Below are 131,842 nucleotides of genomic sequence, written 5' to 3'. Positions count from 1 at the left end.
AGCACCGAAAGAGTCCCTGGTAGGTGCAAATGGCTAAGGAGCTCTGCAGCTAACTGATAGGTTGGAGGTTGCAGCTAACTCATAGGTGGGAAGTTGAGCCCACCCAGAGGTGTCTTGGAAGAAAGGCCTGGTAATCTACTTCTGAAAATCAGCCACAGAAAACCGTATGGAGCACAGCTGTACTCTGACACCTATGGGGTCACCATGAGTTAGAGCTGACTGGATGCCAATGGGTTTTGTTTGTTTTTTGCTTGTGTTTTATTAGCATCCATATCAGCCCAGACTCCCCTTGGCAGTGAGCTGGTAAGTTCTGCCCCCAAAGAACAATAGCAGCTAATTAGGGTTAACATCTCCATTGGCCTGAATGCTTTCTTCTCATCAATATTTGGAATAACCAGTGAATTTTGTCTTATTCTTTGTGCCTTTTTTGTGGTTTTCAAATTTCCTACTGAGGCGAGGTGTCTGATTAAAGTGGGATTGGGAAAACCATGGAAAGTCTGATTCATCACAGCATTGCCCTTTGCTTGGGTTTTTCTTCCTCAATATCTCTCATGGCTCAGTCGAGATAAGGAGTATCTGTGAGCTGTACCAGTCAGGGCTCAGTTGGAGGAAATAGAAACTATGCCAGTTAATCTTATTAGAAAAGGGGTTAGGGGTTTACAAAGCCATTGGAAGGGTTGAAGAAGTGGGCCCCCGAAAAGAACCCAGAATACCACCAGCATACCTGCAATCCAGACAGCATGGAGCCACCGTGTCCCATGAATTCATGCCTGTGTGCTGGGACATTGCTGGAAAAACTCTAGCTTCTCCTTGACCTTGCTTGTTATAGCAGCAGCCAGAGCCGAAGCAAGATGTCCCCATCTCACTTCCTCCTTCCAAATATTGGACCAGTACATCTAATTAATAGTTGTTTTTGTGTGCCTTCTAGTTGATTCTGACTCACAGTGACCCTATCGGGCAAAGTAGAAGTGCCCCATAGGATTTCCTAGGCTGTAATCTTTACAGGAGCAAATTGCCTGGTCTTTGCTCCCGAAGGGCAGCCGGTGGATTTGAACCCCGACCTTTAGGTTAGCAGCAAGCGATTTACTGTTACACCACCAGGCTTCCTTGTGCATCTAATTAAAAAACCAAGAAAACAAAACCAAACCTGTTGCTGCGGAGTCGATTCTGACTCACAGCAACCCTATAGGACAGGGTGGACCTGCCCCATATGGTTTCCAAGGAGCACCTGGTGGATTTGAACTTCAGACCTTTTGGTTAGTAGCCATAGCTCTTAACCACTACGCCCACTAGGGTTTCCTGTGCACTTAATTGGCAGATCCTAATTCACATCCCAAATTCTAGTTGCAAAGGAGTCTGGGAAATGTACTTTTCGGTTTTCCAGCTGTGGAGTTTACATTAACTTTACCCAAAGAATTTGGTCTTTGTCCTGAGAGATAATCCCTAATATCTTGTAATTTCCCTGATAGTTTCGGTATCTTTGATAAGGGCTCCAGACATGGCAGGTTATGTCAGAGTGCCAACTTGGGGGTGGTGGCTGGCCAGGCCAGAGGGATTTCTCTCATGGTGATCACCTTGTGGTGGACATGGCCAGAAAAACCCGTTTCATGATCACTCTGTGATATGGATGGGCCTCAGGCGAGAGGGGCTAGAGTGTGTATTATGTAATGAGGTCCCCAACAAAAGCTCTGTACACTGAATCTCCACGAGCTTCCTCCTTGGTAGAAAACATCTGTTCTCAGGAGGGTGACAAGCCCTCTTTAAGACGCGGAAGTTTCGCGTTAGGAACCCTCCCAGACTTTGCGCTACGTGTCTCTTCTTTGCGTTGGTCTCGATTTGCATCCTTTATAATAAAGCTGTAATCATAAGACCAGCACTTCCTATGAGTTCTGGAAGTTATTCTAGCAAGTTACTGAACCCGAGGGAGTAGTGGAAGCAGCATGTCAGAACTGAGGGGGCTGAGAACCCCTGAGCTTATGGTGGGTATCCTGAGGGGATGGAGGGAACTCTCAAATTTATAGCCAGCAGGTCAGAAGTAAGGGGAGCCCTGGGGGCTCCCAGTCTTGAGCCTGGGTTTTGAAGTCTTGGGGAGACTTGGCAATCTGGAGGACTGTGTCCTTTAACTTGTGACCTCTGACCTAGCTCCAGGTGGTTAGGGTCAGGGGAAGAAGTCCCGCACGTTGCAACTGGCGTCAGAATCAGACAGAGACATGAAAAGTGAGGATTTTGATTTATGTCGAGTATTATCCTTAAAGCTGCTATCAGAAAGAGTGGAATTTGATATTTATCCACAAACCAGCTGCGGAGGTAGAGGAAGGGATCCTTGAAGGAGGTTGGGATGGATGTTGAATGGGGCCACCCATCAGGGCCCTCCTTCTTGCATCAAGATTTTAACCTTTAATTTGGATCAATAATTATTTGAGATCAACAACAGATGATATTTTTATTTTTTCTATATACGAATTACATTTGCTTTGGGGAATGACCTTTTTCCAGTTTTGGAGTCTATAGATTTTCTTATGAAGCCCCGTCTGTGAACACATGAGACCTCAAATGCTAGGTACGTGGTTTCCTTCAGAAGAGTCCCCGTATCTGGCTCCAAGTGCTTTGCCTGCAGTTGTTGCTGAAATGTGACAGCTCCTTCTCGGTGGGATGTGAGAAACACCTGTGTGCTATAGGAAGCCAGCGCGCCTACTTGCTCTATTGAGCATAATAAGCACTTCCTGGAGGAAACAATATAACTTCATAACTGGAATATTTTTTTCAGCAAAGAACTAGCTGCTCAAGAAGAAATTCGGGGGCTAAGAAGCATCTGAAAAGGTGCTTAGTTTTGCTAATAATTAAATAAAGTCAAATTAAAACAAGACCGACTCATCAGATTGGCCCAGGCCTTTGAACTGGTTTGTTTCAGTCCTAACCCCTGGTGAGAATTTGCATTTCCACCCCAGATACACTGATACACTGAATTCTGATATACTGAATCAGGATCTGCAGTTTAACAAGATCCCCAGGTAGTCTTAAAGCTTTTATGTATACTTAAGAATCACTTGGGACTGTTGTTAAAATGTAGGTTCTCATTTCGTATATCTGGGGTGGAAATGCAAATTCTCAGCAGGGGTTTGAACTAGAAACCAATGAAGGGTTCAAAGCCCTTGACTGACCGCAATTAACAGGATCTATTTTTTTTTTTTTTAAGGTATACACAGGAGCCCTGGTGACACAGTAGGTAAGTGCTTGCTGCTAACTGAAAGGTTGACAGTTTGAACCTACCAGCTGCTCTGTAGGAGAAAGATGTGGGAGTCTACTTCCATAAAGACAGCCTTGGAAACTCTGTGGGGCAGCTCTACTCTGTCCTATAGGGTTGCTATGAGTCAGAATCAACGCAACGGCAATGGGTGTTTCGTTTTTGGAAGGTGTCCATAGCGAGTGGGAGTGCGAGGAAGAAGCTGCACTCATAGACATAGCCAGAGATGTAAAGAAGTGCATTGGTAGTCCAGTGGTAGGATTCTTGCCTTCCATGCTGGAGATCCAGGTTCTATTCCAGCCAATGCACCGCATACTAAGCCATCACCTGTCAGTGGAGGCTTGCATGTTGCTATGATGCTGAACAGGTTTCAGTAGAACTTCCAGACTAAGACAGACTAGGAAGAAAGATGTGGCAATCTACTTCCAAAAATCAGCCAGTGAAAACCCTAAGGATCACAACTGTCTGACCGGCAACTGATCATGGGGATGACACAGGACTGGGCAGCATTCTGTTCCATTGTAAACGGGGTCACCATGTGTCCCACTTGTGATTTAGCCATTCTTTTTCGGGAAATATGCTTCAGAAATGGTCTCTTATATGCGCAAAAACGTATTAATAGAGACGTTCTTTGAAGCATTGGTTTAGTTACAGGAAACTTGGGGAGAATCCAGATGTTTAGCAGTGAGAGATTGGATACATAAATTAAGGTATATCCATGCAATGAAACACTGTGCAGGTAATGCAAAGTATATCTATAAGCGCTGTTTGGACACGTGGACGCTCCCACAGACACAGGCCTGAGGTTTCTTGGCCGTTTGCTAAGTGATGATTCTACCTTGGTCTGTGAACATTTGGATTTGGTAAAACTGTCATTCAGAAAGCAGGGCACAGCAAGGTTTAGGTTATTTTAGTCCTATGAAATAATTTGTGTAAATTATGTCAAGGATTTAGGCTAAAAACCTGGGATGTTTTCTAGCCTTTATGTCTTCCATTATGTCATGAGAACTTTGCTTGCCTCTTGATGCCCCAAGTGAGAAAGAAAAAGTCGAAATTGGATGTCCTAAACTGTCAACTGTCTTGGGTTCAAAAGAAGGAAGGGTTTTATTACCTCAGGGGAGGAGGCAGTGACCTGGATATGAACAAACCCTCTTGGCCCACTCTCCTTGTCACCTTTTACCCCATTCCTGTCTGCTTCACTTGGGGTGAGAGTGGGGACCGCAAGTTCTGTTCCAACTTTTGACATTTTCAGGGAGAAAGATCAGCAGCTGAATGCTGAGAAGCCAATGTAGACAAGATGCAATTATTCCCCAATGTCGCCATGTGTGGACAATACAGGAACATTACAGAAAACCCCTCCTGACTATTGACTGTCTCTTGGAGTTCTGACTCCTTTCACTTTGTAAGTTGAAAAAAAAGAAACTATTTGGAGCTTGGAAAGGAGAAGGAAGTCTTTCCTGCTCTTTGGCCAAAAACTCCTTTAAAAGAATGTTTATTGTGAAACTACCACGACTGCAAGAACAAAAACAAAAAAGAAAAACATGCCAAAAAAAGAAGGGGGAAAAAAAGGGTAAGTTGTGGAGCTGTATGTACGGAATGCTCCCATCTATGCAAATAATAATAATATATGATGCTATATGCACAGAACCATCACGTGTCCTTCAGTTTGTTGTACCGTGGTGGCTTGCATGTTGCTATGATGTATTTGCATTTCAAATGCCAGCAGGGTCACCCATGGTGGACAAGTTTCAGTGGAAAGTCCAGACTAAAAAAGGTTAGGAAGAAAGGCCTGGCAATCTATTTCTGAAATTAGCCAATGAAAACTTTATGGATCACAACAGAAGAACACAGTCTGACTCGCTTGTTTTGGACATGTCATCAGGAGAGATCAATCACTAGAGAAGGATTTTGTGTCTAGTGAAGTAGAGGGCCAACAAGGACATGGGAGACCCTTGGTGAGACAGATGGGCAAAGGAGCCACAACAATAGACTCAAAAATGCTGGCGATAGTAAGCATGATGCAGGACCGTGCAATGTTTTGTTCTTTGAGTCCACTCGAAGGCAGTTAACAACTAGAAGAGCTTATTCAAAACAGTGGCTCTCTGTAAAGCAGGGGGATGTTATAAGGGTTTCTTTTGTGTTTTGAGTTACACACTTAACCCACTGCTGTCGAATTGATTCCGACTCATAGCGACCCTACAGGACAGAGTGTAACTACCCCATAGGGTTTCCAAGCCTGTAAAAATAAATTTTTTTTAACTGTGGTTTAGATAAAGGTTTACAGAACAAAGTAGCCTCTCATTAAGCAATAAAACAATTAAACACCTATTGTTTTGTGACACTGGTTACTATCCCCAGATGTCAACACTCTCCCTTTTCAACCTTGGGCTCCCTATTACCAGTTTTCCTGTCCCCCCCTGCCTTTAATCTTGTTTTTTTTTTTTTTTTTTTTTAATGGGCTGTCTAATCTTTGGATGAGGGGTGAACCTCAGGGGTGACTTCATTGCCGAGTTAAAAGGGTGTCCGGTGGCCATACTTTCAGGGTTTCTCTAGTCTCTGTCAGGCCAGTAAGTCTGGTCTTTTTTTATGAATTAGAATTTTGTTCTACATTTTTCTCTAGCTCTGTCCAGGACCCTCTGTTGTGATCCCTGTCAGAACAGCCAGTGGTGGTAGCTGGGCGCCATCTAGTTGTACTGGACTCAGTCTGGTGGAAAAAATGGTCCATTAGTACTTCGGACTAATCTCTCCCTTGTGTCTTTGGTTTTCTTCATTCTTCCTTGCTCCCGAGTGGGTTAGAGCAGTAAAGTATCTTAGATGACCACTCACGGGCCTTTAAGAAAAGAGACGCTACTCACCAAAGTAGAATGTAGAACATTTTCTTTATAAACTATGTTATGCCAATTGAGCTAGATGTTCCCTGAGACCATGGTCCCCACAGCCCTCAGCCCAGCAATTTGGTCCCTCAGGGAGTTTGGATGTGTCTACAGAGGTTCCATGACCTTGCCATGTACAGGTTGTGCTGGCTTCCCCAGTATTGTGTATTGTCTTACCCTTCACCAAAGTTTCCACTTATCTACTGTCTATTTAGTGTTTTTCCATCCCCACCCCTTCCCTCCCTCGTAACCATCAAAGATTGTTTCTTTTTGTGTGTAAACCTTTTCATGAATTTTTATAGTAGTGGTCTCATACAATATTTGTCCTCTTGTGATTGACCTACTTCATTCAGCATGACGCCCTCCAGATTTATCCATGTTGTGAGATGCTTCACAGATTGATCATTGTTCTTTATTGTTATGTAGTACTCCATTGTGTGTATGTACCATAGTTTGTTTATCCATTCATCTGTTGATGGGCATTTAGGTTGTTTTCATGTTTTTGCTACCGTGAACAATAGCAGTGAACATGGGTGTACATATGTCTATTTGTGTGACAGCTCTTTTTTCTCTAGTGTATATTCCTAGGAATGGGATTGCTTGATTGTATCATCATTTCTATGTCTAGCTTTTTCAGGAAGCACCATATCGTTGTTCATGGTGGTTGTACAATTTTACATTCCCGCCAGCAGTGTGTGAGAGTTCTAATCTCCCTGCAACCTCTCCAACACTGGTTATTTTGTGTTTTTTGGATTAGTACCAGTATTGTTGGGTGAGATGGTATCTCATTGCAGTTTTGATTTGCATTTTCTCTAATGGGTAATGATCGCGAGTAATTTCCTCATGGGCCTGTTAGCTGCCTGAATGTCTTCTTTGGTGATGTGTCTGTTCATATCCTTTTAATTGGATTCTTTGTTTTTTTTTACTGTTAAGGTTTTGTAGTATCTTGCAGATTTTAGAGATTAGATGCTGACTGGATTTGTCATATTCAAATTTTTTCCCCAGTCCGTAGGCTGTTTTTTTTTTACTCTTTTGGTGAAGTCTTTTGAGAGCGTGAGAGTTCTAATTTTTAGGAGCTTCCAGTTATCTAGTTTCTCTTCTGTTGTTTGTACACTGTTAGTTATGGTTTGTATACTACTTATACCTTGCATTAGGACGTCTAGCATTATCCCTATTTTTTCTTCCATGTTCTTTATCATTTTAGATTTTATATTTAGGTCTTTGATGCATTTTGAGTTAGTTTTTGTATGTGGTGTGTGGTATGAATCTTGTTTCTTTTTTTTGCAGGTGGACATCCAGTTATGCCAGCTCCATTTCTTAAAGAGACTGTCTTTTCCCCTTTTAATGGACTTTGGGACTTTGTCAAACATCAACTGCTCATAGATGGATGGATTTATCTCTGGATTCTTAATTCTGTTCCATTGCTCTATGTATCTGTTGTTGTACTAGTACCAGGCTGTTTTTGACTACTGTGGCTATATAATAGGTTCTAAAATCAGGTAGTGTGAGGCCTCCCACTTTGTCCTTCTTCTTCAGTAATACTTTACTTATTTTGGGCCTCTTCCCTTTCCATGGAAACCCTGGTGGTGAGGTAGTTAAGTGCTATGGCTGCTAACCAAAAGGTCAGCAGTTCGAACCCACCAGGCACTCCTTGGAAACTCTATGGGGCAGTTCTACTCTGTCCTATAGTGTCGCTATGAGTTGGAATTGACTCGATGGCAGTGGGTTTTGGTCCCTTTCCGTACAAAGTTGGTGATTTTTTTCTCCATCTTGTTAAAGAATGCTGTTGAAATTTGGATCAGGATTGCATTGTATCTGTAGATTACTTTGGGTAGTATTGACATTTTCACAATGTTGAGTCTTCCTATCTATGAGCGTGGTATGTTTTTCCACTTATGTAGGTCTCTCTTGGTTTCTTGCAGTAGTGTTTTGTAGTTTTCTTTGTGCAGGTCTTTTACGTCCCTGGTTAGATTTATTCCCAAGCACTTTATCTTCTTGGGGGCTGTTGTAAATGGTATTGATTTCGTGATTTCCTTTTGAAAGTTCTCTTTGTTGGTGTAGAGGACATTTCATCATTTTGAGCCTCAGTTTCCCAATCTGTGAAATAATGATATATATTTTATAAGTATTATTGTGGGGATAAAAATAATATATGTAAAGGCTTTGTATGTAGGGCCTGACATATAATAAACATTCAATAAATAGTTGTTATTGATGTCAGAGTCCCTGCATGGTAAAAAAAAGCTAACAGACTAGCTGCTTACTGAAAGGTTGGTAGTTTGAGTCCATCCAGAGGTGCCTTGGAAGAAAGTCCTAGAGTTCTGCTTCTAAAAAATCAGCCATTGAAAATCCTGTGGAGTGCAGTTCTACTCTGATACACGTGGCGTTGCCATTAGTCTGAATCCATTTGAGGACAACTGTTGTTGTTATTCTATTAGCAGTAATTATACTGTAGACCATAAGAACCTTGCTCAAGTTTGTGCACGTGGGATTGAAGAGCTGGGCTTGTAGTGCAGCTCTGTCCAATGCCAAAGCCATGGCTTTTCCACTCCATCATGATGGCCACTCCAAGTTGCCCTAGCAGGGGAACCCAGGAATAACTTAGGGAGGGAAGAAGATACTGGGAGTCACTGGAGGGGCAAGAAAAGTTACTGACTTCTCAGGGAAGAGTGAACAGGAATGGAAATTTGTTGAGCACTTTATGCACAAGATATACATTTTGTTATTTTATATACCAACTGAAAGAATATTCTGAGACTCCCTTCTTACCAGTGGACTTTGGTCTTGGTCCTGACCTGGCATGGAAAAGGGCAGCGCCACAGACTTTTAGGTACTTCTCACAGAGGAGGGGGAAGAAGACACCTCTCTGGGGAAGCCCAGTGGGCTGGAGGCCCAGACACAAAGTGGGAGCTGGGTCTTGAATGGGAACATGCCCTCGATTCCAGACAGAGGGTGTGGCCCTGGAAGAAAGAGCGTGTTCACCCGTCAAGCCTGCTCTTTGCCCCTGGAATCACCAAAGGCCGGTGATACATTTTCATAATGTAAACCCTTTTGCTGGGATGAGGGCAGATTCTGGGAAGCTGAGTTCCATGCTCTCTAAGGTTTGAGTGTCCCTTGTGAAAATTCCACTAAAAAATATGCTCTCAGAACCACCTCAGCAACAATTCCTGAGGCTCCTCTACCAGCCCTTTTAATTTGAGACCGCTTCATTTTCACTTGGAGTCCCTGGGTGGTGCAAACTGTTAAGTTCTCTGTTGCTAACCGGAAGGTCGGAGGTTTGAGTCCACCCAAGAGGCACCTCAAAAGAAAGGTCTGGTGATCTACTTTTTTTTTTTTTTAATTAACTTTTATTGAGCTTCAAGTGAACGTTTACAAATCAAGTCCGACTGTCACATATAAGTTTATATACACCTTACTCTGTACTCCCACTTGCTCTCCCCCAATGAGTCAGCCCTTCCAGTCTCTCCTTTCATGACATCTTTGCCAGCTTCCCACTCTCTCTATCCTCCCATCCCCCCTCCAGACAGGAGATGCCAACACAGTCTCAAGTGTCCACCTGATATAATTAGCTCACTCTTCATCAGCATCTCTCTCCTACCCACTGTCCAGTCCCTTTCATGTCTGATGAGTTGTCTTTGGGAATGGTTCCTGTCCTGGGCCAACAGAAGGTTTGGGGACCACGACCGCCGGGATTCCTCCAGTCTCAGTCAGACCATTAAGTCTGGTCTTTTTACGAGAATTTGGGGTCTGCATCCCACTCATCTCCTGCTCCCTCAGGGGTTCTCTCTTGTGCTCCCTATGAGGGTAGTCATCAGTTGTGGCTGTACACCATCTAGTTCTTCTGGTCTCAGGATGATGTAAGTCTCTGGTTCATGTGGCTCTTTCTGTCTTTTGGGCTCATAGTTGTCGTGTGACCTTGGTGTTCTTCATTCTCCTTTGCTCCAGGTGGGTTGAGACCAATTGATGTGTCTTAGATGGCCACTTGTTAGCATTTAAGACCCCAGACGCCACATTTCACATGGTGATCTACTTTTGAAAAATCAGCCATCAAAAACTGTATGGAGCACAATTTTGCTCTGACACACAAGGGTTGCCATGAATTGAAGTTGACTGGATGAGGCAACTGGTTTGATTTTTCATTTTCTCTCAAGACAAAAGTGTATCTTTTGTGTTCCCTTGTTGCATACCCAGGACATGCAAGGGGGTGCATAGCCTTTCTGAACAAACATATATACTCCCAGAAAAAAAAAAAAAAATCTCTCACCGTTTTGTGTGAATATACCCATTGCCATCGAGTTGATTCCAACTCATAGTGGCCCCATAGGAGAGAGTAGGACCACCCCATAGAGTTTCCTAGGCTGTAAATCTTTCTTTTTTAATTTTTATTGTGCTTTAAGTGAAAGTTTACACTGAGCGGCTGGTGGGTTAGAACCTCTGACCTTTTGATTAGCAGCTGAGCGCTTTAGCCACTGTGCCACCAGGGCTCCTCATGAATATGTCCAGAAAAAAAAAAAAAAACAGAACCCAAACCTATTGCCATCGAATGAATTCTGAATCATAGCAACCCTGTAGGGCAGAGTACAATTGCCCCATAGGGTTTCCAAGGAGTGACAGGTGGATTCGAATTGCTAACCTTTTGGTTAGCAGCTGAGGTCTTCACCACTGCACCACCAGGGTTTGGTGAATTATACCACTACTTATTTAGTCCTTTTATTGTTGATGAGTATTTGAGTAGTTTCGAGTTTTTGTCTATCACAACTAGTTGAGAAACATTTTTAATTCTCCTGAAATCCAGATTTCAATTCCATGGAATTGGAGTGACCCTCCCAGTCCATTGCTCTGAGATCTTCTTTCGAACCTTGAGCCTGGAGAAAATTGGTTTCCTAAAGTCACCTTTAAGTCAAAAATCACCTACTAAGTACCTTAGTAAAGACCATTTTGTCTTAGGCATTGGGCTCTTTTGAAGAATCATTTACATACAGTCCATTTCCAGAAATAGAACTTCTAAGGCCTGACTAGAAGCTGTGCTTAAGGGTAACTTGTTATTATATCAACACTGTTCTGGCCCTGTTTCCATGGCAGTGTCGATGATATGGGGTATAAGAATCTTTGGATGTTCTTTAATCTTTGGAACATTTCTGACTCCCTAGTTGAATGTTACCCTGATTTGTAAATCATATACTAAATAAACGTTGATCTATTTCTATTGTTGGCTTAATATGATTTTTGTTTTAACATAGAGTTGATATGAACACTCTCGTAAATGTGTTTTTTTGGGGGGGAACCTGTGTAAGCATTTCTGTTGTGCGTCTGCCTAGGGGTGGAATGGCTGGGCCATAGGGCAGGTGTCTGTTCATTAGTAGAGATTGATTGGCACACGGATTTCTAAAGCAGTGTATGATCTTCCACTCCTTTCAGCAATGTATCAGGGTTCTGATGGCTCTGCATGCGCGTCAGGTTGTTCTGACACTGGGTGTTGTCGGTCTGAGGACCTACAGCTGCACCACAGTGTGGCTGAATCTCACAAACATGGAGGAGCGTGGAAAAAGCCAGGCATTAAAGAAAGCATGCAGTTTGACTCACATTCATATGAAGATCAAGAACAGGCAAAACGACTTGTACATCAGCTTCGTAGCAGTATTATTCACAATAGCCAATGGTGAAAATGACCCTAGTGTTTGTCAGCCATGCATGGATCCACAAAACGTGGCATCTTTTATAATGGGATAGTATTTAGCCATAAAGAAAAATGAAGTCCTGATACATGCTATGACATGGGTGAACCTTGAAAACATTATGCTGAGTGAAGTGAGTCAGGTACAAAAGGTCAAATATTGATTGGTTTCGCTTACAGGAAATATCTACAAGAGGAAAATGCAGAGTGACAAAAAGTTAGTAGATTCGTGGTTACAAGGGGCTAGGGGGAAGAAGGAATGGGAGTTATTGCTGAAGGAGTTCTGAGTTTCTGTTTGGGGTGATGAAAAGCTTTTGGAAATGGATGACAGTGATGGTAACACAACATGGTGTATGTAATTGCTGTCGCAGAATTGTACACTTAAAAATGATTAAAACGGTAAATTTTTTGTTACATATATTTTACCACAATCAAATTTAAAACAAAACAAATAAAAAACAGACAAATCTAATTGAAGCTGTCAGAAGCCAAGATAGTGTTTCCCTTTGGGGGGTCACTAACTGGAAAAGGGTGTGACAGGGAATTCTAGGGTGCTGGTAATGTTCTCTTTCTTAATCTGGGTGCTGGTCACCTTTGTGAAAACTCATCGGGCAGTATACTTATGAGTTGTACACTTTTCTGTACGTTGTCTTTGAATAAAATGTTCAAAAAATATTCTCTGTCTCCCTCTCTCTTTTCCTCTGCCATCTTTTCTCACAGCATTTGGTTGGGGTCTGTCCCCATCGGGGCTGCCTTCCTGGGCGTCGACTTGTGCAGTCACACAGATGCCAGTGCTCAGGAGAGCTGTGCTTGATTTAATGCTCTCATGCTGCCATCTTGAAATTCGTAGTACTTTTTGAACAAGGAGCCCTGTATGTTCATTTTACACTGGACCTCACACGTTACGTGGCTGGCCCTGGCCACCAGGACAGGCAGCTGCTAGTGGCTGTCCACAGATCCCTGGCCCAAAGCTTGGCCTTTGATGGGCACTAAGGACAAAAAAAAAAAAAAAAAAAAAACAGGGCATCCTAATTAGAGAAGTTGTAGAGTGCGCATGATAGCCCCATGACGGTTCTACCTTCTGTGAGAATCTTTACCAGTGGTTGTCAAGTTGACTTGCGTGGCAACACCGTGTGTGTCAGAATATTACTGTGCTTCACACAGTTTTTAATGTTCGATTTTTTAGAAGTAGATTGCTCGGCCTTTCGTCCAAGGCAACTTGGGTGGGCTTGAACCTCTAGCCACTCAATTAGCAGCCAAGTGCCTTAACGGTTTTAGGGACTCCTGTGGGAACCCAGAGGAGACCTGGTGGCACAGTGGTTAAAGTGCTAGGCTGCTAACCGAAAGGTTGGTGGTTTGAACCCATCAGTGGGTCCACAGGAGAAAGATGTGGCAGTCTGCTTCTGTAACGATTTACAGCCTGGGAAACCCTACGGGGGCAGTTCTACTGTGTCCGATAGGGTTGTTATGAGTCGAAATCGACTCCTTAGCAATGGGTTTGGGTTTTAGTATGGATGGGAACCTGAAAGTGTACATATTGCTGGGTCACAGGACAGGTACATGTATAATACCCCATTTGGCTCTGTGCTCCTGCCCTTCCACCTGGGTTTATGATTATCTCTGTGTGTGCCTGTCTTCCCAGCTACACTATGGGTTCCATGAGGCCCAGGCTTGGCTTATTCACCTCTGAATAAGAGAGAGCATGTACATTGTGCAGAGGGCATGAGGGAGGTGGTTAGTCAAATACAATATGGAAATTTATTTAACCCTTTTTTGAAGCCTGGGCCATCTCTTAGGATCATGAATTCTCTAAATTCAGCTCTGAGATAGCATTTGCACAGAGCCCAGCACCTGTTTGTTGACAGAATGAAGGAAGCATTAATAACTTCGCTACCAAAAATAAAATAGTGGCCCTTTACCAAGGATTTATTAGGTGCCAGGCATTGCTAATACAAAGAAGCATCTTAGAAAAATGCCTGGCACATAGTAGGCACTCAATACATTTTCTTCTTTTCTTGGTAAGTATCATCCCATTCAGTCCTCACAATCACTCTCTGAAGTGCATTCAAAAAACGCTCGTTTTATAAGTGCGGAAACAAGCTCAGAGAGATTGTGTCCCCTCGCCAGGGTCAAGCAGCTGACAGATGGCTTCAGATCTGGGAGGCGCCAAAGCTTAGTGCTTTCACTATTTACTTTGCGTTATTTCCCCATGTCAATTAATTAAGGTGGGACTTAAAACCTTTTTTTTTTTTTTTGCTTCAGTTTAAATAGAACTAGCTTTTTTTTTTTCCTGATTATAAAAATGATACGCTCTCTATAAAGAAAAATGCAGACACTATAGAAAGTGAAAATCTTAGATTTCTTAGAATGTTCTTTCAAGATTCACGGTGACCCTGCCTAGTAGCAGCAGGATTTGGAAAACATGCCCATTCTCAGCTCTTCCTTCTGACTTTGTCTCCAGGTTGAGGAATATGTGTATTCCGTTGATGACCTCCCTTTCTAGGTCCTTCCCTCCCTGCTGGTCTTGGGAGAGAACCGAGGGAGGTGGTGGAGGTGATAAAATGCCTGCAGAACAGGAGTGACGGTTCTCCTCCTTTCCTGTATCTTTGTTTCCCATAAAGGCTTGTTTACAAGTCCATAGACCAGCCTTCCATCCCCAGCCAGACCTGAGGTTGTTCTATGAGTGGTTGGCTTCTTGGACTTGGGTGCAGTAAGGAAGTTATCAAGTGAAACTATTTTTTCCAGGGGAACTGAGCTAAGCCTCCTGTCATTGGAGGAGCGGGAAGCAGCTGCTGTTGGGTCTGGCATAGCAGGTGCAGGAGGCGGCCTGCGCTCCAGCCCCGGGATTGGCTGCCTGTGAGCTCAGCAACTGGTAGACAGGATATATATGACCAAAAGCATCTTCTGAGCCATTCTGAACGTTGGCAACAACAATAGCAGCATCTTCTCCCTTGGAGAGCAGAACCTGACACCTTATCCCATACACCCTCCAGCCGACAGGGAGAGGCGCCCAGCTGCTGAGGGTGGTGACAGACGCAGAGCCCCCTGACTCCGTGACCCCGGTCTGCAACAGGAGGGACTTTCGTGGTTCAAGGTTGGTGAACAATATTCTCTCCTTTGGGGGCTGGAGAAGTTGGGTAGGTATTTTTGGGGTCCTGAAAGGGGGGTAGAACCAAGAGTCAGACCCTGAGTCAAGTCTCAATTCTGCTTTCTAGTTTGCTGGGGCCTCTCTGGGCCTCGGTTTCCTCATCTCTAGAAAGAGTAGGGATCCATTAAGTGGCCTCAACCAAGTCTCTTGTGAAAAGCTCTAAACTAATTTGGAATTCTAAGCTCTGAACTCAAGTCCCAAACCTGCTGCTTGCTAGCCAACAGCCCTGAGCAAAGCCCTTAAATTCCCTGAGGCTAAGTTTCCTCATCTATAGAACGGGGCATCGTGGCCTACCAGCAGGATGTGTAAGTCAAGCTGCAGAGTGTATGTAAAGCTACATAGTACAGGGAGGTATTATTGTCTATGCCTGCACCTGGATTAAAGTTCTATGATTTTAAGTTTTTTAGAAGTTAGTCCAAGGAGGGGGGGTCTTATGGAAAGAACTCTGGTGGCCTGCAGCTCTGATGGGGGCTTTGGCGCTTTTATATGCAGTTGCCTTGAGGTCTTGGATAGAGGACGTGATAGAGGGAATGAGGTATGGGGTGTGGTGGGGGCACCTCTGGGGCACACATTTGAGGCGTTGGATGGAAGGGGAGCGGTAGTCATTTTTGGAGTTCTCCAGCTTTGTGGATGACGGCTCCACTGCCCCCCACTCCTGATCTGCCCACTGCTGTATCCCCGTGCCTGGAGTTCCACCACCAAGGACTTCATCCTTTGGGTTTTGAAGGCTCCCCCAAAAGATACAAATCTGTACCGTTTGGAACACTGATAATGGGTGATACGTGTGTGGTGGTGATAATAAGGAATAGGCAGATGGCCAAATCCCACTGCTTTCCACTGAGGTGCGGGCCAGCCCAGGTGGAGCTCGTGCTCTCCACCTGTGATGTGGTTATTCACTTGACTTGTGTGATCTGAGGTGCGTTAACGGAGGCATAGGGTGCAGACACCCCTGGGCTCTGCTGTGGTCAGGCCCTGGATAAGGATCAGCTGGGGGTATCTAGAGATGGTGCCCAGGCTCATAATGGGCCTAGAGACAGTGTGATCTGAGGAACCACCAAGAGATCTGGAGAATTGGGGATGTTCCGCCTTATCAGAGAGCACTCAAAGGGGTGACGTGACCCCTCCTCAGGTGTGTGAAGACTGCCGCTGGTTGATTCTAGCTCAGTGTAAGGTGGACTTTTCTTAAAATCCATGCTGGCTAGTAGTGGATAGTTTGACCTTGAAAGGTGGTAAATTCCCATTGCAGGAAGTGATCAAACAGAGGTTACAAGACTACCTGCCAGGAATGTGGCATAAAGAATTCCTATACTGTAGAAAGAGGGTACTCTAGTGGTGTAATGGTTAAGTGCTATAGCTGCTAACCAAAAGGGCAGCAGTTGAAATCCGCCGGATGCTCCTTAGAAACTCTATGGGGCAGTTCCACTTTGTCCTATAGGGTCGCTATGAGTCAGAATCTACTCGATGACAACGGGTTTGTGTTTTTTTTTTTTTCTAATACTATAGAAGAGGAGCTCTGGTGGTGCAGTGGTTAAGGGTTCAGCTGCTAACTGAAAGGTCAGCAGTTTGGATCCACCAGCCGCTCCTTGGAATTCCTATGGGGCAGTTCTACTCTGTCCTGTAGGGTCGATATGAGTCGGAATCGACTTGACTGCAACTGATTTGCTTTTGGATACTATAGAAGGAGCCCTGGTGGTGCAGAGGTTAAAAAGCTCAGCTGCTAAGCAAAAGCTCAACGGTTTAAACCCACCAGCTGCTCCATCAGAGAAAGATGTGGCTGTCTGTTGCTGTAAAGATTTCTTGGGAACCCTATGGGGCAGTTCTACTCTGTCCTATAGGGTCACTATGAGTCGGAATCGACTTGACAGCAACTGGATTGGTTTTGGTTTATATTATAGAAAAAGGAGGCCTGCTAGCGCAGTGATTAACTGTTCGACTGCTAGCCAAAAGGTCAGTTGTTTGAACCCATCAGCGACTCCATGGGAGAAAAGACCTGGTGATCTGCTTCTATAAATTCTACAGCTAAGGAAACCCAATGGGACGTTCTACTCTGTCATATAGGGTCGCTATAAGTCGGAATCAATTTGACAGTACGCAACAATAACAATGTACTCTAGAAGGTGGGGCTAGAGACTTCTCAAGTCTCTTCCAAATCTAGGAATCTAACAGGTAATCCACAGAGGAGAAGAAATACCTCGAATGGGTAGCATCTCCCATAAAATTACAGCCTAGGAAACCCTATGGGGCAGTTTCACTCTGTCCTATGAGTCAGAGTCGACTCGGTGGCAAAAACAAAAATGCCTGGGATGCAGGCGTGGGCGAAGAGTGGACCCAGGTGTTAAGGAGGGAAGAGATGGTCACTTTGTCTTGTCCACACCTCTTCCATCCAGTCCTGCAAATGAAGGTTGAGACTCTTCTCCGAGGAACCTCCACACTGTATGTGGAGAGGTGTGGAGAGCAAACTCCATTGCCCTCACCACAGATGTGTCCTTGAGAGCTGCACTGGAAGCCACACCTTCTCAGGATCCCAGGTTGAAGTCTTTGAGCTTGGACTGGCATGACAGCCTGGGTGTGAGTGTGAACGATACCAATGAGAAGCCATGAGCTTACAGTGCAGTCCTTGGCCCTCCAGTTGACTGACTCGTTTCCTTCCCTGGTCTGTGCACCCCAGGTTGTGTATACAATCATTGCCTCTGGACGTTGGTGTCTATATCTGGGCAAATGTGGACATCTGACTCTGTGTGTATCAGTTATGAAAGGCATGCATGTGGATGTGGTTATTTCTGTTGGTGTGACCTTAGCAACTTCGCTCACCTGTAAATCCTTGGTGTAAGTCCATGCATGTGTGTGTGCCTGTATTTATGGAGGCCAGTTGGTATAAGAGAGAGAAGATGGGACTTAGAATCAAGAGGAGTGGATTCAAGTCTCAGCTTTCAACTTCCTAGCTATAGGGCCTTGGGCAATCTCTTAATATCAGAGCCTCAATACTCCCACAGCTAGCCTGATTCAAAGATCTGGGCAAAGATTACATGGGATAATATAGATGAGAGGGCTCTCTGGGTGCAGTGTGGCACAGCGGAAAGTGAGCTGGTTTTATGTCTGCGTATAGCTCATTCCCTCCATAAACACTGAGAGTCTCCTAGATGCCATGGACACAGCAGGTGGGTCCTTTGTTGCGGAGGGCAGGTGGCAAACAGTTACATTGGTAATTTTTTTTCCCAGTTACTGTTCAGTAGATTCCAACACATGGTGACCCATATGTGCCAGAGTAGAACTGTGCTGCATAGGGTTTTCAGTGGCTGATTTTTTGGAAGTAGATGGCCCGGCCTTTCTTCTGAGGTGCCTCTGGGTGGACTCAAACCTGCAACCTTTCAGTTAGCAGCTGACTATGTTAACCATTTGTATCACCTTAGCAACCTCATTGACAATTCTTCCCTTACAATTGGGATTGGAAAAATACAAGGTGTTATGAGCCCATGAAGGAGCGCCAGTCGTGTAATAGTTAAGTCCTTGGCTGCTAACCGTTTGGCGGTTTGAACTCACCCAGTAGCTCTGTGGGAGAAAGATCTGTCGGCCTGCTCCTGTAGTGATTATAGCCTAGGAAATTCTATGGGGCAGTTCTACTCTGTCACATGGGGTTGCTAGGAGTCGAAAATCAATTTGACAGCACCTAATGACCACAATGATAATAACAACTGGCATACACGAGTGTGTCTCAGTGACACGTGTGCCTGTGGTTCTGATGTGTGGGTCCACACGTGTGTGCCCACACCCACTCCCTCTGGGATCGGCGGGTATGGGTGTATAGCAGTAGGGTATTTGTTAAATACCTGTTTTGTGATGGTTACAGGTGTGGGGAAGGGAAATGGTAAAATCTCTACGTGACACACTGCAAGAGCAGTCACAGAGTGAAGCAGCTGCGTGAGCAAATTAGAGATGAGTGGATACATGATATCAGTGTACAATTTAGAAAATAAACCAAAAAAGGTGGTAGGCTTGGGAAAAACGGCCGAGCTTCCTGCTCCATAGTAACCCGAAGTCAGTTTTGCGTGCTTTCTTTTGTTTATTGTTGTTTTTAAACACGTCACTGGTATATGTCATGTCTTATCAGAAGTCATGTGATCTGCTGATTAGTTGGGTGTTTATGAGCTGATTTGGACTTTGCTCTGAAATTCACCCTCTGTCAAGGCAACAAACAAGTTTATAAGAGCAGCTGGGTTTCCAGTAACCCAATGGGTGTCTGCTGCTGTCACAGGGTTGCTGGTCTGGAAGCACGTCCTGGGCAGGGTGGGATTCCCCGATGGTCAGACTGAGCATTGGGCAAAGCAGGGGCGCAAAACAAGAAAAAAGAGGAAGGAAAAGGAAATCCTGCTTTGATGAATTCTAGATAAGCAGAATTTTACAATCAGGAAGTCTAGAAAGATTTAATTTCAGCCCATGTAGAATACGAAGTTGGGGGAGTAATATTAAAACGGAGTCCCTGGGTGATCCAAATGGTTAATGTTGTTTGGCTGCTAACCAAAAGACTGGAGGTTTGAGTCCACTCAGAGGCACCTCAAAAGAGAGGTCTGGTGATCTATTTCTAAAAAAATCAGCCATTGAAAACCCTGTGGAGCACAGTTCTACTCTGACACATGTGGGGTTGCCATGAGTAAGTCAACTCAATGGCAAGTGGGTAATATTAAAACAATTGCTTTGGGGCACGCAAAACACACCCTCCACAGAGAAGTTCCACAGAGTGTTTTATTCTTGGGGGTGGAGGGGGTTTCCCTCTTTGGCTCAATCCCTGGGGCTAGAGACCAAAACGGGGGACACAAGAGTTTGAAGACAGAACCTTTAGAACATTACAGAGGAGGAGTGGTCGGAGAGGTAGCAGGAGAACTGGGCTGAGCTCAGCCCTCCCACCCTCTCCCTGCCTCTGGGGCTGTGGCAGCTGCTGTTCGGCTCTCTCTCACTTCCCTCTGGGCTCCGGGCACTGGTTGTCCCAGGGAGGGGGTGGCCAAACCAAGGCAGATATTTTTGAAAAATCTTAAAAAACAATACTAAACTAAACCCATCGCTGTCAGGTCGATTCCGACTCATAGCGACCCACAGGACAGAGTAGAACTGCACGCAGGGTTTCCAAGGCTATAAATCTTTGCAAAAGCTGACTGTCACGTCTTTCTCCCACAGATCCACTGGGTGAGTTCAAACCACTGACCTTTGGGTTAGCAGCCGAGCCCTTAACCACTGGGCCACTAGGGCTCCTTCAAGAAGGAAAAACATGGCCTTGTGGAATTATATTGATGTTTTGATTGGAAGTAGCAGTGTGTCCTTCGAAAGTGGTAGGAGGACACTGTGGCCATCAGCAATTGTGAAAACGGTTTCCATAGCAATGACAGCTCCTTAAAAGATGACTGCGCCTCTCTTCCCATCAGCTGGGTACAGACGCTCTGGCCCTCCCTGTGATGGGCTCCCTCCAGCCAAGTTAGTACAAGAAGAGCAGCAGAGCTGAGCAAAAGGGTCCTGCGTGTTTGGCTGGTATTATGGTTTTGTTGTTGAACAGTTTATCTGCCAACCCCACCCAATTTGCCCTGACCACAGGAACGTACAGGAAAAGCAGAGATTCCTGGCACTGCACAGTCAATATTTCTTTCTGGCTCAGTTTACTTTGATCTTAAAATCAAACAGACCTTCAACCTAAATGTATCCTCTCTCAAGACCATGTACTGCTAAAGAGAGCAGACTGTGGGGTAATGGAGACCAGGATATTCTCTTTGAGGGCACATGCTGCGTCTTATTGGTTATTCTATCCCTAGCACTGAGCAAGGAGTCCCTGGATGGTGCAAAGAGTTAACGTGCTTGGCTGCTAACCAAAAGGTGGGCAGTTCAAGTTCACCCAGAGGCACCTCAGAAGGCCTGGGGATCTCCTTCGGAAACACCAGCCATTGAAAACCCTATAGAGCACAGTTCTACTCTAACACACGTGGGGTCACCATGAGTGAGAACTGACTCGATGGCAGCTGGTACTGGCACTAGCACTGAGCATAATTCTGGGCGCACAGCGGTGCCTGTGAAACAGGGAAAAATCTTTCCCTTTGTGATTTCTTCCCCTTGTTCCACCCTGTACTGTGTTTTGGAAGCACAACCATAAGGCAGCCTCTGAGGTGGGCAGTTTCCACATGAGGTACTGTTGTGTATTGCTAAGCGTTTTCATTGTAACCCAGGTGTTCCTTTTAGGGAACGTTAAAACCCAGGTAAATCCTTGTCTGCCTCCTCCCCTGGCCCATTTTCTCGGTTCTGCTAAGGTTGTCCTTATGTGGACACCCACAAGTGCTGGTTCCGGTCCTGACTCTGCTGTTGACTGGCTGTGAGATCTGGGCCATGACCTCAGTTTCCTCTTCTGGAAAATGGGCATAATGATACACCTTCCCTCCCAGGGTTGCTGAGGAATTTAAATGAGACAACAGCTTTGGAAAAGTGTCAGTGTGAGAGGTTAATATGACTCTCCTTAATGGGTGAAGGTGAACTGGCCCACGGCAGCATAATTAGCCCACCACAGCAGTTTCTGATAGGCCTCTTCTAAAGATGCTGTTTGTTTTGGTTGCAGCCCAATGGAGAATTCTCAGGATCTAAGGAAGCCTTTGCCAAAGAGGAGAACCAGGTCTCTGGAGCGGTCGCAGGACCCCAGGAAGGACTCAGAGTCGTGGGACTGCCCGTGTCTTTCTCTGCACAGCACCTACTCCAAGAAGGAGCTTCGCCGGACATCTAGTGATGGGGCTGGATGTTTCCAGAGCCTAGCTCAGCCTGCAGAGGCTCAGGGCACCATGGCCACTGCCCTCAGTCTGGAGGAGACCAACAAGCCTATCCGCAGTGAGCAGAGCTCACCACAGGACACCAAGAAGGACAAGGCCCATAGGCGGGCCCAGCCGGGGCTGCTGAAAGTCCTGTTCAACTTCTTCTTGAGGACAAGCCCTGAGGAGCCCAAAGACAAGGCCAGCAGAAGGCCAAAGAGGAAGGAGAGCCTCTCCCAGCCTGTGGAGTCCCCTGTGGCTCCTGGGCAGCCAGCTGTTAGAAAGAAATCCCAGGACAAGAAGCCCAGCCGTAAGAAAGCCTCTGGTCACAAGAAACATGTCACTGAGGAAACCAAGGGGGTTCAAGATCAGGAAGCTGCCTCACACCCTGAGGAGTTTGACCTGGGCCCAGCTCGCAAGGGTAAGCATGTGCCCGCATCCCCCGACTCCTGCCACCAAAGGGCTAGGCTACTTTAAGTTTGTTCCTCAAACCTCTCAACAGAGGGGACATGGAGGTGGGGGAACTCTTGGGAACAATGCCACTGTGAAATTTCTACATGGCGAACAACACAGTGGCTGAGAACTTGAGATTAAACTCCAGCTCCACCAGGCGCTAGCTGTGTGACCCAGGGCTGGTGATTTCCCTCTTTGAGTCCAATTTTTTCCCCCCATTGGTAAAATGGAGATAATATTTGTGGTCTCATGGCAGTAGTCACACAAATAAAACCAAAAACCAAACCCATTGTTGAGTTGATTCCACCTCATAGTTGTCCCTATAGGACAGGGTAGAACTGCCCCACAGGATTTTCAAGGCTGTAATCTGTACAGAAGTAAACTGCCACATCTTTTCTCCTGAGGAGCAGCTGGTGGGTTCGAACCTCCAACCTTTTGGTTAGCAGCTGAGTGCTTAACCACTGTGCCACCAGGGCTCCTTGGTGACGTGAATAGTGCTCAGTAAATGGCAGCTGTTGTGAAGAGCTCCTGTTTGAGAAGGATGGTCCTAGGAGAAAAGGGGAAAACAGAGGGTGGATAAGAGGAAAGCCCTACCCTTCACATGGTCCATAATGTGGGGACCTGGGGCAGGTGCTGGGGAAAGGAGATGGCTGCTGGGGTGCTGGAGTCCTCGTTTCTGGACTTGACTTCATTAGGAATAAACTTGCTGTGTAACCTCGAGCTAGCCACCGCTCCTCTCTGGAGCTGGTCCCCCAGGTGTCTTCTTGTTCTGACTCTTGGGGACTTGGGAATGAATTTCTAAGATGCCCCACAGGCACCTGCAGAATGGAGCTCTGCACTGTAGAACTCAAAACTCACTGTGATACTAATGGGGAGAAGAGACCCAGGGAAGAGACAGGATTGATTTTCTTGGTAGTGGTCGGGGTTGGGGGAGGGAGATGGATGGAGGCAGCAGCCTGTTTTCAAATCAAAACCTTGGTGGGGCCCTGAGTTTTTGGTTAAGCCTAGAGCTGGCTACAGCTTTCGGGTCCTGTGCTGTTTCCTTATGTTGATTAACAAGGTCAGACGCATATCACTGACACCCCCTTCCTCGCCCCCACAGACACTCAATTCCATCTTTATTCCAGGCAGGGAAAATCCTGATCTCCCGGAGTGCTTGTTCACTGAAGGCAGGTGTGCTGGAGTCCAGACTGATTCTTCCCAAGCTACAGGTCACAAGTGGGAAGCGGAGCGACAGCTCAGCGGTGAGTCAGAATCTAGCTGGTTTCCTTTTTGCCTATAGGTGGGACCGATTGCTCGGAATGCTTACATAGACCCTGGATGGTTGCTCTCAATATCTGTGCACCGGCCTCTGCTATTCTGGTGCTTCGGGTCATGTTTACTTGCCTTAGAGTTTCACAGGAAGGAGTCAGAGGAATGAGAAAGGCAAATGCACCTTATGGCAAATAAAAAAAAAACAAAAAACCAGCTGCTGTGGAGTTAATTCCGACTTGGCCATCCCCTGTGTGTTAGGGTAGAGCTGTGCTCCATGCGGTTTTCAATGGCTGATATTTTGGCTGTCAATCAGCAGGACTTTCTCCTGATGTACCTCTAGGTGGACTTGAACCTACATCCTTTTGGTTGGTAGCTGAGTGTATTATCTATTGGTACCACCAGGGACTATATTAATGGAAATAGGTTTTTTTTTTTTTTAGTATTTAAAAAACCATTTTACTTTTAAAAAATATACAGAAGAGTAGAAACAATAGTTAAATTCACACTCGTATACTCACACCTAGATTCAACAATGGTTATAATAGCGTGTACAGTTTTGTTGCTAAACCTTTTTATAGTAAGATGAGCCTTCACCCCTAAATGCTTAAGGATGCATCTCCGAAAGCTAAGGACGTCCTCATACACAACCACAATGCCACTACTGAGCCTAGCAAAATCAACAACCATTCCCTATTTATCCAATTCCCTGTATAAAAACAAAAACAAAAAAAACCAAACCCGTTGCCATCGAGTTCATTCTGACTCACAGTGACCCTATAGGACAGAGTAGAACTGCCCCATAGGGTTTCCAAGGAGAGGCTGGTGGAGTCACATTGTCAACTTTTTGGTTTGCAACCTAAGCTAACCAAGAAGGGAAAGGAGGGGTGAAAAATACTGCAAGTCAGCCTGGGAACAGTGAGTAATGTTTGCACCTCTTTTTGTGTAAATAATCAGCTGGTAGCTAGCAGAGGCCAGTCTGGGAATATTGTCCTTGAGTAGGTTGACTGAGGTATCAAAGAAAATCATATTCCATTGTTTGTGAATTCTTGGAATAACCTTGGGAATGTGGCGAGGCACATACTTGGTAGGCTGTCTCTGAGTCATGGCTGCTGGTTTCCTTCTGTCCTCTGCCTTACTTAGGCCGGGTCTTCATCATTTCCTCTACTTGCATGTAGCAGATTGGAGGGTCAGCATCAGGCTTAGAAAATATTTCCAAGTCCAGCCCCTTATTTGATGACTCCCAGTCTTTTGAAGGAGGTAGGATAGGGGTTACAATCCATGTTTCACAGGGGGAAGTAATGGAGGACCAGAGAGTTTAACAGACTTACCCAAGGTAACACAGCTTGCTGAACCCAAAGCAGATAGTTATAGACATGTGAAGTTCAGAGGAAATAATGGGATACAAGTTGAGTGCCCAGAGGGCTGACCTGAACTCTCCTACATAAAAATTCATGCTTTGAATTATTATCCTCACCCTGTGGATCTCCCAATGCCCTCCAACCCTCTCTCAGAAGGACCAGCTCTGGGATGTGGTGCTTTTTCCCCCTTCTGCGGCCTGGGGAGCTATTTTAGGAGAGCCCTTACCCAACCCTGAAGGCCCAAGTTCATCTCAGAAGTCCAAGACAGTCATTTAGAAAGAGTTCTCTGTGCATTTGGAAAGACTAACCGGGTGCATTCTCTTTCTTCTAGAGGATGCTATCATCCAAATGATCGTAGAACTGATCAAGAAAATTGGAGACGAGTGGGAAGAAGAGGTGAGGAGCAAGCCATCCGTGCAGGTCCCCAGGAGCTCACTGCCTCTCCTCCTCACTCAAACCCCACTTGTCCTTTTAGGTCTGGCTCCAGCCCCTCCCCACCCTTGAGTCCCCCTCATCCCTCCCAACTCCAGACCTCAGTCCTCCCTGGGCTCTGGGCTCTGTTGCCTCCCTTCATCTGGGGCCCCACTGTAGCACTTTGGCTGTTTTTCCTGAGGGAGATTTCCCTTCTTCTCAGGTCGGGGGCCCTGATTCAGTTTCTCTCATCTCCCCCACAGAGACTTCGAACCCAGCAGCTTGAGACGGGTCTTCAAAACCAGGCCCCCGTCTTTAGGAAGAAATCTCAAGAGAAAAAGTCCAGCTTCAGGAGAGCCTTTATTCTTAAGAAACAAGGCTCTGAAGAGCCCAAGAGAGTTGGGGCTGCAGATGTTCCCAGCCTGGAGACCCGGACGCCCAAGAGGCCCAGCTTTCTGCCTCTGTGTGTCGGTGGCCACCGGCCCTCCACCTCCAGCAGCACTGGTGAGCAGGCTCTGCAGTTGCCATAGTGACGCTGCAGCTTTCTCCCACTCTGGAATCTTCCTCAGGGCTGGAGTTAGCCATTCTGAGGCTGCCATCCCAGTTCTGACATTTGTATTCAGCCCCAAGTAGTGTAGGGAGGGCTGTAGGGAAAAGGGAAAGGACTGGATATCAGCAGGTCCTTTATACCACCACACACAAATCTTGCCTAAAGTCTAGGCAACCCCTTGATGGAAATTGTGTTCAGGGAAACCCAACCATCTTTAGCTGTCCACAGCCTCACTCTCCACACCCTGGAGGGCGTAGTGTGTGCAGGAAAGAACTGGAGCCTGGAGGGCAGGAGACCTGAGTGCTGAGCTGTAACTTTGATGTCATTCCCCATCTCTATGCCTCAGTTTCCTCACCTGTAAAATAAGATACCACCCTATTGCATACCTAGATCTAAATCACAGCTACCTTATGAAGTACTTACATTATCCCCATTTTACACAGGAGGGAACTGAGGCTCAGGGAGGTTTTAAAACAATGTGTTTAAGTCACATGGCCCATCAATGATAGAGCCAGGGCCAGAGGAAGAAAGGATCAGGCAAATTATTTCGTTCTGGTAAAGGGAATTTGCATTAAAAAAAATAAGGGGGCAATGCTTGACACCAGAGAATGAATTTCTAATGGTGGAATTTCAGGTCAAGAGGAGAAATAATTTCATACAGGGGGATTCTGGTCATGATCCATCAGTTCATGCAATGAAAGGGGCATCTACTATTCACTTGTGGATCAAGCAAAAATGGCGGAGGCATGGGGGAGTCAGGGGAGGAAGGAGAGCCAGTACTACAGAAGTGCTGAGGGATATGGGATATTGGTCTGATCAGCAAATCAGGAACCCAGCCCAGTTCAGCTCAGCAGACCACCCCACCTGCTAGTGAGGCTTTTGTGTGATTAGCCAGCACACCGATGTTAACACACCCACGTTTCATTTTGTTTCTCAGACTTGGAAGAACCTCAAGTCCCAGATGTTAGGAGCCCTACTGCCTTAAAGATCACCCCTGGAGCAAGAAGCCGGTGGCCTGAAGAGGAGTTGGAGCCAGACAGGGCCTCCGAATCCAGTCAGTATTCCTGCCCCATCTTTTCCTCAAGGGTCCTTAAGGAAACATGTGGCCTGACCCCTCCCCTTGAAGGAGAGAAACTGAGCCAGAGAGGGTTGGTGACCTCCCCAGACCTCCCCACTGAGTGCAGCAAGCTGGGGAGGCAGCACAGGGCCCAGAGCTCAGGCCCTGAGCCACACTACCTATTACCCTGTCTGAGCCTTGGCCGTAAACTGGTAACGGTAATAGCGCCCTACTTGGTGTGGCTGGCGTAGTTAATGCAGAGAAAATTGTTTTTGGCAAGGGCTCTGGAGACGGTAGTGATTTTTAGGGTCTGAGTTTGAATGTAGCTCTGACCCACTGGAGCTGTGTGTACTTGGGCAAGTCACTTCATCTCTCTGCTCTTGGTTTCCTCATCTGTAAAATAGGGGTAATAATAGTACCTACTTCTTCAAGCTATTAAAAAACCCAAAGCTATTAGAAGGCTCTAAATGACTTAAAAGGGGCACTGGTAGTGCAGTAGTTAAGTGCTCAGCTGCTAACCGGAAAGCTGGTGGTTTGAACCCACGCAGCAGTTCCAGGGGAGAAAGACCTGGAGATCAGCTTCTGTAAAGATTACAGCCAATAAAGATCTGGAAGAAAAAATAGGGACAATGCTAGGAGCTCTGATACATGGCATAAACCATATACAAATCATAACTAACAGTGCACAAACACCAGAAGAGAAACTAGATAACTGGGGACTCCTAAAAATCAAACATGCTTGTCAAAAGACTTCACCAAAAGAGTAAAAAGACAACCTACAGACTGAAAAATTTTTGGTTACGGCATATCCAATCAGCATGTAATCTCTAAAAATATACAAGATACGGCAACACCTCAACAATAAAAAGACAAATAACCTAATTAAAAAATGGGCAAAGGATATGAACAGATACTTCACCAAAGAAGACATTCAGGTGGCTAACAGATGAGGAAATGTTCACAATCATTAGCCATTAGAGAAATGCAAATTAAAACCACAATGAGATACCATCTCACTCCAGCAAGGTTGGCACTAGTCCAAAAAAACACAAAATAATAAATGTTGGAGAGGTCATGGAGAGAATAGAACACTTATGCACTGCTGATGGGAATGTAAAATGCTACAACCACTTTGGAAATCGATTTGGCACATCTTTTTTTTTTTTTTTTTAATAAAGCTAGAAATAGAAGTGCCATACTATCCATCAATCCCACTCCTTAGAATATACCCTAGAGAAATAAGAGCCGTCACATGAATAGATATATGCACACCCATGTTCACTGCAGCACTGTTCACAATAGTAAGAAGATGGAACAACCTAGGTGTCCATCAACAGACGAATGGATAAACAAATTATGGTACATACACACAATGGAATAGTATGCAACAATAAAGAACAACGATGAGTCTGCGAAACATGGAGGAATCTGGAAGGCATTATGCTGAGTGAAATTAGTCAGTTGCAAAAGGACAAATATTGTATGAGATCCCTATTATAAGAACTTGAGAAAAGTTTTAAACGCTGAAGAAAACATTCTTTGATGGTTACCAGGGTGGGGAGGGAGAGAGAAGGGAATTCACTAACCAGATAGTAGACAAGAATCATCTTGGGTGAAGGAAAAGACAGCACACAATACAGGGGAAGTCCGCACAACTGGACTAAACCAGAAGCTAAGAAGTTTCCTGAATACAACCAAACACTTTGAGGGACAGAGTAACTGGGGCTGGGGCCTTGGGACCATGTTTTTTGGGGGACATCTAGGTCAACTGGCATAACAGAGTTTATTAAGAAAATGTTCTGCATCCCACTTTGGTGAACGGCATCTGGGGTCTTAAAAGCTAGTGAGCAGCCATTTAAGATGCATCAATTGGTCCCAACATTCCTGGAGCAAAGGAGAATGAAGAACACCAAAGACACAAGGAAAATATTAGCCCAAGAGACAAAAGGGCCACATAAACCAGAGACTCCATCAGTCTGAGACCAGAAGAACTAGACAGTGCCCGGCTACCATCAAGGACCGCCCTGTCAGGGAACACAACAGAGAGCCCCTGACAGAGCAGGAGAAAAGTGTGGAGCAGAGCTCAAATTTACGGGAAAAGACTAGACTTAATGGTCTGATGGAGACTGGAGGAACACCTGAAGCCATGGCTCGGGACACTCTGCTAACTCCGAATTAAAACCATTTCGGAAGCCAACTCTTCAGATAAAGATGAGACTGGACTATAAAACATAAAATAATACTTGTGAAGAGCGTGCTTCTTAGTTCAAGCAGATACACGAGACCAAATGGGCGGCTCCCGTCCAGAGGCAGGATGAGAAGGCAGGAGGGGACAGGAACTGGTTGAATGGACATGGGAAACCTTGGGTGGAAAGGGGGAGTGTACTGTCACATTATAGGGGTTGCAAACAGCGTCACGTAACAATATGTGTATAAATTTTTGTATGAGACATTAACTTGAGCTGTAAGCTTTCACCTAAAGCACACACACACACAAAAAGATTACAGTCAAGAAAAGCCTATGGGGCAATTCTACTCTGTCACGTGAGGTTGCCATGAGTTGGAATCTACCTGACAGCAGCTAACAGCAACAACAAATGAGCCAATGCCTATAGAGCATTTACAGCAGTGCCGGTTGGCAGATAATAACTGTTAGCTGCCATTTCTTCTTCTTATTGTTGCTGTTGTTAAGTGGAGACTCTGGTGGCGTAGTGGTTAAGTGCTACAACTGCTAACCAAGAGGTCAGTAGTTCAAATCCTCCAGGCGCTCCTTGGAAACTCCATCTGGCAGTTCTACTCTGTCCTATAGAGTCGCTATGAGTTGGAATCGACTCGACAGCCCAGCTTGAGAAGCAGAGCCTCGGGGGAAGTAAAGAGGATTGGAAGGGCATGGGGGCCATAGAAGAGAAGCTCAATAAATGGCAGCTGTCATCATCATTATTATTTTATCATTGGCAGAGCCAGGCTGCCAAAAACCAAAAACCAAACCCAGTGCTGTCGAGTTGATTGCAACTCATGGTGACCCTATAGGAGAGAGTACAACTGCCCCATGGAGTTTCCAAGGAGCGCCCAGTGGATTCGAACTGCAGACCCTTCGGTTAGCAACTGTAGCACTTAATCACTACGCCACCAGGGTTTCCAAGCCAGGCTGAAGATGATATAAATCACCTTCAGTTCTGTGTATCTGAAATACTTTTAAAAACCTCTGCTTCCCACCCTCCTTCTGCCATTTGACCTAGTTTGCTTTTCACATGTCATGTGCCTTTAAGGGGAACTGGGAAGGGGCCCCATTATGCCTAGAAGAGGAGGGAGGTGTGGGGAGCAGGGCTTGCCAGACACCCTGTGGCCCCTTCTCCCCGGGCAGGGGCCAGGTCTGTTTGACTCACCGCTAACCAGACATGTTGAACTTGGCACATGGTAGGCCCCCAGTGGTGTAGGAAGAAGTGAATATGTATTCCCAGGAAGCCAGCTGGCTTTCAGGACACCCCTGAGGAGCTGGTGGGGTGGGGCCACCACAAAAGCAAGCTCATTAGCACCCTGCAGGGGTTGGGGTGTGAAGCCTTGTCAGGACTCTGAGAATCTCCCAGGGAGCCAACTGGGCTTTAGGAAATGAAGATGGCCACATAGGAAAGCTTTCTAAGTACTAAATTGTAAACAACCACTTTGATTTTTTTCTTTTTTAGAAGAATTCACCCAGAGGATCTTTGCCCTACTCCAAGACGCTGAGGAGCAGGGGACACAGAAGGTGAGGACATTCTGCATGCAGACCCCGACCCTCCCCGTGAACATCTCCACCCCTGCCTGGCATAAGACCTTCCCTGCACCCCCACCCCCACCCTGCCATTTCCACATCTTGCCAAAACTCGGCTCCTGTTCTTCTTCCTTCCTGGAGCTTCCCTTGACCACCGCAGACCGCACCTCTCTCCCTAGCTCGAATTATCAATTGCTCTTCTGTCTGGGCCACACCCTCTAGCCCTCAGTGGGTCTGCTGTTCAGGGGATGGTGGTCTCTCTCCCCAGCTTACCTGTAATCTCCCCAAGGTCAGGGGCCCTGACTCAGTTTCTCTCACCTCCCCCACAGAGACTTCAAACCCAGCAGCCAGAGGTGGATGTAGAAAACCCAGCCTCCATCTTCAGGAAGAAATCCCAAGAGAAAAAGTCCAGCTTCAGGAGAGCCTTTATTTATAAGAAACAAAGCTCCAAGGAGTCCAAAAGAGTGGGGGCTGCAGATGTTTCCAGCCCTGAGGCCCGGACGCCCAAGAGGCCCAGCTTTCTGCCCCTGTGTGTTGGTGGCCTGCGGCCCTCTGTCCCCGACCTTGGTGAGCAGGCTGGCGTTGCCATGGTAACACTGAGGCTGCCTCTGGTCCTGGAGCCTTCCTCTAGGGCAAGGGTTGGTCAACTGTGTGTCACATTCAGCTTTGACTTGCTTTCTACTCTGAGCAGGGTGGGGAGGTATGGAAGGGCCATGGAGGAGGGCGAAGGGGCTAGTTGCCAGCAGGACACACCATCCACACACCCCCTCAACATACACACTTAAATATGGTATCAGATCAGTAGTTATTAAGTATATCAGAATAACCTGGAAAGTTAATAAAAGATATAGAGGCCCAGGATAAGATAGGGCCAGGCCTGGGCCTCTCTGTTTTTTATTGCCTCAAAGTGTGAGGACCACTGTATACAATGGTTCCTCTGACATATAGAGAGAACCTATGATATGCCACTTTCACATACATTATCTCATTTAATCCAGTCGCAACCCTAAGAGGTCAATCTTACTACCCCCATTTGACAGGTAGAGGAAGTGAGGTTCAGACAGGCTAAGTGACTCGGCAAAGTCACGCAGAGTAAAAGTGGGGTTCGCTTTGTGGGACTTGTTGGCTCCGCTGTTTTCCTAAGCTCCCGACTTCCAGGCTGTGAGGAGGCAGAGGGGTTTGGTGGAAGAAGGAAGAATTCGATTTCTGCAGAGGGCAGAGAGCACTGTGAACTTCTCCGAGGCTGGTCCAAGGAGGCAGGGATTCACTGAGGAGCCTGGGAACCCAGGACCCCTCTCAGGCCAGGGCTGTCTAACAGTTTCTTGTCAGAACCTATATTCAGCTGTGCATTTGTGGATTTGAGACAGATGTAAAACACACTCACACCAACTCCTTTTTTCCCTCAGACTTGGAGGATATTGAGTTCCAGAAGCTGTCACCTGCAGAAAGGGGACCAATTGGCTCCCCAGAACCAGCCTCCCAGACCAGAAGCCACAAGCCAGAAGGGGAACCTCAGCTGGAAGGAGCTGGTGAATCTAGTTAGTACTGCCTTTGCTCTGACCTGGGACAGCTCCCTTGGGTGTTTCTCATTTGTGTGGATTTTCACAGGCTGAATCCAAGGCTGTGGGGTGAGCAGGGGGCTTGGGAAGGCAGCTGACTAATACCCCAGGAAACTCTAGAACAGGGGCAGGCACAGGCTTGGCCTTTGAACTGGGGCTGTTGGGGCAAAGTTGCCAGTGGAGAGTCTTTTCCAGGTAGAGAACACCTGACTGTTCTTGGGCTGTAACTCCTTCCCCCAGACCCCATCCCACTCCCATCTATTGGTTTGATAGAATTTTTTAATATAAAATTCCTGCCTTGCTCTGTGTCTCATAAAACAGTGGTGTGCTGGGAAACAGACTCTAAAAAAAAAAAAAAAGTCCTGATTTGTAGCATTTGCAGATTTCTGTGGTGTAAATATTCCCACCATGGCCTATTCAAGCTGCCAGTGGTCTAACAACTAGTTCATAGAATTCCTGAATATTTACAATCAAGTATCAACAGGCTGCGCTCACCACCCAGGTGAATGGTGTGTTCCTGCTGCACCAGTAGCCATGGTGTTTCCCCTCCCTGAATTCTGATTTGCTGCTCCTGGTCCCAACTGAATAAGGCCTCAGTTTCCCCATCTGTCAAGTGGAGCTGAATGTGGTTACAGGTGGGGCCTGGCAGAGAAACACAAAGATCTGTACTATTTCTGTAAAGCAAACCCAAGCAAAACTCTCATGTCCCAACCGTGGTTTAGGGGAAGATTTTTCTTTGCCTTTCACAACTAATCTGTGGACTGTGTTTTAAGACAAAATACTGTTTTTGATCTATAGATGCGTTATTGCAGAACTTTATTGTTGGGAGGGAATTAGAGAGCCTCCAGTCAATGGCCCCTCAATCCTTCTTTATTTTCCTTAGAAGAGCAGGTCATCCAGAAGCTGGTGGCTCTTCTTCAAAAAGTGGACAACCAGTTGGGGAAGCAGGTAAGGGCAACTCAGACCTCCCCTGGGAACCTTGTCAACCTACAACTGACACCTGAGTTAAATGCCCATCTCTGCATCTCTGGGTGATCTTGATCTCCCCCTTAACCCCTCTGATCCTCAGTTTCTTCTTTTGTAAAATGGGGAATGGATACCTACTTGACAAAGTTTACTGCTGTATAGAAAATTCCAGACATGTAGTAGATAAGATAAATGTTAGTTTAAAATAATATAATGATCTGTGGCTCCCCCTGCCAGCAAGGACCTCCCAATCTGAGTCCTCTGTGGAAGTTCAGCTCATGTCCCACCTTCTCTGGAAACCTCCTTCTGCCTAGATATCTGGCCTCCCAGCCCTCTGACCTCATCCTCTGCTGTCCACCTTTTCACCTTCTTTCTTGGCCACACACACCTATTTATGTGGTTTCCAATTCTTTCAAGCTTGTAGATGTTCCTCCCTGCTAACTAGCCTGTGAGAGAAGATTCCTTCCCTTGAAGAACTCATAGTCTACTTGGTGAGACCAACATAAAGGATGCCTGAAGAGGTGTCAGGAATGAGCGCAGGTCATAGATGAGTAATCAGTATTTGTGCCTCACCTTACCTCCACTGCACACCAGCCCAGCTTCCAGCTGCCAGCACCTGCCTCTTATTGCCTGAGGACTGGCTTCCAGTGGCATTTTGCCACCCACATGGCAGGCCTGAATTAACAGTCCCCATTCTCCCCAAGAGTAGCCCTCAACCAATGGCTGATGGAGTCGGTGTATAAATACCCCAGCCCTCTTGCCCCTTGGGAGGGATAACTCTGAGGAGTGTATTCTACGCTGGCTCCCTGAGTGCCCTCGTGGCATTAAGCTGTAGATGTCACCCCGGATGGGCTGTATTCCCATCCTTGCCCTGCGTCTCCATCCCCCCATCAATGTTTCCTGGGACCACTTTCCAAATAAACTACCTGTCCCCAACTTCTTCACTTAGGTCTGCTTCTGAGGAAACCCAACCTAAGACATTTAAGTATTAAGAGCAGGGAGCTTGCCGCAGGAGGCTTAGGGTAGGAACTAAAGTTCATTTAACTTCTACTCTGTACCAAAGAGTTTACATAAACTCTCTCACTTAATCTGACCCACCAACAACTCTGGGTGGTGCAAACGGTTAAGCAATTGGCCACTAACCGGAAGGTTGGTGGTTCAAACCCACTCAGAGGCTTCTGGAAGATGGACCTGATAATATACTTCAGAAAAATCAGTCATCAAAAACCCTATAGAGCACAGTTCTACTCTGACACGTGTGGGGTGGCCATGAGTCGACTCAACTAACAACCCTGGGGGGATATTATTATTCCCATTTTACAGACGAATGACAGAGGCTCAGAGGGGTCACACAGGTACTAAATGTGATTAACACATCAGTTATCTGAACCTAAAGACCTGTACTTTTTTTCTTCACTTTGTTCTGCTGCTTTAAGCTGGACCTTGCAGAACACAGTCTGAGAGGCTAGGCCTGGTGGAAGAATTTAACGTGGGGAGCACATTCAGGGACAATGAGGCACCCAGCCTGGCTGCATGGAGTTGGTGGAAGGGCAGCTGGTGGGAGGGGACTACCTGCCAGTAAAGCTGATCGCCTGTCTTCTTTTCTGTTTCCAGATCAGGCGACACCCCAGCTTTGAGACGTTTCTTTACAAGCTCTCCGACTCCTCTGTCACAAAGCTGATAGCTACCCTGCAGAGCCGGGAAGCCCACCCTCCTGAACCTGACAAAAGCCTTGATGAGAGACGCTACCAGTTTGCTGCTAGCTTGGCTAACAAATTTGCTGGCAACAATAGCCACGTTATCCGTCTCCTAGGCCACTACAGCTGGCACCTTTACCCCTGGTTTCCATACGAGGAGGCCCAGCTGGTGAGGAAGGGCGGGAATGATGGTGGCAATGTGGCACAAGAAACAGGATCAAGTGGGATCCCCTTCCTGTCCACTCTCCTCCCCTCCCTATCCAGAACTTTGAAGGTCCTGCTCAAATGCTACCTCCTCAATGAGGCCTTCTGAGGCCATTCCAAACCACAGTGATCTTTCTTTTCTCAAACCCTCACTGGCCATACTTCATAATCAGCACTTTCTTTATTTGGCTCACTCTCTAATCGTATGCACATTTTTATACTCTTGACATCAGTATGGCATATCGGACTGGCTACTGGCTTAGCTTGCCCTCTTATTATTTCTTGGGTTCTACAGCTTGGCTTCCCAATTCTAGACTGTCATAAAAAGTAAATAACAAGGAAAAGTAAGGCTATACATCAATTGGAAACCCTGGTGGGATAGTGGTTAAGAGCTATGGCTGCTAACCAGAGGGTCGGCAGTTCAAATCCACCAGGTGCTCCTTGGAAACTCTATGGGGCAGTTCTACTCTGTCCTATAGGGTCACTATGAGTCAGAATCAACTCAACAGCAATGGGTTTGGTTGTTTTGTTTTTATACATCAATTAAGGGATGATTGAGGTAGACCAGAAGGCTCTGTGGGCTCTATGGTTCTGGCAGGCTTCCAGGAGGTGATCATTCACCAGTCTTAACCTTGGTTGATTGAAGAATAGCCTCTCCCTGCCATCACCCTCACTGTTCTGATTGGTTTTATGTTTTTCCTAATAATTCCCTTTCCCCTAGAAGCTCTGGGATTTTCCCCTTTAGAGATAATACTTATCACTGACCTAAAAAAAAAAAAAATCTTGAGTTTTGTATGTTTTCTGTTAGATTCTGATGAACAGATTCCCCCCTACCCTTTTCAAATTTATTTAAGATAAACTGCTAACAGACGTTTGATTGAGATCAATAATGTAGAAGCTACTGAATGAATGAAGGCATGACTTTAAAGGAATAAAACAGTCTGCTTGTTGGTGTGGAACAAACGTCACAGAACTTCTACGCCCAGATGTTCCTCTGGGAAACCAGACATTTACGGTGATGATGTCACCATCACTCAAAAACACTTCCGTCTTCCTCTCCTGGAATTATTTTAGAAGCCATTTGATAAGTCTCCTGAGAAAGCTGGTCTCTTTCCTAAGAGTTGTAACTAGTCATTCCAATGCTTTGCTTCATGTTGGCTTGTTTTCCTGGTGGGAAGTCACATGACCTCAGACCTCTCTTTTCTCTGCCTTGGAGTTTTCTCCTGGAGAATGGATCTATTACAGATAATTGACCCTCTAGGTTGGGTTGGGTAATAGTTACAGAGTGATCTGAGTTCTTCGTGAAAGATATTATAGAAATATCACTTCTGACATCATCAGTAGCTCAGACTCCATCTTCTGGTTTTATTAACCATTCATTCATTCACTATCTACTTACTCACTCATTCACTCAACCTGTAGTTACTGAGAGCCTCCTATGTGCTTAGGTGTGCAAGGCACTGTGAGGTCCTGTAGAAGGTCCTGCCTTTGAAAACTTCATGTTAGTGTGAAAGACAAAATGTTTACCAATGACAAAATTAAATGCCAAATGAGTGGTAACTGAGACCAGTAAAGCAGGTTAGTTCTGGAAGGCTTCATGGAGGTGGCAGGCATTGATTTTGACCTTGGAGGATGGAGAGGCTTTAGAAGGGGAGAAAGTACAGGAGAGCGCTGTTGGCAGGAGGGATTGCATGAACCAAGACCCAGAGATGGAAGTTGGTGTGATGTGTTGATGGGATGATAAGTATTGTCACCAGAGTGAAGGCAGGTTTAGGGTGAAGCTCTGGCTGTGGGGCCAGCTTACCCATAAGTAACTGGGCTGTGGCTAAAATTTATGTTCTTTTTCTCCTCCTAGAACATCACAAGTCCTGAGAGCCAAAGTCCAGATTGAAAGCTGTGCCCTGGACCCAAATTCCCTGGAACTAGCCAATCAGTTGGCAGCATTAGCCAGAAGGAGACCTTGAAGATGCTTCTTAATGCCCCAGTCCAGTGCTTCATGGACGACCGAAGACAAGAGGGAACAACCATTTTATGTCTACGCACCATTGTGGATTCTTTCAGGAAGCTAGATGCAGAAGCTGTATTGGGGGGAAAACAGCACTGAGAATTAGGAGCTAGGGCTCCACCTGCTGAACCTGCCACAAGCTTGCTGCAACACCTTGCACATGACCCTTCCTCTTCAGACCTTGGACTCCAGGCTGAACTAGACCCATCAATCAGATCCTTTATGGCTTTATCATGTGGAAATCTTTCTAAAGAGGGTACTGAGTGCCTTCACTCTGTGGCTGAATATACCCCAATGAGCTGAAAGCAATCTTTAAGTCCTCACCAAATGAGTGAATGAATGAAGGGGAGATCTCTTGATATCCAGGCCAATCTGCCGGGCATTCCCTGAGAGGCCTTGGTCCTCAACTGGAATTTTACAACCAGTGGTTGCCTCTCTAAGTTGGGGGCTATGGGAGAAACAGGGGAGCTACCTTGACAGGCATTGGGCATGAGCACTGAACAGGGAGCCAGGACCTTTTCATTCTGGGGCCAATCCTAGTGCTGACTTATGTATCCTTGGGTGAGTCTCCTGGTTTTAACTTTGATTTAAAAGAGTTGCTAAATCCTTAATCTTTTTTGGTCATCATCTAATTTCTCGATCCACAGGGGCTAAACATATGCCCATTATCATGTGGAAGACCTGCTGACATTATTCGAGATGTTAAAAATGGGTCTCAGTTTTAAAAATAAATTTCGATCTTTTACCAGAACACCCACCTGCATTTAAACAGGTGTGTGTCCACGTGCAACGTATCATGCAGTTGGTTGGCCAGTAGTGCTTGCGGTCCATGCGGACTTCTAGATGCCTCCCAGGGACTCTGCAGGCTCCGGATGGGAGAATTTATAGATTGAGAGCCCTTGGATTAGATGGTCTTTCAGAATCCTTCTAACCCTATGTCCTACAAGCCAACCAGGGAAATGAAGCAGATGTCACACTTCTTTCCCATCTCATGGAGCTTGTTAGGAGTCGATGAGAAACTAAATGTGAGAGAGTTCCATGTATGTTATTTTTCTTATTGTAACTACGATCTGGGTAGTTTTCAGGAAATGGGACAGGGTTTCAAGCAGGACTGCCATGGATGGTTGCACGGGTGTGCACTGCCCAAAAGCACCTTACCTGAAGAGGTGCTATTTACATCCTAGACATTGTGAATTTGTAGATTTATGACAGCAATTTTCCAGCTGACAGTAGAAAAATGTCTTGAGCAAAGGACTCCTTTTTGTACTCACAGAAAGGTAAGGTGTGGGTTGAGAGAGGCTCTGCCTCCTACACAGATGAATAATTTCGACAGCGTGGCTCAGATGGAACAATTCACTGCCAGCGTAGGCACTTTGCCGTGTGTCTAAATCTACATGCAGACTTAGCGGGGGAGCGAACAGACATCTGACTCCCTTGGACATTTCCTGAAAGATATGACCGTAGGGGAGAGGGTTTTAAAACTTGGATGGCACACTTAATCTTGTTACCCTTGGTATAAACTGTATGGCTGTGTTAAGCACCTTGGGGTGAGTTTAGGGAGGGGAAGAAGCCAAGGGCAGAGAGGCCTTGGGTATTTAGGTTGGAATTGACTTGACGGCACTGGGTTAGCTTCCAACCCAAAGCAAGGTTTTGGGAAGCTCAACCAAAGATGTTCTGAAAGTCATTTTGTGTTATTGCTGCTTCTGGGAAGTGAGGGAGAGAGGAGTTATTTATGGATTTATTTTAGGCAGGGTCCAGGAACACACCACCAAAATGTGAATGATTGGAATAAGTTGTGAAATGAAGGGCAGGAACCTTTTGTACACAGTTTTTTATTTGGAATGATGTTTGAATATTTATTATGAGTTCCCGATGCTGGCATCTGAGTCTCATTTTTGTACTGTATTATTTGAGCAAATAAAGACATTGACATGCACCAAGGTCTGCCTTGGATTATTCACTATGGGGGCAAGAAGGGACCCAACTGGCACATCTGTGACAGTCTGGGGCCTGCACAGCTCTGGGGGTCAGCATCCTTGTCCCTGCCTGGGGCTCTTTCTGGGTGCTTTTCAGCTGTCCCATTCTCAGTGTGCTGTTTCCTGGGGCTGCCGTTACAAAAGACCACAGATAACTTTGGTGAAGGGTAAGACAGTACATAATACTGGGGAAGCAAGCACTACCTGTACAAGGCAAGGTCATCCAAACTCCCTGAGGGACCCAATTACTGGGCTGAAGGCTATGGGGACCATGATCTCAGGGAACATCTACCTCAATTGGCATAACATAGTTTATAAAGAAAATTTCTACATTCTACTTTGGTGAAAAACAGCATCTGGGGTCTTAAAAGCTTGTGAGTGGCCATCTAAGATACTCCACTGGTCTCACCCTGTCTGGAACAAGGGAAAATGAAGAAAACCAAAGATACAATGGAAAGATTAGTCCAAAGGACTCGTGTACTGCAGATACCACAGCCTCCACCAGACTGAGTCCAGTACAACTAGATAGTGCCTGGCTACCACCATTAATTGCTCTGACAGGGATCACAATGGAGGGTCCCGGACAGAGCTGGAGAAAAATATACAACAAAATTCTAACTCACAAAAAAGACCAGACTTCCTGGCCTGATGGAGGCTGGAGAAGCCTTAAGGGTATGGCTCCCTGCCACCTTTTTAGCTCAGTAATGAAATCACTGCTGAGGTTCACCCTTCAGCCAAAGATTAGACAGGCCCATAAAAGAAAACGAGATTAAAAGGGCACACCAGCCCAGGGGCAAGGACTAGAAGGCAGGAGGGGACAGGAAAGCTGGTAATAGGGAACCCAAGGTTGAGAAGGGAAATTGTTGGCACGTCGTGGGGATAGTAACCAATGTCACAAAACAATAGGTGTTCAATTGTTTTATTGTTTAATGAGAGGCTAGTTTGTTCTGTAAACCTTCACCTAAAGTACAATAATAAACAAACAAAAAACAAAGAACCACAGAATGGGGGGCTTTAAAGAACGGAAATTTATTGTATCACAGTTCTGGAGGCTAGAAGTCTGAATGCAGAGTGTCAGCAGGGCCATGTTCTCTTTGAAGGCTCTAGGGGATGATCTTCTCTTGTCTCTCTGCTTCTGGTAACCACAGGCACTTGACTGCTCTATATTGAGGGTAGTCCTCCCTAACTCATGCCATGGAGGCTTTCACATGGACGCAGCCATGCAGGGGAGGTTCTGCTGCTTTGAAAGGGCTTCAGAAAGGCGCACAAGTGCCATCATGACATAATTAACCCAGTTTCCTCACCCTGAGAAGTCAGGAGGCTGAGTAGCTGAGGTGAGGCAGAGGTAATAGGGTCAGCCGGGAACTGGTTGAGCTAGTGTCGTCAGAGGGTTTACAGGGAGGACTGGGCTGTAACCAGGTGCCACTGTAACCATGGCAGCACCATGGGTGTCAGAGTAGAACTGCACTCCATAGGGTTTTCAATGGCCGATTTTTCAGAAGTAGATCGCCAGGCCTTTCTTTCTCAGGCACCGCTGGGTGAACTGGAACCTCCAGTCTTTCAGTTAGCAGCCAAGTGCATTAAATGCCTGCACCACCCAGGGGCTCCTGGCTGTACTGGATGTATCCAGAGATGCACGTTCGAAAGATAAGACAGCGCCCAGCCTTGGCCTCAGCCTTGGCACCTGTGAGACCTCCCAATTTCAAAACACAGCGACTGGCCTGCGAAAAATGGTCTATGAATGTTGTTTTTAAAAAATAGCATGAAAAGGAGAAAGGAACTCATTAGGGCTGCCCGATTTGGCAAATAAAAATACAGGAGGCCCAATTAAATGTGCATGTCAGATAAACAACAAATAACTGCAAAATAATTATTCATTGTTTATTTGAAAATCAAATGTAATAAGGCATCCTGTATTTTATCTGGCAACCCCAAATTAATATGAGAACAGTTCTCTTAGTTACTTCAAAATGGGGAAAAGGGAATAAACAAAGGGAAGGAAAATATGGAAGGGGATTTTATTGATGCTTGTAGCATAATCGACATTGAGCATTTGGGTTCTAAATACAGGTTTTGAGTTAAAACAATGGTTGTTATAAAGTTCCATTCTTCCTTGCACAGGAGGGAAACGCATTCCTGGGCGGTACAGCAGAGAACCCTTCCTTCCTCCCGCAGGTTTGTGAGCCTCGGGGCCGCCTGCGAACAGCAAGAGCGACCCCTGGAGGAATAGCCTAGACACTGCAGCCAGGTGGGCGACTCCAGAGACCCCTGGTCTCTTCCCCACCGTGCAAGCCTTTAGGGTGCTTCCCTTTACTGGTCTGAGAGTAGGCAGAGGATTGCGAGGACACCTGGGACTTTGATTCTTCTCTTCTCAGGCCTCTCAAAAGCACATTTAGGTTCTCCCAGGCAGACCTTCTAGAGCGGTCTTGGGAGGACCTGGCCCCTTGCTTCCACCCCAACCTGGGCTTAAATTTGCACACATCCTCCTCAGATTCCTATTCCCAGTTTAAGGCTGTCTTCCATCCATTTTTGGAAACCCTGGTGGCATAGTGGTTAAGCGCTACAGCTGGTAACCAGAAGGTCGGCAGTTCAAATCCACCAGGTGCTCCTTGGAAATTCTATGTGGGCAATATTACTCTGTCTTATAGGGTCGTAATGAGTCAGAATCCACTCAATGGCAATGGTTTTTTTTTTTTTTTTTCCACCCATTTGCTCTGGGTTTTGCATTCTAGGATTTGTTAAACAAATTCGTCTGAGGCCTGTGAGCAGCTCTGGGCTTCCTTATTGAGACTGGCTAGGGCAGAGGCTGCCTGCTCTCTGGGGGAGCCCAAAAAAAAAAAAAAAAAAAAACCCAAACAGTTGCCGGTCAAGTCTGTGTGGACTCATGATGACCCCATGTGTGTAGGGTAGAACTGTGCCCCATATGGGTTCCAATGGCTGATTTTTCAGAAGTAGATCACCAGGATTTTCTTCCGAGGCACCTCTGATGGACTCAAACCTCCAACCTTTTGGTTAGCAGCTGACAGCTTAACCGTTTGTGCCCCCTAGGGACCCCTCTCTGGGGAGCAGGAAGGCTAATTTCATTTTTTTCTGGACAGGCTGGAAGAAGAGAAGTTGATGGTGTCTTTCCGGTAGAACATTTTCACTGAGGTATGAACAGCTGGGTGGGAAGGAGGGAGATTTGGTCTGATTTCCTCTACAACTACACCCCCGAACTCGTTGCCAACAAGTCAACTCTGACTCCTGGTAACCCCATGTGTGTCAGACTAGAACTGTGCTCCACAGGGTTTTCAGTGGATGATGTTTTTGGAAGTAGATGGCTAGGCCTTTCTTCTGAGGTGCTTCTGGGTGGACTCGAACCTCCATCATTTTGGTTAGCAGCTGAGCATGTTAACTGTTTGCACCACCCAGGGACTCCACACCAGGACTCAGGGAAGTCCAGGGCAGTGGGTCTCCGCCTTGGCTGACCAGGTAATCCCCTGAGGAGCTTTTTTTTTTTTTTTAATTAATTTTTATTAAGCTTCAAGTGAACATTTACCATTCCAATCAGTCTGTCACATGTAGGTTTACATACATCTTACTCCCTTCTCCCACTTGCTCTCCCCCTATTGAGTCAGCCCTTTCAGTCTCTTGTTTCGTGCCGATTTTGCCATCTTCCCTCTCTCTCTATCTTCCCATCCCCCCTCCAGTCAAGAGTTGCCAACACACTCTCCAGTGTCCACCTGATTTAATTAGCTCACTCTTCATCAGCATCTCTCTCCCCCCCCACTGACCAGTCCTTTTCATGCCTGATGATTTGTCTTCGGGGATGGTTCCTGTCCTGTGCCATCAGAAGTTCTGGGGAGCATTGTCTCTGGGATTCCTCTAGTTGCATTCATATCATTAGGTATGGTCTTTTTATGAGAATTTGGGGTCTGTATCCCACTGGTCTCCTGCTCCCTCAGGAGTTGTATGTTGTGCTCCCTGACAGGGCAGACATCGATTGTGGCCGGGCATCAACTAGTTCTTCTGGTCTCAGGATAATGTAGGTCTCTGGTTCATGTGGCCCTTTCTGTCTCTTGGGTTCTTAGTTGTCGTGTGGCCTTGGTGTTCTTCCTTTGCCTTTGCTCCAGGTGGGTTGAGACCAATTGATGTATCTTAGATGGCCGCTTGTTGGCATTTAGGACCCCAGGCGCCACAATTCAAAGTGGGATGCAGAATGTTTTCATAATAGAATTATTTTGCCCGTTGACTTAGAAGTCCCTGAGGAGCTTTTAAAGATCCCAGTGTTCAGGTAGCATCCCGGACAAACTGCGTCATCTAATTCCAGTGAGCGGCTGAGGTGCTGGTGGGGGAGGGAGGCAGGCAGTGTTCTCGTGGTTTCAAGGCCAGCCTTCGTGCACTGTGAGAGCTCAGAGCAAAACAAAACAGAAGGATAACCTGGTTTCTTGAAATGTGGAGGTCACACCACAGGAAACAAGAGGTGTGTCCATGGCTCCGTCCTACCTGACCCCCAAGAGTTCTTCTGTGTTGAACTGTATCCTGGGAGGCCAGAGGTGATAGGGCCCATCTAAGCAGTGAACTCAGGCGAGGCTCGGAGGAAGACCCAGAGCCTAGCCAGCCCAGGGGAGTCTGCGTTGTGCTCTCAGCGCTGCCTTGACGATGGTTCAGAGCGGGTGGTGAAAGGTCCAGAAGGGTCGCAGGGAAGCAGAGAGGCTCTTTGGACAAGTGGGCTCTCTTCAAGGGAAACAGGAGCCTCTGCACCATCAGGATGGGTGGTGAGTGTTGCCCCTGGTCTCTGAAAGGCCTAGGAACAGGGGAAGCATCTGAGAGTGGTGGGGAGAAGGCTCCACCTCAGGGTCCTCAGGTTCTCTCCAGTTTCCGGTCAGGTTTTCTCTCTCGGATCATAGCTTCCTAGGAAAAGGACATGGATTCTTCATTCCCAAGTCAGTCAGTCTAGGACTTTCCTCATCCTCCTTGCACTGAGGACACCCCCTCCAGCATCATAAGCTTTGGGCAGCTCTGAGTAACTAGTCAGGCCCCATCATAGCTGACCTGATGCATGGAAATTGGAAATTGCCATTTATAGCAAAAGCCAGTTACGGGGTTAGCTTTGTCATACAAGGGTACTTTGCTGCTCTGCAAATGATATTCTCCATTGAGAGGTGATAAAAGAGAATCTGAAACATCATTTAGTTTATAAAAGTTAACACTTGGTTTTTCAGGAAAGGCATGGAGTGGAGCAGCCTCCAAAGTGCTGAGGACACTGTGCAAGGATAGGGTGTCAATATAAAGGGGAAGGCACTTCACAGACATTGTGGCTCTGTATGTTATTTCTCAATTTCCTAGCAATTGGCAGTTAAGTGTCTTGTCTAATGAAATCAGTATATTATGACAATTTTTCAACAGCTAGCAATCAAGTTCTCGAGGAAGGGGTGCTGTTTTCTTAGTGGCACAAGGCACAAGGCTAGTATTGACATTGACTGTGACCCAGGAAGAGGAAGAGGGCAGAAAGGAGGCCAGGTCGATGGGGCCCAGAGGTCAGCATTAACTTCCCAGGGCAGGACAGGCAGTATCAGGCCTCTAGGGATACCCCAGGGAATTCTGTACCTCAGGGTGACTGTATTCCTGGATCCGGTTGGGACGAGACCTGTAAGTGACCCAAACTGTCTCAGGAGCAGAGAGCAGAGGGAAGTTGAGTGGGCAGGGAACAGACCTGAATAAGAGAAGCCACAGTAGAAGGAGAAATGAGACAAAAGGGAGGAGTCAGAATACCCAAATTCTATGCTCTTCCTACGCCTGCTCTGTGACCTTGAGCAAGTTACTCGCCCTCTCTGAGCAACTGGAGGCATATACGTGCAGAGCCCACCTCGGAGAATTGCTGGGTTATGGACTTGCACATTCTTGGATGCTCTATAACTTTCAAATCTAACCATGTCATTCCGCTGTTTAAACCCTGCGGTGACTCCCCAGCACCACAGGTGAAGTCAAACCTTGTCAGCACTGTTTCCAAGCCAGCTGGACCTAGTCTCGACCCCTGTTCCCAAGTGTACCTCAGTCCTCTACCTACCTCTATCCTTGTCACTGCCGTTAACTGCCTGCACAGACTGTGCTGTTTCCTGGCTCTGTGCTGTCCTACAAAGATGTGTTTATGGGGAGATTTATAGTAATGCTGATTGATGGTAGCAAAAAAAATTGGAAGCAATCTAAATGTCCATTGGGGATTGATTAAATAAACAATGGTATAACCACACCAGTGGAATACTATGGAACCATTGCAAACTTGCTAGATTTATATTTATTTGACATGGAAATAAGCGACAACATATATTTAGTTAAAAAGCAGGCTACAAAATAATACCATGTTCATTAAAAAAAAAAGTCTGCATATGTGAGTACGCATGGAAAAATAGGGAAGGAGGTACACCAAAATACTAGCATCTCGGCAGTGGGATTTCTGACAATTTTTACTTTCTTCTTATGTTTTTTTAAATTTTAAGATTTTTTATTTTATTTATTAATTGCCTTGTAGAGTTTCCAAGGCTGTAATCTTTTTTTTTTTTTAATTTTTATTGCGCTTTAAGTGAAAGTTTACAAATCAAGTCAGTTTCTCATACAAAAATTTATATACACCTTGCTAGGTTTTTTTAGGTAGGTTATATACTCCTAGTTGCTCTCACCCTAATGAGACAGCACACTCCTTTTCTCTACCCTCTATTTTCGTGTCCATTCAGTCAGCTTCTGACCCCCTCTGCCTTCTCATCTCCCCTCCAGACAGGAGCTGCCCACATAGTCTCATATGTCTACTTGATCCAAGAAGTTCACTCCTCACCAGTGTCATTTTCTATCCCATAGTCTAGTCCAGTCCTTGTCCGAAGAGTTGGCTTTGGGGATGGTTCCTGTCTTGGGCTAACTGAAGGTCTGGGGACCATGGCCTCTGGGGAAGATTTTTTTTTTTTTGGTAATGAGCACATACTGGGTTTAAAGTCAGAAAAAGCCATAAAATTGCTCATCCTATAAAGAATGCAGGTATAAAATTTTAAAAGATATGGATAATGTCTCTTCCAAATGACATTTGTATTGGCCTAATAATGTAGGGCTTACTCATCCCAGAGTCATGACGTAGATGACTTGTTCATTTGCATCCTTCCTCTGTGCATTCAGAGACTCTCTGCATGCCCCTTTCTCTTGGCAGAATTCGCTTGGTGACCCAGCTCTCAAGCTGGCCCCGGACCACTCCAACATCCCACACAGGCCTGGGTGCTAGTCAGAAGGACCTGACCTGCCTTTACCACCCAGAATTACGCAGGATGCCTGCACGTTTGGTGTCTCATTTAAGCTCCAAATAACCATGGGATGAAGGCAGGGTGCATGTTCTTATGTAGATAGGGAAACAGAACCTCCCATGAAGTAAAGGGACTGCCCAAATGGAGAAACTTGGGCTAGAAACTGATTTCTGACTCCCACTCCAGTGCCCTTCTACCCTGAGAGCCTGTATTGCTTAGTGGTTAACATCAAGACACTGGCAGCAGACAACCTGCCTTTGGATCCTGGCTCTGCCACCTACCAACTGTGTGACATTGGGCCTCTTCCTTTACCTCTCTGTGCAGTGTCTAGAACATAATAAGCACTAAATAAATTTTCAGGCATACCAAAATCCGTTGCTGTCGCGAGGATTCCGACTCATAGTGACTCTATAGGACAGCGTAGAACAGCCCCATAGAGTTTCCAAGGCTATAAATCTTTACAGAAGCAGACTGCCATGTCTTTCTCCTGCAGCGCAGCTGGTTAGTTGAAACCACCGACCTTTTGGTCAGTAGCCGAACACTTAATCGCTGCGCCACCCAAAAAAACGGGCCCGTTGCCATTGAGTTGATTCTGAATCTTAGTGATCTTATGCACCACCAGGGCTCCTCAATAGCTGGGTAATACAACTTAAATCAGAATATGAGTTTGAATATCTGATTAAAAAAATACATACACATTGATTAACATATGGAACATCTACCCTGCAGCTATTATTCTAACCCCTCTGCTCTTTGTTGGCAAGGATATCAAATGGGGGCCAGGAGTTTGCCCAGGACTAGCCCATGGATGTGACAGTGTCTCTTGTACTTATAGTTTGGAAGGAAATGAGCAGATTTTTCCTTTTTCTGGATCACTCCCCGTTCTCATTCCTAACCTTTTTGAACTTCTCTTTTCTGCCCCCTTATCTGGCCTTCCAGTCCCTGGGTGGTGTAAATGGTTAATCTGCTTGGTTGCTAACTGGAAAGTTGGCAGTTCCAGTGCACCCAGAGGTGCCTTGGAAGAAAGGCCTGGCAATCTACTCCTGAAAAACCAGCCATTGAAAAACGCTATGGAGAACAATTCTACTCTGACACGCACGGAGTTGCCCTGAGTCAGAGTCAGCTCCAGAGCTACTGGTTACCTGGCCTTTGAAGCTCCAGGTAGAGAACGTGCATGGAATTGCTTAAGATCCCTCAACTGGCACACGGCCTGCAGGCATTTTCACAACCTGCTCTGTAAAGGAAAGCTGTAGACAAGCACCTGCCTGGTGCAGGATGTGTGACCCAGTGACAACGGTGTTTCCCAGAGTTTATGGATGTTATTTGTTTGTTTTTATCACAGCCTACTTCTTTATGAAACACCTTCAGTCCTAGAAGTTCATCAGGCAAGGTAGCTCCGGCTGAACTGCATAGTTCCCAGTGCTCCGAGATGTAGTGGAAAGGCTGGCCCTGGAATCAAGGGACTTGAGTCTGGACCTGGCTCCCAAATCATCCTCAGTACCCACATCCTTGGGAGATCTGTTAAGTTTCCGTGAACAAATTCGACCCTGAGCCCCCAGGTACGGGATATGGAGGCAAAGAGATGGAAACTCAGGGAAGTCCTGGGGCTGGAGACCAGGGAACAGAGTAAGAATAATCCCGCACTGCACTGATCCTATGACCCCCACCCTCCACCAGGGACTTCCAACTGCCCATTGAGCCCTGCACCCTCTCTGCTCATCCTTTAATCCAGAAAGTGACACCTGAGTCTGTCTACTTCCTAGAATCTCCTCTCTGCCATCCAACTTCCCACCACCCACCAAGAACCTACTAGTCCAGACTCTGAAGTGGACCTTTGGCTACCAGGGTGACCCTCTGACCCTTGTCTTTCTAATACATGTGTACCCAGAGACCCCAGCTGGGACAGGAACGACCAGCAAGAATGTGCCCTAGAATGATTTAGGGATCTTTCTGACCAATAAAGGCTTGAAGCAAATTCAATAGCAGCGTGGGTCTGTTCCATTTAAGGAACACTTCGGTAATCCCATGAAATAAGTGATCGTCATATCAACTAATCCACTGAAATGCAATTAAACTCTTATCCAGTCACATGTGATTGCAATAAAGTTTAAATCATGTGAACAAAGTACATAATTTATGCCTAAGCTCAAAATGACCTGGCTTGATTTGTTTTTGAGGCTGGCATTTTGAATTTGTGAGTGTGTGCATATGTGTGCATACTCCTTCAATTAACAATGCTATGGTTCAGTAAAAAATTAAGATCTGGTTTAGGTGTGGCTCAAAGTTTATCAAATTAGTATGTTTATTCTTGTCTTGGTCTAAAGTTCAACTTGGGATAAACTCTTCAATGTCAAGGATCAAGTTTAATTATCCCCAGCAAAAACACCCACTGCTGTCAAGTCGGTTCTGACTCATAGCAACCCTACAAGACAGAGTAGAACTGCCCCATAAGGTTTCCATGGAGCCACTGGTATATTTGAATTGCTGACCTCTTGGTTAGCAGCCAAGCTCTTACCCAATTATCCCTAGAGTCCAGTAGAATGCTTGGTACTTATTAGGTGCTCAAGAAATATTAACTGATTAAATCAATGACAATATTATATAGTCAAGGAGCTATAAGAAGCAGGCCTACATTGATTAAGGCTTTTAATTGTAAGTTGGCATCAGTTTGGAGTTCTACCTGTTGAGGGTCATGTAGCCACCCACCTGTCTAGTTTGATTTTTGAGTACATTTCTGTTCAGAAGCTGAGAGGTTAACCTGTGGGGGTTATAGAACCATAATGCCTCCTAATTGTTGAGGGCTTATTACACACTCTGCACTCTGCTAAGCAACTTACACAGTTGATTTCCTTTTACCTGCACGATAACCTTAAGAGTTGGTATTATTCCCATTTTACAGATCAGGAAATGGAGGCTTGGAGAGACCAGGCGTCCTAATCATGATCACCGAGCCAGAAGATGGCAGTGCAAGATTTTATGTCAGGTGTGTTTGACTCCAAAGTCCAAGCTCCTAACTCCCACTCCATACTGGCTCCCGCTCTACTCCTTGGAGCCCTCCGGCAGACCATCCCCTGCGAAATTTAGGAAACATTAGCCAGGCTCACTGCACTCTGCCGCTTGATTTTTTGCGTCGTGAATGTCTTGGGAAGCCTTTTCTGGTGCCACTTGTCTTTTGCTTGTTCTTCTTGAACAACTTGTTCGCCCAGTTTGAGTCTTCGGCAGGGCTCTCCCTGGAAAAAGAGATGAAGTGGAGGTTTGTTAACAGCCTCTCCTGTGTCCTATAACAACAGGGCCCTGCTACAGCTCAGAAGGCAGATACACCTGTGCTGTGGGGCTCAACCCTGGCTGAATGTCAGAGTTCCCAGGGAACTTTTTTCTGTAATCGATGCACATTTATCTAAGTAACATCATGCCAACTAATCAACTGAAACTCAAACTTTTATACGGCAATATGTAAGTGCAATAAAATTTAAATTATGTGAAAAAACTGCATAATTTATACCTAAGCTCAACATCATTAAACTTACATAAACCCTTTCAAAAAGTTTTATAGTAAAATTTATACTTAATGTAGGAAGCAGGTATATTTTAATATATTTGATATGATGTAGAGTGGAAACATCAAAATTAAGGGTGTCTCAGGTCTTGCTCTCCCAACACGTGCAACTGTGGCCTCAGAGAAACCCAACCACTGCCAGAACTGCCCCAAGGCAGAAGTGATAGGCTTGAGGGGAGAAATACCCCAAATTTCTTTTTGTGTATCCCTTGGGTCTCCTGCTGCCACCTTCCATTGGCTAACCCAACTGACATCCAACTGGTAACCGAGTCCTCAGGGAACTAAAAAAAATACAGATCTGCAGGCCCTTTCATAATTTCTTTAACTAATGGATTATATGTTACAAATCCTAGAAAACTAATGCACATTATAAAAAAGTCTTTCTGAGGATAATATCTAACATAAGGAATATTAGATCCCTCATCATTCTGGAAGGAGCCCTGGTGGTACAGTGGTTAAGTGCTTGGCTGCTAACTGAAAGGTTGGCAGTTCGAATCCACTAGCTGCTCCATGGGAGAAAGATGTAGCAGTCTACTTCTGTAAAGACTACAGCCTTGGAAACCCTATGGGGTAGTATTACTCTGTATTATAGGGTCACTATGAGTTTTATGAGTTGGAATTGACTAGATGGCAATGGATTTTTTTTTTTTTTTATCATGGTAGAAAATAATTTGAATTAAGGGAAGTCTCTGGTAGTGCCAGGTCCCTGGGAGCCACAAATGGTTAAGGACTCAACTACTAACTGAAAAGTTGGTGGTTCAAACTCACTCAGAGGTGCCTTGGAAGAAAGGCCTGGTAATTTGCTTCTGAAAAGTGACAGCCTTGAAAACCTTATGGAGTGCTGTTCTATTCTGCACACATGGAATTGTCATGAGTCACAATCAACTCAGTGGCAGCCGGTTTTTTGATAAAAAAAAAAAAGAAAACCGGTTTTTGATAGAACTCCTCAAATCATGCTGTGCAGGGGCTACGTAAGGCTAGGATGTGGAATGCCTGCTAATTCTCTTGAACTGAGAGTAAAATAAGGGGAGGAACAAAGAGAGGGAGCACGTTCTCCACTGAGCTTAACGAAGATGCATTCCCCAATGTGCGGAGGAGGGGATGGAATAGAATGACACTGTCGCCGTGAACAGGCTCATTTGCCACACATTTCCTTCACTGAGGAAGAACAGAGGAGCGGTGGTGGTGGTCAGTGAAACATAAAGGGGTGGACTATACTAACACAAACTAGAATATGATCCCATTGTTCCCAGGGGCGGCAAAAGAAATGGAAAATATCAGAGTTGTAGTGACAGGAAAAGACAGAGGGGGCACTTGCCATCAAGTGCAAGTCTAAGGGCGTGCCAGATGAGGCACAGAAAGACATTCCGAGGTGCCACAAATATAAAAGGCACCTGACTGAGGCAGCTGGACAAGTGCGGGGAAGGCATTTCTACTGATCCGTCGCTGCTTTCAACGTCTATTCAACTTGAACTTGGGGGGTACAACTTTTAGAAATTGCCCCTGGGCACTCGTTACCCTTGCTACGCCTCGGAAAATGTCACTTAGCTGGACCTTCCCCTCAACCCTGAGTTCTTGCTCTTAACTTCTGACCAAAGCAAAGTACAAGTTCCCAGTCGAGAAGAAACTTACATCACACAAGGCTTGCAGATGGTTTCTTTCACATTAACCAGAGGTGTGGCGCTTTTTGGATTTGAAGCACTAAGGGGAGCTACAGCCAAAAGGAAAATGACAGGTGAGATGAGGGAGATGGGGTGGGGGAGGCGTACTTAGTCATTCCTGAAATAAGAGCATTTCACAACAATAAATATCTCACTTGTTCTCAAATATTTAGGATTTGAATCGGGTTGTTGGGTTTGATTCAGACCCAGGGCAGCACCACCTATGGGAGGACCCATACTGACTCTTGATGTAGTAGTATAAACAATTCCCTCACAAAAAATTTTCATGTTAGGGACAGTTTTCAGGAAAATAGGAGCCTGAACCTTCTATCACCTGTATTATGTAATGATTTTTCTTATCAGAATAGAGAATATTAATAGCTTATGATCATTGTTCTCAAATAGTATCTTTGCGTGTTTTCGATGATTTGGGGGATACAGTATCTATGAAGATTAACATGCATTTATGTAATATATGTATTTACGTAAATAAATATAACCTAGAATACATTTGGATTCCCCTACTTGAAGTTCCTTTGTTCGGGGGCCTGTTGAATGGCCCTAGCTCTCCCAGATCGATTTTCGGTGAGGCCTTGTTCCTTTGTTTTTGGATTTTCCTAGGACTTTTTGCCCTTCCTCCCCCACCGCCATGGTCATCGCTAAATGACCTACGAGAACAAACCCTGGGGAGGCTCTGCTCTGCCGCGGTCCCTCTGATGATCCGCGATGTGGCTGCTGAGGCTCAGCTGAGGATTGTAACAGAGCTTCTCAACCTCAGTGCTACTGACATTGAGGGCCAGATAACTGTCTGTTTTGGGGCTGTTGCGCGCATTGGAGGATATTTAGCAGCATCCCTACCCACTAGAGATTCTGATTCAGTGGGTAACGGTGGGACCTGAAGATTTTCATTTTTAACAAAGTTCCCAGGTGATGAGGTTGCTGCCACCCACTAGGTGCCAGTAGTACACAGTTGTGGCTGCTCTGATACTTGTGACAACCAAAAATGTCTCCAGACATTACCAAATGTCTCCTGGTGGGGGGGGGGGGGTGGTGGGGTGGGGGGGGTGGGGTGGGTGTGATTTGCACCCATTTGAGAACCACTGGGCTATAGGTACCCTCTGTCCACCCCCGAGGCAAGTGGAGGTAAACATGAATGAAGAACACCAACTCAGGGCCCATGATTGCTCAGGCACCTGAAAACAAGTGGCACAGGTGTGAGTAATATAAAATAAATGCATTGTATTAAATAGGAAATAAAAGGGCGTGTGACAACACTTTGGCAATTTTCTGACTATTTATGTCCTGATATTTTTGTCTCATTCTGATGAAAAGAATCATAGGTAAACCCATTCCAGAGAAGGGGGTCACTCCTGACTTGCGGCAGATCCCTAAACAGGGAAACCCTGCTAATCCGTGCTGCTGTTCGCCATACCTAGGGAAGCTTGGTTGATGGACCCTGATGGTGCTCTACTGCCTGGCTTCAGTCCGCCATTTGGGTACCTCTCCCTCTGCCCTCACCCACACCATCCACAGAGGTCGAACAAGAATCCTATTCATCCCGAATGTACCTTGCAGTTTCCTACCTTGCAACCAAGTCTCTAGAATAAACAAAACCTGAAGTGCTCTTTCTACTTTCTCCCATTCAATCCCACAAAGCACGACTGCCAAAATCCTGCCCATTTCAATTCGCCTGTCACCTCCACCAAGAAGCCTTCCTTGTTCCCGGAGACAGAGGTGATATTATTCTCCTCTATAAATGCCCCCCCCAACACTCTGTTTTGTTGGTGATGTAGTACTTATTCATTCTTGTTGTATTTTTGAGTTTGGTATCCATGTCATCGCCTCTCCCGGAAAGTGGGGAATCAAGAACTGTTCATTTTTGCAGCCTCCGTAGTGGGGCTTCTCAGACTATCTGTAGTGAAGAGCCAGTTGACTTTTTTTTTTTTTTTAATTTTCCAATCCATAATGGGCTAGTGCTTTTGTGAAGTGCAATACAAATGAATTAGTAAAAAAGACGATCAAGCTCTTGGATGTCGTGGCAATATCTTATTACTATAAACGTTTTCTAAACGCTTACCCTCAATGTACACTCTCATCTTGTCGTGAACTAGTAACAAACAGTTCAGGGACTGGCATTAGTCCATGGACCACTCTGAGTAGCACAGCCCTAGTACAGTGGCTTTCACAGGGAGGCATTCAATAACTCTAATAGAGCAGCTATTCTCAAACATAAGTTTGCAGAAGAATCACCTGGAGGGGCTTATAAGAAAGACAAAGGGCTGGGCCCTACCCCGAGTTTCTGATTTAGTAGGTCTGCAGTAAGGCTCAAGAATTTTGATTTCTAACAAGCTCCCAGGTGATGTTGCAGCTAGCTGGTCAGGGGACCTCACTTTGAGAATCACTGGACTAAAGGAGGAGCCCTGGTAGCCTGGAGGTTAAGCGTTTGGCTGCTAACCAAAAGGTCGGCAGTTCTGCTCTGACTTACAAGATTGCTATGAGTCAGAATCAACTCCATGACAACAGGCTTTGATTTGGACTAAAGGAATGAGCAAGTGTCAAGTACACTGCCTCTCGGTGGTGGCCTGTCCTCATACCAGGCAGAGTTGCTAAAGCAACCTCTGCTAGCCTCACAAATCCACCCATCTGAAGCAAAGGTTATCAGCCACGGTGCTGCTACCCACGTGAGAAATCCAGGAGAAGCCACAAGGGTCCATACCTGGGAGCTGTTCTGGGTCTAGTTCCTCTATAGGTAGCTGTGCAGGTGATGTTGAAGGAGAACACGGGGGCGATGTTTGAAGTGCTTTCACAGTCAAAGGCCCCAGAGATGGTCTGGGAGATGTGGATAACTGGCAGGACGAAGATCTGGGTGGTGATCCAGACGGTCGTACCTGCTGTTGTGGTAACACACGTGGCAGCTCAGGTGGTGTAATGGGTAGTGATGAGTCAGATGTTAAGCTGGGTGATAATTGCACAGCTGGGGGTGGTACAGGTGTTACAGGTGACAAGTCATCTGGAGAATGTGAAGGTGATAAGGCCAGTGGCGATGCAAGTGACTGCTCAAATGAAGATTCAGGTGTTGAAACTGGTGACTCCACATGCCACCCACAAGTGGATTCAGGTGTCTGCACAGGTGGGGACATGGGTGGGCTATTGCTACCCTTCCCATCCTCTTTGGGAGCCCACTGTGCGTGAAGTTGCATGGATTCTTCCAGATGGGCTTGCTCTGTTTGGAGGCGTGGCTGGCTGGGTTCAGGGCCCTCACTGCCAAGGGCGAGTTCTATCTGGCAGTATACTTCTACCCGGGGGAAAATCACTCTCCTGGGGGGAGAATTAAGGTAAACAGCATCTAGGAAAAACAACAGCATGAGGCCACAAATAGTTTTACTAACCCCTGGCATCAGCAAGGCGTTCGCAAAAAATGCATTTTCAGATTATTTTCATAAGCAGGATTAGTGGTTTTCAACTTGAATTTAAACTCGAGTATACTTGAATTTATATTGAGTATCTGCGTATTAACTCACCTATTTAATGGATACTTACTGAGTATCTGCACATACAAGCATTGTAGAAGCCACTGGGAGGTGAAGGGAGCAAAAGCAAACATGATGGTTCCTGACCTCTTGGAGCTTACAGTCTAGTGTAAGGGAGGTAGGTAATTTTTCTAAAGCCATCCCAAAAATAAAGTTTATTGAAGATCTGGGGGGAAATAGCCTAAAGAATTAAATAGACACTTCATCAAAGAAGATATATGGATGGCAAATGAGCAAATGAAAAAATGCTCAACATCATTAGTCATAAGGGAAATACAAATGAAAACTATAATAAGATTCCACCTCACACCCATTTAGAAAGGCTAAAATTAAAAGGTCTTATTATACCAAGTTTTGCTGAGAACATGGAACACCTGGATCTCTTATCTAGTTGCTGGTGGGAATGTAAAATGGTACAACCACTTTGGAAAACAATTTAACAGTTTCTTAAAAAGTTTAACATATATCTACCCTATGACCCAGTCATTCTACTCTTGGTATTTACCCAAGAGAAGTGAAACCATATGTCCATAAAAAGACTTATACGTGCATATTCATAGCACTTTTACTTATTATAGTCCCAAACAACCTAAATGTCCATCAATAGGTAACTGGATACATGAACTATGGTATGTCCATACAACGGAATGCCACTCAGCAGTGAAAAGAAGTGAACTATGGGTATGCAATAAAGTAAACGAGTCTCAAAATAATTATGCTGAGTGAAAGAATCCAGGAAAAAAAGAGTTCATACTGTAGTGGAAAGATAATTTTTTTTTTATATACTGTAAGATTCCATTAATATGAAAATGCAAACTAATGGACAGTTTATGGAAAGCAGAACAGGGATTGCTTGGGGATGGGGTGGAGGTGGTGGAAATGGGAGGGTAGAAGGGATCACAAAGGGGCATGAGGAAGATTTTTGGGGTGACGGATTGTTCACTATCTTGATTGTGGTCATGGTTTCATATATATGTGAAAATGTATCAAACTGTGAGAGGGAGGAAGGGAGGGAAGGAACGATGGAGGGAAGGAAGTGGGGGAGGAAAGGAAGGTCTGGCCTAGCATGCCTGGAGCTGGGTGATATTGTAGACCTGGCATTCCCTGAGCTCTAACACCCAAGTTCACAGGTCTGCATGGGGAATATGGATTTTCAAGCACACCAACAAGCAGCACCCTTCCCTTTGACAAAAGGCTGCTGCCAGGGGAGGCCAAGGCAGAGAGGGTGGCTTGCTGGCATCAGGAATAATTAGGTGGATGTGGGTCCTTTAGAAGGGAGGAAAAAGAGGATGCCAGGACTCGAGTGAAGAGTTGAGGGTGACACCCTGAGGGTGTGGCTTCCTTCAGGAGCTGATGCCCATCCGGGGGCAGGCAGGCAGGGGCTGTGGGCTGGGGCGGATCCCTTCTCTGTTCTCAGAAGGCAGGTGGGGAATAAGAGGTGGCTCTGGGCACCAACCACAATTTCTCAAGGTTCATCAGTAGCTCCTGCTCCCCCCTGGAGTCAGGAGAAAATTCCAGCCCTACCAAACCCAAGAGGATTTAGGTGGTGAAGGCAAAATCTGGACCAGAAAAGCCAAATTGGAAGAGAAAGCAAAAATAGCTGGTAGCCAAGAGATAGAAAGAGGCACATGAACCAGAGACTACATCATCCTGAGACCAGAAGAACTAGATGGTGCCCGGCCGCAACCGATGACTGCCCTGACAGGGAGCTCAACAGAGAACCCCTGAGGGAGCAGGAGATCAGTGGGATGCAGCCCCCAAATTCTCATAAAAAGACCAGACTTAATGGTCTGACTGAGACTGGAAGGACCCCGGTGGTCATGGCCCCCAGACCTTCTGTTGGCCAAGGACAGGAACCATTCCCGAAGCCAACTCTTCAGACAGGGATTGGACTGGACAATGGATTGGAGAGGGATGCTGGTGAGGGGTGAGCTTCTTGGATCAGGTGGACACTTGAGACTATGTTGGCATCTCCTGCCTGGAGGGGAGATGAGAAGGTAGAGGGGGTTAGAAGCTGGTGAAATGGACACGAAAAGAGAGAGTGGAGGGAGAGAGTGGGCTGTCTCATTAGGGGGAGAGTAATTGGGAGTATGTAGCAAGGTGTATATAAGTTTGTGTGTGAGAGACTAACTTGATTTGTAAACTTTCACTTAAAGCACAATAAAAATTATTTTAAAAAATAGCTGGTAGCCAGCGCAAGACATTTTCTTCCTTAAAAGCTGTGTTTGTTCCTACTTGGAGTGGTTCCAGGGCTATGAGGAAAACCTTCATCCTTCATGTACCTCTCCACTTTTTTTGATGATGCCTGAAATACCACCATTAGAATTCCATCTTTCCTGAATGGGTTTAGGGCTACCAGTCATATCTGTCAAAATGTCCATGCCCAGCTAAAGGCGGAAGGTTGGGGGGTGGGTGAGAGGGCACGGGGTTTCCAGAAAGTGGGAGGACTGGCTTCTTGAGAAACATTGAGACTAGAGATGTTGAACAACCTACTTTGTAGCTTTCCCTGAGTGGAAAAGGAGAATAGTTTCTAGGAAAGACAGGTGAGACAGGTGTGGAGGTAGCTAGGTAGCCAAGCTGTAACCAGAGGTGGAGAAGGGTCCCCCAGGGCAGGGAATCAATATCTGCTCTGAGATCCAACTGCCAAATCAGGTGACCCTGATGTCTTAGACTAGGCTCTCTAGAGAAGTAAAACCAGTGAAGCATATATATATATACACACATACATACATGCGTATATATATATGCATGTATATGGAAACTCTGGTGGTGTAGTGGTTGAGTGCTATGGCTGCTAACCAAAAGGTAGGCTGTTTGAATCCACCAGGTGCTCCTTGGAAACTCTATAGGGCAGTTCTACTGTGTCCTATAGGGTTGCTGTGAGTCGGAATTGACTCCATGGCAACGGGCCTATATGTATGTGTATATGTATATGTACATATATGGTGTGTGTATATACATATGGTGTGTACAATGTATATGGTGTGTGTATATATATGGTCTGTATATATACGGTGTATATATGTGTGTGTATATATACATGGTATGTTGACCACAGTGGGTTTGGTTTTTGGTTATATATATGTGGTGTGTATATATATATGGTATATATGATATATATATATATATATATATATATATGCTTATAGAGGCTGGCAAGTCCCAAGTTCATGAGTCAGGTGTCAGGTTGGAGGCTTCCCCTGACTCACATAGGTTCAAGGGGCTGAAGAACCCAAGATCGGCAGGTCAGACGGCAGGCTGGTGGCTCAAGTCTCAATAACTGGAGGTCAGATGATGACAAGGTGGATGCAGGATCCAGGGTGAGCAAAAGCCAGCAAGCTTTGCCAGAATGTCCATATATATTGGATGCAGGCCATGCCCCAAGGAAAATTCCTTTATAACAGATTGGCTGATCACATCAGATCACATCATGAAGGTGATTATATTATATCACAAATTGGAGGATAACTATATCATTACATAACTGCCAAACTGCATCTTTACATAACTGCTAAACCACTGCGAATCATGGCCCAGCCAAGTTCTTAACCATCACAACCTTAACCATCACAGTCCACCCCTTGTCAACTTGGCACTTGTAAGCATCTCCTTAAACCATGCAAAATACCCAAATAAAGATAATTACAAAGTCACTCTTACACCTAATATGATACAACTAACATGCATACAACCAAAAACACATTAGCCCATTTAAATCTTATAATTCATATGTGAAGAAAACAAAAATATTTGATGAACACATACAAGGGAGGAATATTCATAACAATTATAGTCCTCATTTCTGCAACTGGTCAAGTGGTCATGACTGGCATTTAGAACTACCTTCTTCCACCACCCATTCCATATTCCTTTTACTCTCAGCAAGTTGGTTGTGGTTCTTTGCTGGGCAGGGTGACCCAAACCTTCATTCCTGAAGGGTATGGGCCGTTAGTAGTCATGTTGAAATTGGGTTGCTGTAGTTTTGCACTGACTTTAAAAATAGGACATGGTAGTACTAAGAGATGTCCTAAGGGATTGCCTGTATTCCAAACATATTCTTCTTTACTTCCATTATGAAATATCAATCCTATTTCCTTTGGTAACCAGGACCAATCACACCAACCAATACAGTAACTGCCTTTTTTGCCTGTGATCCAGAGGCATGCAGAGCCCAAAGTGGCTGGGTGGCAGTCTTAACTTCTAGTTCAGTGGAACCAGTGTTGTATCTCCTAGTGGGAGCATTCCTCCCTTTGGAACTAAGACCTCTAGACCCACAAAGCATAGGGTTACGGGGACAGTAAGCAAAAATTTTGTGAGTTGGTCACTAGGTGTAATAGTGAGTGGTGCTGCTCCCATTTCCACCCCTTGATTCCTGGACCCTTGAATCCTGGCAATGGAGAAACAGCACAATATATTGGACGCTGATTTAGAACACATACGGCCTCCTGGAGAGCACTGCCGCAGCTCTGCAAGGTGTTGCCACCTAGCTGGCACTGTAATTGTGTCTTTACAAGGCCATTCTGTCGTTCTACCAAGCCAGCTGCTTCAGGATGATAGGGAACATGGTAAGACCAGTGAATTCCATGCCACGGGCCCATTGCCACACTTCATTTGCTGGGAAGTAAGTTCCTTGATTTGAGTGATGTTGTGTGGGATACCATGACAGTGGATAAGGCATTCTGAAAGTCCACAGATGGCAGTTTTGGCAGAAGCATTGCTTGCAGGGAAGGCAAATCCATATTCAGAGTAAGTGTCTATTCTAGTTAAAACAAAATGCTGCCATTTTCATGGTGGAAGTGGTCCAATGTAATCAACTTGCTACCAGGTTGCTGGCTGATCACCTTGAGGGATGGTGCCACACTGGGGACTCAGTGTTGGTCTCTGCTGCTGGTAGATTGGGCACTCAGGAGTGGCTGTAGCCAAGTCAGCCATGGTGAGTGGAAGTCCATGTTGCTGAGCGCATGCATAATCTCCATTCCTGCCACCATGGCCACTTTGTTCATGGGCCCATTGAATAATGACAGGAGTGGCTGATGAAAGAGGGTGACTGATTTCCACAGAACATTATCCACTTGATTGTTAAAACCCTCCTCTGCTGAAGTCACCCTTTGGTGAGCATTCACATGAGACACAAACATCTTCATTTCAATGGCCCATTCAGAGAGGTCTATCCACATACCTCTTCCCCATAAATCCTTGTCTCCAATTTTCCGATCATGTTCCTTCCAAGTTCCTGACCATTCAGCAAATCATTGGCTACAGCCCATGAATCAGTATACAATTGCATATCTGGCCATTACTCCTTCCAAGCAAAGTGAACAACCAGGTGTGCTGCTCGAAGTTCTGTCCATCGTGAGGATTTCCCTTCACCACTGTCCTTCAAGAAGGTCCCAGGAAGGGGCTGTAGTGCTGCTGCTGTCCACTTTTGAGTGGTGCCTGCACATTGTACAGAACCATCTGTAAACCAGGCATGAGTTTTCCACTCTTCAGTGAACCGATCATAGGGAAATCCCCATGAGGCCATAGATGCAGACTGGGAGATGCAAGGTAATGTGAAAGTGGAAAGCATGGGTATTTGAGCCACTTTGTCATGCAACTTACTTGTGCCTTCAGGTCCTGCTTGGGCTCGATCTCGTACATACCACTTCCATTTAATGATGGAGTGGTTGCTATCAGTCGGAATCGACTTGACGGCAGTGGGTTTGGGTTGGGCTGCTGTGCATATCTGACTTTATGGCTCTGTGAATCAGACAACGCCCAGTTCATGATGGGCAGCTCAGACTGCATGGTGATTTGGTGGCCCATGGTTAAGCGTTCAGCTTCTATTAAGGCCCAATAACTGGCCAAAAACTGGTTCTCAAAAGGAGAGTAGTGCAGAGGATGGCAGGGCTTTGCTCCAAAATGCTAAGGGTCTGCACTGTGATTCACCAATAGGGGCCTGCCAAAGACTCCAAATAGCATCTCTATCTGTCACTGATACTTCAAGCACCATTGGATCAGATAGATCATAGGATCCAAGTGGCAGAGCGGCTTGCACAGCAACCTGAACCTGTTGCAGAGCCTTATCTTAGCAGCTTTTTGAGTCACTTGATAAATAGGTTAGAGTAGCACACCAGTTGAGGGATACATTGCTTCCAAAATCCACAGAGACCCGTTAGGCATTGTGCCTCTTTTTTAGTGGTGGGAGGGGTCAGATACAATAACGTATCCTCTACTCTAGAAGGAATATCGTGAAGTGCCCCGTGCCACTGGACCCCTAGAAATCTCACCAAGGTGGAAGGTGCCAGAATTTTTGTTGGATTAGTTTCCCACCCTCTAGCACACAAATAAATGCCTTACCAATAAGTCTAGAGCCATTGATACTTCTTCTTTACTAGGTCCAAAAAGCATAATGTCATCCATGTAATGGACCAATGTGATGCCTTGTGAAAGGGTAAGGCAATCAAGGCCTCTGCAGACGAAATTATGATATAGGGCTGCAGAGTTGATATACCCCAGAGGTAGGACAGTAAGGCTTATTGATGACCTTGCCAGCTCTTCAGGCATTCTGGTGTTCCTTTGAAACTAGAATTGAGAAAAAGGCATTGGCCAGATCAGTAGATGCACACCAGGTACCAGGAAATGTATTAATTTACTCAAGCAGTGAAACCACATCTCCAACAGCGACTGCAATTGGAATCACCATCTGGTTAAATTGACAATAATCCACTGTCATTCTTCAAGATCCACCTGTGCTTTGCACAGGCCAAGTAGACAAGTTGAATGAGTATGTGGTGGGAATCATCACCCCTGCATTCCTCAAGTCCTAAATGGTGGCAGTAGTCTCTGCAATCCCTCCAGGAATACGGCACTGCCACTATTTTCCTATGTAGAGGCAGTTCTAATGGCTTCCACTTGGTTTTTCCTACCATAATAGTCCTTACTCCACTTGTCAGGGATCTAATATGGGTATTCTGCCAGTTGCTTGGTGTATCTATTCCAATCATGCATTCTGGAACTGGGGAAATCATTACAGGATGGGTTTGGGGACCCACAGTGAGACAAACCTGAGCTAAGACTCCATTAATACTCTGACCTCCAAATGCCCCCACTCTGACTGGTGGGTCACAATGGCTTTTTGAGTCTCCTGGAATCAGTGGCAGTTCACAGCCAGTATTTAGTAATCCTCAAAAAGTCTGATTATTTCCTTTTCCCCAACGAACAATCACTCTCATAAAAGGCCATAGATCGCTTTGGGGGAGGCTGAGAAAACATTAACAGCATAAATTTTTGGCAGTACACTGGGAACCTTCCTCAAGGGGACCCGGACCCCCCTTCATTCAAGTGCTTGTGGGTCTGTAAAGTGGCTCAAGTCTGGGAACTGATTGAGGGGCAATCTGATCCAGCAATCTGAGTTAGACTGCCCTTCACTTGGCCTAGAACTTTTCAGCCTGTACAGATCAAGTAAATATTTAGTAGGTTTTCCCACCTGTTTTACTCCTAGGGACACCATGACTAAGTAGCCAACATCATAAGTCCGTATGAGTCAGACTATTCTGATTACTGTTTTGATCCACTGTCCATTATGGTAAAAATGCCCACTTTGTTGATTGAGTGCTGCCACTTGGTCCCTACCATTGTGGGGTCCAAACAGCTCCACTATAGTTAGGTGTCTTAATTCAGTTAGGGCCATTCCTACTGTCAAATCTGACTTACATAAAATAGCAATCATAGCAGTCTTCAAGGATGCTGGTTCTACCTTCACAAATTTGTTCTTAACCATGTAGTAAAATGTGTGTCCACTGGGCACTCTGTATTGGGTCTGTGGGTTTAATCTGATAAATCCACTCTAACATGCCAACTTCCCTAAGCCTTTGAATACCTTCTTCTACAGTATACATGGCAGGTCTGGTACTTCAACTTGATTTAGTGTAGGCCATCAAGTAATCCATGCTTCAGTGAACCAATCAAATAAACTATTAGATCCTTTCCTAACCTCTGGAGCTGAAACACTGAATGAAGAATCTCTGCTTAGAGAGTCCTTATCAATAAACTCAGACTGATTCATCTTTATGTTCCTTGCACCATTATTCCACACCCTTGATAGCCATTCCCACACATATTCCCCAGGTTTCTGTTTGTACATATTAGAAAAGTCAAGCATTTCTTTTGGAGTGTAGCATACCTCCTCCTGGGTCACACTTTGTACTTCACCCTTTTGGGGCTCACTGGGACTTAAGACTAGTTATAGATCTAGGGAAAAAAATGGGTGTTGTGGGATGTTTTGAGAACATTCAGCGGTGTCTTGTAAGGCATCTGCCTCAGGCAATACTCCAGGAAATGACTCAGATGTCTCCCCAGATGATGACTTGGACAAAGGCTCTTCAGACACAGTTGGGTTAATCTCATTAGATGGGAATGGAGGGTTTAATGGTTTTACTGGAGAAGGAATCTTAGCAGACAAAGAGGGAGTAATCTCTTCAGATGGGAGTAAGAGGGCTGGTTCTGTTGGCAGGAGTAATTCAATGGGATTTAGGGGTTCAGTGTCCCCAGCTTCCTGATTATCTGTCCATATGTCCCTATCCCAAGTTTCAGGATCTCATTTCTTCCCGATCAATGTCCTCACTTTAACTTCAGAAACCATTTGAGGTTGGGAATTCACTGGCATTTTAATTCAGCCACTCTTACAGTAAGACTGTTGGTTTGATTTTTTGGCAATATCAGCTTGTTACTAAAAGAAATAAGGCTTTCTTTCAGGGCACACGTGGCAGCTTTGAGGTTATTTATAAAGTGCTTGAGCTGTGACTCTGAAGCCCTGAGTTCATCTTTTTCTTTTACCACTTTGTCTAGCAAACGCAGGACCAACCAACAAGCTTCTTTATACTTCTCATTCTGACTAATTTGTAGAAAAGTATCAAGCATGCAATTTCCCAGAGCCTTGCCTCTCACCAATACTTGATCTATAGGTGGTGATATTTTGTGTATTTCTATTGTCAGCTCATGCCATGGATTAGCAGTGCCCTTTTTACTACTGGAAGCAGAGTCATCGACTTCTTCAAGACCAGCCAGACTTGAGAACCAATTTAGAAAAGTCATCTTACAATTTTGCTTCTCTAGAACCTCTTGGTACAAAATGTTTTAGGCTGAGTTCTCTAGAGAAGCAAAACCAGTGAAAGAAATGGCTCATGTGATTGTAGAGGCTGGCAAGTCCCAAGTCTCTGGGTCAGGCATCAGGCTGGAGGCTTCTCGTGACTTATGTAGCTACAGGGACTGAAGAATCCAAGTTCAGCAGGTCAGATGGCAGGCCGTTGTCTCAAGCCCCAGAAACCAGAGACCAGGTGATGATGAGCTAGATGCAGGATTCAGGGTGAGTAAAAGCCAGCAAGCTTTACCAGAAAGTCCATATATATTGGCTGTAGGCCACACCCCTGAGGAAACTCCCCTTACAACTGATTGGCTGATCACATCAGATCACATGATGGAGGTGATTACACTATATCACAAAATGGAAGATGACTACATCATTACATAACTGCCAAATTATATCATTACATGACTGCCAAACTACATCATCATATAACTGACAAACCACTGAGAATCATGCCCCAGACAAGCTGTCACACAACCTTAATCGTCACACCTCCCAAATCCCAACTCCCTAAGACACGCTACCATTGAGGAAAAGGAATGGAGGGGGTACCGCAGATGGTAGCAGAAAAGACCCAAGGCCCTAGCCAGCCCCTCTTATTAACAAGGCTCTGTAGATGAAGCCCAACCCCAACCCCTATGATGCCCCCTTAGGTCATTGGTCTTTGGACACTAGGGCTCAGTTTTCTCAGCTGTCACCTGTGTAAATGTGGAGGATGGGGGGAGTTAACAGAGAAGAAGCAGGATTAGGAGGAGTCTGTCCTGCAGAGAGGTCAGGGGAGGGGGTCTGTCTCCACAGTCAGAGGGGGCAGGGGTCTGGATGGACTGTGGCTCAGACATAACACTCTTATGTTCTCAATAACAACTACCATTTATTTGAGCATTGTCCTAATGGTTGTATGTGTCTTCACTTCTTTAATCCTCACAACAGCCTTCCGAGGTAGGTTCCACAATTAGCCCCCTTTTACAGATGAAGAAACTAAGGCCCCAGGAGATTAATCACTTGCTCAAGATCACACAGTTAACAGGTGTCGGGAACCAGGATGCAAATCCTTTTTACAGATTAGGAAACCTAGACTCAGAAAGAGGAAGAGATATTCCTGAGGTCACTCACCTTGGAGAGGTGGAGATCCCACCTCAGGACTACTTTCCTTGAGAGCCCATGTCTGCTCCATCCTGCTCTCCCACCCTCGCCCCATCTTGTTGGGAGAAAGGAACCAAGAGAAAGTAAAGAGACAGGAAAAAGGGAGCTTGGGAAAGCAGGAAGTGGTTTTAAAGAAAAACAAAGCAAGTATATCCTAGAAAAGAATGTTCATTCAAACCTTTTATCTGACCTCCAAAGGATTTTTTAAAACCACTTGCACAAAAATTCACCACAACATTATTTATCAGAGCGAACATTTGGAAACTCAAAGAAATGATCAAGTAAGGTTTCCCATAAAACTGTGGTGGAATATTATACAAACAACAGTTACAAAGCTATGTGGCAACATGGAAAAAAGCTTATAACATTAGATAAACACCATTTGATTCAGTAATTTCTCTTTCTGGAAATATGTTCTAAGGAGTTCACCTTAAATAGGGGAAAGTCCCCCTCCCCCGCCCCATTTTAACAAAGATATTTGCCACAGCCTTCATGAAGTATTTAATATATTTCTCTGGAATTATTCCTTCGGCCTTGAAAATACACAGAGGGCATATAGGGGTGGGACCACACTTTCCAAACCAAACTCAGGGCAAAGGACCTTCTCTTTGATTTGTTGATTTATATGTCACTCGAAGTTTTAACCAAATATGAAGAAATCGCATTGGTTCTACACTAACGATATGGCTTTATGGAACATGAAACAGTAATTCTCCAGGGAGATAAGAGCTATATATTTCCCAAGTATATACTTTAAAAATTCATAAATATAGAGTTGATTCTCATTATTCACAGTAGTTATGTTCTATAAGGTCATGTGAACACTGAATTAGCTAATACTGAACCACTGCTCCTAGGGGAAACATAGGTTAAGTTTTTGGTTTTGGTTTTCTGGTAACATTTTCATCAACCAATCCATACATTACCTAGTTTTGTGTGTGTTTCTGCTTAAAGACACCTTATTTAATATTTAATGTTATTTAATACAGGTAGTCCCGAACTTACAATGTATTCGAGTTACGACAAACCGCATTTACGGCCATCTTTTTTTTTTTTACATCTTATTGTTAGTAATAAGTACTACATACAACGTTGCAGCTCCTAATTTGCTGATGTTATCATTTTTAGATGTTCACTTGCAGATGCTCAGTGTTACGATTTACTGTTCAAAACACTGCTGTATAGCAGGTTATGGCCTGGTCTGCAATGAAGTCAGTGTTGGTGTTGGTGTTGGGAGCCCTAATGGATAGACACTTGGGCAATGATCAACTCTAACAACATACAACAATTGAACTGTGCATGTGCCCAACAGTCATTACAACCCCGACTTCATTGTTATAACGCTGACACCTACTTCATTGTAGACCAGGACTAGAGTGAACTTATTCAGCGTTTTGTACCATCCACAGCACCAGTTGTTAATTTCATTCTCGGAGTAAATTTTTATGATTTGTGTATTTTTTATGTATTACAACATATCTGTAAGTTTGTATGTAATGTTTCCTACCTCCAAAGAATAATACTGAAAACTAAATAAATAAATAAGGTATTCGACTTACATCAGAAACGACTTATGACAGAACCCTCAGAAAGGAACCCCATTGTAAATCGGGGACTACCTGTATCATTGGTTCATGAACATTGAACTCAGAGCCAACAGTACTATCACCCATGCCCGAATAAACCTTATCTAACACATGTGTTTTCTTTATAAGGCACATCACAGCTTTTTGCACTTAGGAGCACTAGAGAGCACTTCAGCACTATGCTTGGGGGCCACTTTAAACACTGAAACCACTGACAAAAAGCACAAAAATGTGAGAAATGTGGTGCTGAAATGACACTTGTTTATAGTCTGAGCTGAAACAAGAAGGCAGAGCAGCACCGTGTTCGACCTCAGTTGGGGACATCGGGTGCACATCTGGTGACTTGAATTTTTCACCACTCTGCACATGTCCATGAATGACTTCAGAAGTGCCTTGAGTATGGATTTTGGAGTAACAAATAAAGTTTGGTGAGTAGGCAAACTGAAGGAGAAGCCCTTGTGGTGCAATGGTTAAGAGCTGGGTTGCTAACTGAAAGATCGGCAGTTCGAAGCTCCATGGAGAAAGATGAGGCAATGTGCTTCCATAAAGATTACAGCCTTGGAAACCCTATGGGGCAGTTCTAGCCCATCCTATAGGGTCGCTATGAGTCGGAATTGACTCGATGGCAATGGATTTGGTTTGGTTTTTAGGCAAACTGAAAATACGGAATCTGTGAAGAACGGGGATCAGCTGTATTTGTACAAATGCCCTAGACGCTGTCCCATCAGTTAAACCCTCCCTTTTCCATGGAGACCCTAATTTCTGACACAGTGGCCTGTCTGGACAGTGCAGACTGTCAGGTCCCTGCATCCATTTCCAGTTCTCCTGGTGAAGGGCCCCTTGGGTTCAAAAATTTGGGGGGAACGTTCCTTTATTCAGCTCTTCCACTTCCTGCCTTTCCCCCACCCTCCAAGCCTCCCCTTCCCCCAGGGCCCCACATGATACTTACTCAGCCGCCTCAAGTATAAAACTGCATCCTCATACCCTCGGTAATAGTAATTGTGCAGGACCTGGGGATGGTGGTGGGGAGGGGACACCAGGAAAATAAGGCTGCAGCAGCAGAGAGAACCTCCGTCCCCTCACCCAGAGCAGCACCTTTCATTGCTAGTGAGCTTTATTCCATGGGCTTTTCAAAACTTACTCATCCAGTGTCCCATTCCTGACAATCTGGTAAGAACTGGGGAGCAACTCCTGATAATGTGTCCATGGGATGCTGTGCTCATGTTACCCTTCACAGCTGCTCATTGGCGCCCCCGGGCAGGACAGGTGCGATGTTTAGGGTAGAACCAGAGAAGGCACATTTGGGCCAAATGAAGAGCAGAGTTTAGAGTTTAGGGCTCAAATCTTAGTGCTGCCACTTACTGGCCTTGTAGCTGTAACCTCCCACAGACTTAATGCTTTCATCTGTAAAATGGGATAATAATAGTATCTATCAGAGGATGCTGATGGATTACATGAGCTATAGCTCATTGGAGCCCTGGTGGTGAAGTGGTAAAGAGCTTGCCTGCTAACCAAAAGGTCAGCAGTTCAAATCCACCAGCCACTCCTTGGAAACCCCATGAGGCAATTCTACTCTGTCCTATAGGGTCGCTATGAGTCAGAACTGACTCGAAAGCACCTAACAACAACAACGTTGCCCAGTAAGCCTTTTCTGTAAAGGGCCAGATAGTAAATATTTCAGGCTTTGCAGGCCACATATAGTCTCTGTGACACACATGTTCTTTTTCTTCTTCTTCTTTTTTAACAACCCTTTAAAAATGGAAAATCCATTCTGAGCTCATGGGCTGTAGTTGGCTGACCCTTGCTTTGTGCATTTCCTGATAGAGCAGGAGCACTCAGTTTATGTTCCCATCAGGGGTTCTGGCAACAACACTTTTTATGGAGGAGAAAAGTGAGGCTGGGCAGCTTAGGGGACTTGCTCAAGGTCTCATAGCCAGTTAGCAGCAAAGTCAGGATGAAGCCCAGGAGGAGGCTTAAGCGATCACTTGAGGGGAACTTAAGCGGGTTTCACTAGCTCCCTCATCCCATCCCTAGGCCCTGCCTGCCCCAACCCTGCCCAGGCTGGCTGGCCATCCCTGCCTCTTACCTGCAGGTCCGGGGGGAACAGTGCATAGCTCATTCTGGTGATGTTCTCCAGGGAGAACTGGAAGGAGAAGTTGAACATACGGAAGTCGGTGAAGATGGCAGGGCAGTCCCGGGGACAGATGTCCTGCTGCCCACTGAAGGTGGAAATGGTGATGGAGTCAGTCCAGAAGGAACAGGGCTGCATGCTGGTGAAGCCCCCATCGATGTACCTCTGTGGGTGGGGTGGGCAGAGGAAGAAATGCTCATCTGGGGTCAGGGGTCCTCACAGTACTCAGCCAGTTCATCAAGGAAATGGGTCCATGGGAGGCTTTGGGACAGGCCTTGACACCAAGGTCTGGTGTGGGTGAGTGGTGTGCCCAAGGTCAGCCGGTGAGCCCACAGTGGCTTCTGAATTCCCAGCCCAGTGCTCCATCCCTGCACCATCTCCCCTAGGTTATGTTAATGGTGCTGAGATTGGAGCCTCCAGGCCTCTGTCAGGCGGGGGGAGGGAACACCCACACCCTGGTTAAAGGCTACCCTGTCCAGCCACTCAGCTGTTGAGGGTAGGGCTGGGGAATGGAGCGCCTCCCCATGGCCTTGTGAGAAGGTGTACACAGGGTGGGTCTGAGCAGGCTCTGAAATACCCACCTCCCCAGACTGCCACAGGTCCAACCTGCCTTACTCCTTTGAGACCAGGCACCCTTGACACTCTTCAAAGCACCCCTGACCACAACCTTGCCATCACCAGCTGTGTGTCCTCCTTCCTGCCCTTCCCCCTCAAGGCTTCTGTCTCCTCTCCTATGAATGAAAGTTAACAAATATCGAGGCTCTAACCCTCGGGGGTGCCTGAGAATCACAGGGCTGGCATGTGACATAGGCCCCATCTACCAGCTAAATCCTAATCTCTGGACTTCATTTTCTCTCTATATAAAATGAGGATGGAAAGGGATATATTAGATCCTCCCTAGTCAAAGTGTGGTCCATGGACCAGCAGCACTGGCATCCCTGAAGCTGGTTAGAGATGCATATTCTCAGGCCCCACCACAGACCTACTGGATCAGAATCTGCATATATTTTTTTTTTTTATAAGATCCCCAAGTGATTCGTGTGCGTGTTAAAATTTGTGATGTACGGACCTAACTGCCCTCAAAGGTACCTTCTGACTCATCATTCAGTGCTCTGGTTCTGATCTTCCAGGATCTTTATTCTATGCTCTCTGTCAAAGCCTGGCAAGCCTGTGGACCCTTGGCCTCCCAAGCTCAGTAAATCCTTCGTGGAGAATTTAATTCCAGGCCGGTCCATAAAGGTGCAGATGTGGGGAATCAAATAAAGAACGGGAAGTGAAAGAGTTTTGGCAACTAGACAAAGATGAGGTGTCTGTGTGCTGTGAGGACCAACAGAGGCAGAGACCTTGGAGAGTAGAAACACTCAGCCTCGGTTAGGAGAAATGGGGTATACTTAGAACAGAGAATGAAAGGCAGCCTGGAAAAATGAGAGCAGTTGACTTGTTAGGGGGCAAATTCTAGGTGGTTTTTATTACGTTTAAATTTTAAATGATTATTGTTGAAAAAAAAATTGAAGAACTAATTAAATTCTTATCTCTGCATCTCCTGTTCTCTATAAATAAAATGAGAGGGAGAGTAGGTTAGACTCTCCTTACTCAAAGTTATCCACAATAATTTTTGGTAACCAAGTGAGGGATGGTTGTTATTTGGGGAGGTGGGGGGCAGGGAGGAAGACAGAGGAACTGGCTTTGGAACCTGGAGAGGCCCCCCAGCTCTGCCCACTTCCATGTCTGTATGTGAGTGGCCTGAAGCGATTGGCAAGAGAAAAATTCAGGAAATTCTATCAAACCTTTTGGAGATACAGAGATTCTACCAGCCCCAGACACTATTTAGAAGCAGCTGAGAAGGGAGGGAAACTGTAGCTCATTTTTTCCAGAAAATGTTGGGGAGACGTGGACTTGGGAACACAGAGGTGAGGGCTGGGGATCTGGGACTATTTCAGAGGGGTGACTGGGGGGCACAGCCCAGAGCCATGACTCTTGAGGGGCCACTGCCACTCCCCCCACCAAGTCTTCCTGCTCTGGCCATCCTCAGGGACCTGCCCTGGCATCTTAAATCACCACTGTCAATCTGGGTTCCCACCAGGACATTCCTTCAGCCGAGAGCAAATTCCACACAAAGAAGAAAACCAGAAATCAAAGAAGGGGGGTGCTGCCTGAGACCAGAGTCAGCAGGTTGGTGGGTCCAGAGAGAAGCTCAGCCCAGCCTGGGGAGTTCATCTTGTTGTCAGCTGCCTTTGGGTCAGCTCCCCCGCTCGTGGGGACTCCACACACAACAGAACAAAACGCTGCCAGGTCCTGTACCATTCCCGTGAAGGGTTGTGGGTCAGACCGTTGTGATCCAGAGGGTTTTCATCGGCTGACTTTCGGAAGCAGGTCACTAGGCCTTCTTTCCTAGGCTGTTTCAGTCTGGAAGCTCTGTTGCAACCTGTTCAGCACCACGGCAACACACAAGCCTCCACTGACTGATGGGCAGTAGCTGTACATGAGGTGCATTGGCCTGGGAAACAAACCCGGGTCTCCCATATAGAAGTTGGAAATTCTACCACTGAACCACCAAAAATCCCCAGAGATCCGTGTACGATGGGAGTACTAAGTGGAAAAACACAAGAAACTTTCCAACTCTTGGTCCTCCCACTGCATTCTGAGACCACTCCATTGCTGTCCTAGATGTGGGCCATAAGGGTCTCCTGGATCCCTGCTCTCTCCCTCGCCATGCTGGAGTACTCACCTCACCGCGGTAGGTCGGGGGGATGAGGCCACAGTATATGGGTATGAAGCAGCTGCAATACAGGGCCTGTGGGGACAGTACGAGGGGCTGAGATGCCAGGGGACCTACGGGCTGTGCCTGGTCTTCCTTAAACCCAAGGTGAAACACCTCCCTGGGAAGCAGAACCTCCAGTTTAGTTCCTTGCCTTGTGTCCTCGATAATCTACTTGGTCAGTCTGGGCCTGATGTCCCAACTTTAAAGGGAGAAGGTGGCTTTAATGACACCCAGGGTCCCTTTTGGCACCTAAATTCAATGAATCCAGTGGAATTCAACAACCACTACTGTGTCTGTCTGGGCCAGGCCTTGAAATCAAAGGAAGGTAAGACCCCCACCCTTGGGAATGTCCAAAAAGAGATAGAAAGCAAGAAGGTGACAGCACAAGGGGCTGACAGGTGCTGCAATAGGTCCGTAGAGTGCTGCCCAGACTCCCTCATCAGGCTGTTGCCAACCCCCAGCTGCTGGAACATGCCACTCCAGTTTCCTGGCTGACAGCTCCCAGCTGTGTCCCTCCCTCAGAAATCCCACAGCTGATAGAAACTGCCTCACCCAAGTCACCTACTCCCAGGGCGCAGCCTGACACAACCAGCTGGCTGTGGCATGTCCCAGCAGCTGGGGGATGGCCCGGCCTTGTCTCAATTTGGCAACACCTCTGAAAAGCCAAGGGAGCCCTGGTGGCACAGTGGTTAGGGCCTCAGCTGTTAACTGAAAGGTCTGTGGTTCAAACCCACCAACTGTTCCTCAGGAGGAAGATGTGGTAACCTGCTTCCATAAGGGTTTATAGTCTTGGAAAGCCTATGGGGCAGTTCTACTCTCTATGAGTGTGAGTTTCGGTTATGAGTTATTATTAGTGAAGATTACACATTAATGAGTTAATGCCCTTAAAGAGTTTGGAACAGTGCACTGCTAGGGTTAGAGCTGTTTTTCTAAGTGATACCCTTTCAGTGGTAATTCAATCCTTTTATCAAAGGCTTTGGAAACCCTGGTGTTGTAGTGGTTGAGAGCTATGGCTACAAACCAGGAGTTTGAATCCACCGGGTGCTCCTTGGAAACTCTCTGGGGCAGTTCTACTCTGTCCTATAGCGTCGCTATGAGTCGGAATCAACTTGACAGCAGTGGGTTTGGTTTGGTTTTTGGTTTTCCAGGACACTTATTCTGCCTCCCCAGCACAGATCCTGCCTCCCCAGGACCAGACTCTGCCTTCCCAAGTCCAGACCCCTATTCCCCAGGCAGGGACCTCCAACCATGCCCTCCCACCCCCTATGTCCCCAGACTCAGCCCATCAACTTTCCCTTCCCAGACCCAGTCTCCCAGGCCCTGATGCCACCTCCCAGGCCCTGACGCCACCTCCCAGGCCCTGACCCTGCCTCCCAGGCCCTGACCCAACCTCCCAGGCCCTGACCCTGCCTCCCAGGCCCCTTGCCTCTATGAGCTCTTCCTTAGACGTATACTCTGAAACCACAACGCTCTCTCCATCCGTGAACCGGGTGAGGCCCACGTGCAGCTTCCCCGTGGTGAACTTGTAAGAGTCCTCAGGCAGAACCTGGTACAGAAACTGCCTCATCATCGGCACCATCTTGCAGGATGGGGACAAGGGCCCCAAGAAGGATTTCCTCACCTCGGCCACAGCCACATTGAGGACTCTGAGGTACTCATCTGCAGAGAAATCAGAGAGAAGGGCCGTGACCATCCTCACACAGTGGACAATGGCCAAGAAAGGGCTACAGTAATTCTGCCATGTCCTCCTGCATCCAACATGGGAATAGCTAGAATTCTAAAGGCAGGAAGGTCTCAGGAGTTGACCTGCCATTTTGCACAAGAGGACACCAAGGCACGGAAGAATTAAGTCACTTGCCCCCAAAAGCCCACAACTGGTCGAAGGTAGAACTATACCCAGGTGTCCGGACTCCCTGTCCAGGAGTTGCTACATGACAGCTTTTCATATGAGGCCTAAAGAAATGCTTTCCTACCCTGGAAAAGCTTACTTCAACTTCCCGTCATGATACCTGAAATGCCACCACCACAGCTATATTCTTTTGGGGTCCCTTGGTCTATATGGGGCTCCCATCAGAACACTGATATGGTTGAAAGCCTTCACCAAGTGACTCCCAAGGACACTTGCTTAGTGTCCACCTAGTTAGTGGGCATGAAGGCCGTGCTGGCCTTGAGGCAGGTGAACTGTAAGGACGAGGTGAACTCTGCCTTGAAAGCATTGCACCATCTCCCCTTTATGGCCCCGTGGTATAGGCCTGAGATGGAGGCAGTGGTGGCTCAGTGGTAGAATGCTTCCCTTCCGTGTGGAAGACCCAGGTTTGATTCCCCCCAATGCCTCTCATGCACAGCCACCACCCGTCTGTCAGTGGAGGCTTGTGTATTGCTATTATGCTGAACAGATTCAGCGGAGCTTCCAGAATAAGGAAGACTAGGAAGAAAGGCCTGGTTGTCTACTTAAAACCAGCCAGTGAAAACCCTACGGTTCACAACAGTCTGATCCCCTTGTTTATGGGGTCACCATAAGTTGGGGTCTGACTCGATGGCAGCTAAAAACCTCATAAGCCTGAGAGAGGGAGAAGGCCCTGTTTTCACCAAAGGGTTTGTGAGATGCTGATGGCCTCCCCAGCGGGGGGGGTGACAAAACTTTCCCCCACTTCAGAGAGGACTGGGGGCAGGGCAGGGCAAGCACTCAGAAGCGCCGGGTGGGGCCTGGAGGGCAGACGTGCTGTTCAGGGCGTGGCGGAGGAGGGTGTGAACCCCAGCCCCCAACCCCCAGAATGCCACCAGAGAAGTCTGGGTTCTAAACTCAGTAAGTGCTATCTTGCTTAATCCTCACATCAATATTATGAGGTAGCTATTTCCATCCTGGAGCCCTGGTGGCGCAGTGGTTAAGAGCTTGGCTGCTAACCAAAAGGTGGGCAGTTGGAATCCACCAGCTGCTCCTTGGAAACCCAATGGGGCAGTTCTACTTTGTTCTATCGGGTCACTATGAGTCAGAATCGACTTGATGGCAACGTTTTTCTTCCCCCCCCCATCCTCATTTTACTGATACGGAAACTGAGGCTGGGAGAGGTGAAGTAACTAGCTCAGGGCCAACTAGTTAGTAAATGAACAAAGAGGGATTTTAAGCTAGAGTGCAACCTTGGAATCCATGCTCCTTCCGCTACACTAAGTCCAAACTTGCAGAGCCAGGCACAGGTTCATCTGGAAGCCTCTTGGGCCTGACGCTTACCCACCTCCAAGCCTATACTTGCTTCTTGCTGACCACTGCTAATTTCTATCCTGTGCAAACCCTCTGGGAAAATCAGGATTGGAACTAGCTCTGGAAAAGATTGCAATTAAAAAAAAAAAAATTTCTTTGTAAAACATCCTGTACAGAAGAACTTTCTTACATCTAGTGCCATATAGCAATGGCTGCTTGGGAAGTTGTGCCACCAGGAACTCTGCCCCTGGAGGTAACCAAGTAAAGGCTGGACAAGTATCTCTGCCAGAGAACTTCTCAAAGGGATGCCTGCACGGGCAGTAAGGGCTAAGATTTGTTCCAACTTTGAGATTCTCACAGGTGCCTTACAATATGTCTGTGAAGTAATCAGGAAGGATGCTACTCTCCTATTTATAACTAGAGCAGTTGAGGCACAGAGAGGTTAAGTGACTTGCCTGAAGTCACACAGCAATTTTGGGAGATACCAAAGCTAAAGATACCTTCTACTGCTCTAATGTTTTACAGCTCACAGATTATTCCACACCAGTCCTGGAGGCAGACAGGATAAGGAGCTTCAGCACCATTTTACAGATGCGGAGACCACAGCAGGGATAAGTTGTGTCTTGCCCGAGTTTGGACAGCCAGGAAGTGTTTTTTTTACTCCAAACCTCACTTTCTTTCCCCAGCTATTGGGCTGATCCCAGGGCTGAGGCCCAAGAGCATAAGGCTGAGCCTGGGTTGCCATGGTGACGGCCTTTTCTCAGCAATGTTCAGAATCACACCCGCGTATGTGTAATAGTGACCAACTGGAGCAATGGGAGCATCTCGCTGTCACTCCCTTCCAGGGGAGGGTGCTCCTGGGAAGCAGGATGGCCCTGCAGTTTTACCGAGGTTAGCTTTTCCATGTGCTAACAGGTACCAACAGTGTTTTCCCTCAAATGAGGGCAGTGGCCAACCCCCCGCAGGTTATGAAGCCACTGGGTATTTGGATACCAAAGCCTTAGATCGTTGAGGTCTTGCCTGAGAGCCCAGTTGGAATGGGGAGTCAAATCAGAGTGGGGAATCACTGTCTTTTGAATTCTTGATGAGTGGCTTGAACTGGCCTCCCAAGGGTCGGTGACCTTTCCCACAATGCTTCAGAGCCAGGAGCACCTGGTCCTCTCTCGCCCATACTCTCGCCCATACAGTCCTCCTGCACTCCTAGCAGGGACACTGGCTGCAACGGATAGAAGGAAACTTGTTTTCACCGCGCAATTAATACATGTTCATTGTGGACAAAGTAATTTTTAAAAAATGTAGACAAGCAAAAAGAAAAAGATTAAAATGTGGAATTCCTCCACCTAGAGATTAATATTTGGTCTTTGTCCTCCTAGGCTATATATTTTATTCTTATACGGGGTCACACTGTTGTTAGGTGCTGTCGAGTCAGTTCTGACTCATAGCGACCCTATGCAGAACAGAACGGAACACTGCCCAGTCCTGCGCTATCCTCTCAACAGTTGCTATGTTTGAGCCCATTGTCGCACTGTGTCAATCCATCTTTTTGAGAGTCTTCCTCTTTTTTGCTGACCCTCTATTTTACCAAGCATGATGTCCTCCTCCAGGAACTGGCCCCTCCTGATAACACGTCCAAAGTACATGAGATGAAGTCTCGCCATCCTTGCTTCTAAGGAGCATCCTGGCAGATTTGTTAGTTCTTCCGCAGTCCGTGGTATATTTAATATTCTTCACCAACACCGTAATTCAAAAGCATCAATTCTTCTTCAGTCTTCCTTATTCATTGTCCAGCTTTTGCATGCTTTGAGGCGACTGAATATACCATGGCTTGAGTCAGGTGCACCTTAGTTCTTAAAGTGACATCTTTGGTTTTTAACAATTTAAAGAGGGCTTTTACAGCAGATTTGCCTAATGCAATATGTCATATTGTGTATATCTATATATCTACGACTTTTCACCTAATATCGTGAACATCTTTCCACACCGATAGCTATCCACCTATAACCTCATTTTAAAAGCAGCACAGAGTGCTTTTGTAAAGTTATACCATTATTTATTGAACAGGTCCCCAATTTAAAAAACAAAACAAACCAGTTGCCATCAAGTTGATTCTGACTCTTGGTGACCTTGTGTGTTGCAGAGTAGAACTGCACTCCATAGGGTTGTCAATGGCTGTGACCTTTTAGAAGTAGATCACCAGGACTCCAAGGTGCTTTTAGGTGGATTTGAACCACCAACTGTTCATTAGTAGCTGGGCACTGAACTGTATGCGCCACCCAGGAACCCTGATATGAGTTGACTGTTTAGTTTGTTTTCCTTTTTTTGGTTGCTTTACTAAACAATGCCAGAATGAACACTCTCCTACTAAATTCTTTGCCCACCGGTTGCTGCCACGTTGACTCTGATTCACGGCCACCCCATGTGTGTTAGAGTGGAACTGTGTTCCAAGGCTGATTTTTTCAGAAGTGGTGACGCCTTTCTTCCGAAGCCTCTGGGTGAACTCGAATCTCCAGCCTTTTGGTTAGCAGCCTAGCGCACTAACCATTTGCACCACTACCCAGAGACTACTAAACTCTTTGCCCACATTCTTAACTATTCTCCTTAGGATAGATTCCGAGAAGTGGGACTGCTAGGTCAAAGGTGGTTGTTGTTGTTGTAAGGTGTCGTCGAGTCAGCTCTGACTCATAGCGACCCTATGCACAACAGAACGAACCACTGCCCGGTCCTGCGCCATCCTTACAATCGTTGCTATGCTTGAGCCCATTGTTGTAGCCACTGTGCCAATCCACCTCGTTGAGGGTCTTCCTCTTTTCCGCTGACCCTGTGCTCTTCCACGCATGATGTCCTTCTCCAGGGACTGATCCCCCCGACAACATGTCCAAAGTATGTAAGACGCAGTCTCGCCATCCTTGCCTCTGAGGAGCATTCTGGCCGCACTTCTTCCAAGACAGATCTGTTCCTTCTTTCGGCAGTCCATGGTATATTCAATATTCTTCGCCAACACCACAATTCAAAGGCGTCAACTCTTCTTTGGTCTTCCTGATTCATTGTCCAGCTTTCACATGCATATGATGTGATTGAAAATACCATGGCTTGGGTCAGGCGCACCTTAGTCTCCAGGGTGACATCTTTGCTTTTCAACACTTTGAAGAGGTCCTTTGCAGCAGATTTACCCAATGCAGTGCGTCTTTTGATTTCTTGACTGCTGCTTCCATGGCTGTTGATTGTGGATGCAAGTAAAATGAAATCCTTGACAACTTCAATCTTTTCTCCATTTATCATGATTTTGCTCATTGGTCCAGTTGTGAGGATTTTTGTTTTCTTTATGTTGAGGTGTAATCCATACTGAAGTCTGTGGTCCTTGATCTCATTAGTAAGTGCTTCAAGTCCTCTTCACTTTCAGCAAGCAAGGTTGTGTCATCTGCATAACGCAGGTTGTTAATGAGTCTTCCTCCAATCCTGATGCCCCGTTCTTCTTCATATAGTCCAGCTTCTTGTATTATTTGCTCAGCATACAGATTGAATAGGTATGGTGAAAGAATACAACCCTGACTCACACCTTTCCTGACTTTAAACCAATCAGTATCCCCTTGTTCTGTCCGAACAACTGCCTCTTGATCTATGTACAGGTTCCTCATGAGCACAATTAAGTGTTCTGGAATTCCCATTCTTCACAATGTTAACCATAGTTTGTTATGATCCACACACTCGAATGCCTTTGCATAGTCAATAAAACACAGGTAAACATCCTTCTGGTATTCTCTGCTTTCGGCCAGGATCCATCTGACATCAGCAATGATATCCCTGGTTCCACGTCCTCTTCTGAATCCAGCCTGAATTTCTGGCAGTTCCCTGTCAATATACTGCTGCAGCCGTTTTTGAATGATCTTCAGCAAAATTTTGCTTGTGTGTGATATTAATGATATTGTTCTATAATTTCCACATTCGGTTGGATCACCTTTCTTGGGAGTAGGCATAAATATGGATCTCTTCCAGTCAGTTGGCCAGGAAGCTGTCTTCCATATTTCTTGGCATAGACAAGTGAGCACCTCCAACGCTGCATCTGTTTATTGAAACATCTCAATTGATATTCCATCAATTCCTGGAGCCTTGTTTTTTGCCAATGCCTTCGGAGCAGCTTGGACTTTCTCCTTCAGTACCATCGGTTCCTGATCATATGCCACCTCTTGAAATGGTTGAATATTGACTAATTCTTTTTGGTATAATGACTCTGTATATTCCTTACATCCTCTTTTGGTGCTCCCTGCGTCGTTTAATATTTTCCCCAGGGAATCCTTCACTATTGCAACCCAAGGCTTGAATTTTTCTTTAGTTCTTTCAGCTTGATAAATGCTGAGCATGTTCTTCCCTTTTGGTTTTCCATCTCCAGCTCTTTGCACATGTCATTATAATACTTTACTTTGTCTGCTCGAAAGGCCCTTTGAAATCTTCTGTTCAGTTCTTTTACTTCATCAATTCTTCTTTTTGGTTTAGCTGCTGGAAGCTCAAGAGCAAGTTTCAGAGTCTCCTCTGACATCCGTCTTGGTCTTTTCTTTCTTTCCTGTCTTTTCAGTGACCTCTTGCTTTCTTCATGGATGATGTCCTTGATGTCATTCCACAACTCGTCTGGTCTTCGGTCACTAGTGTTCAATGTGTCAAGTCTATTCTTCAGATGATCTCTAAATTCAGGTGGGATATACTCAAGGTCATATTTTGGCTCTCGTGGACTTGCTTTGATTTTCTTCAGTTTCAGCTTGAACTTGCCTATGAGCAATTGATGGTCTGTTCCACAGTCGGCCCCTGGCCTTGTTCTGACTGATGATATTGAGCTTTTCCATCATCCCTTTCCACTGATGTAGTCAATTTGATTTCTGTGTGTTCCATCTGGCGAGGTCCACATGTATAGTCACCGTTTATGTTGGTGAAAGAAGGTATTTGCAATGAAGAAGTCGTTGGTCTTGCAAAATTCTATCATTCGATCTCTGGCATTGTTTCTATTATCAAGGCCATATTTTCCAACTACTGGTCCTTCTTCTTTGTTTCCAACTTTTTGCATTCCAATTGCCAGTAATTATCAATGCATCTGGATTGCGTGTTTGATCAATTTCAGACTGCAGCAGCTGATAAAAATCTTCTATTTCTTCATCTTTGGCCCCAGTGGTTGGTGTGTAAATTTGAATAATAGTCGTATTAACTGGTCTTCCTTATAGGCGTATGGGTATTATCCTGTCACTAACAGCGTTGTACTTCAGGATAGATCTTGAAATGTTCTTTTTGACGATGAATGCAACACCATTCCTCTTCGAGTTGTCATTCCCAGCGTAGTAGACTATATGATTGTCAAATTAAAAATGGCCAATACCAGTCCATTTCAGCTCACTAATGCCTAGGATATTGATGTTTATGCGTTCCATTTCATTTTTGACGGTTTCCAATTTTCCTAGATTCATACTTCATACAGTCCAGGTTCCTATTATTAATGGGTGTTTGCAGCTGTTTCTTCTCATTTTGAGTGGTGCCACATCAGCAAATGAAGGTCCTGAAAGCTTTACTCCATCCATGTCATTAAGGTTGACTCTACTTTTTTTTTTTTTTATTAACTTTTATTGAGCTTCAAGTGAACTTTTACAAATCAAGTCAGTCTGTCACATATAAGTTTATATACATCTTACTCCGTACTCCCACTTGCTCTCCCTCTAATGAGTCAGCCCTTCCAGTCTCTCCTTTCATGACAGTTTTGCCAGCTTCCAACTCTCTCTATCCTCCCATCCCCCCTCCAGACAGGAGATGCCAACACAGTCTCAAGTGTCCACCTGATATAATTAGCTCACTCTTCATCAGCCTCTCTCTCCTACCCACTGTCCAGTCCCTTTCATGTCTGATGAGTTGTCTTCGGGGATGGTTCCTGTCCTGTGTCAACTGAAGGTCTGGGGAGCATGGCCGCCGGGATTCCTCCAGTCTCAGTCAGACCATTAAGTTTGGTCTTTTTATGAGAATTTGGGGTCTGCATCCCACTGATCTCCTGCTGCCTCAGGGGTCCTCTGCTGTGCTCCCTGTCAGGGCAGTCATCTATTGTGGCCAGGCACCAACTAGTTCTTCTGGTCTCAGGATGATCTAGGTCTCTGGTTCATGTGGCCCTTTCTGTCTCTTGGGCTCTTAGCTGCCGTGTGGGCTTGGTGTTCTTCATTTTCCTTTGCTCCAGGTGGGTTAAGACCAATTGCTGCATCTTAGATGGCTGCTTGTTAGCATTTAAGACCCCAGACGCCACATTTCAAAGTGGGATGCAGAATGATTTCATAATAGAATTATTTTGCCAATTGACTTAGAAGTCCCCGCAAACCATGTTCCCCAGACCCCCGCGCTTACTCCGCTGACCTTTGAAGCATTCATTTTATCCCGGAAACTTCTTTGCTTTTGGTCCAGTCCAATTGAGCTGACCTTCCATGTATTGAGTGTTGTCCTTCCCTTCACCTAAAGCAGTTCTTATCTACTAATTAATCAGTAAAAAACCCTCTCCCTCCCTCCCTCCCTCCCCACCTCGTAACCACAAAAGTATGTGTTCTTCTCAGTTTATACTATTTCTCAAGATCTTATACTAGTGGTCTTATGCAATATTTGTCCTTTTGCCTCTGACTGATTTCTCTCAGCATAATGCCTTCCAGGTTCCTCCATGTTATGAAATGTTTCACAGATTTGTCACTTTTCTTTATCGATGCGTAGTATTCCATTGTGTGAATATACCACAATTTATTTACTCATTCATCTGTTGATGGACACCTTGGTTGCTTCCAGCTTTTTGCTATTGTAAACAGAGCTGCAATAAACTTGGGTGTGCATATATCTGTTTGTGTGAAGGCTCTTGTTTCTCTAGGGTATATTCCGAGGAGTTTGACTCTACTTTGAGGATGCAACTCTTCCCCAGTTATCTTTTAAGTGCCTTCCAACCTGGGGGGCTCATCTTCCAGCACTATATCAGACAATGTTCCACTGCTATTCATAAGGTTTTCACTGGCTAATGCTTTTCAGAAGTAGACTGCTGGGTCCTTCTTCCTAGTCTGTCTTAGTCTGGAAGCTCAGCTGAAACCTGTCCCCTGTGGGTGACCCTGCTGGTATCTGAATACCGGTGGCATAGCTTCCAGCATCACAGCAACACACAAGCCCCCACAGTACGACAAACTGACAGACACGTAGGGGAGGTCAAAGGTATGCATCTTTAAAGTCTTGTCATGCTTATTTTAATTGTGTCTTTGGTATATTATCCATTTACAGTCAACTCTCAGCTATTCAGAGGTGGGTGTAGATATCAGGGGCAAAGTGGCAGTCAAGGTAATAGAAATTATTGACGTTTTCAATATGCTTACATCTGAAAATGGTGCTATCTAGAAATTAGCAATGCTGTAGCCAGAATCGTGTTGTCAGAGAGGAAGGGAGTGGGAGATTGCTTTCTCTCACTCCAGTGCTCCAGTTTAAATTCTTTCCTGCTGATCCTTGGAGCCATGCACCAAAGTGAGACTGTTTCTGCCTCTCCTTGCTTCTCTCCAGGTCTCTGTCTTCAGAGTCTCTGTACTTTTCTCTGTCTGTCTCTTCCCAGCTGGAGAAGAGGGAACCCGTCTTCTTGATTCTCCATCGGTAGAAAGTCAATGTTAAGCACAGTTATTGCTGGGTGCTGAGAGGAGGGATAAATTTAGCTTGCTTTTTTATGTATTTCTGTACTTTCCAGCACCTTCTCCCATTTAAAGGCTTCCTTCTAGGCTGCAGGCTGCTGGGGTCTGGCAACCAGTGTCCCATAAAAACCATAGCAAGATGGGATTTAAAAGCAGCACCACAGGCGCAACGTGTCCTGATAGGAAATGTGAGGTTGGCTGCTCCCACCCCAGCCCGTGATCACCATGTCCACATCTGCTCCCCCATTGCTTTCCACGTCTTTGTATTATACAAGTGCATGTCTGTCTCTCCAGCCAAGAACCAGATTCTCTGAAGGCCGGTCTTTGTGGCCCTCATCCTTTCTTCTTAATGGCCTATCACTGCAGTTTGCCCAGAGGAGGCTCTTCAGAAACCTTTGCTATGGGTTGGGAACTCCTCAAGGGCAGGAATGACTCTGACTTATCTATGTCTACCGAGCCTCCCACAGCACTTGGTGGGTGCTCAATGTTTGTTCTGTGTGTGAGCCAAGGAAAATAAAAATGTGAGAGGAAGGAAAAACAAGCAATGGAGATGCTCAAAGAGACGAGCTGTTTGACTTAATTACCCAATAAAAGCTTGAAGGCAAGATCCTATCCTAAAACCAAACCAAACCTTTTGCCGTCAAGTTGATTCAAATTCATAGTGACCCTATAGGACAGAGTAGAACTGCCCCATAGGGCTTCCAAGAAGTGACTGGTGGGTTCTAACTGTCAACCTTTTGGTTTGCAGCCATAGATCTTAGCCACTACGCCACCAGGGCTCCAGATCATGCCGTAGATAACAGAATTAGCTGTTGATTAGTGTGGCCAATTCACCAGGTTTTGTGAGACTATTGTCTTAAGAGTTCCAGTAGAAATATAAAGGTATAAGATCCTGACACTGGAAGGTTTTAAAGGGCACTAGGAAGCCATATCTCCAAGTTTCAGCCACTTAGAGAGTCTTCTATTCTTTTCTGGGACCAGATCCATTTCTTGGAAAGAGCTCAGGCTTTGGAGCCAGACAGATTTGATTCAAATCTCAGCTTCACCACATACTATTTAGGGCCTAGCTGGCAAGTTAAATAACTTTTTCAGTCTCAATTTTGCCACCTGTAAAATGGAAATAATAATAGTTACTTTACTGGGTTGTTATGAGGAAGAATTTTTTTTTTTTAAACATGCCTGCGGATTGTAGGTGCTCCATACTGGTTATGCCAGTAATTCCCCGTGTCACTATGGACACGTTTTCTTGATGTCTCTGGCCCTCAGCTGTTTCATCTGAACGTGGGGACTATGATCCCTGCTCCACATCCTTACAAAAGTGTGATCAGACACACATGTGGATGCAAACGTGCAAAGTAAAAGCACTTGTGTAGATGGGAGGGTGTACCCCATTTCAGAGCATGGTAGGGATGTAGTATAGACACGGTTGACAGCAACACTCCCTCTCTTGGCCAACTTTGTTGCTGTGTTGTTAACTGCCAACTCACTGTGACCACATGTGCAATGGACTGAAATGCTGCCCAGTCCTGCACCATCCCTATGGATTGGATGGATTGGACCACTGTGATCCACAGGGCTCCCACAGGCTGATTTTCAGATGTAGATCCCCCGGCCTTTCTTCCTAGCCCGTCTTAGTCTGGAAGCTCCAATGCAACCTGTTCAGCATCGAAGCACCATGCAAGCCTCCACTGACAGATGGGAGGTGACTTCTCATGAGGTGCACTGGAATTGAACCCCGATTTCCCCGGGTGGAAGGCAAGAATCCTACCGCTGAACTCTTTAGTAGGAAAAAAGGGGGCTCAGAAAATTCATAGAAGAGGTATAATTAGATATGTGCTTATCTTATTCAATTGTTTAAGCGTCTAATGTCTCCCCCCTTTGTGAGGGCAAGGATGGTCTCTGTCTTGTTCATCCCTTTGTCCTAGCACTTAATACACTGCCTGGAACATAGTAGATACTTAATAAACATGAATGCATGCATGCATAATGAATACATGAATGAGCCCCAGCAGTCAGAGGAGAACTGTGAGGCCCAGACAGAAGTAGCTATTCAAGGTCACCCAGAGAGTAAAAGCAGAGTTTCTCTTCCCCTCCTCCACACCGCCTCTTGCTAAGTAAAAAATCCTAGAAAGGTGGACACTTGGCGACTGACAATTTCAGCTGCCAGGGAACCCGTTTACAGGGTGCCGGAATTAGGTCTGCTGTGCAGGATGGGTCTGCGGTGGAGGAGGGGACCACAAAGGCGCCTGTCTCCGGTGGGCTGGTAGCCTAGCAACAGCCTCCTGCTCAACCAATCATCGGGAGGCGCCTCCCGCGGCCGCCCCCGCTCCTCACGGCACAGGCGAAGGCAGGGGGCGCAGCAGCCCCGGGGAGGCGCCAGGGAGCCCAGCCAGCCTGCGTTCCCAGGAAAGCCCTGGCAGTTCTCAGAATGCCTCCATGGAGCACCTGGGAGTCTGCTGTTCCAACCTGGTCCCTAATTGTGGGCTGCAGTTTCCTGTGGGTCTATCTTGATTGCCCGACTCCACTACAGTAATAATTATTGTTGTTATCCTAACAACAGTCATTTACCTGAACAGGCTTTCACACTTATAATCTCAGTTTATCCTCACAGTGGCAGCCAGCCCCTGAGGAGCAGTGACCTGGCTTATTTACCATTTTATTTCTATAGGCCCACAGTGCAGGGGCACTGGTTGAAAAACAATTGGGCTTGAAGTCATAGTGTTACCACTGAAAGGCCCCTAGATACCCTCGGTGGCAGCGGGTTTTCAGTCAGGGAGCCCTTTTTCAGATGAAATCTTAGGTGGAGATGAGTATCTAAAATAGTTAATAGCAGAGCTGTATTGGTTGAAGTCCCAGGCCTTGCCCATAGGCCCTCTCACCCTTGGAAGGAAGCCCCTGGAAGCACAGCCCTAGAACTCCTAAGATTCTAGAAGCCTAGGTCAAAAATATTAGGTCAGTCTAATATTAGTCCAGGTTGAGCTCAATAAATATTTGCTGAGTGAATGGATGAATGAAGAAGTGAATGGATAGGATAAATGAATAAAGGAGTCACTGAGTAGTGCAAACAATGAAATGTTTGAAGGCTGGTGGCTTGAACCGACTCAGAGGCGCCTTGGAAGATAGGCCTGGCAATCTGCTTCTGAAAAGCTGCAGCAGTTCTATTCTACACACATGTAGTCACCGTGAGTTAGAATCGACTTAACGGCAACTAAGAGCATAGCCCAGGTCAGGTCCCTGGGTGTTGCAAACTGTACGGTAATGTTTTCTTATACCCTATGTTGGAGTCCCTGGGTGGTGCTTGGCTGCTAATCAAAAGGTTGGAGGTTTGAGTCCACCCAGGAATGCCTCAGAAGAAAGACCTGGTGATCTACTTCCCAAAAATAAGCCGTTGAAAACCCTACGGAGAACAGTTGTCCTCGGACTCACATGGGGTTGTCACGAGTTGGAGTTGACTCAATGGCAACGTATATGTATACACATACACACACCCTAGGTCACAGTCTGTGTGACTGTGGAGAAACCAGAGCTAGAATATATTTGAAAACTCACATTTTTCAGCTCTGTTGTGAATGCATTACAAGCTTTAGCCCAAAGCAAAACAACTCTGACCTACTAAGCAGCTTTCTTTAAAAAAAAAAAAGTAATACTTTTTACGGACGATAACAATCCTCTGCACAGACCTTTTTCTAACCCTAAATGTTTACTGAAGGCATTGGGGGTAAAAGCTCCGGTTGTCTTATATCAGGTTGCCATGGAAACAGAAGTGCCTCCTGCTGTTTTATCATCTCAGTTCCCAGCAAAGTGTCTGTGGGCCTCTTTCCCTGCCTTGGGGCCCGGGCCCAGGGCCTCACCTTGCCCCCTGCGTGTCTCTCCTCCAGAATCCAGGCACAATCTCCCCAGAGCTTCTCTGAAGGGTCTTACTGCTCATCCCGAGGTGAAACAGGCAGAGAGGGAGGGTTCCTAGAAGGTTCTGGAAATGGGCAGCATTCTCGAGGCCATTGCCCCTGCTCTCTTCTATTTTCTTTGGTGAACTAAGTTCCTTTGGGATCCTGCTGAATCAATGCTGCCCCCACTTCCAGGCTGTGGCCCATCCTACCCTAAAGATTCTCCCTACACTATCAAGGGGACACTGGGATGACATAATAGCTGTGAACTAGGCACCCTCTAGCCTTAAGAGTTTCTTGTTGTGGCCAGGAAACCTCCAGTTGAGATTCTGCTGTACAGAAAAAAGGTCATCTCAGGGATTTTCTCACATTGGGGCACCAAGTGCAGAGGAATGGCACATGCCTCCCTGCCAAACTCGTTCTTCCCCTCTTTCAAAATCACGATAATTCATATTTACTTCTGCTGACTGGAGTTATTCTCTGCCCCAAATGTCTGAGGCTTCAGTTGGCTGGGCCTGTTACTTTCATCTCTCTCCATCTATGTTATGTATGTCTTGAAGTCCTCATGAAACCATGCCTGATTCCATACTGTTTTTGAGTACCTCCTTGGTGCCAGGCACTGTGCCAGGCTGAGGCCTTGATGTCTCATTTAATCCTCACGACACTGCTTTGAGGCGAGTACTGCAATTATCTGCTTTTTACAGATGAGAAAACTGAGGCTCAACCAGTAACTTGCACAAGGTCACACGGCTGGGGAACACAGGCGCAAAGCGAGTATTCTTTCCCTTAGAGCTTAGTCTCCACGAGGGACACACCCTTCATCTCTCAGAGCCTTTGTCTCTCACTGCAAGGCAAAGGCTGTGGGACCAGACGACTGCGCGAAGGCTCTCAGGGACCCGCCTTCCTGGGATGCAGGCCAGGCACACCTCCTGAGAGTGTAGATATCCCTGGGAGACAGAAAGACCCATGAGACCTTAGATTATCAACCAATCTAGCTGCACAGTGCAGGGACATTGGTTGAAAAACAATTCAGCGTGAAGCCACAGTGTCACCACAGGAAGGTCCATAGAGACCCTCTGGGGCAGTGGGCTTTCTGTCAGGGAGTCCTTTGTTCAGAAGAAAGCTAGGTAGAAACTCAACAAATATAATAGCTAAAAGCAAGGTTGTTCTTGTTTAAGGCAAATGTAGTCCTACACCCTGCCCCGTGGGCCCTCCCAACCAAGGCACTTGTTATGGATTGAATTGTGACACCAAAAAACATGTGTTGTAAATCCTAGTCCCTATATTTGTGAATGGAAACCCTGGTGGTGTAGTGGTTAAGTGCTATGGTTGCTAACCAAAAGGTTGCAGTTTGAATCCACCAGGTGCTCTTTGGAAACTCTATGGGGCAGTTCTACCCTGTCCTATAGGGTCGCTATGAGTCAGTTTGGTTTTTTGGTTTTATATTTGTGGATATGGAGCTCTGGTGGTGCAGTGGCTAAGTGCTCGTCTGCCAACCGAAAAGTCTGCAGTTTGAACATGACAGCCATTTTGCAGGAGAAAAGACCTAGCCATCTGCTCAGGTAAAGATTACAGCATTGGAAACCCTAGGGGACAGCTCTACCCTGTCTTATAGGATCATTATGGGTCTGAATCGACAACCAGTTTTTTGGTTTGGTATGCTGCATGGTTTAAAGTTAGGAAAGTTTTATGTCAGGGTTGTATCCTTTCACCATATTTATTCAATCTGTATGCTGAGCAAATAATCTGAGAAGTTGGACTATATGAAGAGGAACAGGGCATCAGGATTGGAGGAAGACTCATTAACAACCTGCGTTATGCAGATGACACAACTTTGCTTGCTGAAAATGAAGAGGACTTGAAGCACTTACTGATGAAGATCAAAGACCACAGCCTTCAGTATGGATTATACCTCAACATAAAGAAAACAAAAATCCTCACAACTGGACCAATGAGCCATATCATGATAAACGGAGAAAAGATTGAAGTTGTCAAGTATTTCATCTCACCTGGATCCACAATCAATGTCTATGGAAACAGCAGTCAAGAAATCAGACGATTGCATTGGGCAAATCTGCTGTAAAAGACCTCTTTAAAGTATTGAAAAGCAAAGATGTCACTGTGAGGACTAAGGTGTGCCTGACTTAAGCCATGGTATTTTCAATCACCTCATATGCACTGAAAGCTGGACAATGAATAAGAAGAACGAAGAAGAACTGACAACTTTGCGTTATGGTGTTGGCAAAGAATATTGAATATACCATGGACTGCCAGAAGAACTAACAAATTTGTCTCAGAAGAGGTACAGCCAGAATGCTCCTTAGAAGTGAGGGTGGCGAGACTACGTCTCACCTACTTTGGACATGTTATTAGGACGGACCAGTCCCTGGAGAAGGACATCATGCTTGTTAGAGTAGAGGGTCAGCAAAAAAGAAGAGGACCCTCAACGAGATGAATTGACACAGTGGCTGCGACAATGGGCTCAAGTATAGCAACGATTGTGAATATGGCGCAGGACTGGGCAGTGTTTTGTTCTGTTATGTATAGGGCCATTTTGATTCTGAACTGACTGGACAGTTAACAACAATGACAACAAGACAACAAACGCTTGTGTTTATTTTCTTTGTTATGTTGATGGCGCCATATTAGTGTAGGGTGTGTCTTTTAAGCCAATCACTTTTGAGATATAAAAAGAGCAGGCTAGGTATAGAAATAAGGAAGCACAAAGATTAATGCCACATGGAGATCACCAAGGAACTAAGGAAGAGGAGCTGAAAGACAAAGATTTTCCCCTAGAGTGGACAGAGAAAGCCTTTCCCTAAGCAGAGAGAGCCTTCCCCTACAGCTGTTGCCCTGAATTTGAACTTCTAGCCTCCTAAACTATGAGAAATAAATTTCTGTTTGTTAAAGCCATCCACTCGTGGTATTTCTGTTATAACAGCACTAAGAAACTAAGACAACACCTCTTCCATGTATGCTGTTCTCCTCCAGGCACAAAGCCCCTTCTCAGGTCGGGCCAGTTTCTTTTCTGATCAGTAAACAGGTCATGAACATTCCTGCCTTCCCATCCACACCGGAACTTGGGCCAGTAGCTGGATGACAGCAGACCTTGGGAGAGGGGGCGACCTTGGCTGAGGGCCCTTCCTGGCCTGAGCCATCAGCAGGCTGCCCTCCTGGCAGCTGGGGGAGTGAGTGCCCCAGTCTTGCAGGGGAGCCTGGGCAGAGCACCACTGCACCCATCACACCTTCCACCTAGAATGACCTCTCCTCTCCTCTCTGGGGGGCATCACCTCCTCCCAAGACAACATCCCATTTACCCTGCTGGGATCTCTCCTTTCTGTTACCTCTAGTTTGCCCATGGCACCCTTACACCAATTCCAGCTCTTAATTTTATGCTGTCTTAATTGTTTTAGATGTTACGTCTCATTTCATCAGCCTTTTCTTTTCTTTTCTTTTTCACCATCTCCCTGGGTGGTGCAAACGGTTAATATGCTCGGCTGTTAACCAAAAAGTTGGCAGCTTGAATCTACCCGGAGGCATCTCAGAAGAAAAGCTTGGAGATCCACTTCCGAAAAATCAGCCATTGAAAACCCTAGGTAGACAGTTCTGCTCTGACACACGTGGGGTCGCCCATGAGTGGAAACTGACTTGATGGCAACTGGTTTGGTTATCCAGACTTTACCCTAACGTCCAGTTTAAGATCTGCTTCCTCCGTAAGTCTTCACTGATTACCTACCCTCCACACGTCTCTCTTCCTCCCCTGAACAACTTCCTTGGGCCGTGCTATCTGCATGATTTATCTCAGGCTATCTTAAGTGGACTGCTTGGTCTCTCTGACTAGCTACATTTCCTGAGGACAGGGACTGTGTCAAGAATACCCTCCTCCCCCCATTGTTGCCTAGCCTGGTGTTGAATACTTAGTAGGTATTCAAAAATGAAAATGAATTATTTAGTGCTCCATGAGCAAGCACTATTTTCAGTTTTTTCCCCATTATACCCCCCAGCTCTTAATACAGTATATGGAACACCGTAGGAACTCAATAAATGTTTTTTGAATAAATTAATGATGAATGAGTAAAAAAATGAATGAATGAACTGAAAGAGGAGACCAAAGAGTGTTTTCTACGCTACGCGGCTGACAGAAATCTTTCCAACTGGTGCTCACCCGTTGCCATCGAGTCGATTCTGACTCATAGTGACCCTATAGGCAGAGTAGAATTGCCCCATAGAGTTTCCAAGGAGAGCTTGGTGGATTTGAACTGCCGAGCTTTGGGTTAGCAGCCATAGCTCTTAAACACTACACCACCAGGGTTTCCAGATGGTGCTCAGGAGGGTGGAATTCTACAATGACTCGTGCAGACCTGAGGTTGTGGTGGGATGAACCACAGAGCAATACAGTCTGTCAAGCCTGGCCCTAACTCTTGCACCCACGCTAATGGGCGTAAGACCCTGAACTGGGGCTGAGCAGGAGATGCTTCTTTATATGGTGGTTTCTCGAGGACAGAGTTGGGTTACCCTAAGAATTGATGACTCAATTCCTAACTAGAATGGGAACTCAACCAGCCTGCGATTTTTGTTTATTGTTTGTTTGCCTGTTTTCTACGCTGGGAATGCAGCTCAACAGTTTTTGCAGAGTTTGATCCCAAAGTGAGCCAAAGAAAACAACACTATTTTAATACTCTCTGAGTGAGATGGTTTTAAAATGGACCCACCAAATGCAATGTGGGATTCTGGATTGGATTCTGAATCGAGTCCTGGGAGAGGAAAAAGACATTAGAAGAAAAATTGGCAAAATCTGAACAAAGTCTACAGTTTAGTTCATAGTAATGTACCAGTGTTGATGTCTTGGTGTTGACAAACGTACCATGGTTACGTAAGATGGGGGAAACTGAGTGAAAGGTATTCAGGAACTCTCTATACTATTTCAGCAACGTTCTCTAAATCTAATATTAATTTGAAATAAAAAGTTTATTAAAAAACAAAACAACAGATTGACTAAGGCTGTTAAACACACAGTGCCTGGAATTTGGGAGGGGCTCAATTAACGCTTGCTGGTATTGGGGGGAGCAGATCAATGTCCGTCACCCACATAAGTTGCTTTGATCATGCAGTCATTTCCACGTAGTTGGATGTGTTGCATCGTGTAACCAACACATTCAAAGTTATATCAGATTTTCCATTCAATGCTCTTCTGTTTAAGAGTCCAAAGGGTTGTTTATGCTAGACAAGTCTTTATCCACTTGGTTGGAGAGGTCTAGATTTATAACCCTTAGTTATTCTGAGTGAATTCCAACATGGTAGCAGGAGTTACAATCACAGCCACTCAATAACATCATTTCTATAGCATTTTATAAAAAGAACTTTTTGTGTATATCATGTCATTTGATCTCAGTTTCTTAACCAATGTATAAATGATTACTTGGCCCGTAGAGTTTGGCAAGAAAGCTCTCATGCTGCTTGCATAACTTCTGAAATCATGAGTAGGAAGAAGGTAGAACGAAGAAATTAAGAGAGATCCCAGACTTGGCTCTACTGCATAAACATGAGCAGGATATTCAACCTTTTTAAACCCCTGTTTCCTCATCTGTAAAATGGGGATAAATATAGTATCTACTTCTCTGGGTTGTGAGGGGATTAAAGTAAATGACACACATAAAGTGTTTAGCACAGAGCCTAGCACATTCTAAGAGCTCGATAAATAGTAGCTATTATCAGCATGGAGGAAACCCTGGTGGTGTTGTGGTTAAGTGCTATAGCTGCTAACCAAAACGTTTGCAGTTCAAATCCACCAGGCGCTCCTTGGAAGCTCTATAGGGCAGTTCTACTCTGTCCTATAGGGTTGCTACGAGTCGGAATCGACTCGACGGCAGTGGGTTTGGTTTTGGTTTTTTAAATTAACATAGAATCCCTGGTAGTGTAGTGGTTAAGTGCTATGGCTGCAAACCAAAATGTCAGCAGTTCAAATCCACGAGGCACCCCTTGGGAACCATATGGGGCAATTTTACTCTGTCCTATAGGGTTGCTGTGAGTTGGAATCGACTCGATGGCAGTGGGTTTTGTTTTATTCTTCGTTTATTGTTAGCATAGGTCTTTGGGTGGTGCAAACAGTTTGCGCTGGACTACTAACTGAAAAGTTGGTGGTTTGATCACACCCAGGGGCACCATGGAAGAAAGTCCTGGCAATCTGTTTACATAAAGATTACAGCCAAGAAATCCCTATGGAGCTCAGTTATATCCGGTAACACATGGGGGCATCATGAGTCAGGATCTACTTGATGGCAACTTTTCATTATTAATATAAGAATCCCTAGTTTAACGATTAACAAGCTTGGCTGCTAAGCAAAAGATTAGAGGTTTGAGTTCACCCAGAGGTGCCTCAGAAGAAAGGCCTGGCAACCTGCTTCCCCAAAATCAGCCATTGAAAACTCTATGGAGCTTTTTCTACTCTGACACACATGGGGTCACCATGAATCAGAATAAACTGGACTGCAAGTGGTTATTATTAGCACGACACTAAGTGTGAATCAGTGGAGAGTATCTTTTCACCGAGAATGCTGCCATCTCAGGCAGATAAATATCTCTGGGAATGATTTTTAAGAAAGGCATTTTTTATGGAAGTGCACCCAGCAGACTTAGGATTGAATTCCAACCTACATTTGGGCAAAACACACACACACACGTACATATTCACATACTCACACCCGTACACACTCACACACACACTCTCACACACACACCTACAACAGGCGAAAATGGAGATTCTCATTCACATCTTAAAGAAGGCTGGAGAGACTTCCAACTCCAGCAATATGGTGGGCTGAGCTCACAAGGAATCTCTCCAGCTTCAGGAACAAAAACAATGCCAGGTATACAATAAAATAAATCAAAATTATAAGATCTGGTTGAAATCCCAAGTAAAAAAAAAAAAAGGCGGAAATGAAGAAGGAACTGAGCCAGAACTCCAGGCCAGTTTCCCTTCTTCCTGGGAACTACATTCTACACCAACACTGGCAGTGTCTTGATTCTCGATCGAGTGATAAAAACACAAAGGCACAGGGGTGACCAAGGAAAGGAGTTACTAGAGCCAATGTTCTCACAGAGGTAGACTTGTCCTCCCAGTGCCAGCCCCAGAGGCCCCAGTAGGCCTGCTGCCCAGAACACACCTTGAGCCACCTGCCAATGACGGTAACATCAGCCACGTTTGGCTCCAGGGCCCCAGGAGGTTGGTCACTGGGATGGCATGAGCTGCCTGAGGCAGCACTGGACCAAGGTGTGGGGGTGTCATGGAATACATTGTATCCCCCCAAAATATCTCTCAACTTGGCTAGGTCATGAGTCCCAGAATTATATGATTGTCTACCATTTCGTCATCTGATGCGATTTCCCTATGTGTTGTAAATCCTATCACTATGATGTAATAAAATGGATTAGCGGCAGTTATATTGATGAGATCTGCAAGATCACTGTCTTAAGCCGATGTCTTTTGAGATATAAAAGAGAAAAGCGAGCAGAGAGACATGGGGACCTCATACCACCAAGAAAGCAGCACCAGGAGCAGAGTACGTCCTTCAGACCTGAGGGTCCCTCGCTGAGATGCTCCCAGACCAAGGGAAGACTGATGACAAGGACCTTCCCCCAGAGCTGACAGAGAGAAAGCCTTCCCCCGAAGCCAGCACCCTGAATTCTGGCTTCTAGACTACTGGACTTTGAGAGAATAAACTTCCATGTGTGATATTTCTGTTAGAGCAGTACTAGGTGACTAAGACAGCGGGGCAGATTAAAACACCTCTGTGGCCTCTGTCCACTCAGTCTCCACGGGAGGAATTGTGCTGGGTCCTTCTGTGCCCATGTTTGTGGGGTGGGGACCCCCTGCTGGTCTTTCAGCCTTCTCATGTGCTTTCCAAGGTCCTTTAGAAACCCATGTCACGTCCAGAAGGACAAGATGCCTTCCTTTCTGATAATGCAATCATGTCGAGTCACAAGGCTGCTGCACCCGCGCGACTCTCAGCCACTCTTTCCCAGGTCTTCCCGGGAAGACCTAAAGCTGCACCCTTGCACCATTCACCACATGCTCAACCAGTTGCCATGGAGTTGCTGTCAACACTTTTGTACCTCCTGAATGTCCAACCACATGAATGTATTTCCAATTAAAAAATTAAATAATTTAAACGCTTTCTGGTACATATAACCCAAAACCAAACCATTCGCTGTTGAGTCGACTCTGACTCATGGCAACCCATGTGTGTCGGAGTAGACCTGTGTTCCACAGGGATTTTAATGATTGATTTTTCAGAAGTAGATCTCCAGGTCTTTCTTCCAAGGTGCCTCTAGGTGGACTTGAACCTCCAGCATTTTGGTTAGCAGCTGAGCACATTAACTGCCCCACCCAGCGACTCCCACCACGCCCTTACCCTGCTTTATTTTCTCTCTTGAGTGCATATGCCAACTGATTTCTGTATGTTTATTTAATTACGGCCTCTTCTCTCCACTAGAACGTCTGCTCCATGAGGGCGACACCTGCCTTTTTTGTTCCGTGCTGTATCCTCAGGTCTGAACACTTGAATAAATGCATAATGAATGGGTGAATGGTCTATTTTAGCATCGAATTCAGGAAGGAGCAGCGAGTCTGGTCCTCAGCCTCTTTGTCTGTACATTAAGGAGGTTAGTCTCAAACGGTTTTTAAACTTCAAAAAAAAAAAATGACTGGAGCCCTCTAAGATGCAACTATTGGTCTCTACCCGTCCAGAGTAAAAAAGAAAGAAGGAAATCAAAGACTCAGAAAAGAAACTAGTCTACGCAGGAGCAGTAGTGTACACAAACCATGACCTCATCTACCCTGTCGTTGTTGTTGTTAGGTGCCTTCAAGTCAGTTCCAACACATAGCGACCCTATGTACCACAGAACGAAACACTGCCCGGTCCTGAGCCATCCTTACAGTCATTGTTATGCTTGAGCTCATTGTTGCAGCCACTGTGTCAGTCCACCTCCTTGAGGGTCTTCCTCTTTTCCGTTGACCCCATACTTTACCAAGCATAATGACCCTCTCCAGGGACTGATCCCTCCTGACAACATGTCCAAAGTATGTAAGATGCAGCCTCGCCATCCTTGCTTCTAAGGAGCATCCTGGTTCTTTTTCCAAGACAGATTTGTTCATTCTTTTGGCAGTCCATGGTATATTCACTATTCTTCGCCAACATCACAATCCAAAGGCATCAATTCTTCTTCGGTCTTCCTTATTCATTGTCCAGCTTTTACATGCATACAACACAATTGAAAATACAATGACTTGGGTCAGGTGCACCTTAGTCTTCAAGACAACATCTTTGCTTTTCAACACTTTAAAGAGATTCTTTGCAGCAGATTTACCCAATGCAATGTGTCACCTACCCTGAGACCAGAAAAGATAGTGCCTGGCTACCACTACAGACCATTCTGATCAGGAACACAGTAGATGGGTCCTGATAGAATGGGAGCAAAATGTGGAACACAACTCAAATTCTTAAAATGTCAAGACTTACTGGACAGGTTGAGGCCAGAGGACTCCTTGAGACTATAGCCCTGAGATACTCCTTAAACCTTGAACCATGAGGTCATCTTTTAGCTAAATAATAGATTGTTACTATAAAATAAACAATATCACACTTGAGTACTGTGAACCTTTAAAAAATTACTTGTATGAGACTGAACGGTCAACATTTACTCTAAAGCAAAGATAAGAAGGCAAGGGGGCAGGGAAATTAGATTACTGGAAATGGAACAACCAGAGCAGATATAATGAGAAAGTTGACACACTGTGAAAAAAGTAACCAGTGTCACTGAACAAATTGTGTAGAAATTGTTGAAAGGTGTAAAAATGACATAGCGGGGTCCTCTGATCTCCTTTAACTTCACAAAGGAGAAGGAGACTCAAAATCAACAGCCCAAGGTTGATTCCTATGAGCCAGGGGTCAGACATGCCTCCACCCTCCAAACTTTTTACCAACTCTGACACTAACTTTCCCTCCCATGGCACTCTCTGCTTCTCTGCTGTGTTCGATAATTGGTTGCAATAGCCACACAGAGCTCACAGACAATACTCACAATTATGGGGTTTGTTAGGGAAGCAGCAGTTTACAATTTAGGGTCAGGAAGGACTCAGGATAGAGTTCTTTGATCAGGACAGCTTCTTCTCAGCTGTGCCTGCAGGCAGGCCTCTTGCCTTCGGGGCTCTTGGGCCAGCCCAGCCTCCACCCGGCTCAGGCAAGTGTTACGAAGTTTTTTAGCTCCAACAATAAGTGCCTATTCATAAGGTTTTCACTGGCTAATGCATTTCAGAAGTAGACTGCTGGGTCTTTCTTCCACGCTTAATTGTGCTCTTGAGGAACCTTTACATAGGTCAAGAGGTGGTTGTTTGGACAGAACAAGGGGATACTGATTGGTTAAAAGTCAGGAAAGGTGTGAGTCAGGGTTGTATTCTTTCACCATACCTATTTAATCTGTATGCTGAGCAAATAATACAAGAAGCTGGACTATATGAAGAAGAACGGGGCGTCGAGATTGGAGGAAGACTCATTAACAACCTGCGTTATGCAGATGACACAATCTTGCTTGCTGAAAGTGAAGAGGACTTGAAGCAATTACTAATGAGATCAAGGACCACAGACTTCAGTTATGGATTACACTTCAACGTAAAGAAAACAAAAATCCTGACAACTGGACCAATGAGCAACATCATGATAAACGGAGAAAAGATTGAAGTTGTCAAGGATTTCATTTTACTTGGATCCACAATCAACAGCCATGGAAGCAGCAGTCAAGAAATCAAAAGACACATTGCATTGGGTAAATCTGCTGCAAAGGACCTCTTTAAAGTGTTGAAGAGCAAAGATGTCACCCTGGAGACTAAGGTGCACCTGACCCAAGCCATGGTATTGTAGATCACATCATATGCATGCGAAAGCTGGACAATGAATAAAGAAGACCAAAGAAGAAGTGATACCTTTGAATTGTGGTGTTGGTGAAGAGTATTGAATATACCATGGACTGCCAAAAGAACGAACAAATCTGTCTTAGAAGAAGTACAACCAGAATACTCCTTAGAAGCAAGGATGGTGAGGCTGCGTCTTACATACTCTGGATGTGTTGTCAGGAGAGATCAGTCCCTGGAGAAGGACATCATGCTTGGCAGAGTACAGGGTCAGCAGAAAAGAGGAAGACCCTCAACGAGGTGGATTGACACCGTGGCTGCAACAATGAGCTCAAGCATAGCAACGATTGTAAGGATGGCTCAGGACTGGGCAGTGTTTCGTTCTGTTGTACATAGGGTCGCTATGAGTTGGAACCGACTCGACAGCACCTAACAACAACAAATAAGTGCCCGGAAGCACCCCACTCCACCAGCAAGCCTGCTGTCCAAAGGCTCTCAGCTCTCTTGCTTTGTAGGCCAGGATGCTTGTTGGGCCATCTCCTGCTGGTCTCCTGGTTCCACTGTTTCTCTGCTGCTGCTTCTCAGTATCTCTTACTATCACTGTCTTCCATGTTATAGCTCTGTCTGTCTCCTGAGTCTAGGAGACTCTTAGCGCAGGGACCCTGGGTTCAAAGAATGGCCTGTACTCCTGGCTTTTCTTTCTCTATTATAGTGATGTTCTCTCTTTCTGCCTCTGAGATGGCTCAGTTTAAGCCTAGTGGGATGGCAAAACTGACCAATCCCCTCATTAGGGTTCCATGTACCTTATTTGCATGGTCCCACCCCCACAAGGATGCCACGTACCATATTTGTATTGTTAGCAGGCTATTCAATCCCCTTAATGGGCCACAAACACCTCATCTGTATAGTCCCACCAAGTCATTTGTTGGGAGTTACAAAGACTATGGCTAGAAGGGCCATATTAAGTAATTCACTGCACCACAAATGGGAATCTAACATGCTGTGTAAACGTGCATGGAAAACACAATAAAATATTATTTTAAAAAAATGGCTAGGGAATGATACAAAACAAAACAAAATTACTACAACATTTTCTTTAAAAGGAATTTTAGAAAGATCCCTGTGCATAAGATGGACAACAGCAGGGCTGTACCACTGAAGTTGAAGCCAGGGAAGGCCCCAGGGCTTCAGTGTGTGTCCTCCCGCTGCTTCTCCTTCCCTTCCACAGAGCTCTGAAGCCCCTTGGAACTCAGTTTGGAAACTACTGGCTTAGATGGGCCCACCTCCAGGTAGTCACTTTCTCTCCCAGGGTCTAAATACATCATCTCTAAAATGAGGGCCTTGGATTTGCTGACCTTCTTTCTACGACATTCTAGCATTATAAGTCACATCCATAACTGCAGAAAATTACCCAGGAGCCAGGGGTAAATGCCAAAATAGAAATCGCAAAGGCCCATTCAGTGTCAAACCTGGCATCAGCCAGCAGTTGTTAGGAGTTTTTTGAGTACTCCTGTTTGACCAGCAGTTTGCAGGTGCCAAGGGACTCACCAGACCTCAGACTGTCAACCAATCAGGCTGATGAAATGAGACACAACATCTGAAACGATTAAGACAGTATAAAATCAAGAGCTAGACTTTGTGGAAGGATCCCATGGACAAACTAGAGATCACAGAAAGGAGAGATCCCAGCAGGGTAAATCGGATGGTACCTTGGGGAAAGGTAGTACCCTCTAGAGAGTAGAGGTCGTTCTATGTGGGTGCTGTCATGGGTGTGGTGGTGCTCTGCCCAGGCCCCCCTGCAGGACTGGGGCACTCACTACCCTAGCTGCCAGGAGGGCAGCCTGCTGATGGTTCAGGGCTGAGCCCCTCCCCAGGAAGGGCCCTGCACCAAGGTCATGCCCTCTCCTGGGGGGCAGCCAGCATCCAGTGGCTGGCCATGTGCAGGGGTAAAGGGTAGCACTGCAGGGCCAACCCAGCCCAGAGCTCCCGTGGGGCGGGTTGAAGCCTCTGTTACAACTGCATCCCGGTTCACTGTCTCCCTCTGCCACTCCTGCTGCCTCACTCCCTCACAGGTGCTATCAACAAATCTCCACCCCCAGATCACCACCTCAGGGTCTCTTTCCCCAGAAGTCCCGCTTGAGTTAGAGGCAGAGCTCTCACTTCTGCAAATCTTCTTGGCACATTTTCACATCACCCTTGGCCAAGGGGAACTTAGGATTCTGTTCTAGGTCAGAGGCCATGCCCCCTTCTCGACATCACAACCTGGCGATTGGTCTTGTATTTACAATTAAGGGCAGCCTTGTTCACAGTAGCCAAAAGGTGGAAACAACCCAAGTGTCCATCAACAGATGAATGGATAAACAAAATGTGCTCTAAATACATGTAAAAAAAAAAAGGGGGTATTATTTAGCCAGAAAGAGAAACGAAGCTCTGATATATACTATGACATGGATAAACCTTGAAAATGTTATGCTAAATGAAATAAGTGACAAATATTGCATGATCCCACTTACATGAAATATCTAGAGTAGGCAAATGCATAGAGACAAGTTTATCAGTAGTTACCGGGGCTGGGACAAGGGGGTATGAGGTGTTATTGGGTAGGGGGTACTGAGTTTCTATTTTGGGTGTTTTTATGGATAGCAGTGATGTTTGCACAACACGTTGAATGTAATTAATGTCACTGAATTGTACACTTAAAATGACTAAAATTGCAAATTTTTTGTTATATATATATATATTAAAAGAAAACCATGAAAAACCAAAGTGGGATAAAGGATACATGCAAATTTTACTTGAGTTTAAAATTATTTCAAAATAAAAAATGTGAAAAAAAAACAAGACAAAGCTGGGTGGGGAGCGTATAGATGAAACACGATGGGTAAAAGCTGATAAATTTGAAGTTGGATGATGGGTACATGGGGGTTCTTTGTATTACCCTCTCCAATAGTTTAGAAATTTTTCCATATTAAAAAGTTAAAAAATCTACATGAATGTTCAAAGCAGAATTACCACTTTTTGGCTATCACAAAACAACCAAACATGTCCATCAACTGATGAATGGGTAAAATGTGGTATATCCACACAATGGAATATCGCTCAGCCATAGAATAGAGTGCTATGGATATAACATGAACAAACCTTGAAAACATTATGCTAAGCAAAAGAAACCAGTCATAAAGGACCACATATTGTATGATTCCACTTATATGAGATGTTCAGAATAGGCTGTTATGGATTGAATTGTGCCCCCCAAAGGACGTTGAAGTCCTAAACCCTGGTACTTGTGAATGTGACCTTGTTTGGAAAAATGGTCTTCGAAGACTTTATTAATTAGATCATACCAGAGAAGGGCGGGGCCTAATCCAATCTGAGAAGCAGCTTATAAAAGAGCAGAGACACAGAGAGAAACAGAGGAAAAACAACCAGAGTTACACTGCAGCTGCAAACCAGTGAACACCTGGGGCTACCAGAAGTTAGAGAGAACATGGCCCTGCCAAGAGTCTTGATTCAGACTACTAGCTTCTAGAAGTATAAGACAATAAACTTCTGTTCTTATAAGCACCTGTCCCCCCTCAATTTGAATACTTTGTTACAGCATCCCTAGGAAATTAATAAAAAAACAAAGTTAAACAAGTTGTTGTTGAGTCAGTTTCAACTCATGGCAACCCCATATGTTTCAGAATAGAACTGCGATCCATAGGAAACTAATACTTAGTCAAATATATAGAGACAGGAAGTAGATTATCATTGCCAGGAATTGGAAGAGATGGGAAATTAAAAGGTGACAGTTAACAGGTGTGGTTTCTTTTGGGGATAATTAAAGTACCCTAAAATTGATGGTGATGATGGATTTACAACTCTGTGACTATACTAAAAATCATTGAATTATATACTTTAAATGGGTGATATGTGTAGTATGTAAATTATATCTCAATAAAGCTGTTTAAAAAATAAGAGAAAAAGAAAAACCAGTAAGCTGTTAAAAAAATAAGAGAAAAAAAAAACCAGTAGTAGAGGTAAGAACCTCCACCCATTTCTCTGAAAAGTGGATTGGATATGGGAATGGGCTAAGAGGAAGGGATAGAAACCAGCTCTTTAACTGAGGCACTAATAGGTGGTGCAAATGATTAAGTGTTTGATTATTAGCCGAGAGGTTGGCACTTCGAACCTACTCAGAGGTGCCTTGGAAGGCCAAACCAAAAAACCAAACTTGTTGCCGTGGAGTCGATTTCTGCACACATGTGGTCACCATCAATCAGAATCAACTGGATGGTAACTAACAACGACAATGCAGCCTGAAGCCAGAGGTGGATTATTCAATATGCAAGGTAAACACAGTGCTTACCTTGCTCACCAGATCATCTGTAGTGAACAATGTCATATTTTTTCACCACATCAAAGATTCTGCTTCTAGGCACCTGTCTCTCTCCCAAACTCACAGCACGTTCCTACAGAATCAAAGCCTGTTTTCAAATTTACAATCCCTAACAGGGATGGATGACCCATTGAACAAGGTAAGCACAGGCTTGCTGTGCTTACTTACTAATTTTACATGGTCACTACAGATTAGTAAGTATGCACAAGTAAGCCCATGCTTACCTTGCTTACCAGGTAATTTGCCATTGGCTGAAGCTACTGTAGTAAAACTGTCTCTCTCTACCCTGAAAAATGCCATTTCCCATTAAAGGTCAGATACAGAATTTTAGTTATTCCAGGACTGTGATGGGACATTTTGCAGGTTTCCATATGACATTCCTGGCCCATTTCCACTGCCTGACTATACACTCATAGAATCTCGGGAGGTAATACACCTTAGTTTTCTAAAATGCACTGATTTTTCACCTTGGCTGCACACTGGAATCACCTGGAGAGATTTAATAAACATGGATGCTTGGGTCCCACCCCCAGAGATCTTGATTTAATTAGTTTAGGTAGGGGCCTGGGCAGTGGAATTTTAAAAAGCTCCCCCGGGTGATTCTATTGTGTAGCCAAGATTGAGAAGCATTGATCGTGATGAACATTTTTTAAATGACTAGAAGAGAATAGAAAACATCAAAATTATATCATAGACTATGGTAAGCTATCATGAAAATTTTAGTTTTGTGTTTACATGTGTATACACTGGGCCACAATATAAAAAATATTTCTTACTCTGGGGTTCAGTCTAAGAGTGTGAAGACCTGGGTTTAGAAGTCATCTCAGCCAACATGCTAAGTGATGAAGGAACTGCCCCAGCAGCAACCAGACAGGTCACCTCTCTGAGGGCAAGTGTTCCTCTTCTTCAGGGATGATCCTTTCCCAACTTAGGCAGTTCTTCCTGAGCTGAAGCTGCCTCTCTCAGACTCTCACATGGACCCCTGAGACCAGTCAACCTGCGCTAGTCACCACCCCATGGAGGCCATCACATTTCCCCACTGCCAAGTCTTTGCCGTGCTTAGTCTTTGCTAGAATCCTAGGTTCCTGCTCAACCTGTTGAACTTCTACTCATCTTTGAAGCATTATCTCAATTGCCACTTCCATGCTCCCTCCCTCTGCACTCTTACACTTTTTAATTTTCTAGCATTCAAATGGAACTTTCTTATATTATAACTACTTGGCAGCTGCCTTGGAGTTTGAGTAGACTGTAAGCTCCTGGAGGGCAAGGGCAGAGTTTCATTTCGTATTGTATCTTTGTATCCGCTGCAGTGCCAGCACAGGCTCAATTAACACTTGTTGAATGAGTGATTGGCTTGCCATATAGTTGTTTTGAGGGGAAAGGCACCAAGTAGCAGCTTAAGTGGAGGTGGGGTGGGTTTTAAGTTGGTCTAATCTCTGTTCCTTGATAAGAAAAACTGATGTGTTTTAAAGTTATGCAAAGGCAGTTTTAAGACAAATTCCCAGCCTCACTTCTAACCAGATTGGAAATTTTCGAGCCCAGACTGGTTGTCATGGAGACCATCTCTCCTCTGATAGATGAATGAATTAGTGAGCATTTATTGCATCTCTAATGAAAACCAGACACTGTGTTAAGTGTTCTTATAAACATTTTCATGCACCCCAAACTGGCCCTATCACAGAAGTAGGCACACATACCGTCAGAAGACAGGCCTGCTGCTGCTCGGCTTTCTCTGGAACAAAATATACAACCTCAAGGCAGACCAGCTCAGGCTGGGGACAAATGAGGGGACATGGCTTCAGGGGGAGAGGCCCTGGAGGCCATATGTTTAAGAATTCTTTTTAAAAAGAAACATATCTGTGGTTATATGCAAGTAGTATGATTGTTTGCACAGAAAATATGAGATAATCAGCCAATAAACTTGTAAAACGATTAGGAGAGTTCAACAAGTTTGCTCAATACAAGACCAGTATACAAAAACCATCAACATTACTTTTTATCAGCAATAATCAATTAGATTAGAAAAGTCATAGAAAAAAAGATTCCATTCCCCATAGCAACAAAAATTATAAGGTCTCCGGAAGTAAATCTAATAAAGCAAACCAAACCTGTTGCTGTCAAGCTGATTCCAACTCATAGCGACCCTATAGGACAGAGTAGAACTACCCCATAGGGTTTCCAAGGCATGGCTGCTAGACTTGAACTGCCAACCATTTCATTAGCAGCCATAGTTTGTCATAGCTCTTAACCACTGCACCACCAGGGCTCCAAATCTTATGAAACCAAAAACCAAACCCATTGCCATCGAGTCAGTTCCGACTCATAGCGACCCTATTCGACAGAGTAGAACTGCCCGATAGGGTTTCCAAGAAGCGCCTGCTAGATTCAAACTGCTAACCCTCTGGTTAGCAGCCATAGCTCTTAACCACTATGCCGCCAGGGTTTCCCCAAATCTAATAAAGGACATATAAAAATCTTTATTAAAGGACAGAAAGACCAGAATGAATAGAGAGACAGACTAATTTCTAGACGGGAAAATGTAATTCAATCGAAGATCTCAGGAGAGCTTTTCACATGGAAAAACAAAGGGTCGAGAATAATAGAGGCAATATTAGAAGAAGAAATTTAGGCAGAGAGGAGAGGGAACAGAAAGAGGAGGAAAAGGATTTGGCACAGATTATAATATCCCCTTATAATAGTATTATGATTACGACAGTATAATATTGGTACGGAAATAGACAAATTAGCCAGTGGAAGAGGAGAGAGACTCCGGGGACAAACAAAAGTGAATCCAGGAATTTGAATATGTCAGAAGCCACGTTTGAAAAGAGGGAGAAAAACCTGCTTACAAAGAACTCTGGTGGTACAATGGTAAAGAGCTTGGCTATTAACTGAAAAGCTGGCAGTTCAAACTCACCCAGGGCTCCACAGGAGAGAGAAAAAACCCTATGGGGCAGTTCTACCCTGTCATACGGGATCACAGGGTGTGGTAATTGGCTGTCATACGGCAAAGCAGTCAAAAATCTAGATCTCTGCCTCAAATTACATACAAAATAAATTCTAGATGGGTTGACCTAAATATGAAAGAGCAAAATTTTAAAACCTTTAAAAGAAAATATAGAAGAAATCATTATCATAACAAAGTAAAGCTATTAAAAAATGCAAATTGTAAGAGGAAAAGATTGGTACCTTTGCCTGCATTAAAATTAAAATTTTCTAAATGACAAAAGACACCATAAACAATGAAAAGACAAGCCGTAGAATAGGACACGATATTTGCAGTGTCTACAACTGATAGATGATTGGTGTACAGAATATACGAAGAACACAAATTAAAGAATACAAATTAAAGAGAAAAGGGTAACTCAGTAGAAAAAATAGGAAAAGGTCATGAGAAGGCAAGTTACAGAAGAGAAAATACCAGCCAAACCAAACCCATTGCCGTTGAATCGATTCTGACTCACAGCGACCCTATAGGACAGAGTAGAACTGCCCGTGGGGTTAGCAAGGCTGTAAATCTTTACAGAAGCAGACTATCACATCTTTCTCCCACGGAGCGGCTGGTGGGTTCGTACTGCTGACATTTTGGTTAGCAGCAAATACAAGTGGCCAATAAGTATATAAAAAGATGTTCAACCTCACTAGTGATCAGGATATGCAGATTAAGTAAGCAAAATAAAATGAGATATAATTTCACATCTGCTTGATTAACATAAAACTTTTAAGTGTGATGGTACCAAGGGTTGGTGGCACGGAAAAAATTAAAACTATTGTATGCTGCTAGTGGTTAAATTGGTACAACTACTTTTGAGAATAATTTATCAATGTTTTTTTTTTTTGGTTTAGTAAAGTTAATGATTTGTGAACTGCCCCATGGGGTTTCCAAGGAGGGACTGGTGGATACAAACTGCCGACCTTTTGGTTAGCAGCCTGGGCTCTTAGCCACTGTGTCACCAGGCTCCAATAAAGCATACTCTAGGGAAAGATGCCACATGGGCATGGGAGACACAAATAACATCGCGATGTTGTTTGTAATAGAAAAAAATTGGCCTTGTCCATCAGTAGAGTGGGTAAATGAACTCTGGTGTAGTCTTAATGGAATACTACATAGAAAGAGGTAAAGAGCCTGGAAGAAAGACAGGAGACATAGTCCTAATTCTTGTTCTGTTTCTGAGGAGGGGACCTTACATAAGAGTCTTTTCCCTTTGTGGGAAATGCTGTCCCCCCGATGCCCTTGGGGCTTGTTCCCATACCCTCTTCAGGTCTGTGTGCAAACTCCACCTGCTCAGAGAGAATTCCCAGACCCCACTGTCCATACAACCAGCATCCCCACCCCCTGACACTGCTTTGCCAAGAGCCAGTGTAACATAAAGGGTAAGAATAAGAGCGTACACTCTAGCGCCAGACTGGATGAAAATCTCAGTTTTATTACCAAGTACTGTTTGTATAACCTTAGGCAAGTTATTTAAGCTTTCTGTGACTCAGTTTCCTCCTCTGTAAAAGAGGGTTAATAATAGTTTTCATCTCAGACTGTTGTTGTCAGAAATAAATGGCTTAATATGCCAAGGGCTTAGAACAGTGCCTGATACAAAGTAAGTGCCAGTTAAAAGCAAGTGATGCGGCAGTTAAAATGAATGAACTAGACTGCAGTGACATGGATAAAACCCACAAACATGACGCTGAATGAAAAGAACAGATCCTATATGTATCTCACTCTTCCCTGAACTTTTGTCATAGTTAAGGACAGTGCACAGTCTAGTCCTTGATTACACACCCAAGTGATGTAACTATCTTGCCCCTGCCTCTCCTACCTTTTCTCCCACCTCCCTCCTCCTCACCCTGACTCCCCAGTCCACTGGCCTCCTTGCTGCTCCTCCATCTGGCATGTTCTTCCCCAGATCTTCCAATGGCTTTTTATCCCTCTTGCTTGGAGAAGCTTTCCCTGACCACCCTTTCTAAAGTAGGCCCCATTTTAGTATTCTTGGAGCCCTGGTGGTGCAGTGGTTGAGTTCAGCTGCTAACCCAAAGGTTGGCAGTTTGAATCTACCAGCCAATCCTGGGAAATCCTATAGAGCAGTTCTATTCCATCTTGTGGGGTCGCTGTGAGTCGGAATTGACTCGATGGCAACGGGCTTGGTTTTGGTTTATTATTTTCTGTCCCTTTCCTGCTGTAATTTTCTTTATAGATGGTATCACTTCCAGACATTTCATTTTAAGGCTACCTGTTTGAACATCTCCTCTCTCTAGAATTTTTCTCCACGAGGGCAAGGATTTTGCCCTCAGTGCCTAGAAAGAGCCTGGCACAGAGTAGGTGCTCAGCAAGTAAGAAAACACACCCCAAGGCAGCCCATGCGGTTGTTGGGGAGCTCTAGTGCCAAGTCTAGACTCTCTGAGGCTCCTGGGGTTGTGTCTGCTCCCCCTTCACGGGATTTCCCTTTTTCCTACTGAGGTTAGCAGCCCGGCCCTGCCTTTGCCCTGGGGCCCCGGGCCTAGCATAGCAGAACTTGAAATGAGATTGTCCATATTCCCCCCTCTCTCCCTTCCAGTTTCTCCCTTTCCTGGTCTCTTTCCCCCAAGCCCCAAGGTTTCCATCACTCTACTCAGCTGGAAGCTGATTTAACAAATCCATGTCCCAACAAAGTTAAAAATTTTAAATGTTGCCCCTCCCAAGAGTATTTGCATTTTAAGAGGCCTGGCAGGAGCAATACTTAATTAACTCCAGTATGTGAGTGTGTCATGGTGTAACTTCTGACGCTGGATGTTTGAGAGGGAGCTAGTGCCTTCCCCTCTTAGATCCTAGTAGCTCACTCCAGGCCCTGGGAGACAGGGCAGCTCACAGATGAGGGAGAGATGATTACCAGTTCACGCAGTGGACCAGAGACTGAGACCTGGGAGCCCCAACGTTTGAATGTCCCAGCTGCCCAGATGGGCCCTGCCCACCATCCCAGCCGACTCACCTCATTTCCTGCCACCCAGAAGGGCTGGCCTGGTTCCCAAAAGCAACCCTCCATAGACACTCCCCCCCATCCCCAGGCCAGAGGTTCAGAGAACTCAAAACAAAGGCTTTACCCATTTCAATTCCGCAGATAACCAGGGCTGCAATCACGGCACCTGCCGATGTCCCTGCGAAGCGATGAGTTGTTTCCAGCATCCGAGGGGCCAGGTCCCGCAGAGCATCCACAGCCCCGGCCTGGTAGAAGGAGAGGAACCCACTCCCAGAGAAGGAGATGGAATGAGGGGTGTCTGGGTCTCCCTTGAATACCTGCTCTTCCATCTCCTCAGCCTTGGGCCTGCCGTGGTGGGGAGGGACCTCTTCAGCCCCGGCCTGCCTGCCTGGCTTGGGCCTGTCGCTCTCTGTCAGGACTTGCTGCCAAGCTCCCTGCCAGGCCCGAAGCCTGGAATGCAGCTGACTCTACCACAGGTGGTAGCTCAAGCAGTCGCCGCCTGGACCTGTTAAGCTCCGCCAGGAAATAGCCCTGAAGGACAGTAAAGGGCCCCAGTCGAAGGATGTGGCGCAGAAAGACCCCTGGATGCGTGAGCAGAGTCCCGGTGCTGTGAGCTGCCCTTGGCTTCACTGCTTGACTGGATTCATCACCAGCACAGCCCGCAGCCCTCTGCCCATCCTTACAGCACCTAGGAACTGTCTCAGCTTCCCAGCCAGGGCCAGGCGCAAGGAAGCAGGCACTGCCCAATCCTCTGTCTCCACACATCCAGTTGCAAAACCTCAGCTGATGGTTATCAGTGGGGTGCCTCCCTCCAGGAAGTCAATGTCCCCCTGTCCATCCCTACCAGGGGCTGGGCTGTCATTCGTGGCTCTTGTTTATGAGGGGGACATACACTTTCTACGCCCCCACACCAGTGCCCCAGGCACTGAGGGCACCTTCTCAGGCTCCCTGTGGTCTGTGTAATGTGTTACACAATTATTTTTATTTGTTCTTACATAAGTACCCCTTTGCTTATTCATGTGTTTGTTTATTCATATGTTAGGACTGGCCACAGGCAAAATTGTAAAGGAAGACAAGCTTGGTTTCACAGACCCCACCCACCACCACCACTATCTCTTCTCCTGGGCCCTTCATTAACCCTTTAGCCCTTGGTTAGCACCCTCACACCAAGCCCCCAAAGCCTTAAGCTGTCTCCTAAGTGTTCAAGAGGAAATCTACTTGAGATCTAGATCATCCTGAGTGCTTGGGGCTTCGTTTCCTACACTCCTCTGTCCACTTTGAAATGAGCAGATTGAGATGGCAATATCCAACTCCAGTGACTAACAGCTTGCGATCGGGGTCATGGCAGAGAGAGGTTTTGGAGCCTGGCGGATGGGAGGGCATATGGAAGCCAGGATTGTACACCACCTAGCTCTAGGGGGCACCAACCATGCAGATCATGGTGGGAGCGCCCCCTCTGGTGCTGTGCCATGGGGCCCCGGTGAGGCCAGGTCTTCCTCACAGCCTACACATTTCATTGCATGGGGATATCGCATAGCACCGATGTGGTACCTCCCCAAGGAGACTAAATGGTGGCAGGACCATAATTAGAATTGAGATGCTAAGTCCACTGCCCAAAGCAGCCTCTCTGTTAGGATGTGATATCAATGATTTAATTAGCCCAGGGAGTCCCACCACCTTTGGTGGCCTCCCTAATCCATAGCAGAATCCTATAAGTAGGGTATTGCCAAGGATTCAGTTAGAAGTTTCCCATCTTGGGTAGGTTGTTTCAGGTTATCTGATTGCCTCGGTTGGGAAAGAGAACTTTTGATTGAATGTGCGTGCAACAGAGAGAATGAATGTGTGTGTGTGTGTGTGTACTGTACCACTGGGGTGCGACAGGGTGGAGTCCAATCAGCTTTGGGAACATAGAGACCTTGCCTCCTTCCAGGGAAATCAGGTCAATTCTACTGGGTATTTCTATGTGCCCAGTTCTGTGTCCAGTGCCTTGGGGGATGAGAATGAAGTGGAAGTGCCATGCCTTAACTCAGACACTCACAGGCTTCTTGGGGGAACAAGGGAGATGAACGTAAAATAAGCAGAGAACCATACAAACTCATTGCTGTCTAGTCGATTCCAACTCATAGTGACCCTATAGGGCAAAGTAGAACTGCCCCATGTGGTTTCCAAGGCTCTAATCTTTATGGAGGAGCCCTAGTGGCTCAGTGGTTGAGCACTTGGCTACTAACCGAAAGGTCGATGGAAAGATGTGGCAGTCTGCTTCCGTAAAGATTACAGCCTTGGAAATCCTATGGGGCAGTTCTACTCTGCCCTATGGGGTGGCTGTGAGCAACTCAATGGCAGTGCGTTTGGTTTTTTAATCTTTATGGATGCAGACTGCCATGTCTTTCTCCTGCAGAGCAGCTGGTGGGTTTGAACAGCTGACCTTTTGGTTAGCAGCTGAGCACTTACAGCTGTGCCACCAGGGTTCCTTGAGAATCAAACAAGGCAGTCTATGATTAAGTAGTAAATTGTGCAGGGCTGAAATTCATGCCAGAAAAGTTAAAGAGGAGTGTGGGCTGAAACTGCGAGAGAAGCCTCGTGGTGGAGCTGTGGTTGGGGAGATTTGAGAAGCCGGGCAGAGGAGAGAGGGCGTTGCAGCAAGGAATAGCATGAGCTCCTTACAGAGGCGGGGACAGGTGTAAAAGGAGGCAGTGTACACAGGAAAAAGGGCTTTGGACCAGACAGACATGGTGTTGAGTCCCAGCTCTGCTATACATTGGCAGTGTGACCTGTTTGGCTTCAGTTTTTCTCATCTGTAAAAGGGACAATTAACTCCTAAAGGTTAAAGATAAGGCTATAAAATGCCTGGCACGTGGCATGTCTATTATTATCAGAGGGCAGTGAGGCCCAGGCTTCTGGAACAGATGGACATTGGAGAAATGGTGGAATGGAAAGGTAGGGTTGAAAGAGGAAGGAGGCCTGATCCCCGTACAGGAGGAGCTTCGGAGTTCACAGGAAGTAGAGTCTTGGAAGGAGGGTGAGACTGGCTGAAGAACGAGGGTGGAGGATGGTACCTGTCCACCTAGGGATGATGGTGGCCAGGCCAGGGCGGCAGCTGAGGCGAGACGAGTTAATGAAGCCATTGCCACAGATGATTCTCAGGACTGGAGACTGATTGGATGGGAAGGGTGAGTCATGGCAGATGCCTGTTTTTTTCCAGGAGGTGAGGAGGGGTGGGGCTCCCTTTGGCAAACCTGGAAAAACTAGGTGGAGGATGGGGACTCATTTTACTTTAAGATGTGTCTGAGATGACAGCAAGACACTGGAGCTGCCCATGAGGGTCAGGGACAGCTCCAGAGAGGGGGTAGAGACCCTGCCATTGAGGCAGCAAAAAGTAGGTGGAGGTGGGCACCGGACATGTTGAAGGGAAGACAGCCTTGGACAAATATTCTCCTTCTGCATCATCTCAATGTTCTCCAAGAAATAAGGAGTGAGACCACCTGCCTGCCCATGGAGGTAGCAGAGGGCTCAAGGAGGCTGGGACCCTGAAGGCCATCGCCTTGTCCTGACACAATTCCCACCTCCTCAGGCCTGGCTGCTGAGTGGGCCTTGGTCTTCAATAAGTGAAAATATCTTCAGTTCCGTGGGGTTCTTCCAACCCATCTAGGGAGTTTCTGAGGGACAGTGAAGAACACAGCAGGTGCAACACAGCCTCTATGCAAATGAGCTAGTACCAAGCAGTTGCCTTCCAGTCCACTCCAACTCATCGGGACCCCATGCATGTCAGAGCAGAACTGTGCTCTGCAGGATTTTCGATGATTTTTCAGAAGTAGATTGCCAGGCTTTTCTTCTGAGGTGCTTCTGGGTAGACTTGAACCTCCAACCTTTCAGTCAGCAGCTAAGCTCATTAACTATACCTCCCAGGGACTCCACGTAAACAGGGGAGCTGTACAAATTCACGATTGGCTACAGGAGGGCCCCCTAGGAGCCTTTAACTGGGACACTAAGTGCTGACCCTGCAGCACGTTCTACTCATCTGCTGAGGGCCAGTGAGCTGCAGGGGTTGGCCTGGGCTGAATGGATCAAGAAGGTTCGTTTCATTTCCCTTTGTTGCTGGCATTATACTTAAAGTCCTTAAGGACTTCAAGTGGATGACTTCGAGGTAGAATCACTTTCTAACATTTCTGCACTTGATTTTTAAAGCCCTCTCATAATCCTCTCAGGTGTTTTAGTTCACACGACTTGTATGACTCACCAGGTCCTGAGGAAATCATATGCAAGAAACCGAGATTTCTTATCATGCACGGTTCCAAAGAGACACCTAAAATGAATTTACACAAGGATCTGGTGTTTTTGTAAGTATAAGGTATGTGAACTTACACTAGCTACTGCTTTTGGGAGAAAGATAGCATAGATTTCAGGTTGGTCTCTCATCGACGGTACACCACCCCCTGCTTAAATCTTCTCTAAAATTTCAATTTCGTAAAGAACCTGGTTGTTTCTTGATATGATAGAGTAGGAAGGTCACAATATTACCTATGAATATTCTTGCCAGAATTGTTTCCCCTGAATCCCACTGAGACCTAACTTCCAGATTATAATAATTCAGAGTATGAAGGAACAAGTTAAGTGATGCCAAGAGGAAACAATCAGACAAATTGAGAGTATGGGAAGGGCTGCGGAGATGCTGTAGCTGGTTTCTCAGCAGCCGTCCCCAACCCACTTGTTTCTTACCAGTCTCCCTGTAAACTAGCTGAAAGGCTTGATTTCGTAGACTTCCTTGCAGCTGGGGGTGATCGTGAAACCTAGATCTGGCCAATGAGAAGGGGAAATCTGCTGCATGGTTTCTAAGAAATAATTTTCTCCTTAGTAAAAAGAGAAAAGTATATAAGGAGAACCCCTTTGGCCCCATCCCTGTTCCTTCCTGAGATGCTGTCCTGTGAGAACATACATGGTGTCTGGAGTTAATGGCAGTCATCTTGCACCCATCAGGGGAAGCATGACAGACACACTGAATGTATTAGTTATCTATTGCTGTGTAACAAATTACCCCAAAACATAATACCTTAAATCAACAAATACGTATTGTCTTAGACAGTTCTTAAGTTCAGGAATTGGGAAGTGGCTTAGCTGGGTGGTTCTGGCTCAGGATCTCTTATGAGGTTGCAGTCAAGCTGTTGACCAGGACTGCAGTCATCTGAAGGCTCCTTTGGGGCTAAAGAATCCAATTCCAAGCTCACTAACATGGTGTTGGTGGGCCTCAGTTCTTAATTGGCTGTTGGCAGGAGGCTTTAGTTCCTCACCATACACACCTTTCCATTGGACTGCTCCCAACATGGCAGCTGGTTTTCTCCAGAGAGATCCGAGAGAATGAAAAAGAGAAAAAGAAAGACAGAGAGAACATGTACCCAAGACAGACAACAGTTCCTTTTATAACCTAATCTCAGAAATGACAGGCCATCACTTCTGCCATATTCTATTGGTCACACAGACCAACTTTGGTAAAATGTGGGAGGGGATTACACAAGGGTATGAGTGTCAGGAGGTGGGCATTATTAAGGGTCAACTAGAAGGCCGATTCCCACACTCAGGATGGCTAAGGAAGAGAACGGGTCCTTGATGAGACTGTTGACTGCGTAGTAACAAGATGTTGTGGAGTCAGTTCTGACTTGTGGCAACTCCATGTGAGTCAGAATAGAACTGCGCTCCGTAGGGTTTTCAATGGCTGATTTTTTCAGAAATAGACTGCTAGGTCTTTCTTCAGAGGTACCTCTGGGTGGACTCGAACTACCAACCTTTCAGTTAGCAGCCAAGCACATTAACTGTTCACACCTCCTGAGTACTCTCACCAATCCCCAAACCGTTTGTCTGTGCCCTTCCTGTTATGTCAGATTATTAAATGTCTCCATTGTATAAGCCACTCTTCAGTTGATATTTGCTGCTGCAGCCTCATGACTAATGCAAGGGCTATTAGATCTTTCCAGAAAAATGTAGGCTTTATCTTGAGAAGAATAAATAAAGCATGCCCTTTACTTATAGTAAAAAACAAAAACAAACAAAAAAACTTTAAAGTATAGATGCTTTGCTTTGCTATTGTAGGTGAAATAACTCTGATTCATTAAAATGTTGAAAAAATCTGAAATTTTCAAGAAAAAAAATTTTTTTACATCTTTTAGAAATTGTTTATCAACTCTTACTTTTGTTAGAAGTCAAAATGTGGAATTTTTTTCTCTTCCCTACCCTTTCTGGAAAAAAAAAAAGTGGTTTCTGCTAATTGAATAGCCCTCCAATATAGCACTTGCCTTTTTTATTTGTTGATAATATACACAGCAAAACATACACCAGTTCAACATTCTACATGTGTAATTCAATGACATTGATTGCATTCAAGTCATGCAGGCATTCCCACCCTCCTTTTCTGGTTTGTTCCATCACCATTAACATAAACTCACTGTCCCCAAGTTTCTTGTCTAACTTTTGAGTTGTTGTTGTCAATTTGATCCCATGAAGATAATTCTTTAAAAGAGCAGAATGCTCAAAGCAGACATCCTTTGCTAATTAAGCTAGGTGGCACAATGGTTAAGTGCTTGGCTGCTACCTGAAAGGTCGTGGTTTGAACCTACCAGCCACTCTGTGGGAGAAAAGACCTGGCGATCTGCTCCCATAAAAGAGTACAGCCTAGGAAACTCTATAGGGGCAGTTCTACTCTGTCCTGCATGGTGGCTATGAGTCAGAATCGACTCAATAGCACACAATAACATTGTTGGGTTTAAAGATGACTTCAGGGGCTTTTTTTTTTTTTTAAATGATTTTTATTGTGCTTTAAGTGAAAGTTTACAAATCAAGTCAGTCTCTCACGCAAAAACCCATATACAGCTTGCTACACACTCCCAATTACTCTCCCCCTAATGAGACAGCCTGCTCTCTTCCTCCACTCTCTCTTTTCGTGTCCTTTTCGCCAGCTTCTAACCCCCTCCACCCTCTCATCTCCCCTCCAGGCAGGAGATGCCAACATAGTGTCAAGTGTCCACCTGATCCAAGAAGCTCATTCCTCACCAGCATCCCTCTCCAATCCATTGTCCAGTCCAATCCATGTCTGAAGAGTTGGCTTCGGGAATGGCTCCTGTCCTGGGGCAACAGAAGGTCTGGGGGCCATGACCACTGGGGTCCTTCCAGTCTCAGTCAGACCATTAAGTCTGGTCTTATGAGAATTTGGGGTCTGCAATCCCATCATCAGGGGCTATTTTTACTTTAAGGTTTAAAGATTATCTCAGGGCAATAGTTTCAGGGTTCATCCAGATTCCATAGCTCCAGAAAGTCTGGATTCCATAAAAATTACAAATTTTGTTCCTTATTTTCCCCCTTTCGGGCAGTATGTTTCTATAGAATCCTTGATCAGAATGTTCAGTAATGGTAGCTGGGCACCATCCAGATCTTCTGGTCTTATGGCAAAGGAAGAAGTTCATGAAGATGATTAGCCACACATCCCATTTCCTCCTCCTATTCCTGACTTTCCTTCTTCCTCTGTTTCTCCAGGCGAACAGAGACCAATTGTTGTAACTTGGATGGCCATATAGCACTTGCCTGTTGAGGTGTGTGACTTAATTTTTGAATACTTGTTGGACATGTAGGTATACCTCAGTGGAGTGCAAGCGTTTAAACTCTCTAAAAAGTCAGGAATTTAAAAAACATATATATGGCTTAAGGAGAGAGCAGATGGTCTGAGACAGTCAATGCGATGTCAAAGTTTGCTGGCATCCACCATGTCGAACTTTTGTATGATGTTGGGATAATTCATGCAGTCTAAATGGAATCTTTATTATGAAGTTGCTTACACATATGGAAAATACCAAAAAAAGTACAGCAAACATCCATGTACCCACCAGTCAGGTTGAACAAAGGTTAACATTTCACCACAACTTGGTCAAGTATTTCTTTGGCTTTAAAGAAATAAAACATCACAGTAAGAAGTGAAGCCTCCCTTTGAACTCTTTCCTAATACCACCTCCCCCCGACTCCCCAGGGAAGCCACATTCCAGAGTGGGGAGAGCCTTTTCCTTCCATGTTTTTATACTTTTATTACTTGAGGAAATTTTATAAGCAATGTATAATACTGTTTTATAAATAACATTTCACACAAGCAAAACACGGTGCATTTATTCTGCAATTTGTTGTTTTTAGTCAGCATTATGATATGTAGTTCTAGTCTTTTTTATTTTACTGCCTTTTGGTAATCCACAATGTGACCGGCAGACAACATATTTGTCATTTTCCTACTGATGGACATTTGGGTTATTTCCAATTTGTCATCCTGGTATATGTCTCCCTTTGCATTATATGGAAATTTCTCAGGGCCATAATGAGGGTACATCTTCGATTTTACCTGTTGTTGCTGTTAGTTGCCTTCGAGTCAATTCTGACTCATGGCGGCCCCATGTATGTAGAGTAGAACTGTGCTCCATAGGGTTTTCAAGACAGTGACCTCTCAGAAGCAGATCACCAGGTCTGTTTTCCGAGAAACCTCTGGGTGGGTTCATACCGCCAACCTCTCATCTAATAGTCGAGTGCTCAACTATTTGCACCATCCAGGGGCTCCTTCAATTTTACTAGGTGTTACCAGATTGCTCTCTAGAGTGTTGTGCCAATTTACACATCCATTGAGACTTTATAAGAGGTTTAAGTGCTTCACTTCTCTTGGTATTACCAGATAGTAATTTTTTTTTTTTTTTTTGCTAATCTGAGGGATGTGAAATGCTATCTCATTGTTATTTGTATTTTCCTGATTATTTGTGAGGCCCAGTGTTTTTTCATCTGCTCATTGGTCATTCCAGTTTCCTCTTCTCTGAATTGCTTGTTCTTAGCCTTTGGCTGCTGGGAGGACAGGATATCTTTTTGTTAGTAATGTGTAGACCTCAATACTAATATTAGCTCAGCTGAATCTTTGCAAATACCCTCTCCCAGTTTGTGGCTTGTCTTTTAACTTTTTTACGATGTCTTCTGTGGTACAGAAGTTTTAAATTTTAATGTAGTAAAATATATCGTTCTTTTCCTTCATAGTTTATGTTTTTGTGTCTAAAAGTCATAAAGATTTTCCTCCACATAAAATAAGAGTCTTGGTTATTTTGAATGACTTAAGTATCAAACTAAGCTATTTGTCACTCTCTGTTAAAAAGCTGCAGTTTGGTGGGCAATTTGGTACCATCTAGTTACAAAAACAGAGTGTCTGGTGGCACAAATGGTTAAGTGCTCAGCTGCTAACAGAAAAGTTTGAGGTTCAAGTCCACCCAGGAGCACCTCAGAAGAAAGGCCTGGGGATCTACTTCTGAAAAATCAGCCACTGAAAACTCTGTGGAGCACAGTTCTACTCTGCCACACTGGGGTCACCATGAGTCAGAGCTGACTCGATGACGACTAGTTTATTATTAAAACAAAATACTTATAGTCATTTATCCTGCAGAAATGCTCACAGAGAGTCTCCGAAAATATATACACAAGGTTGTTAATATAGCACCATTGGAATAGCAAAAATCTAGAGGCAATCTAAATAGCCATTAATGGAAAGCTAGTTAAATGAATTGTAGCCTAGCCACATAATGTACCTCTCTGCAGCCACTGAAAAGAATAAGATAGATCTGAGTGTGCTCATGCGGAAAGTCCTCCAAGACATACTGGGAAGTAGAAAAAACAAACAAACAAGAATCCAAACAGCAAATATAGGGTCTTAGTTTCCTAGTTTTGCTATAGCAGAAATACCACAAGTGGGTAGCTTTAACTCTTTGGTGACCCAATTATTTTTTGCTTTGAATTTTTTTTATTGATACCACGTGTTTTCATTAATGGAAGCATTCTGAATCACTGTGTCTGAATTTTTGATAGGTAGTATGGATTCTTTTTTCTTGCCCCTTTCTACAAGCCTAAACACCCAAAGTGTTTAGTGGTACATACGAAGTACCACTAATTATACCCCAGGGTCCCCAACGGGGTCTATTGGTGCATATGTGCAAAGAATAAAAATTTTCAAAATTTCCATTTTTCCTGCCAAAAATTCAGACACCTCATACAATATATTGTAAGAACAGTAATTTACAGCACACACCCATTTCTTTAGTTTCAAACAGTCATAAAAGTGCTTGTGGCAGCACTCACTGTCAATGGTAGTGTTCCAATAAATCAATAAAAGTCAGTTTTCCATTAAACCCAGAGGCTGAAAAAGTCATGGTCGCTATATATACTGCCAGGCACAAAAAGGTTAAAGAACAGAAATGTATTTTGTCACAGTTTAGGAACCTGAAGTCCCAATTCAGGGCACCAGCTTTAGTGGAAGGCTCTCTGTCTCTCTGTAGTCTCTGGGGGAAGGTCTTTTTCAGTTTCTGAAGATTTGATGGTCCTTGATTCCTTGGTTAGCTCCATGTGGCATGTATCTTCCCCTTTGTTTGTGCTTGCTTCTGCTTCCTCATTTGCCCTTTTTATATCTCAAAAGTAGCAGGTTTAGGACACATCCTACTCTGAATGGCCTCATTGACATAATGAAGAAAACCCTATTCCCAGATGGGATCTACAGGTTATAGGTGTTAGGATTCCAACACGTATTTTGAGGGGACATAATTCAATCCATAACATATAGTATACTACCATGTATGTCTAAAAGGAAAAAAAAAATCTCGATGTGTATAAGTATATGCATGCAAAATTTCAGAAATAAAACTGCTGAGAGTAGTTACTTCTGAAGAGTGAGACTGGTACTTGAGGGTAGGCGGGAGACCCGTTTTTCATTGCCAATATTCTGTGCTGTTTTCATTACAATAAAAAAGAAGAAGAATCATGGTAGATGGTTCCATTTTTTGTAAGTTGCTATTTGTCCTGGCATTTGAAATATTCTGAGGTGAAGAGGGCCTTTTTTTCCAATAGCTAAGAAGAAATTGAATTATTAGGAAGGAGGCAGGAGACTGGGCATCACCGAGACAGTTTCATTACTTGTGTTCTGTAGCCAGGTCTGAAGGCATAAAGGGCCGTGCTCCCAGCAACACGCGGGTTGATGAGACTTTGGGCTGCTGTCTGTGGGCTGGGGAGGGGCGTGTGGGTGGGTGGGAACCTGGCCGGTGGCTCCGAAGGGTGAGGCCCGGTCTGAGCTGAGAGGAGATGCCCAGCCCCCGTGGGCCCCAAGACCACGTGTCTGTGAGTCCTGAGGTATATAGGGCCACCCTTAGGCTGGAAAGGCTAGCTGTGGGGCAGTGAGACGCTCTGTACACTACCTCCCCGAACGTGTGAGGAGAGCCCTTAACAAATTGCCTTCTCCTCAGCAATTCTCACGAGAGGAAGAACAAGCAATTCTTGTGTGTGTGTGTGTGTGTGTAAAAGTGATTTATTTCGAATCAGAAATGTAGCAATAACAAAGTACAAGTCAAAAGGGAAAAAAAGCTGACACAAACCACAAACATCACAAAATCCAGAAGAAAAAGAACATAATATTTGTATTAATGAACCGCCTAGCACATTTCTACATAATTTTTTTCCCTAAAAAGACATATGAAACAAGCAATTCTTAACCTAGAATGATGCTCCTCCAATAAACGCGAGTTAACGGCACACCAAAGAGCCAGTTTGCTGTTGTAGAAATGAACGAAGGGAAACAACTGGGTGGCAATTTATTGAACATCTCTGTACCTTAGCTTTCTCATCTACAAATGGGGTAATAATAATAATTACCTCATAGGGGGCTGTCCTGGCACGTAGGGCAGTGCTTAGGAATAGTTACCAGGGGTTATTCTGTATTTCTTTACCGCTTTATAAATTCAGAGCCCCTCGGTGGTGCAAAAGGAGCCCTGGTGGTGTGATGGATAACCACGTTTGGCTGCAGTGTTAACCGAAAGTTGGCAAATGGAACCCACCCAGAGGCTCTGCTGGCGATCTGCTTGTGTAACGATTACAGACTTGAAAACCCTGTGGGGCAGTTCTACTCTGTCATGTGGGGTCTCTATGAGTCAGAATTGACTCAACAACAACAAAAAGATGGTGCAAGCAGTTAGGGAGCTCTCTGTTAACCGAAGGTTCAGAGATTCCAGTCCACCAGGAGGTGCCTCAAAAGAAAGGCCTGGCAATGGATCTACTTCTGAAAAATCAGCCATTGAAAATGCTGTGGAGCCCAGTTCTACTCTGACACACATGGGGTTGCCATGAGTCAGGATCTGCTTGATGGCAACTGGTTTTTGGTTTGTAAATTGGCCACAGCCAGGCCTGGCCCTGACTTTCTTGGACGAGTGATGTGGTCAGGAGATGGAGGCTGGATCCGTCTCTGAGCTGTCAAGCTTGATAAATACACTGTAAGCCAACACACTGATTTACAGGGGCCGGCACACACACCCGGGTGCATGCAGGCGCGTCCATCGACACTTCTCTTTTTTCCCCAAGCAGGAGCCCAGATTGTACTCAGAGGCTCCTTGGGGGAATGGGAACACTTCTGTGCTCTTATTTATTTCCGTGGCTGGTCCCGCTGCGGGACTGTAAGCCCCTTAGGGAAAGACACTTTGGTACATAAGAGGATTGCAATCCATGGTTGTGAAACAAATATTTGTTACATGAGTCAATGGTCATTGTGGTATCTTCTGTAACAGCAAAACATTGGAAATGACCTAAATGTTCAACAACTGGCAGTCATTATTAAACTGTGGTCCAGTCACCCACAAAACAGAAGTCATTAAAAAATATCATTATAACAATTATACAGGAAGATTAAGAAATAATTGTGATGTAATCTTAGGAAAAAAAATCAAAATGGTCTGGGCATAATGTGAACCTGTTTTCATGTATTTTTTAAAGAAAAAAGTGTCTAGTATGCTACCATTTGTGTAAAAAAGGGGAGCAAGAAGATAAGATTTGCTTGCAGATATAAGCTAAAAAATACCTCTGAAGGATTCACCAGAGACTGAAAACACTGGTGGCCTCTCGGGTGGGGACTAAGGGTTGGATGTAGGGAGACACATCGCTGATAACACTTCATATTACCTTCTGAATGTCCGACCATGTGTATGTAATTCCAATTCAAAAGTTAAATAATTCAAAAATGCTTTCTAGTACATAAAACCCAAAACCAAACCCGTTACTGTCAAGTCAACTCTAATTCACAGGAAGCCCATGTGTGTCAGAATAGATCTGTGCTTCATAGGATTTTTAATAGCTGTGATCTTTCGAAAGTAGACCACCAGCCCTCTCTTCCGAGGTGCCTCTGGGTAGAACTGAACTTCCAACCTTCTGGTTAGCAGTCTAGTGCGTTAACCATTTGCACTACCCAAGGACTCCTTCTGGTACATACGTAAAAGAGATGACTATATTTTGTATTATAGCCCTCAATGCTGAGGCACATATTTTTTCCCCCCACATTTTAAGGTTTCTGAAATTGAGCTGTATCTTGCAATCAATGGGCATGCTTAAAGGTTGTTATGTTGTGTTTTGTTTTGTTTTGTTTTCCTAAAAAGCTTTTTCAAAATCAAAAATCAAGTCTTAAAATTGATCATATTTTAGAACCCAGGAAATATTGTATATGAAAGCCATCATGTCATAGGATTATGGGTATCTTTCTTTTTCAAAATACTCCTTACTGGTATTTTTATATCACCTTTTCAATAATTAAAAAAAAAAATGTTTAAGCCTTTCCAAGGAACAACTGAGGGTTTTAGAGGGAGAAGCTCCCCGGGGCCTGGGAATAGATAACTTGCAAAGTAATAACCCTGTGAAAAGCACCACTTCCTTGCCTTAGTCTAACTTAAATCATTGACAGAGCAAAGCCCTGGGCCCTAAGATTAGTTGTGGTTCCAGGGAAAAGCCTTTTGTCCTTGAATTTTTCCTGATACCCACCTTCTAAGAGCAGGTTGTCAAAAACTGAGATAATACTCTTGGCCACCTAGGGTGTCTTTACCAGAAACTGGTTCAGACCTTGAGTTTCTGGTCCAAACCATTGCTGTGGTTCACAGAACAGTTGTTTTGTTGGAAAAATTGATAAAACCCAGTGTCTGCTGATCAAACTGTCATAGTGGTGTACCACATTGACTGTTGTGACCAAAAGGTGGCCTCAGAACCTTGTCACTTACCTGGGTCCAGAGATGGCTCAGCCCCTGAGGGAGACGGGAGCTGAGTCCAAGGCTGAGAGTTAAGTAAACTCAATGACCAAGGAAATAGATTCCTGGTCTGGGAAGCCAGGCAGTCCTAGACTAGCCCTGCAAGGGCTTTTAATTCCACATCCAGTTAAAATGGCCAATTCTAACCAGTGAGAGGACCAAGACCAAGATGGGACGAGGCTGTGATAAAAAGTTATTCAGGGTTAGTGACAAAAGAATAAGGTCATTTATTTCTCAATAAACAAGAAGAGTTTTTTTTTTTTTTTAAACAATGAGTGATGATGGATATTTGCTATTTAGTGGTTGTTTTGTTTCGCTATTTAATAAAAGGTTGTGATTTTGATTTTTAGAAAAAAATGAGGAAACATATTGCTTTCCTTTTCAGCTAGCAATATCTGCAACTTAAGCCCAGTATTCAGACCACAGGACCTGAGAATGGGAACAGCTTACCCTGACTGTAAGGAACCTGAGATAAAAAGAACAGTCCTGGAGGCTAAACTCACAAGGTGAAAATAGCCATAATTACATACTAAATTCTTCCTGATTCAGGTAATCCAGTCTTGTGTTTTAATGTTAAGACAAAATTCTCAGGTACAATGATAGAGCCATTTTGGAAGGCAATTTGGCTATTTATCAAGCATCTTAGCAGTTGGGTCTTAGGTGAGATTCACTGGTTTCAAGAATTCTTTGACCTGCTTAAAAACTTACAAGCAACCACCTAAGATACAATTGGTCTCTATTTGCCTGGAGCAGCACAGGAAGAAGGAGACGCAGGAATCAGGGAAGGAAATGGACTGCAGGTTTAATTGCCTTCATAAACTACTACCTCCATTACCATGAGACCAGAAGAAATGGATGATGCCCGGCTACCGTTACTGAATGTTTTGATCAAGAACCCAATAGATGGATCCTGATCAAAAGGAGGAAAAGCGTGAAACAGAACTTCAAACTCACATGGAAACCAGATTTACAGTACCATTGAGACTAGGGGAACCTCCAAATCTAATACCTAGAAATAATCTTTGAACCTTGATCTGAAACTATTCCATGAAAAAAAAAAAGCCATCATTAAACTAAACAGCAGTTTAGTCCAATTGATAAAGAATGTTTGCCTCCAGCATAGCGCTCTTATAAAGAATTATCTACATGAGTGTAAACTGACAACAGTAAATCTAAAGCACAGATGAGAACTTCCAGGGCAGAGATCATAAATTAATGGTGATGAAACAATATGGGTAGAGACAGTGAGACTGGTGACACAGTATGAAGTATGTAAGCAATGTTATTGAACTGTTCATGTAGAAACTGTGAACGGATGTATGTTTGGTTGTTCATATTGCCACCAAAAAGAAATTAAATATTTTTAAAAGAGAATTCTTTGACCTAGCAATTCCATTTCTGAAAATTTATCCTAAGGAAATACTTTAAGGCAAGTGGAAAACCTTAACCAAAAAAGCTCCACTGTAGCATTATTTAAGATATTCAAGAATTGGAAACCACAGTGTCTGAGAGTAGGGGAATAGTTAAATGATCTACAGCTTATCCTCTTAATGAAATCTTAAGTAGCCATATTTTAAATGATGTTTACATTCAAAGCGTACTTGCATATTTAACTGTGTTGTCCTTCTACAGGTGAAATCCAATAGGTAAAAAAAGTTTGAAACAAGGTTAAAAATGAAACTTGTAAGGCAAGGACTATTTGTAAAGTACTATTGTTGCTAAAAAAAAAGAAAAAAAAAATTTTTTTTTTTATTGTTGCTGGGTGCCATCGAGTCAATTCTGACTCATAGAGACCCTGTACGATAGAGTAGAACTGTCCCATGGGGTTTTCTAGGCTGTAATTTTTATAGAAAGGAGCCTTGGGAGTGCAGTGGTTAAGCACTTGGCTGCTAACCAAAATGTCTGTGGTTTGAGCCTATCAGCTGCTCCACAGGAGAAAGATATGGCAGTCTGCTTCTGTAAAGATTGCAGCCTTTGAAACCCTATGAGGCAGTTCTACTTTGTCCTATAGGCTCACTGTGAGTTGGAATTGACTTGACGGCAACAGGTTCGTTTTTTTTGAGGGGGTTAATGTTTATGGAAGCAGATCACCAGGTCTTTACCCTACAAGTGGCTAGGTGGGTTCGAACTACCAATCTTTCGGTTAGCAGCCCGGTGTTTAGCCATTGCGTCATACTAGCTGCCTATAAAATTTGGTCTACGAAATATTGGGAAGGGCCTGCCCAAACTATTATCATCTTCTCTATCCATCTGTCTTAGTTACCTAGTGCTGCTGTAAAGAAAAACTACAAGTGGATGCCTTTAGCAAACAGAAATTTATTCTCTCACAGTCTAGGAGGCTCGAAGTCGGAATTCAGGGTGCCAGCTCCAGGGGAGGGCTTTCTCTCTATGTTGGCTCCGGGGGAAAGTCCTCATCATCAATTTTCCCTGGTCGAGGAGCTTCTCAGTGCAGGAACCCTAAGTCCAAAGGATGCGCTATTCTCCTAGCTCTTGTTTTTGGTGGTATGAGGTCTCCCTGTCTCTCTGCTCGATTCTCTCTTTTATATCTCAAAACAGGTTGGCCTAAGACAAAATTGAATCTCGTAGATTGAGTCCTGCCTCATTAACATAACCGTTGCTAATCCTATCTCATCAACATCATAGAGATAGGATTTACAACACATAGGAAAATTACATCAGATAACAAAATGGTGGACAATCACAATACTGGGAATCATGGCCTAGCCAAATCGATATATATTTTGGGGGGACAAAATTCAATCTATGACACCATCCAAACCCAAAGCCCAGCTATTCTTTCAAATCCTGACCTCTCCACAAAGCTGTTCCTGACTCCTCAGTCCACCGCCGCCCCCCCGCCCACACACACATTGGCTCTTGGCATAGGCAGCCCTATACAGTTGGTGTTTTTTCTTATATATTTGTTTCTTGCTCTAGACCCCTTGACACCAGCAGGGAGGGATTACCCAATAAACAAGGTACTCAAAAGTTTACTTATGCTTGCTTAAACTAATCTGTAGTGCACAAGTGAAACCCAACTTTGCAGAGTGGCTTAAACAATGAGGAAAACAATTTTTCTTTTTTTTAAATTGGGAAGAAAAATCTTTTCCAGAGAACCACCCTTCCTCAAAGACTACCTTAGTGTCCACTGGACAGGGTTGGGTCACACATCCATTTGGCATTTTCAATCTCTATAGTGGAATGCAGGCTCTGCAAGCAAGAAAGGAGAGAAGGGTGAAAGGACAGTGTCTGTTAAGGTAGGAATTAAACATTATCTAAAAAAAAAAAAAAATTTTTTTTTTTTTTTTTTTTTTACTTCATACTGTCTGCTTTGAGTCTCCCCACCCCTTTAATCCATTTCTGATACCATCACTATGATGTATTTATTCATTTAATTACTCATTCATTCATCGTATTAGTCAGATTTGGCTAAATTATGCTGTAGTAACAAACAACCTGCAAATCTAAGTAGCTTAGAACAACAATGGTTAGACCGTCACTGGCCACAGCAGCACGGAGTAGGGGGCGGGGGGTGGGGAGACAGGTGAAATGTAGAGATTGTGCACCAGCTCTTAAATGCTTCTACCTGTCATTTACATATACCAGCTGCTCACATTTTATTGCCTAAAGCAAGTCACATGGTCATACCTAACTTCAAAAGGGCATGTTGTTTTGTTGTTAGGTGCCATCAAGTTGGTTCCGACTCATAGCGACCCCTATGCACAACAGAACGAAACACTGCCTGGTCCTGAGCCATTCTTACAATCCTTGTTATGCTTGAGCTCATTGTTGCAGCCACTGTGTCAATCCACCTTGTTGAGGGTCTTCCTCTTTTCCGCTGACCCTCTACTCTGCCAAGCATGATGTCCTTCTCCAGGGACTGATCCCTCCTGACAACATATCCAAATTATGTAAGATGCAGTGTCGCCATCCTTGCTTCTAAGGAGTATTCTGGTTGTACTTCTTCTAAGACAGATTTGTTCATTCTTTTGGCAGTCCATGGTATATTCAATATTCTTCGTCAACACCACAATTCAAAGGCATCAATTCTTCTTCAGTCTTCCTTATTCATTGTCCAGCTTTCACATGCATATGATGCAATTGAAAATACCATGGCTTGGGGCAGGTGCACCTTAGTCTTCAAGGTGACATCTTTGCTCTTCAACACTTTAAAGAGGTCCTTTGCAGCAGATTTACCCAATGCAATGTGTCTTTTGATTTCTTGACTGCTGCTTCCATGGCTGTTGATTGTGGATCCAAGTAAAATGAAATCCTTGACAACTTCAATCTTTTCTCCGTTTATCATGATTGTGCTCATTGGTCCAGTTGTGAGGATTTTTGTTTTCTTTATGTTGAGGTGCAACCCATACTGAAGACTGTGGTCTTTGATCTTCTTTAGTAAGTGCTTCAAGTCCTATTCACTTTTAGCAAGCAAGATTGTGTCATCTCCATAACGCAGGTTGTTAATGAGTCTTCCTCCAATCTTGATGCCCCGTTCTTCTTCATATAGTCCAGATTCTCGGATTATTTGCTCAGCGTACAGATTGAATAGGTATGGTGAAAGAATACAACCCTGACGCACACCTTTCCTGACTTTAAACCATGCAGTATCCCCTTGTTCTGTCCAAACAACTGCCTCTTGATCTATATAAAGGTTCCTCATGAGCACAATTAAGTGTTCTGGAATTCCCATTCTTCGCAGTGTTGTCCATAATCTGATATGATCCACACAGTCGAATGCCTTTGCATAGTCAATAAAACACAGGTAAACATCCTTCTGGTATTCTCTGCTTTCAGCCAGGATCCATCTGACATAGCAATCATATCCCTGGTTCCATGTCCTCTTCTGAAACCAGCCTGAATTTCTGGCAGTTCCTTGTCAATATATTGCTGCAGCTGTTTTTGAATGATCTTCAGCAAAATTTTGCTTGTGTGTGATATTAATGATATTGTTCTATAATTCCCACATTCGGTTGGATCACCTTTCTTGGGAACAGGGATAAATATGGATGTCTTCCAGTCAGTTGGCCAGGAAGCTGTCTTCCATATTTCTTGGCATAGACGAATGAGCACCTCCAGCGCTGCATCTGTTTATTGAAACATCTCAATTGATATTCCATCAATTCCTGGAGCCTTGTTTTTCACCAATGCCTTCAGAGTAGCTTGGACTTCTTCCTTCAGTACCATCAGTTCCTGATCATATGCCACCTCTTGAAATGGTTGAACATCGATTAATTCTTTTTGGTATAATGACTCTGTGTATTCCTTCCATCTTCTTTTGATGCTTCCCATGGCGTTTAATATTTTCCCCGTAGAACCCTTCACTATTGCAACTCAAAGCTTGAATTTTTTCTTCAGTTCTTTCAGCTTGATAAACGCCGAGTGTGTTCTTCCCTTTTGGTTTTCCATCTCCAGGTCTTTGCGCATGTCATTATAATACTTTACTTTGTCTTCTCGAGAGGCCCTTTGCAATCCTCTGTTCAGTTCTTTTACTTCATCAATTCTTCCTTTTGCTTTAGCTCCTCAATGTTCGAGTGCAAGTTTCAGAGTCTCCTCTGATATCCATCTTGGTCTTTTCTTTCTTTCCTGTCTCTTCAATGACCTCTTTCTTTCTTCATGTATGATGTCCTTGATGTCATTCCACAACTCGTCTGGTCTTCAGTCACTAGTGTTCAATGTATCAAATCTATTCTTCAGATGGTCTCTAAATTCAGGTGGGATATACTCAAGGTCATATTTTGGCTCTCATGGACTTGCTCTGATTTTCTTCAGTTTCAGCTTGAACTTGCATATAAGCAATTGATGGTCTGTTCCACAGTCGGCCCCTGGCCTTGTTCTGAATGATGATATTGAGCTTTTCCATCGTCTCTTTCCACAGATGTAGTCAACTTGATTTCTGTTTGTTCAATCTGGCAAGGTCCATGCGTATAAAAAAAAAAAAGCATATAGTCACCTTTATGTTGGTGAAAGAAGGTATTTGCAATGAAGAAGTCGTTGGTTTTGCAAAATTCTATCATTCGATCTCCGGCATTGTTTCTACCAAGGCCATATTTTCCAACTACTGATCCTTCTTCTTTGTTTCCAACTTTTGCATTCCAATCGCCAGTAATTATCAACACATCTGGATTGCGTGTTTGATCAATTTCAGACTGCAGCAGCTGATAAAAATCTTCTATTTCTTCATCTTCGGCCCCAGTGGTTGGTGCGTAAATTTGAATAATAGTCGTATTAACTGGTCTTCCTTGTAGGCGTATGGATATTATCCTATCACTGACAGCATTGTACTTCAGGATAGATTTTGAAACATTCTTTCTGACGATGAATGCAATGCCATTCGTCTTTAAGTTATTATTTCTCAATATAGTAGACTATAGGATTGTCCAATTCAAAATGGCCAATACCAGCGCATTTCAGCTCACCAATGCCTAGGATATCGATGTTTATGCGTTCCATTTCATTTTTGATGAGTTCCAATTTTCCTAGGTTCATACTTCGTACATTCCAGGTTCCTATTATTAATGGATGTTTGCAGCTGTTTCTTCTCATTTTGAGAAGTACCATACGATCCAGCAATCCCAATCCTTGGAATATACCCTAGAGAAATAAGAGCCGTCACGTGAATAGATATATGCACACCCATGTTCATTGCAGCTCTGTTCACAACAGCAAAAAGATGGAAACAACCTAGGTGCCCATCAACAGACGAAGGGATAAACAAATTATGGTACATACACACAATGGAATACTACACAAGGATAAAGAACAATGACGAATCTGTGAAACATCTCAGAACATGGATGAAACTGGAAAGCATTATGCTGAGTGAAATTAGTCAGTTGCAAAAGGACAAATATTTTATGAGAACACTATTATAAGAACTCAAGAAAAAGCTTAAACATAGAATGTTTTCATTCCTTGATGGTTACAAAGGTGGAGAGAGAGGGTGAGGGGAATTCGCTAACTAGATAAGTAGGCAAGAATTCTCTTAGGTGAACGGAAAGACAACACACAATATGGGGGAAGTCAGCAAAACTAGACTAAACCAAAAAATAAGAAGTTTTCTGAACACAACCAAACACTTTGAGGGACAGAGTAGCAGGGTCTGGGGTCTAGGGGCCATGGTTTTGGGGGACTTCTAGGTCAATTGGTATAACAAATTTTATTAGGAGTGTTCTGCATTCTGCTTTGGCGAGTGGCATCTGGAGTATTAAAAACTTGGGAGCGGCCACCTCAGATGCATCAATTGGTCCCAACCCACCTGGAGCAAAGGAGAATGAAAAACACCAAAGACATAAGGAAAATATTAGCCCAAGAGACAAAAGGGCCACATAAACCATAGACTCCATCAGCATGAGATCAGAAGAACTAAATGGTGCCTGGCTACCACCAGTGACCACCCTGACAGGAAACAAAGCAGATGGTCCCTGATGGAGCAGGAGAAAAGTGTGCTGCAGAACAAAATATTTACATAAAAAGACCAGAATTAATGGTCTGAATGAGACTAGAAAAACCCTCAAAGACATGGCCCCCAGACTCTGTTAACCCAGAACTAAGAATATTCCTAAAGCCAACGCTTCAAAGATTAGACTGGACTATAAACATAAAATAGTACTCATGAGGAATGTGCTTCTTAGTTCAAGTCGATGCACGAGACTAAATGGGCAGCTCCTGTCCACAGGCAAGATGAGAAGGCAGAAAGGGACAGAAGCTGGTTAAATGGACATGGGAAACCTCGGGTGGAAAGGTGGAGTGTGCTGTCATATTATATGGATTGCAACTAGTGTTACATAACAGTACGTGTATAAATTTTTGTATGAGAAATTAGCTTGAGCTGTAAACTTTCACCTAAAGCACAATTTAAAAAAAAAAAAAAAGGGAAGTATGGTCAACCTCTACTTTACATATGAAGAAATAGAAGCCCAGACAAGAGCAGTTAAGCAAATTGTCCAATTTGTTTATTTACCAGTGAGTAAATGATGAAATAGGGATCTGAACTCTGGTGGCCTGAGTCCAGAGCCAACATTCATAACGACTACGTATCCTAGATTTCAGATCTAGAGGAGAACCCAGAGGTAATCAGACATGAGCCCTGTATTTTCATGGTGCTGAAACAGAGACCCAGAGATGGGGCACTGTGACCTGCTCAAGGTCACATAGCAAGTCCAAATCAGAACCAGGCCATGGTTCTTTCTGTCACCTTGGGCTGCCTCTATTTGGAAACTTCACGTTAGTTCACTGATCTTTAAAAATGCCAAATTCGGGATACCACTGACAGTTTTGTTTTTTAAAAAATTTATTTAATTGAAGGTTTGGTAAATTAGAAGAAGTTGTTTCCTTTTCTGGAGTCAAAACTTGGTGATAAGTTGACTTAAACTCTTCCACCCGGATTCATGGAAACTCCCCTCTGTAACATATTTTTCAGTTCTCAAGTGATAAGAGGAAGAAAAGAATATGGTGGTCAGAGCCTCATTTCAAACCTCAAACCCGTAACCCAGAAATGCATTATTTGCAGTTTTAAAACATGTCCTGTATAACACAAGTCTTGGGAAGCCACTTGTTATAGTAGAAAACCTGCAGGTTCAAATTCCACTTCTACCACTGACTAGCTGTGGCAACCCACAACCCAAGCCCATTGTAAAAAGTAGGGAAGCTAATGTATAGAAAACACCTGGCCCGAAATGGAACTTGGTGAATGTTAGTTTCCTTTCCCCTTTCCTCTGATACTTCCCCTTCGGGCTTCTCTAGGACTGAAACACAACCAGCACCCAAGTTAACCCAAGTGGTGCCTATTTTACTCACAGCTCATCCTTCTTCAGAAAGATGGAGTTTCTCTTGTCAACAGAACCAAAATTTGGGGGGAAAAAGCTTGCTTAAACTGAAAAGTTATTTTGGAATGGCATTTAAGACACCCAGAGAGTAAAGGTTATAAGTATAACTTCTTGAGTCAAACAGGGTTGGAATTTCAGCTCCTCCACTTACTATGTGTGTGATCCTCCCCACCCCCAATGGGTGATATTCATGATCTTATGAGCCAATATGTTATTTAGCTAAAAGGTGACCTCAAGGGAAATTTTCTGTTTAAGAGTATCTCAGGGTGATAGTCCTGGGGAGTCCTGTAGTCTCAATTGGTCCAGTAAGTCTGGACTGTATAAGAATTTGAGTTCTGTTCTACATTTTTCTCTCGTTCTATCATGATCCATCTATTATGGCTCTGGTTTTTAACCCCTGTCTGTCTCCATTTACTTTTCAATACAATGAAGGTAATGATAGTACCTACCTCATGGGGTTGTTGTGAGGATAAGGTGAGAAAGTAAGATGTCCTATGAGTTCTCCAGACTCTTGTTGGATCCATCCATCTCTTCTACCAACATTTTCAGTTTTCATCTGAGTATCTCGTGTGGGTTAGATTACACATTTTCTCTATTTCCTTTAAAGGTGAGGACAATTGGGCAAATTGCGGTGTGTGACACAGAGTGGCATTGCATGCTGTAGCAGATGAGTCTGGACTGCAGGACAGGAGACCCGGGATCAAGTCCCGGCTCCACCAACAACGTTCATGTGCCCTCTGTTCTCTGCGCCACAATTCCCTGCTTGTAAAATTCAGAGGTTGCAAGAGATGAATGGTCAGGTTACTCCTGGCTTCAGATATCTGTGCTAATCATGACCATCCAAACTTCTGCATTGTGGGTAGGTGCTGCCAAGTCAATTTTCTACTCATAGCTACCCCATGTGACAGAGTAGAGCTGTCCCATAGTGTTTTCTAGGCTGTAATCTTTAAGGAAGACAGAAGAAGAATTACCTTTGAATTGTGGTGTGGGTGAAGAATATTGAATATAGCATGGACTGCCAAAAAAAGAACAAATCTGTCTTGGAAGTACAACCAGAATGCTCCTTAGAAGCAGGGATGGCGAGAATACTTCTCCCATACTTTGGACATGTTATCAGGAGGAATCAGTCCCTGGAGAAAGACATCATTCTTGGTAGAGGGTCAGTAAAAAAGAGGAAGACCCTCAACGAGGTGGATTGACTCAGTGGCTGCAATAATGGATTCAAGTATAACAGCGAT

General features: G+C 44.9%; 2 protein-coding genes across 4 annotated transcripts; one reads left to right on the top strand and one right to left on the bottom strand.

Annotated features, from left to right (window-relative positions):
- Window positions 1-14,615: 14,615 nt before the first annotated feature.
- On the top strand, window positions 14,616-38,893 carry BNIP5 (BCL2 interacting protein 5). 2 transcript variants are annotated; one of them, XM_049890660.1, is made up of 12 exons: window positions 14,616-14,885; window positions 21,526-22,130; window positions 23,290-23,406; window positions 25,106-25,170; window positions 25,449-25,689; window positions 26,673-26,789; window positions 30,476-30,537; window positions 30,873-31,110; window positions 31,950-32,081; window positions 32,986-33,050; window positions 34,683-34,934; window positions 36,825-38,893. In XM_049890660.1, exons 2-12 carry the CDS (start codon window positions 21,530-21,532, stop codon window positions 36,858-36,860), a joined length of 1,926 nt encoding a protein of 641 aa, XP_049746617.1. In that variant the 5' UTR covers window positions 14,616-14,885; window positions 21,526-21,529; the 3' UTR covers window positions 36,861-38,893. The 2 variants fall into 2 exon arrangements, with proteins under 2 accessions (XP_049746617.1, XP_049746625.1); XM_049890668.1 differs by lacking the exon at window positions 14,616-14,885 and adding an exon at window positions 14,922-14,928.
- A 4,872-nt stretch (window positions 38,894-43,765) lies between these two features.
- On the bottom strand, window positions 43,766-108,012 carry PNPLA1 (patatin like phospholipase domain containing 1). 2 transcript variants are annotated; one of them, XM_049890711.1, is made up of 10 exons: window positions 107,808-108,012; window positions 73,137-73,369; window positions 71,678-71,743; window positions 68,905-69,114; window positions 67,768-67,828; window positions 54,151-54,778; window positions 51,404-51,490; window positions 49,320-49,445; window positions 44,540-44,645; window positions 43,766-43,843 (listed from the first exon to the last, which is right to left on the bottom strand). In XM_049890711.1, exons 1-10 carry the CDS (start codon window positions 108,010-108,012, stop codon window positions 43,793-43,795), a joined length of 1,773 nt encoding a protein of 590 aa, XP_049746668.1. In that variant the 3' UTR covers window positions 43,766-43,792. The 2 variants fall into 2 exon arrangements, with proteins under 2 accessions (XP_049746668.1, XP_049746678.1); XM_049890721.1 differs by lacking the exons at window positions 43,766-43,843; window positions 44,540-44,645; window positions 107,808-108,012 and having other exon boundaries at window positions 49,316-49,445; window positions 68,905-69,144; window positions 73,137-73,289.
- Between the last annotated feature and the right edge of the window lie 23,830 nt (window positions 108,013-131,842).

The sequence above is a fragment of the Elephas maximus genome, chromosome 1 (assembly GCF_024166365.1).
Source record: "Elephas maximus indicus isolate mEleMax1 chromosome 1, mEleMax1 primary haplotype, whole genome shotgun sequence".
Taxonomy (NCBI): Eukaryota; Metazoa; Chordata; class Mammalia; order Proboscidea; family Elephantidae; genus Elephas; species Elephas maximus.
The sequence above is the reverse complement of the archived record's forward strand: the minus strand, read 5'-3'. Positions and strand labels throughout refer to the sequence as shown.

Bases quoted from the DNA above. Each gene is read 5' to 3' on its own strand.
- BNIP5 (XM_049890660.1), top strand. From the start codon at position 21,530: ATGGAGAATTCTCAGGATCTAAGGAAGCCTTTGCCAAAGAGGAGAACC. The intron at 23,407-25,105 runs GTGAGTCAGAAT...TCTTTCTTCTAG, and splicing joins AGCGGAGCGACAGCTCAGCG to AGGATGCTATCATCCAAATG. The intron at 25,690-26,672 runs GTGAGCAGGCTC...TTTGTTTCTCAG, and splicing joins CTCCACCTCCAGCAGCACTG to ACTTGGAAGAACCTCAAGTC.
- PNPLA1 (XM_049890711.1), bottom strand. From the start codon at position 108,012: ATGGAAGAGCAGGTATTCAAGGGAGACCCAGACACCCCTCATTCCATC. The intron at 71,744-73,136 runs GCAAGGGGCCTG...CTGTCCCCACAG, and splicing joins CTAAGGAAGAGCTCATAGAG to GCCCTGTATTGCAGCTGCTT. The intron at 69,115-71,677 runs GTGAGTACTCCA...CCCCACCCACAG, and splicing joins CCCCGACCTACCGCGGTGAG to AGGTACATCGATGGGGGCTT.